The sequence below is a fragment of the Carcharodon carcharias genome, chromosome 26, assembly GCF_017639515.1.
Source record: "Carcharodon carcharias isolate sCarCar2 chromosome 26, sCarCar2.pri, whole genome shotgun sequence".
Lineage (NCBI taxonomy): Eukaryota > Metazoa > Chordata > Chondrichthyes > Lamniformes > Lamnidae > Carcharodon > Carcharodon carcharias.
In genome coordinates, this window is record NC_054492.1 from 20,593,616 (window position 1) to 20,737,794 (window position 144,179).

Here is a 144,179-nt window from a genome sequence, read left to right on the forward strand (position 1 = left end):
CTACCTGTTCAAACCGACATAAAAGGTCCGGTGGTGCTTTTTGGTGCTCATTCATTAATCAGTCAATACAATCAGAATAGATATCCGCTCATTTATCCGTTACTTGTTTATGTATTCCTGATCTGCACAGATTAACTGCAATGTGCTACATTCACATTTCTAACAATAATGACTACACTTCATATGTAATTAACAGGCAGCAAAGAGCTGTGATGTATGCCCAGGATGTTAAAGGTGATCTCTAACTTGCTTCTTTTCTTGCCTATATTTGACTTAATGTGGGCGCTATAACTTTTAATTATCGTTTTGAAAGTAAGACAAAAAAAAGGATAATGGTTAACCTTCACTGAAAGTTATGTCAGCTGTTAAATCGCTACCACCATATAATGGGGAAAATGGCCTCTGTCATGAATGGGAAATCTGTGGATGTTTATTTTTATGTCTTAATAAGAAACTGCAGGCAGCATTTAACTGATCTATTATTCAAAAAAAGGACTAAATCGATCACAACTGGTTCACGTTCTGAAAGTTAACAAATTATTCACAAGTATAGAACTTTATGTCTGGTCAAAGGTAACAATATGTTTCTAGGACAAAAACAAAAATACCTGGAAAAACTCAGCAGGTCTGGCAGCATCTGTGGAGAGGAACACAGTTAACGTTTCGAGTCCGTATGACTCTTCTACAGAAAAGGGGTGAAATAGAAAAGGGGTGAAATATAAGCTGGTTTAAGGAGTGGGGGCTGGTGGGACAAGAAGAGCTGGATAGAGGGCCAGTGATAGGTGGAGATAACCAAAAGATGTCACAGACAAAAGGACAAAGAGGTGGTGACAATGGATGGAATTTATATAGATTTTTCTTTTCTCACCTATTTCCATTATTTTTAAATGTATTCCATCTATTGTTTTATCTCTACCTTTTAGCCTTTTTCAATTCCTTCCCCTCACCCACCTCCACTAGGGCTATCTGTACCTTGCTTGTCCTGCTTTCTACCCTTAATTAGCACATTCCTTAGATAATATCACCACTTTCAACAACGCTTTGTCCTTTTGTCTGTGACATCTTTTGGTTATCTCCACCTATCACTGGCCCTCTATCCAGCTCTTTTTGTCCCACCCCCCTCCCCCCCTTAAACCAGGTTATATTTCACCTCTTTTCTATTTTTCCTTAGTTCTGTTGAAGAGTCATACAGACTCAAAACGTTAACTGTGTTCCTCTCCACAGATGCTGCCAGACCTGCTGAGTTTTTCCAAGTATTTTTGTTTTTGTTTTGGATACCCAGCATCCGCTTTTATCTTAGTGTTTAATTGACTGCCACTTCTCTTCAAGAAATGCCTACCTTGAAGAAGTTTTGCTCTTCTCTCTGTCAGGATTTTCGTATCTCTTGTTTGCCTTGGTCACCTTCATTGCTTTCCCTTTCTCTCCTGGTGTTTCACAAGGTGTTTACTAAAACCCGCTTTCACAGCCATATCTCCTTCCTCAGTGACTGTCTCTGTCTCCGACTTACCCCATGTGGATTTCAACTGAAATTCTATCCCTCATGTTTCGAACCCACCCAGGATTATAGGTATCTCTGGGACATACAACGCTCCTCGGACTGCTGTTCTCGTCGCATTATGAGATCCACACTCAGTGCCATGCGCCGCCATATGAACATACTCGACTTCTCCCTCCAGCAGCACCGTCGCACCCTTTTTCAAAGCTGCGCATGCCCCCGGTTTCATTTTATTCTTCGTCTCATCCGACACCTCAACAAGAAACTTTGTCTCTCTCTTTCAGGTGCAAAGGAACGCAAGATCCAACAACTCATCGACACCAACACCCATCTAGGACCCTCCACCCCTGCCTGACCCTCCGTCCCCACCCCATCTTCCATTCCCAGCCCCGGCTGTGTATTCACTATACCCCCTGACCTTCCCCTTTCCGACGTTGAATGTTCAGTGCTCAGCAAAGGATTTAGTTTCATACCCTTACGCCCTCATCTCAATGAATTTCGGGCCCGGCATGATGCTGAACTCTTCTTCCGCCGCCTTTGTCTCCGGGCTCACTTCTTTGGGCAGGAGTCCTCTCCCCGTTCAACGGGTCCTTTCACCTACCTCCAATATTCTCCCTCCACTTGGACCCCTCCCTCTGGATTCTTACCTTCTCTTGATCTTTTCATTGAGAACTATCGGCGCGACATTAGTTGTCTCAATTTCTCTGCCCCTCTCACCCATTCTCTCCTGTCTCTCTCTGAACTTACTGCACTCCGTTGTCTCAGGTCCAATCCTGACATCGTCATCAAACCCGCTGACAAGGGTGGTGCTGTTGTTGTCTGGCGCTCTGACCTCTACCTCGCAGAGGCTGAGTGTCAAATCGCAGACACTTCCTCCTACCTCTCCCTGGACCATGACCCCACCACTGAAAATCAAGCCATTGTTTCCAGGACTGTCACTGACCTCCTCTGGAGATCTTCCTCCCACAGCTTCCAACCTGATAGTCTCCCAACCTCGGACGGCCCGCTTCTACCTCCAACCCAAAATCTACAAACAGGACTGTCCCGGCAGACCGATCATGTTAGCCTGTTCCTGCCCTATGGAACTCATTTCTTGATATCTTGACTCCATTCTCTCTCCCCTTGTCAAGTCCTTTCCCACCTACATCCGTGATTCCTCTGACACTTTACGTCACATCAACAATTTCCAGTTCCCTGGCCCCAACCGCCTCCTCTTCACCATGGACGTCCAATCCCTCTACACCTCCATCCCCCACTGGGATGGTCTGATGGCTCTCCACTTCTTCCTCAAACAGAGGCCCGAACAATCACCATCCACCACTACTCTCCTCCGTCTGGCTGAACTTGTTCTCACACTGAACAATTTCTCCTTAAATTCCCCCTCACTTCCTCCAAATAAAAGGTGTGGCTATGGGTACCCGCGTGGGCCCCAGCTATGCCCGTCTCTTTATGGGGTATGTGGAACATTCCTTGTTCCAGTCCTACACCGGCCCCCTTCCACAAATCTTTCTCCGGCACATCGATGATTACTTCGGTGCTGCTTCATGGTCTTGTCTGGACCTGGAAAAATTTTATTAATTTTGCTTCCAATTTCCACCCCTCCATCATTTTCACATGGTCCATCACTGACACTTCCCTTCCCTTCCTTGACCTCTCTGTCTCAATTTCTGGTGATAGACTGTCCATCAATATCCATTACAAGCCTACCGACTCCCACAGCTTCCTCGACTACAGCTCCTCACACCCCGCTTCCTGTAAGGACTCCATCCCATTCTCTCAGTTCCTTCGCCTCTGTTGCATCAGTTCTGATGATGCCATTTTCAAAAACAGTTCCTCTGTTTCCACCCACGATGGTTGACAGGGCCCTCAACTGTGTCCAGGCCATTTCCCGCGCATCCACCCTCACACCTTCTTCTCCCTCCCTGAAACATGATAGGGTCCCCCTTGTCCTCACTTATCACCCCACCAGCCTCCACATTCAAAGGATCATCCTCCGCCATTTCTGCCAACTCCAGCATTATGCCACCACCAAACACATCTTCCCTTCGCCTCCCCTTGCGGCATTCCGTAGGGATCGCTCCCTCCGTGACACCCTTGTCCACTTCTTCACCACCCCCTACACCTCAACCCCCTCCCACGGCACCTTCCCATGCAACCGCAGAAGGTGCAACACCTGCCCCTTTACTTCCCCTCTCTTCACTGTCCAAGGGCCCAAACAGTCCTTTCAAGTGAAGCAGCATTTCACTTGCACTTCCCTCAATTTAGTCTACTGCATTCACTGCTCCCAATGCGGTTTCCTCTACATTGGAGAGACCAAACATAGACTGGGTGACCACTTTGCAGAACACCTTCGGTCTGTCCGCAAGCATTACCCAGACCTCCCTGTCACTTGCCATTTCAACACTCCACCCTGCTCTCATGCCCACATGTCCGTCCTTGGCCTGCTGCATTGTACCAGTGAAGCTCAACGCAAACCGGAGGAACAGCACCTCATCTTCCGATTAGGCACTTTACAACCTTCTGGCCTGAATATTGAGTTCAAAATTTTAGATCATGAACTCTGTCCTCCATCCCCACCCCCTTTCCGATTTTCCCCCTCCTTTTTGTTTTTCCAATAATTTATATAGACTTTTCTTTTCCCACTTATTTCCATTACTTTTAAATGTATTTCCATCCATTGTTTTATCTCTACCTTTTAGCCTTTGTCGATTCCTTCACCCCACCCCACCCCCACCAGCGCTATCTGTACCTTGCTCGTCCAGCTTGCTAACTTTAATTAGCACATTCCTTAGATAATATCACCACCTTCAACACCTCTTTGTCCTTTTGTCTGTGATATCTTTTGGTTATCTCCACCTATCACTGGCCCTCTATCCAGCTCTTCTTGTCCCACCACCATCCCACCCCCCCCCCACCCCACTTAAACCAGCTTATATTTCACCCCTTTTCTATTTTTACTTAGTTCTGTTGAAGAGTCATACAGACTCAAAATGTTAACTGTGTTCCTCTCCGCAGATGCTGCCAGACCTGCTGAGATTTTCCAGGTATTTTTGTTTTTGTTTTGGATTTCCAGCATCCGCAGTTTTTTGCTTTTATCAATATGTTTCTAGACATTTGGATAAGATTTGCTAATGGCAGGAATATTGTATGTGCATGCATCTTGGATTTAATTTAATTTCCAATAGTTGCCCTGTGTTGGAACAATCTACATAAAATGCTTGAAAATTACGAGTGGAAAATGTAATTATCCTAACCCATTATCATGATGTAAAGAGTCTTCAAAAAATTGCTTTTATATTTTGCTAAAAGCACAAAACACAGGAACTTCTCAGTGATTAGCACTTCTGAAATTCCTGTGACCTCCATCATGCCCTCATTTACCTTCGGCCTGCGGTCCTTTTTGATCCTGGGCCTCTGGTGAGTGCATCGCCAGCAGTTGCTACCCCCCTTGCACCCCTGTTACTGGGTCCCTCAATCAGGCACTGAATGCCTTACAATGAGGGACCCACCCCCACCATAGACCCCTGCACTTGCTGATTGCCTTTTCTCACTCTTTTGGATGACCACCCACCCACTATCCTGAACACTATCTGCCTTTGGGTTGACCTTCTCCTGGAAAGTATCAATCAGATTCTTTGATGGTCTGCAGTAACAACGGCTGCCCCTTAAGGTCAAACCCTGAGCTCAAGCTCAAGTGGCTAAAGACATTTCCTGCACACATGATCCCCAAGACAGGTGAACAGTCCTGAAGTTCTCACATGGTGCATAAATTGCAAGCAACAGGTCTCATGCCCATCCGTGACCTTAAAAGTAATCTATTTCCTCTTTTAAAAGAGGTTGAGGTGAGAGTGACTGCCCTTGACATAAAGGCAGCATTTGACCGAGTGTGGCATCAAGGATCTCCAGCAAAACAGAGGTCAATGGGAATCAGGGGGAAAACACTCTGCTGGTTGGAGTCATACTTAACACAAAGGAAGTTGGTTGCAACTGTTGGAGGTCAATCAGCTCAGTTCCAGGACATCATTGCAGGAGTTCCTCAGGGTAGTGTCCTCGGCCCAACCCTATTCAGCTGCTTCATCAATGACCTTCCTTCCCTCATAAGTTCAGAAGTGGGGATGTTCGCTGATGATTGCACAATGTTCAGCATCACTTGCGACTCCTCAGATCTTGAAGCAGTTCATGTTCAAATGCAGCAAGACCTGGACAATATCCAGGCTTGGGCTGACGAGTGGCAAGCAACATTCATGCCACACAAGTGCCAGACAATGACCAACTCCAACCATCGCCCCTTAGCATTCAATGGCATTACCATCCCCCACTATCAACATCCTGGGGGTTACCATTGACCAGAAACTGAACTGGACTAGCCGTATAAATACTGCAGCTACAAGGGCAGGTCAAAGGCTTTTTAAAAAAATTTGTTCACGGGATGTGGGCTACGCTGGCTGGGTCAGCATTTATTGCCCATCCCTAGTTGACCTTGAGAAGGTGGTGGTGAGCTGCCTTCTTGAACCGCTGCAGTGCATGTGGTGTAGATACACCCACAGTGCCCTTAGGAAGGGAGTTCCAGGATTTTGACCCAGCGACAGTGAAGAAATGGCGATATATTTCCAAGTCCGGATGGTGAGTGGCTTGGAGGGGAACTTCCAGATGGTGGTGTTCCTATGTATGTGCTGCCCTTGTCCTTTAGATGGTGGTGGTCATGGGTTTGGAAGGTGCTGTCTAAGCAGCCTTTGTGAGTTGCTGCAGTTGATCTTGTATGTAGTGCACACTGCTGCTACTGTGCATCGGTGGTGGAGGGAGTGAATGTTTTTGGAAAGGGTGCCAATCAAGCAGGTTGCTTTGTCCTGGACAGTGTCAAGCTTCTTGAGTGTTCTTGGAGCTGCACTCATCCAGGCAAGTGGGGAATATTCCATCACACCCCTCACTTGTGCCTTGTGGTTTATGGACAGGCTTTGGGGGGGTCAGGAGGTGAGTTATTCATCGCAGGATTCCTAGCCTTGTCCATTAGGGAAGGAAATCTGCTGTCCTTACCTTGTCTAGCCTACATGTGACTCCAGGCCCTCAGCAAAGTGCTTGAATTTTAAATGCCCTCTGAAATGGCCTAGCAAGCCACTCCGTTGTATCAAACTGCTACAAAGTCACAAAAAGAGGAATGAAACCGGACGGACCATCCAGCATCAACCTAGGCACCAGAAACGACAATAGCAATCTCAGCCCTGTCGACCCTGCAAAGTCCTTCTTACTAACATCTGGAGGCTAGTGTCAAAATTGAGAGAGCTACCTTGTCAAGCTACAGCCGGAAATAGTCACCCTCCAATGGAATCATACCTTACAGATAATGCCATAGACTCCACCACCACCATCCCTGGGTATGCTCTGTCCCACTGGCAGGACAGAACCAGCAGAGGTGGCGGTACAGTGGTATACAATCAGGAGGGAGTTGCCCTGGGAGTCCTCAACATCGATTGCAGGACCCATGAAGTCTCATGGCATTAGGTCAAACATGGGCAAGGAAACCTCCTGCGGCCTCCCTCAGCTGATGAATCAGGGCTTCTCCATATTGAACATCACTTGGAGAAAGCACTGAGGGTGGCAAGGGCACAGAATGTACTCTGGCCTCGATGGCACCACTACTGACTGAGCTGGCCGAGTCCTAAAGGACATAGCTGTTAGACTGGGTCTGTGGCAGATAGTGAGGGAGCCATCAAGAGGGAAAAACATACTTGACCTCATTCTCATCAACCTGCCTACCTCAGATGCATCTGTCCATGACAGTATCAGTAGGAGTGACCATCACACAGTCATTGTGGAGACAAAAACCCGCCTTCACATTGAGGATACCCTCCATCATGTTGTGTGGCACTACCACCGTGCTAAATGGGATAGGTTTCAAACAGATCTAGCAACTCAAGACTGGGCATCCATGAGGCGCTGTGGGCCATCAGCAGGATTGTACTCGAACACAATCTGTAACCTCATGGCCCAGCATTTCCCCATTCTACCATTACCATCAAGCCAGGGGATCAACCCTGGTTCAATGAAGAGTGCAGCAGCAGCACCAGGCATACCTAAAAATGAGGTGTCAACTTGGTGAAGCTATAAAACAGGACTACTTGCGTGCCAAACAGCATAAGCAGAAAGTGATAGACAGAGCTAAGCAATCCCACAACCAGTGAATCAGATCTAAGCTCTGCAGTCCTGCCACATCCAGTTGTGAATGGTGGTGGACAATTAAAAAACTCACTGGAGGAGCAGGCTCCACAAATATCCCCATTCTCAATGCTGGAGGAGCCCAGCACATTAGTGCAAAATATAAGGCTGAAGCATTTTGCAACAATCTTCAGCCAGAAGTGCTGAGTGGATGATCCATCTCGGCCTTCTCCGGAGGTCTCCAGCATCACAGATGCCAATCTTCAGCCAAGTCGATTCACTCCACGTGATATCAAGAAATGGCTGAAGGCACTGGATACTACAAAGACTATGGGCCCTGACAATATTCCGACAATAGTGCTGAAGACTTGTCCTCCAGAACTTGCCGTGCCCCTAGCCAAGCTGTTCCAATACAGCTACAACACTGACATCTACCTGGCTATGTAGAAAATTGCCCAGCTATGTCCTGTACACAAAAAGCAGGACAATGCCAACCTGTCCAATTGCCGCCCCATCAGTCTACTCTTGATCACCAGTAAAGTAATGGAAGGGGCCATCAACAGTGCTATCAAACGGCACTTGCTTAGCAATAACCTGCTTGCTGACACCCAGTTTGGGTTCCACAAGGGCCACTCAGCTCCTAATATCATTACAGCCTTGGTTCAAACATGGACAAAAGATCTGAACTCCCGAAATGAGGTGAGAGTGACATCAAGGCAGCAGTTGACCATGTATGGCATCAAGGAGCCCTAGCAAACTGGAGTCAATGGGAATCAGGGGGAAAGCTCTCCGCAGGTTGGAGTCATACCTAGCACAAAGGAAGATGGTTGTGGTTGTTGGAAGCCAGTCATCTCAGCTCCAGGACATCACTGCAGGAGTTCCTCAGGATAGTGTCCGAGGCCCAGCCATCTTCAGCTGCTTCATCGATGACCTTCCTTCCATCATAAGGTCAGAAGTGGGAATGTTCGCTCATGATTGCACAATGTTCAGCACCATTCGCAAATCCTCAGATACTGAAGCAGTCCATGTCCAACTGTGGCAAACTGTGGACAATATCCAGGCTTGGGCTGACAAGTGGCAAGTAACATTCTCACCACACAAGTGTGAGGCAATGACCATCTCCACCAAGAGAGAATCCAACCGCCACCCCTTGATGTTCAATAACACTACCATTACTGAATCCCCACTATCAATATCCTGGGGGTTACCATTGACTAGAAACTGAACTGGACTAGACATATAAATACTGCGGCTACAAGAGCAGGTCAGAGGCTAGGAATCGTGTGATAAGCAACTCACTTCCTGATTCCCCAAAGCCTGTCCACCATCTACAAAGCACTAGTCAGGAGTGTGATGGAATACTCTCCACTTGACTGGATGAATGCAGCTCCCACAACATTCAAGAAGCTTGACACCATCCAGGACAAAGCAGCCTGCATGATTGGCACCACATTCACAAACATTCACTCCCCCCACCAACGACACACAGTAGCAGCAGTGTGTACAAGATGCACTGCAGGAATTCACCAAGGCTCCTTCAACAGCATCTTCCAAACCCACGACCACTACTGTCTAGAAGGACAAGAGCAGCAGATAGATGGGAACACCACTGCTTGGAAGTTCCCCTGCAAGTCACTCACCATCCTGACTTGGAAATCTATTGCTGTTCCTTCACTGTCGCTGGGTCAAAATCCTAGAACTCCCTCCCTAACAGCACTGTGGGTGTACCTACACCACATGGACTGCAGTGGTTCAAGAAGGCAGCTCACCACCACCTTCTCAGGGGCAGTTAGGGATGGGCAATAAATGCTGGCCTAGCCAGCAAAGCCCACATCCCGTGAATGAATTTTTAAAAAAGTGTCACCGAAGACTGTGCATGTCTAGGGAACTGGTTGGTCACATTCGCCAGCTTCTGCAGGATTGGGTACTACAGGGACATGGAGGGCATCTGCTGCCAGTGGCCGTGAAAATGACTGCAGCACTCAATTTTTATGCCAGTGGCTTCTTTCAGGGCTCCACAGATGACTTTTGTAGAATTTCAAAAATTTCCTCCCACAAATGCATCCATGAGGTCATGGAAGCCACCTTCATGAGGGCACACAAGTTTGTGTGTTTCACCCAGGACCAAGACTGCCAGGATGCAAGAGCGATTGGATTTGCCCAGATCTTGAGTTTCCAGCAGGTGCAGGGTGTGAGTGACTGCACTCATGTGCCGCTCAGATCTCCATCACAACAAGCAGTCAACTATGTCGACCACAAGGGCTTACATTCACTGAATGTGCAGCTGGTGTGCGACCACCACGAATGCATCCTGCAGGTGTGCGCACGGTTTCCAGGGAGCGTTGATGACTGCTACATTCTCAGTCGGTCACAGATCCCTGACGTCTTCCAGGGTCCACATAGACTGCAGGGTTGGGTCCTAGGGGCCAAGGGCTACCCGCAGCGGATGTGGCTGATGACACCCGTGCAGCAGCTTCAGACTGCAGCAGAGCAGAGCAGTGGGTAACGAGGCTCATGCTGCAATTCGCAACTTGGTGGAGCAGGCCATTGGAATGCTGAAAATGAGGTTCTGGTTCCTGGGCCAGTCAGGTGGAGCCCTGCAATATAGTCCAGAGGGTGTCAGGCATCGTCATTGCCTGTTGCGCCCTTTACAACTTGGCGCTGCAATGGGGAGAGGAGCTGGCCGAGGAGGAGATGCAGGAGCTGGAGGTCTCCTCCCATGAGGAGGACATTGACGGTGAAGAGGGTGAGGAGGTCCTCAAAGGTGACCAAGATGGTGATGAAGCCCTCACATGGGCTAGATGAGGCAAGTGTGCTCGGGAGGCCCTCATAACTGCTAGATTTGGGGAGAATGATGACATGCAGTGAGGAGACGCCATGGATCCTTACATTGCATCTGTGAATGTTCGATTCCAGTCTGGCTTATGACAGTACATATATCATCTGTGCTAATGCTCCTGTCATTGAGATGCAGTGGAGGCCCTAATAGTTGCTCAATTGCAGGAGGATGATAATGACATGCAGTGAGAACACTCCATAGATCTATACATAGCCTCTCAATGTCTGACTCCTGTCTGGCCAAGGGCAGCTCACTTGTGCTCTGTGATCAGGGTCATATCATGGAGATGCAGCCATGAAACTTTAAATGCACCTGATCTTTTGTCTGCCTTCAGCACCTGACCCCTTCAGGAACATAGCATCACTGGTCACAGATGCTGAAAAGATGGGGGGTCAGCCCCACCTTAAAGGTGCTGAGAGCCACACAGAGAGAATGATGGAACTCTGTGACGCCTGCCCACGACATTCTGGCAGCAATGACAAGCACCATCGAGGTGCAGGCATCACTAGTGATTGTGAGGCTGGACCATCACTTTGGTCTAAACGTTGCACAAAGCACAGGGAAGAGGCCCTGGACTGAGACACCTGCCTTTATCTTGTGCAGAAAGGTTTCACATCTGAGTGACAAGAACACTGCTCATCAGAACAAGGAGTCATAGGCAGGGAGACATTCTTGGGAGTTTATTTACAATGGTGAACATTATGTACAAATGACACCCATGTTCAAGCTGTGCAATTACACCTTCTTAACTTTCCTAACCCTGCCGCTACATCTTGGTGCTCCCCGGACATCCTCAGCGGAGGTGGAGGCAGCCTGCTGACTGCTACATCCTGTCTGTGACGGCCCTGGCAGACACCCTCTGGAAGGCCGAGGCCTGAAGGGCCCCAGCCTGCTTTCAGGGTCCTGCTGTGTGGCAGTGGTACACTTCTCGGCCTGTGGAGCTGGAGCTGCTGAGATCACAGGAAATACAGGAAGAGGGTGTTTGGATGGGCCAGTCACTTCTGGAGTCACCTGGATAGATGGCCTCAGGGAGTAGACCTGCTGAACCTCCTCCCTACAGGTGCCCGAGGGCCTCTGGCTGACTCCTTAAGAAGGGGTAGCTGGAGTGAGATCAGGCTGTCCTGCACCCCTCTCGCATACACACTGTTGGAGGTCAACATTGGCATCAGCGATGGGGTTCAGCCTACAGCAGTGCAGGAGCAATGTCCAAGACAAAGGTCTCCATGGCAGCCACCATCCTACCAGTGTTAACCTTGATGTGTTGCCATGCTGGTACTATCACCTCAGATTGAAGGCAGATGGACTCCTCCATCGTGCTTTGCAATCTGAGGAGTGCAGCGGACTCCCCTTCCTGATGCTCCCGAGCTTGCCATTGCAACTCCAGCAACTGTGACATGACCGAGTCCAGAGGCTCATCATCTGACTCGGACTCAGCAACGTTCTGGCCTCCAGCAGTCCTCCAAGTGCTGGACACCTAGGAAGTCCCTGCCACCACCTGCTGTGGATCAGGCAGTGTGATGTGCTCACCAGGTTGTGATCCCAATGTTACTGTTAAGCTAGGTCCCACCGAGGTGTGTGTCTCTGTGCTGGTGGAGGGTGTGGGTGAGCGCTGAGACGGGTCATGAGGGAGGGTTTCAGCGGAGCCCTCTTCTGAGCATCCCTTAGGGCTTTATTGGAAGCCCTGGCTTGTGGACTCTTGGCAGTTTCCCATTTGTGCCTGTGAAAGCAAGGGGAGATAATTAGTGCACGGCAGTGACCTGGGAAACAGGACACATCACTCGCAACATGGTTGTCTGATGTATGTTGCGCTGCTGGATCCTCACTTGGCAGTGCAGCACTGACCTCACCGTCAGCACAGGACCGGCCCAGATCCTCGCTGGCCAGCTCGGTGGCTCTGTTTTCAAAGTCTGTGAGGACCTTGATTCCAGGCATTCCTCCACCAGTCTGTGACCTCTCCCTCTTGTTGTGTGCCAGTTTGTCCTGCATAAATAGAGATGGGAAAATGTAAGCAGAATGCCTGCCAGGCAGATGATAAGTGTGCCTGGCATGTGTGGGTGGTGAGTGGTCCCATGGACAGGATGAGGACAATGAAGGCATGTGTGAGAGAGTGAATGGTGATGTCCCTTGAACTGGCAGTGAGTGAGGGCCCTGTGGAGGTGTGATGGGTTTGAGATTGTGTGGGTTGAGAGTGATGAGAAGAGTGACTTGCCCTGGTGGAATGGAGGAGGTCATTCATCCTCTTGCGGCACTGGGTGGCTGTTCTCTTTTGCAGGCTGTTGGCACTGACCACCACTACCACCACCTCCCAATCTGGATTAGTGATGTTGCTGCCCATCCTGTGGCCAAAGCCGGGGTAGAGGACATCATGGTGGACCTCCACAGCATCCAAAAGACGCTTGAGAGAAGCGTCACTGAACCAAGAGGGAGGGCTGCAGCCTTCTTGTCTTTCAGGGCCATGTCTTCCATGCTTCCATGGGCTGGAAGCACTGAGAGGTGTGCCCGCGGCTGCACTTTAAGTCTGGTGCCTGGTGTGCTGAAGCAGTGAGGTGATGGCATGGTGGGCAAATGAGAGCCCACCCACCATGGAATCGGTGTGCTTCCTGGGAATGCATAATTAATGTGGTGGGTTTGGGATGATACAGTGTGAGAAGTCACCATTGCAGCCAGTGGATAAAACATTGTTTTACCTGCCTGCTAACGCACTTCGTGCAAACCTGGGATGATTCCACCCGCTCTCAGGCAATTCACACAACCATATTAAAACTGACAACACTGTAGGACTCGGTCTGTTCAAACGTTCAGTAGCTACCATCTGGAGTCACTGTGTAATGGACAATTGTAGAAGTAAATTAATTATTTTAAGGCATCACAATTTAACATTCATATTAACTACTGAACAAAGATTAAGAGTTAACATTGTTGCAATGTCAAATTACTCCAAATCAGTCCCATTCTGCTATTATTCTGATTGTGTCAGACAATGTGATTGATTCGTAACTGCCGTTTGACATGGTCTAGCACGCTAATCCAGTTATATTCAAGATGGCTCCCCAGCACCTTAAGGGAAATTAGGGAAGGGCATTAAATGCTGGCCTTACAATCACTGCCTGCATCCTGTGAATTTATTTTAAAAATGAGTTTACAGGTTCAATTGTTTTCCCACATTTACTGAGGTGTGAAATGCCTTTCACTAAAAACAGTTAAATCCGTACCAATTAAACATTTAACTAATAACTAGAAGAAAAGCTAATTAAGAATGAACTACATTGTAGACTCTAGTTATGCACATTGCTGTCAGTTGTTATCAAACGGTTACTAAACATGCCCCAAATCCAATCTTTCCACTTAACGATTGGCTGAATGTCATCCCCATTTGACATCACACAGCAACTCTGACGAGTCTTTGAATGAATGACTTTCTCTTAAACCTCTCAATGTAAGATACTCCATCTCATATCCACCCCACAACGAGTTGGCAATTGTCATGCCCAGTGACATTCATATTCATAATTCCAAACGTGGACTGTGTTCGGATGCAAGCTACTGGAACTGTATGTTTTTTAAACGGACACTCACAAAGTGGCTAAGATGACTGCCAAGAGTCAGGTGACCTTTGCAACTTCAACACAGATTGTCAGCAGCTTCTGGAAAGTTCCTAATTGAATCACACTGGGTGACAGCCTGCCCATGGAATAGGCATACCAAGACGAGTACTATCGGTGGAATGTACACTTGCTAATTTTGGGGGATTTACCAAAATCACAAGTCCAGATTCCATGTCTCCCAAGTTGGAAACCTAACAATGAGAGCTGGACAGAAACCAATTAATCCTGAGTAGGTGTGAAAAACTCATCTACTATCTCCATTGTACAGCACTGGCCTTCAGCTTTAAGCAATTCCAGATGGATAGTACCAATATTGATCATGTGACCAAAAACCAGCTTGCGTTTTATTTTCTGAAGACCCAGAAAAATCTGGGCAGTCTGCAGAGAACCCCTCAAGCCACAGTAGTTGCAAAAACATCAGTATCACCTTGGTCTTTAAAAACAGGAGGCAGAAAAATTAGAAAACCTCCCAGCCTGAATCCTAAATTCAAGTCCACCTGTAAAAAAAAATTGGACTTCATGATATGGAAACCACAAGTGCCTCACTTCATGACCGACTGAGCACTCATCTCTTCAAGGGAATCCTGTAATAATTCTGATATCCAAGTCCAGCTATCTGAACTCATCTAAACTACAACCCAAAGAATGGAAAAGACTCCTTTCTTTACTGGGCCCACAATAACTGTTCTCCTACTATGGGCCAGACACGTGAACTATGAAGTATTCTTTTGCAATTTGTAAAAGGATATTCTTTTTAACTGTATTTTTCTTGAGTGTGTGTGTGAGTATGTGTTGAGTGATTGACGTAGAGTTTAGACTTTTGGGGTGAATGTGTGAATAAATAATCTTTATTTAAACCCACAGATGTTTGCTACTGTTATATAAATTGTCCACACACTGCAGGGGCTAAGAAAAACATTTTCCTCTCCAAAAAACACACTAATTGTGGACAGTAAGGGAAAGGGTACAAAGGTTTTGGTTCTCTCCCAACCCTGTCCATAACACAGTGTATCCAATTATAATATTAAACAATGCAGTTGATAAAAAAACTTGATATCTCTTTTATTGGCAATTTTTATTTGTTCTCATGGTGTGGGTGATACGGATTTATCGTCCATCCTTAGCCAAGGTGGTAGTGGTCATCTGTCTCCTTGAACCATTGTAGCTCTTATGTGCAGAGGAACTCCTGTAGCAAAGGCCTGGGGCTGCAACACTTCCTCTAACAACCATTCTTATTTCACATTTTCTTCAGCCGCTGTTGGAATACAGGAGATCAAACTGCTTAATGTCTCAATAAACATGGAGAGTTTGGTAACTCTCAAGAATAAAAATCAGATTATGAAGACCTGACCATCAATTGGTGCCAAAAGCTTCTCACTATGGTAGTTTTTGTTATATGTGTAACTTCTTAAACATAGTAAAATATCCCAAGAATGTTTGCAGGAGCAGTATCAAGCAAAATTTAAGTCACTTAAGGAGATATTAGGAAGTTGACCAAAAGTTAGTTAAAGAGGAAAATTAATAGTGTTGCCTTAGAGCAAAGAGGTGCAGATGCAGAGAGGTTCAGGGAGGGAATTTCCAAGCATAGGGTTGAGGCAGTTAAAGGCACAGCCACCAATGGTGAAATGATAACAGTTGGATTTGGAAGACAGGTCTTGGAAGGTTGCAAGGCTGGACGAAGTTACAGAGATACAGAGCAGTGAGGTGAAGGAGAGATTTAAACACAAGGATGAGAATTTTAAAATCGAGATGCTTGCAGACTGAGAGCCAATGTCAATCAATGAGCACAGCATGATGCGTAAAAAGGACTCAGTGCAAGTTAAGGTGCTAGCAAGTTTTGGATGAGGACAAGTTTACAGAGGATGCAAGGTAAAAGAATGGCAGGAGTGTATCAGAATTGTCCAGGCTAGAGGTAAGAAGGCATGGTTGAGTGCTTCAGCAGATGCATTGAGGCAGCAGCAAAGATGGATGATTTGATGGATAGGATACAGTTGGGAGCTCAGTTCAAGGTCAAATCTGACACCAAAGTTAGAGAAGAGTCTGGTTCAGCATCAGACAGCAGCCAGGGAGGCAAATGGAGTTGGTGGATAGGGAACAGATATTGTGGTATTGACTAAAGACAATAGGTTCATTCTTCAGAATATTAAAGCAGAAATCCCCTTCAACTTATCAGACACGCACCATGAGAGATCAGAGGCTGCGGAGGAGTACAAAGCTTGCTTGTTAGGATACTGACTGTACATCTCAAAAGTTCCACCGAAGTCCAATTTTAATTAAATACCTCCTGCACCCAGTTGGCACAATACATCCAACAACCTTTTTTTGCTTTCTTATTTCCACTTTAGAAACACAAATAGTTTTTCAAATTAGATGGCTGATTGGCGGAGGAATATTAAAACTAAAAACTAGAAAATGAGCTGAAAGCATATTTTTCACTTTTTCATTTGATTTTGTCCAAAAAGCAGTGAAACTGGTTTAGATGTTTCAGTTTATGCTGAGGGAAAACTAAAATGGCACAAGGTCAAGAAATTTTTCACACTGTGAGCAACCTGTGTAATACAATTCCAGAAGAAGTAGTGGATGCACATGCGCTGGAATCTCCGAGCAAACAACTGGATGATGTCATTTCCCTGGATGTGTGAATTGGTTGAATGACCTTCCTCATTTGTAATTATTGTGAAAGTTAATTCAATAATGTAGCATCAATAATGTATGCATCCATCCCAAGTACCATGCTGGAAACAAGCATTCTCCTGCACTGGGCTCAGCAGCGCTTCCATCAGCTGCATAGTATTGAGCTCAATAGGTATTTCAAACAGTTGAGCTGTTAACCTGTCGAATTCCAACAGGCTGCTCATGGTTACAAAAAAATTAAAATCTTAAGATCTGAATGCTTAAGTGAATAATCAGACATACAAAATGCAGCCAGAACTATATGTATTTTCCAGAGTAAACTACACCAACAGATACATAATTTTAAGAATTTACAGTCTACATTTTCAGATTTCAAAATTCAAACATTTCTGCACCCATACATATTTTGATTAAAAAGACTATGGATCTGTAAATCAGTCGTTTAAAATCTGAATTGGATGTGTACAGACTCTCTCATTTGCTGCTCTCCGGAGGCAGTTTAGCATCCTTGGCCATTACTTGACGACTTAAGTAGTTGAAAGTCACTTGAGGCACAAAATCAATGTTCAAGTAGGCAAATCCTGATTATTCAGGTTCTTTTACAAAGGCTAAGAAAATATTTGTAGGGGGAACAAAAACACCCAGCAGAAAACTGAAGTAGTTAGCAAACCAAAAAAAATGGTTCTTTGAACAGTCATTTCCGAAGGCAGAAAACATTATTCACACACAAATATTCTTGATTGAATCCGCTGATCATAGCGACACTAGTGGCCTCTTGAGCCTGTTACACCATTCACGGCTGAGTTATATCTTAACACTCCCGGCTTGCCTTGGCTCCATATCTGTTACTAAAATCTATCAATCTCAGATTAAAAATTATGATCTCTCTCAAATGCAGCATTCCTATTTTAATGAGTATATATCAACCCAGTGTAATTTTTACTTTCAAAAGCATAATGAATTGATCAAATGCATTGTTATTCTTAATTATACAGAAGGCATAAAATAGTACAGCAGAAACCGTAATCACAGCATCAAGGATACAAAACTCTTGAAAGCTGACATACAAGACTTGTTTTATTGAGGCCTGTAAGAATTTTATATTTAAGTCTACCAATTCAAAGTTGATAAGAAGCACTCTCTGAATATAACTAAGTTGCAGAAGTGAGCAAAAGAAAAAAAAAATCTGTCCATTTAGACCATAATCTGTGCTCTCAAAATAAAATGATACAGATTTGAAGGAACTTGTAATTATATAGTGCCATTCATGACCTCAGAATATCCCAAAGCACTTTATAACCAATTAAATGCTTTTTTTTTTTACAGTATAGTTTAAATGTAGGAAACAAAAGCCAATTTTGCATATGGCAAGGTCCCATGGAAGCTTGTACATCCACCTGAGAGGGCATTTATCTCAGTTCAACATCTTATTTAAAAGATAGCACATCCAACAGCGCAGCACTCCTCCAGTGCTACACTGGAATGTCAGTCCAGATTTTGTGCTCAAATGTCTAATGTGGGACTTGAACCCAAAACCTTCTGGCTTGGAGGCATGGGTACTACCAACTGTGAAATGACTGCTTCATAATGTGGGAAAACATAATTGACTTATGGAAAACCCAAGGAAAATCCCCACAAAAAATTCTATGTCACCAATGACATTTTAAATAGAGGTGTTATATGAGCACCTCCCTAATCAAAATTTAAACCCTTTACTGAAATTAGGGAGGCAACAACAGGAATGAAAAGTTGGATTTTTGAATATGACTCATTGGATAGCCATAGGAGGAGGAATCCTGGCTGTTCTCTTCCCCAGATAAGACCAGGTAATTTAACACATGCCCCATATCAAACTTGGGATGTTTAGTGACATAAACACACTTCATATTTATCCTGAAACCATTGGAGAGCAGTTTCTTTTCTCACTTTGCACAGTAACACCAGTCATATATGGCGGAGAAGTTAAACCAGTACATGGACTATCTACATGTTTAGATCCCAAACAGTGTAAATAAAGTTTAATTAATTATTCAAATATATTTTAGCAGCACTGATTGATAATCAGGGATGCAGATTTGCCTTACAGGATTGGCTTTCTCACTTGTGCCCTTCAGCAATCAAACACAAGGGTAGAGTAGAGATCAGTGTGGACATTTTTGGAGTTTGCCAAAAAAAATGTAAATGAGCTCCAAAGCTTACAATAGGACTTAATTCCACCAAAAAAAAATCTCAGTCCAAGAAGCTGCAAATTTCTACATTTCATTGCCACCAACACACTCAGGATATTAACTGTCAAGCTATCAACCAACTGCTTGGTTATCAAAGGTGCTATATAAATGCAACTTCCTTATCTGCAGCATCTTAACCTTCATTGGAGATGGGTTTTACCAAAAAAAAAAGCATTTTTAAAAAGTGTCAAACAAACTTTAACTAAATCAGATTTCGCAATGTCTTTCATGACAAAATACATTTAACCAGATATTCACTGTTATTGATAGTTAACATTCCAGTGGCACCTTCTGAACATTACACCCAATAAACCATCAAGTGAATGACAATTGAGATACTTTACACCAACTTCCTGGTATTTAATAATGGAAGTATCTCATTTCACACGCTTCTTTCCCTCTCCCCTTCCACAGCCACTTAGAGAAAGACTAGAGGCTTTAACCCCAACAGTTACAAGATTCTCTTATCAACTTCTGCACAGTATGTCACATCACCAAGGCAGTCCTTAAATTTTATTCTGAAGGGTTCACCCATCACAGAAGGACTTAAATTATAGTATTATCTGTCATTGTGCAGGCATGTCCCCCAATACCACCTCCGCCATCGCCTGATTGAGATTTTTTTCTCTCAAGTTGGCTGATGCGTTTGCAAGATGCTGAGGCAGAACCAGTGTCCAATCAAATCTCTCCTTAACTGAAATCCAACCTGACCATGTGCAATGAATCAAATCATCACCAATCTTAAGCTTTAGTCTCCCACGGCCCAATTAGGTCTCAAAACAAGACATAACTCAGTTATAAAAATATCCTATTTTGATAAACCCTGGATCATTTTAGCAAGCTCCAGTGTTACTACTACCTCGAGGGCTTTTTAAAGAATTGCATTCATTTAGCACTTTTCACAATCTCAGGATGCCCCAAAGTGTTTTATAGACAATGAAGTACTTTTGAAGTGTAGCCACTGTTGAAGGAAAAATGGCTGCTAATTTATGCACAGAAAGCTCCCACAATGTGATAAAGACCAGACAATCTGCTTTAGATGTTGGCAGAGGAATAAACATTGTCCAAGACAACAGCAGGACTGCCTTGCTCTTCTTCCGATAGGTTTTACATCCACCCACGACTTGACGTTTCATCTGAAAGACAGCACCGACAGTCCAGCACCCCCTCAGTACTGCTCTGAGCTGTCAGCCTTGATTCTATGTTCAAGTCTTGGGAGTGGGATTTGAACCCACAAGTTTCTGTCTCAGAGATGAGTGTCATTAAAGAGACTCGCATATTGTTACTGAATTAAAAATTTCAATATAAACAGATATTCCTGAAAGTATTCCTGGCTTCACAGACACTTTAATATTTGACCCTGACCTCCCGCTCTCCTCTTGCTGTCCTGTCCGGGCCGCAGCCTCAGCTCTCGGATGGATTATTGGGGCCGCTGAGACTCAGGGGCCGGGCAGCCCACTGCCGCCTCCCGGGCCTTGCGCTGCTCCAGGCTATACCGCTGGTAGATGGGCTTGTACACGTACAAGCCGCCCGCCACCCCCAGCACCACAGCCAGTGCCAGCTGAGGGAATGTCAGTCTGCTCAGAGCCATCGGTAGCCAAACCGCTCCGGGTGGGGGGGAAGAAAGAGAGAGAGAAATATCACCTACACCACCCGACTCAGCGAATGCGCTCCGACTGCCACGGGAATCACCTTTGCGCCGGAAAAACCTAAGGACTCACCAATCAGAGAGCTCGAATGACTCACCAATCAGAGAGCCAGAAGGACTCACCAATCAGAGAGCTCGAATGACTCACCAATCAGAGAGCCAGAAGGACTCACCAATCAGAGAGCTCGAACGACTCACCAATCCGAAAGCCCGAAGGACTCACCAATCACAAAGCTTCCAGGTTGTATCTCCTACACAAAAACAAAAACAGAATTACCTGGAAAAACTCAGCAGGTCTGGCAGCATCGGCGGAGAAGAAAAGAGTTGACATTTCGAGTCCTCATGACCCTTCGACAGAACTTGAGTTCGAGTCCAAGAAAGAGTTGAAATATAAGCTGGTTTAAGGTGTGTGTGTGGGGGGCGGAGAGAGAAAGAGAGGTGGAGTGGGGGTGTGGTTGTAGGGACAAACAAGCAGTGATAGAAGCAGATCATCAAAAGATTTCAACAACAATAGTACAAAAGAACACATAGGTGTTAAAGTTGGTGATATTACCTAAACGAATGTGCTAATTAAGAATGGATGGTAGGGCACTCAAGGTATAGCTCTAGTGGGGGTGGGGAGAGCATAAAAGATGTAAAAAATATTTTTTTTTCTTTTTTTTTTATATAATGGAAATAGGTGGGAAAAGGAAAATCTATATTATTTATTGGAAAAAAAAGAAAAGGAAGGGGGAAACAGAAAGGGGGTGGGGATGGGGGAGGGAGCTCACGACCTAAAGTTGTTGAATTCAATATTCAGTCCAGATGGCTGTAAAGTGCCTAGTCGGAAGATGAGGTGTTGTTCCTCCAGTTTGCGTTGGGCTTCACTGGAACAATGCAGCAAGCCAAGGACAGACATGTGGGCAAGAGAGCAGGGTGGAGTGTTAAAATGGCAAGCGACAGGGAGGTTTGGGTCATTCTTGCGGACAGACCGCAGGTGTTCTGCAAAGCGGTCGCCCAGTTTACGTTTGGTCTCTCCAATGTAGAGGAGACCACATTGGGAGCAACGAATGCAGTAGACTAAGTTGGGGGAAATGCAAGTGAAATGCTGCTTCACTTGAAAGGAGTGTTTGGGTCCTTGGACGGTGAGGAGAGAGGAAGTGAAGGGGCAGGTGTTGCTTCTTTTGCATGGGCATGGGGTGGTGCCATAGGAGGGGGTTGAGGAGTAGCGGGTGATGGAGGAGTGGACCAGGGTGTCCCGGAGGGAGCGATCCCTACGGAATGCCAATGGGGGGGTGAAGGGAAGATGTGTTTGGTGGTGGCATCATGCTGGAGTTGGTGGAAATGGCAGAGGATGATCCTTTGAATGCGGAGGCTGGTGGAGTAATAAGTGAGGACAAGGGGGACCCTATCGTGTTTCTGGGAGGGAGGAGAAGGTGTGAGGGTGGATGCGCGGGAGATGGGCCGGGCACGGTTGAGGGCCCTGTCAACGACCGTGGGTGGAAAACCTCGGTTAAGGAAGAAGGAGGACATGTCAGAGGAACTGTTTTTGAAGGTAGCATCATCGGAACAGATGCGATGGAGGCGAAGGAACTGAGAGAATGGGATGGAGTCCTTACAGGAAGCGGGGTGTGAGGAGCTGTAGTCGAGATAGCTGTGGGAGTCAGTGGGTTTGTAATGGATGTTGGGGGACAGTCTATCACCAGAGATTGAGACAGAAAGGTCAAGGAAGGGAAGGGAAGTGTCAGAGATGGACCACGTGAAAATGATGGAGGGGTGGAAATTGGAAGCAAAATTAATAAATTTTTCCAAGTCCTGACGAGAGCATGAAGCGGCACCGAAGTAATCATCGATGTACCGGAGAAAGAGTTGTGGAAGGGGGCCGGAGTAGGACTGGAACAAGGAATGTTCCACATACCCCATAAAGAGACAAGCATAGCTGGGGCCCATGTGGGTACCCATAGCCACACCTTTTATTTGGAGGAAGTGAGAGGAGTTGAAGGAGAAATTGTTCAGCGTGAGAACAAGTTCAGCCAGACGGCGGAGAGTAGTGGTGGATGGGGATTGTTCGGGCCTCTGTTCGAGGAAGAAGCTAAGGGCCCTCAGACTATCCTGGTGGGGGATGGAGGTGTAGAGGGATTGGACGTCCATGGTGAAGAGAAAGCGGTTGGGGCCAGGGAACTGGAAATTGTTGATGTGACGTAAGGTGTCAGAGGAATCATGGATGTAGGTGGGAAGGGACTGGACAAGGGGAGAGAGAAGGGAGTCAAGATAACGAGAAATGAGTTCTGTGGGGCAGGAGCAAGCTGAGACGATTGGTCTACCGGGGCAGTTCTGTTTGTGGATTTTGGGTATGAGATAGAAGCGGGCCGTCCGAGGTTGGGCGACTATCGGGTTGGAAGCTGTGGGAGGGAGATCCCCAGAGGAGATGAGGTCAGTGACATTCCTGGAAACAATGGCTTGATGTTCGGTGGTGGGGTCATGGTCCAGGGAGAGGTCCCATGTTGGGGAGTACATGATAAGCACCCACTAGAGTCTGCCAACCTTGTGGCAAACCCAAACGTGCAGTGCATGCAGGAGGTATGAGACCTCATGCAAGAAGTGCAAGATCTCCTGCACAGTGGCAATTGTTCCAATGCAGTACTGAGGGAGGAGATATGGTTACTGAATAGAACTCACTCAAGGGTGGCAGATCGGTAGTTAAAGGCAATGGCAGTGGAGCCCCAGTACCACAGCCCATCCAGCCATCGGGACACAACCCCAGTGGAAGATAATGAGGGTTCAATGCTTTTGGAAGGAAACTCGCAGTCCTCTGATTCCTCAGTCCCTTAGCCAGATCCTCTATCTGCTCGCTGAGTCCAAGAGAGGATGGCGCTATCAGCAAAGATGAAGGTAGTGCATTGAGGTAGGGCCCCAATGGGTCCCTGCAAGATGAGATCGACTGCCACAACCCTTTCGGCCATATAGTCAAAGATGTGAGCAGCCTGCCTCCACGCCCTCTAGAGCAACATGGAGAGCACAATGTGGAAGTGTCTGAGAGCGGAGGACACCACGTCAGTTAGAGCACTAATGGGATCACTGTAGCATTTAGGTAAGTGTAGTTAAACTAGGTAAGAAACTAGAGATGTGTAAGTAGAACAAATATTTTTATGTGGAAAATAACCACGTACAATATATTTACAGATTTCTGGATGTGTCTCAGCTGACCCGAGATGTGCATCTACATGTGGTTCATCAATCCTCTGTCAGGCTTGATTGCAGGATTCCCATACCCAACTGCAGAGAAGGCCTTCCTCTGATGTAGCCAAGCACCTACTCTGCCCTCCTGGTCAGCTTTCAACCTCATGGGAAGGTCCTTTCACATGAAGCACTGTTGTTTGAGAAAGTCTCTGTGAATGACAACATCCTGCATGGACTCCTCAGTGTGTACATGGACAACCCTTCCCTTATCTCTGGGGGCCCTCCTGCTGACCTTCAACCTCACCCTCCTCATGGGTGTGTAATGCTTCCTTCTCCCCCTAGTCTTCCTCTAGGCGGCCCCATCTCTCATCTTCACAGTCCAGAACCAACCCTCTTCTAAGTGCCCAGCAAACCACAATCATTCTGGAGACTCAGATGCATACTGTAGCCAATCCCGAGTGGCCCAGATTCCTAAACCTCACCTTTATAAGGCAAATAGCCTATTCAATGAATGTTCTTGTATGAAGATAGCTCTTTTTGTACCTTCTCTGCAGTTGGGAATGTTGCAGGGGTGTGAGAAGCCTTTTTTTCAAGGAAGTAGCCCTTATCCCAGAGTATCCAGCCATGCACTGGGGGTGGGGAGGGGGGTGGGTCTAAATATTTGTGGTAGCCCAGACTCCAAGGGTAAAAGAATCATGGCAACTGCAAGGGTAGCAGACACAGACATCTAACAAAACTTTTGCATTGATTGAATAAGTTGCACATTAGGGAGTAGGTAAACGTCAGTTGATGCGCTTCTCAGCATTCACTTAGGGTGCCCTTATCACTACGTGCGTGCACTGCACCAAGGGGATTCCTAAGACTGAAGCAAATCCTGTCACCCTCAGCATCTGCACTGCAGCATCTGCATCAAAGGAGATTAAGTGCCCCATTCTGGAACGGCATTGATTACCTGATGGATGTTACCTTTGTGCTACAGACTGCGAGATCCCACACGGGTCAGATGCAGAGCTTTGGAAAGAGCCAGTCACAAAGAAATGGAAGGTCACGGTCACCTTCAAGGCCACTGGGGATACATGCCTCTGGTTCCTCCTTGGCTGGGGTCTTCTCACAACAGGTTGCAAAGCTCAGCCACCACCTGTTGAGACAGATGCATCCTCCTCCGACATTGCCTCTTGGTCATATCAAGGTATGTTACCCTGTTTTTGTACAGCACTCTATGGCTCCTTCTCATAAGTACTCGGCTTTGTGGTGCCTCCCTGCCTTGGAGCTGTGCACATGGCGAGTGAGGCATTTCAGGCTGCTTGCTGCTCCACCTGAGCCTCTATGTACCACAGATGGGATGGGGCTGCTCCCATTCTAGATTGCAAATCTAGAAAGTGTTTTTCTTAATGCTCAGGAGGATGAGCTTGAAGCACAGGGCTCCTTGTTCTGGTGTTCAGACGTGCTGCGTGTGGCTTCCACTCTCCTTTCCCTGCCAGACACTAAACTTGCTTGCAGCCATTTGTGGTTTAAAAGTTGCAAAAAACAAGCAAGGAAAGTTGCTGCACTTTGCCCATGACTTCATCCCAGCCTGGTGAAATTCTTCATGATTCCACAGAGGACATGTACGTTTATTTGGTTCACTAAACACATGGGTCCTGAAGAAAATGGCAGGGGTTCGGAAATGCGATTTTTGTTTCCCTCTTATAAAGGGGAACCTGATATCAGCGGGGCCAGATGTGTGTTTCACATTGAAGCCATCCACAACGACAAAAAAAGGAATACAAAAAAATGGCGCAGGTTCAGGAATACAGAGGAAAAATCAGGTTTTCTCCCCAAAAATTCTAAGTTTGATATTTCCTGAACTGAAATGTGCCTCCACAGCCAGATCAAAATTCAGCCCCTTATCTTTTCAGTATTTAGAGATAACACTTGGAAGCACTAAGTATTAGGCTAATTTATTGAACAAGTGACACATTTAGTTGACAATGGCTCTTTTATGCATTATGCAGCATAGCCATCCTGAAATTTTATGATTACAATAATGTCTAATTTGTCAGGAGGGTTTTCTTTCCTGTATTCAGATTTTCAAATACATGGTGCCAAAATCGGCCTTCCTGAAAACCTTGGGAACAATCCCGAGGTGGAAATGTGGCTTAAGAAATCCATGAAAAGTTTACAGAAGAACTAAGCAGAAAGCAAAACATTTGTCTTTATACTATATAGGTTTATGAGAATTAGCATACATCTCCAGGAATATAGTGAAAATGGAAAAGTGATACAGAACGTGACAAGAGATTTGGAGGAAAGAATCTGGAATCAGATAAAAATAGGTACTCAGTACCAGTCTGCCAATAATACCAATCAAAATTATAAACTGAATGGTATACCCAAGATAGGTTGAAGACAACATGGAATACAGGTCGAGTTTCCTTTATCCATAAATCTGAAAACCAAAAGCATCCAAAAACTGCACTTTTTTTGAATCTCATCAACCTTTAGCACGGGAAGCCTAGTTGTTTGTATGTTTACCTTGCGATTTTTGTGGTGAAATGTCAATAAGAAAATTTATTACAGGTACTCTGTATTTTTATTCAGTGATACAGCTTACTTTTTGAGCCATTTTATTGATTTTAGACTAAAGCTAGCCTATGTTTAGGTTATTGAAATGTAAGTTTATATGTGATACCCAAAAACCAAAATTATCTGAAATCTAAAATGTAAATCAGCCCCGGGGCTTTCGGATAAAGAATATTCGACCTGTAGTAAATTACTAGACAAAACGTACAGTAATGCTAAATGATTTGATTATATTAAAATATATGTTTGCACAAAGCAAAATGTATTGGTCCAAGAATTTAAATGGTTAACATAGAAAACACAGAATACCTAAGATCTCACTCCCAGAGTAAATGGATCTAACTAATCAAAAAGGTTGAAACAGCACACATTAATTCTAATATTGAGCAGAAAGTTTCCTTAAAAATGTAGGACTCTTCTGATTCACATCTATGATCCTAAAAGAAATACAGGGGATTTATTACAGAGGAATTACATCAGAAAGTAAGGACAGACTCCCAATAATTTTCTGCTCAGGAAAAGTGAGCGCAGTACAGACTCATTGCCCAGTATGGACTCCCAGTGGGCGATGCTCCATGTCAGGTGCGTGTTACCTGAAATTTCATAGAGATAGATACTTTTCAAGAGCAGAGGTGATGGAGTATAATGTGCCAAATTATATGAACATTTATGGCACTAAATTATATTGGTATGTGAGCAAGCTAATAGAAGATCTGTATATTATAAAGACATGTCTAAAATGCAATTATAAAAACATTATTTTTAAGTGTACTTTTATGCATTCTGGAGGCTCAGTGTTTACTGTAGCAAGAAATAATACCTGCTGGTCACAAGTTTCAGCTCTCCCAGAATTAACCCTGAGCCTCCTCCAAAAGAATAGGGTTCTGAATTAGAAATGGTACTCCATTGCTCCTTTCTTAAGTTTCAGCAGGAAGCCTCTACCATTGGTACTTATAAGCTGGGACACATGAAGCACGTATCACAATCACTAGTCAGATAAGACCAAATATATTCAATCACACACTAGTACAGCTTACACAGTAATAACTTATAAGCTTAGTTGGATTGTGTTTTTTGTTATTACCGCTTAGCAGAAAATCAGCTAACCGTATCAGTGAAAACATGATCCCACCCCAAAAAAAATTCTTTTTAAATATCTTGGCCCCAGTATAAACATTTTCCTTATTAGAGATGGGTTTACTGTTGATGGGTTGATCAAGAAACTCAAAATGACGGTTGTAAAGCTGTTTCAAAACCAAGTAGTTAAAAAACCAGTGAAAAGGTTATTTCAAAACTACAGAATTTATTTTTTATTTTTTACAGTAATCATATCTGGCCTTGCAGCTATCCAGTAAGAGAGATTTGTACACATGTAAAATATTTTAGGACCCTTCTTGGTTAATATATTTGGAAGCACATACAAACTCACAACACATGGCTGTTTCTTAAACGAACACTGAATTAAGCCATCAACTGATCAACTGATTTTAATATTGTAATTTGCCTACAATTGTTCACAATGTCAAATGGAAAAAGGTATGTAGCTGCAGCAATGTAACTGAATTCAAATTAAAAGCATAACCCATCTCTTTACCCCCAGAAATCGCAATAGAATGTGCAAAATCATTCACAAGAGGGGCAAGGTAAGAATAAAAAAGGGCTAATTTTCACCACAGAATAAAATTACAATCTTCAAAATAAAGGAAATTCTGCACACCAATATTAATAATTTACACCTTATTGAATTTACGTTCACATGATAGCAAATTACAAACTTGCTAAGGAAGAAATGAGACTTGCAATCTCATGCGCATACACCAGTACACAAAGACTTAGTAAATACATTAAAGATCCTGCAAATTTAAGTCTCTTCTGTCATGCCAAACTATGTTTAGCATAACATACTTGCACAATAGAACTGTTTAGGAAGTTTTTGACCAGTACTTTGCAAATACAGATGGAAAGTTATTAGTATAACTACCTCTACTGTCTTATTATTCAAAGTCAAATGAGATGCAAATTGTTTGAAAAAATTGTCATCATTCTTAGGCATGTATCACAAACAGCAATCAGATAGGTCTGAACATTTTCAAACACACATGTATACAACTAAAACCCATTAATATTTTGGATCAAAAGGCATTGGGCCCAATTCAATTTCAACATTTGCCATGTGTCTTCCATTGGTACGGCCTGGCTTGTTCCATTTACGTTCCCTATGGTAATAAGCATGCTGATGTTTCCTTTCATGTCTCTGGTATCTGGAGCCATCTGCATTTTTAGATGATTGCCTTCCATATGGTTTGTATTTACCAGCATCATAAAGTCGACTGCAAGAACAAAAGCAAAGTTCATTATTGCTTTTTCAGTAACAAACAAGTTTTACTGCAGTCACTTACCAATGGCTGCATGCTCAATTCTGTACTGGCATTTCTGCAACATATATTTTATGTGCTTTCACTATTTTCCAAGCAGCAATATAATCTTGCAATTTTTTTTATTTGTTCATTTGTTTTATTTGATGTGGGCTTCGATGGCTAGGCCAACATTTATTACCCATCCCTAATTGCCTTGTTCAGAGGGCATTTAAGCATCAACCACATTGCTGTGGGTCTGAAGTCACATGTAGGCCAGACCAGGCAAGGACAGTAGATTTCCTTCCCTAAAAGGACATGAACCAGATGGGTTTTTATGACAATCGACAATGCTTTTATCCTTTGCTTTAATCATTAGACTTTTAATTCCAGATTTTTATTGAATTCAAATTGCACCATCCACCATGGTGGGATTCGAGCCAGAGCATTACCCTGGGTCTCTGGATTACCTCTCCAGTGACAATACCAACTCCCCTCTAATTTGAAAAGCAGATTAATTTAATCAAAGGACCCTTTTGACATTTTTGCACAGAAGTATAGGCAAAGCAAGCATGACTATGCAGCCCAGCAGTTTTTGAAAAGATATTCTAATACTCTATCACCAGGAAATGTATATAAATTATGCTCCATTTTCAATCCAGCCAATGAGAGTTATTTTAATTTTCTCTCACACTGCAGGTGAGATCTAAGTGAAATAAATATTGACACGATCAATCTAGTTTCGACTGAATATGGCATTCCATAGCACAAGACTAATAATTTAGGTCCAAAATGACCATTACACTCAGAGATGGCACAAGGACAGTTTGTGTGGCAGATGAAAGATATTGCAGTTGGATTCTTTTAAGATTGGAGAGAGAGATCTGACGCTGCATCTAAACCTTTATGCCCTGGGGGAAGGTTATTGCTTAATGATTGTTTAGCAAAAATTAAAATATTTCACAATTTAGCACAGATATTAATTTGATATGATGGCAGTGAACTCAAACAAGAGAATGGCAGGCAAGTCTGTTCTACATGATGATTAAGTAGTTTATAGAATTACTTTTCAGTGTATAAGATGATTTTGACCCATGATCGGTCCAGTGAGTGAACAATCATGCATATAGACAATTCCATTCTGGTGGTTATAGATTGGCAAAGCAGATTTAGTTAATTAGAACTTCTGAAGGTTAGTTATCGAGTGGCAAGCCCAAAATAGTTTATAATTATAGGTCAGTCAACATTCAAGGTATGGTATACTGTTGTCAGCTAAAGCAGAGTGGGTAGCGCTGCACCATGTTGAGGGCTGATAGATGCTATAGTTTGGATCTAACCAGATTCTACATTTTAGTGTCATACAACAGTGTCAATAGCAATAATGATTTGAAACTTTGATTACAGGCTCTGATCTCACTATCAGCACCTAGTGCTAATAAGCAGTTGCTGGGTAATTTTGGTCTCAATCTTAGCACGTTCAGTGTTCAGCAGCTGGCCCAAACCAGTATGTGCTATCACTCATTAGTGCTTCACTAACCACTACAAGTCTCAGGACAGTAACTTGTTGGTACCTTTTTTGCCTGTAACTCTACTTTATCTACATTGATTAATTTAGTTCACCAGGGTAATATTCCACTACCACTCTTGCTTGTCCAGTCTACAACTTTGTAACTTTGTCACTGCCCTTGCCCTGATTTCTTGCTTTGCTCCTCAAGCCTCTCCTGCAGTTATACACCTGCTGCCTCTTCAGCATCAACATGTGTTGCTCCAAATTCAACCAATTTCTGACTGCAAAAGGAAAGCAAACCTCTAAGGGATCCAAAGGGAGCAAATGAACTGTATAACACTAATTCACAATGGAGAATGAATGATACCAAGATCAAGTCACAACCACAGCCAAGAAAGACTTCACCAAATCCTGTCGGCATTTAAACATATTCCATAAAAGTAGGTCATTGTAAATCACAGCTGACGCTAATCACTCAGATAACCAAAACTCCATATGGCAAATTATGAGCTATATTGTGCTCCAACATCTTAAAGCACTGCCCTCACCTGTAACCCTAGTTATTGCCTGCCCAATAATTCCAGAACACAACCTGCAAAAAATACAAGATTGACTGTCCTACACCATCAACTTGCAGAAAGCTCTGGACCACAATCAACAGAACAGCCTCAAGATTACTATCAAATGGGCCCTAACTCCTGGTCACCCCATCAGCCTGCTTTTCAAATTTATTTAATGACTGCCATTGTTCACAAAACCTCCAGTCAATGGACTTCCGTTACATTTCCAAAACAGAGTTCCTTAGTCTGCTCTCTTTAATGTCAGCAAAATCCCAACGCAGCTTAAGCTCATGCTATATAAATGGTGCATTCAAACAGTTCTCTTTTACATTTCTAAACTCAAAAGCCTTTCAACAGAAAAATTTCCTCCAGCCCATATCATCCTGATCATGGAGCCACCTCTTTCCTCCTCTAGCTGTCCCTCATCAGCTATACTGTGGACATCTGCCTTCACTGTAGAGCAAGGATCCGCACAGAGCAGCATGTATCATAATTGGCACCCTGATGTTGAAAATATCAAAATCCACTGCCATATACCAGACTTACTCATCTGCTTCTTAATACAGAATCTCATACAACACGGTGGGTTGCAAACAAAGTCCTCCCATCCCCACAAGGTTAATTCTGCTCTTTCTTTATAACGTCACCCCTCATGTCAAGATGAGACATATATTTATGGAAAAAAATTGAAGCGATTGCATCAGTAGTGGTTTCCTCAAAGCCTGTTGAAGAATAAGGATTCTGCATCTGATTGTGCAAGTTTCTAGTATGGACATTGGTTGCCCAAATTGCAAAGCTGTTAATGATTCTTACACTGAGCAAATAAAATTCACTTAAGAAAAATGTTTTTGAAGGCCAGGACATCACTAGATCAGAGATCTCGAGAGTCATGGTGCAGGGTTGCCAACTCGGCTGGACATATTCCGGGAGACATCAGCAGAAATGATGTCATGGAAAGCTGGTGACATGGTGCAAGTGGGTGAATTCTTTCCTTGGCCCAATTTCTCATCCACCCCATTTCCCTTGGCCGCTCTCCCAGATTAAGATTTTTGATATTTATTTCCCTTTTTGGTTTCTACTCTCTCTCCCCTGCAACAACCACCTTGGGCACTTTTAACTATTTAATTCTGGCTTCCAACACAAGTTATGTTCAACATTCCAAGAGTAGAAGAAAACAAGTAAAACAACACTTACACTGAAGTAATTGTGCATCAAATTTGGCAATAACTGCAATTGAGGTGATGCTAAACTTTATAAAAGTCCTCTGACTATCTTCCCAATGCAGTGATATGAATAATTTATTCAGATCTCAGCATGGATACAGAAAGCTCCATCCTTCTCGCTCACCTCCGACAGATCTACTCAAACTGAGATGTGTTTGAAATGTCAATATTTAACTGTTTTAATCTCGCACCAATACTTAAGGCACAAACTGCCAGAGTAGCGTGCTCCACCCTAATACCATTTGCAGAACCCAGAAGTGTTCAGCACACTAACCGAATCCGCAGTGCAACAGCGGCTCAGAACTAGTTCCACTTTGTTGGCCCAGCCTGGGTCTGTCCCTGTTGGTGAGCTTGCTCACTTTCGCTGTATAACCTCAAATTTTGGGCACGTTTACCAATCGGAGATTTTCTAGGCATTGACTGAAAGGAATTATATTGTTTCAGAAATGTGTATCTTTTCCAAGATAATGCAGGGAAACAATTCTATCAACTTGAGCTTATGCTTATGTCATCAATTTGTTCATTTTTTCCCTGCGACAAGAGCAAGGAGGGATCAAAGTGAACCCTTTGCCTTTTAAAATCTCCCGGATTGCTTTTAAAAGCTACGAATCCGGTAGACTCCCGGCCAGTCCAGGAGGGTTGGCAATCCTATTATAGAGCGAAAGATCTACTGCTGTGCCTGTGGTTTGCCAATGGGCAAAGAGGTTGAGAGAATGACCTGGTATGTCTATTTTAAAGACTATATTTTATGCAAAAATCTTAGATTTATTTTTAAATTACTATTATTACTGGAATGTAAACCACTTCTTGCACACATTATAGAACTTCAAAAATAACAGAAAATACTGGAAAACACTCACCAGATAAGTCAGCATCAATGGAGAGAGAAAAATTGAACAGATAGGATAGCCTGAAATGTTAACTGGATTTTTCTCTCTCCATCGACACTGCCTGACCTGTTGGGAGAGATATTCAGCCAAGTCTTTAGGTCAACAACGGTTTGATGAAGGTCATTGACCTGAAATGTTAACTTGGTTTCTGTCTACAATAGAAGTTGCCTAACATACCAAATATTTCCCAGCATTTTCTTAATTTATTTCAGATTTTCAACATCTGTAGAATTTTATTTTTTACAGCTTCTAACTTATTGCCTTGTTCTATTAGAGCCTTGTGAACTAAGAGGACAGTAACAAATACAGTTAAAACCATGCTTTGGGCCATATGCAAATTGTAAGAGCAGGAGCAACTAAAACGTACATCAGAAAATGTAAACATCGGACAAAAAAAAATGCACAGTCCTCACGTTTGCCCATGTGGTCCACCAGCAGTGATCACTAAACAGTGATTAGGAATGGGAACCCCGATTGACATATCCAAGAATGCTAAGACCAACTGCAGTGTTCATAAAGCTGCCCATGCTGAGATCAGCTAACTCAGCACAAATCTGGGACTGAACCTCTGACCTACCCAGTTTGCATGGCCGAATCAATCACTAGGTAAACTTACTGGGCCACTGGAGTACAAATCAAACCATTGTAAAACAAGCCTGATTCACATCCCATCAGATCAGACATTTTTATAGTTTTTTTAAAATTCATGGGATCTGGGCATCACTGGCTAGGCCATCATTTATTACCAATCCCTAATGGCCCTTGAGAAGGTGGTGGTGAGCTGCCTTCTTAAATCACTGCAGTCCATGTGATGTGGGTACACCCACAATGTTGTTAGAGAGGGAGTTCCAGGATTTTGACCCAGCAGCTGTGAAGTATCAGCCAACGCCTACACTAGAAGAATCTATCTCATCTGTTGAAAACTGCCATATGCGTTAACGGAATTCATAAATGAGGAACAGTGTTTAGTAAATTTATTTCCAAGTACATCAAACATGTCTAACAAGTGGTACTCAACAGTTAACTATGAGATTTAAATCAACATCAAGTTCTCGATGGTTAGAATTGAGTAAATTCTTGAAAAAAATACAGAGATCCCAGAATAATGTTGACAATTGGACTAAAAACACTAATTTCTATGTTAGCCTCTTAATTGTGTGGCTAGAATTCTTCATGTCAAGCAAAAATAATTGTACCCTTTCAATCATGCCAGCAAAATAATTATAAAATCCTTCCCCAGAAATAAAAGGCAAACTTTGTTAAGATTTGATAAACTTACCTTGGGCCAAATCGATTGAAATAATTGTCACCAAAAAAGTGCTTAAAGATGTATTTGTCTAGGTCATCAAATGGATCAATTTTGTCTTCTTGGCGCTCTGCAATATCTTCAAGGTAATCCTCAACATCATTGACAAAATCAGAGAATAACATTTGGTCATGTATAAAAAGGCCATTATGGAAGAATCGGTTTATAAATTTCTCCAGCTCACTCCAGCGTTGGAACTCAACCACCTCCTGTTGAAGGTAATTATGGAGAAGTTTATGGAAGTCCTCAACCTTGATGGGATCAAGGGCTTTATTAAAGAGGCTCAGCGATTCTTGATGGGCACATTCAAAGACACCAGAGCAACCCTTGGGGCTCCTGTAGTAGGTATGTTTTCCAAAATGATCATGTTCACTTGTACTCCTTTCAAAATTGAGAGGCTCCTTGGTGTACATTCTGTGAGGTTTCCTTGTATCACTGTACTGGAACTGCTCATGAGCCATTTCTCTGGGTTTATAATGATAGGATTCTTTGTGTCCATGAACATCATGCTGATTTGTTCTACAAGGGTGTTCATCGTGGCGTTGCTGGAACACTTGACGTCTGGTCTTTGCATCTTGCGCTTCTTCGCGTCTCTTATTTTTGTGAAATAAATTTTTTGCTGAGTTTTGGAAGTGTCGGAACGTGGATTTAACGGAATCAGAGAATTTCTTAAGGTTCTCTTTTACAGCTTCTTTTGCCAATTTAATTTTTTCTTTGTGATGACGCACAAACTCCTTAGTTGAGTTTTTCACAGCATCAAAACCATTCTTAAATGATCTTATAAAACTTTCTTTGGGTTGTTGTTTTTTACCCCTATTGCCATAAAACCCCTGATTTGGCTTCCTGTCTTGCTTCTTTGAAGATTTCTTAAACTCGGGATCATCCTTTTCTTCCTTAGCTTCAACATAAAGTCTTTCCCACAAGTCAGAGCGTTGCTGCTCAAAGTCCAATTTCTTCTCCAGTTCTGCAAGTCTAGATTGCAAACTTTCTGTATCTTTACCTTCTTGTGCTGTATCAGCTGAGGACTGAAGATGACTCAAAGAATCCAATTCCTTCCGCAGAGCATCAGTAATTTCCCTCTCTTTGTCCAATTCCTTTCTTAAAATCTGAGCCTCAGTCACAAGGTTCCCCTTCTGTTGAAGAAAACTCTGTATCTGTTGCTTTTCCTCCTCCAGATGATCCTTTAGCTTCTGGTTTTCAGTGATAATTGTCTCTGCATCCATCCCTTTTCCTTCTAATGTCCTAATTTGTTCCCTCAGCTTCCGAAGCTCATTTTGCAACAAGGATAGTGCTTTCTCTTCATGTTCCAGAGATTCCTTCATACGCTGGTTTTCTTTAGCAAGGGTTTGGTGACGTGACTCAACAGAAAGCTTCTCATCCACAGTCTGTTTTAAACGTGTTTCCAAGTTTTCTCCTTGTGACTAAACAAAGAAGAAATTTGTTAAATGTACATTTGTAATATGTTACATTACCTTTACATAACACTTACAATTTAATAACTAATTATATTGTAGAGCAACTCTGACCCAAGTTCTGATCTTTAATAAATTAAAATTTAGAATGCATTTGACGTAGTCTATTGGACTTCAGCAAGGCTTTTGGTAAGGTCCTGCATGGGAAACTGATAACAAAAGCAAGAGCCCTAAGGCAAATTGGATCCAGAGTTGGCTGAGTGGCAGGAAGCAAAGAGTAATGGTCGAAGGGTGTTTTTGTTACTGGATGCCTGTATCCACTGGGGTTCCACAGGGATCGGTGTTGGGTCCTTTTCTGTTTGTGGGATATATAAACGATTTAGACTTGAATGTAAGAGGGTTGATCAGTAAGTTCGCGGATGACATGAAAATTAGTGGGGTGGTAAAAAGTGAGGAGGATAGCCTTAGATTACAGGAGGATGTAGACGGGCTGGTCAGATGGGCTGATCAGTGACAAATGGAATTTAATCCGGGTAAGTGTGAGATGATGCACTTGGGCAGGACAAACAAGGCACGAGAATACATGATGAATGGTAGGACCCTGGGAAGTACCGAGGATCAGAGGGACCTTGGTGTGCATGTCCACCGGTCCCTTAAGGTAGTGGGACAGATAGATAAGGTGGTTAAGAAGGTATATGGGATACTTGCCTTTATTAGCTGAGGCATAGAATATAGGAGCAGGGAGGTTTTGCTGGAACTGTATAAAACGCTGGTTAGGCCACAGCTAGAGTACAGTGGAGTTCTGGAATCCGCGTTATAGGAAGGATGTGATTGCACTAGATAGAATGCAGAGGAGATTTACCAGGATGTTGCCTGGGCTGGAGAGTTTTAGTTATTAGGAGAGATTGGATAGACTGGGGTTATTTTCCCTGGGGCAGAGGAGATTGAGGAGGGACATGATTGAGGTGTATAAAATTATGAGAGGCATAGGTAGGGTAAACAGGAAGGAACTTTTCCCCTTGGTGGTGGAATCAATAATCGGGGACATAGATTTAAGATAAGGGCAGGAGGTTTAGTGGGGATATGAAGAAGAATTTTTTTTTACACAAAGGGCGGTGGGAATCTGGAACTCACTGCCTGAAAGGGTGGTAAAGGCAGAAACCCTCGTAACATTTAAGAAGTATTTGGATATGCACTTGTGATGCCAAGGCATACAAGGCTATGAGCCTAGTGCGGGAAAATGGGATTAGAACAGTTAGGTACTTGTTTGACCAGCGCAGACTCAATGGGCCGAAGGGCCTTTTTCTGTGCTGTAGATCTCTATGATTCTTTGACTCTAATGTCAATGTATGGAGGAGGCAGCACAGTAATGTCAGCATATGGTACTTACTGCCTATGAGTACAATGTGCTACACTTCAAAATATTCTCATTTAACATTATAAACTCTTAGTGAACTGTCCTTCTGTAGTTAAGCTGATGTTTGACGCAGAACATTTGGTAAAAACCATGGTATTGTGAACCCCTGAAGCAGACAAAGAAACACATCTTACGTTTTATCGTAGCTGTTTCTTTACAAAAACTCATCTGCAGTAGCTTCAAGTTGGAGGATGCAACTTCCAGTTTGCCTGGAAATTCCAATCTCGCTGCTTTCTGTAGCAACTCTGGTCAATAGTGGAGAAGCATGAGTACTTGGCCATAAACTAGAAGATAACTTAAAAGTATAACAACCACTAATAAATTACTTTTCCAGAGGGAGTTGGGGACATTTTGGAGTGAATTTTAAAAACTGGACAAAGACTTCAAAAAGACTGAAGCTATATCTGCCTGTAACCCTAAACAAAAGGAACTTTCTGGCAACATCCAAGAAGCTGACACCTCGTTTCTCAAAAGAGACGCTAACTACCCGTGGCTGCAGAGATCAAATTCAAAGGAAGTTATACAAAGGCCATCTACATTTCCTAAGCTAGGCCTGGCCAATGGAGACTACTAGTCTGCTAGGACAAAGGACCCCACAATCTCCTTTCAAATTCTTAATGGTTGAAACATTAACAATCTCAAGAATCCAAAGGAATATATATAATTTGTCAAAGCCAGACAGGTGTGAGTCATGTGACATGACCCCCTACCTGGAGGAACCAGTTACACAGTCTTACTGTCCTGCCATTCAGTCTGTCATTTTCCATGTCATAAGCAGCAGCTCAGAAGAAAGGGCTCTATCGTATTGAATTCCTGCACCCGCCCTCCCCCCCCCACAGACACTGTTTCTGCTGGAACATCTGAATTTCTGTACCAGCACCTACAAGACTTATTCATCTCTGCGTGCCTATCCCATTACAGAAGTCATCTCTACTGGAAAAGTGAATTATCCAGCAACAGTCTTCAACCTGCCGACCTCTGCGAAGGAATACACCATTGGATTTTGATTCTGGACTCATATGAAACAAAAATTCTTTATTTTGTGGTCTTTGCTGTGTAAAGCTTTCTTTCTCTATCCCTCCTCCTTTATTGTATGGATGCACTGGGGGCTATGAAGCAACACACCCCTCCAGCATTTTGAATGTGTGCGAATAAACTAACCCTCTGAATTTACCCTATCTCGAGTTTGTTGTGGGGTTATTAATAGAAATTGGATCACAACAAAACAGAGGGGTTGGGAAATATGCCACCACTTATAAAGGGCGAAATCTAAATCAAAACACCTTTCTGTTTATGGATGAGTGGTGAGAGAGAAATCAGGGCTGTTTAAATAAAACACCCACCTGTCCATAACAGGACAAACAGGTCACAAGATCAATCTGATTTTGTGAATTTCACAATGAATGGCACAAATGTCCGTTCATTCAGAAAGTGGTCTGTGGTATAAGGGTGAAGGATCTTACAGTACAACATTTGTAGAAGTGCAATCGATCTCCTTTTTGCTGTTAATGACACTGATTTGCAAATTCCTTTGAAAAGGGGCTTTGTCTTTCTGATTTTCCAAAACTGACCTTGCCTCCTTATATCACCATATTGGTGCTACAGTTAAAATATTCTTTGAATTAGACAAAATAAAATTACAAAAATAAACATTTTAACAATAATGTGACCCAAGCAATTTCAGTTTTATATTTTGTAGATGTGAGGGAAAATAGAAGCATGTGAGACCAGGCAGGCCTGTTAAAGACAAATGTTGAATGGAGGCTATGGAGGTTCAGGAAATAGTGACTGTGAAGAATCTAGTCTTCACAAACAAACACTGCAGTCAAATTCCATATTCAGTATGGCTCAAGATTCTAAAAGACAAGCACACACCAACAAAGTATAGGCAAGAGGCCAAATGGCAGCTTACTGTACAGTAAACTTGTATAATTTTGTTTTACGAAGAAAGTAAATTACAGATAAGTGTCCAAGAAGGCACAGATGGAATATATAAGAAAGGAAAGAAAGATTAATTGGGTATATAATCTAAGAAGGCACAAGGATACTAAATGTCATCTAATTATTCATAAAAGAAGCAAGACATGAAAAGTACAGACTGGTTAACATACTAACTGTAACTGGGAAAATGCTGAAGAACATTATGGAGGAATATCCTTAGCCTACAGATCACAGGTGTTAGGAAGAAGCAATAATATGGATTCAGAAGCAATAGCGTACAGTTTGTCAGAATTCTTTCAGAAGTAACGAAATAATGAATGACATTCATAAGAGGTTGGATTTTCTGGTCAGCGGCAAAGTGAATACTGAAGTTTTCAGACAGCAAACCAAGAAGTAAAAGTATTGTTTATCCTTCATTTTAATTACATTTTACCAAGAGTGAAATAAATGATTGAGACATACAAACAAGATTAGAAGCTGAAACATCATAAGCTTTAAAATTTAAAAATGAGATTTTTTATGAAGAAACTTGACATTGCACAAATATAAAATTAGTTTTCTGGGCCAGAGAGGTTTTTCAGCAATAAATACAAACTAAGTACCTCATTAAACAAGATGTAACTTTCTCCATGGGTTTTGCAGTGCGGCAATAGCATAAAAGACCATGGTATTGTCAGATCAGTGGTTTCTACGTGATTGTATGTCTGGGTGGGCAGGGAGAGTGGGGGCTGGTCTTCAATAGTACACCCTATAGGAGAAGCATAGAATCACTGACATCAACTTCTGGATTTCTGCTTTTAACTGCTCATGTGCAGACTCCAAAGGTTAGTCAGTTGCAAAGGGGTAATGATGGTGAAAGCCATCATTATTGCCACAGAATCCAGGCCAATATATATATTCTAATTTTCAGAAGGCATCAGATAAAATTGCACAGGTGAGACGTTTAATGGTGATGCTCAAAGAAATGATAAATTAGTTAGCTGGGTTGAAACTGGTTTGCACAGTGAATGAACCAGAGGGTAATGATAACTGGGAGAAAAAGCTTTCTAGATGGTAGTAAACTGTGAAGCTCCACAAGGATCTGTATTAAGGCAAATGCTGTTTACACCATTCACGAGTGACTGAAAAAGAGAACCTCCTGCAATATTATTCCATTGCTTGATGATTCCAAGCTAGGGGCTAATAGTTAAAATGATATGGAACAATTAAGCAGATGAACTAAGTAACTGCAGATGGGTTTTAATGTAGGTAAGTAAATATAAGGTGATACATTCTGAATGGAAGCAGAGATAGTGTTTGCAATGGAGTATCCTTTAGAGAAAAAGAGGGAAAGGGGAAAAATCTTGGTACAAAGAGTAATCATTCAATAAGTTCCTAGTCTGTAACAATAAAGCTAAACAAAATAATAAAAGATCTATCTCTAGGACATCTGACTACAACTCAAAAAGGTTACTTCAACCTTGTACTGATCAAAGGTGAGGCCACATAGAATTTTGGGCACCCTGCCTTCAAAAAGGCATTGACTTGTTGAAGAAGATTCAAAGAAGAGCAACAAGGATAATTCCAGGACTAAGTGCTCTAAGTCAGAGCTAAACTAAGACAGGGTCCTGGAAGATCCCCTCCAAGTCACATACCATCCTGAATTGGAAATATATTGAAGTTGCTTCACTGTTGCTCAGTCAAAATCCTGGAACTCCCTAACAGCACCGTGGCATGCCTACACGCCAAGGATTGCAGAGGTTCACTGCCATCTACTCAGGGGCAATTAGGAATGGCAATAAATGCTAGCCTTGCCAGTGATGTCCACTTGTCATGAAGGATTTTTTTTTTAAAGGCACAAGTCTTCCATACATTGTGAGGAAAAATTGATGCATTTCTAAACTGGCTATTAGATTTTGACTGCTGAGCTAGAGAACTGAGGTTTAAAAACAGAGACTCTAGAGAGTTATTAGTAATTCCCCCACCCCCAAAGTAATGGCTATGTGGAACAGACTCAAAGGAAAAGCAGCTGAGGCTGAGATAATTATCTGGTAATTGGGTCAGGCATGCATCTTTTGAAGAGGAGATTGAATGGCAGCTGTTTTGAAAGGCAGAGGAATAGTATTCAGTGCCTGAATCATTTAGCATAAGGGTCAGGAAGGGGAGATGAGTGGTCAAGAGTTTAGAAAAAATGGGGTCAAGGAAGCAGGAAGTGGATCTCCTGGACAAGATGAGCTTGGAAAGGCCATGAGAGGTGATAGGAGAAAGACAAAAAGACACATGATCAGGGCCAGATCCAAGGAGGGAGGTTCAGCTTGGTGGGTGAGGGAAAGGGAGGAAGCAGTAGAAATAGTTGAACAGATGGTCTCAATGTTAGTATCAAAATAAGTCCATGAGTTCCTTGCACTTGTTGTTGGAGGGGAGAGTGAAGGGAGCAGGAGGATTTAAATAGATGGTTGCTAGTAGTGAAAAGAAGCCAGGGTTATTTTCTCTCTCCAGCATGAGCCTGGAACACTGGATATTTTTGGCAGATAATAGTGAGGCCTTCAATAAGAGGTATTTAATTTGACCAATCAGTTCTGCTGATGGATGGCAAAACTTGAAGGTGGGAAGATGGAGGCTGGTTATACCAGGAGGAATAATGCAGGTGAAAAACAGTAAAGCTTCACTGAGGAAAAGGGTATCCAAAGTGTGGGTAAGAGAGCGGTTAAGTAATTCAACAGTTGCTGAAATATTGTAGTAAAATGAAGGCCAAAGGCTAGACAGTTGAGAGACTAAAATGCAATTGTAACATGGGAGAATTTTTTAATTCAGTGTTGAACAGAGAAGTGGGATTGAAAAAATGTGAAGAGATGTGGGTGACAAGAGAAACAAGGAGATGATCAGAGATAGTCCATCTGTGATCAAGATGCTAGAAGTAGAGGTTATGAGAGATATCATGGTCCAGGTCAAGGAAAGCGGTAGCAGGTTTAATATGGAGGGAGATTTGGTAAGATAGGGCGACAGTGAAATAAGGAGAGAGGGCAAAATAAATTGAGTTGGAAATTGAAATCACTGAGCTTGAACTCCAGCATCTGAAAGAGATAAGGAGGGAAAATATCTTGCAAAGAAACTTGAAATGCAGCAGAGAACAAGGATTTTAAATAGGCAGGAAGAGGGTTGGAACAGTAAAGGTGCTCGAAGGAGAAGTGCCAGGAGTAGAGGAAGAAACCAAGGTACGATTTGGTGATGAGGGCCTCAACAGCTTCACAGCAGAACGGTGTTGAAGTTGGTGAAAATTATAATCTTGTGGGAAGGTAAATATGCTGCAACATCAGAAATTTATTGCAGAGCAAGATACGTTTGCAATGAAGACTAAATTCTAACTCCTTACAGTCAACCCAAAGACCAATGAAACTACGTGGCAACTGAAAAATTAATTTAAAATTCTTCACTGCCAAAGAACAACACCACAAACATCATAATTTAATGCTTATCCTAAAATCATTTCATTTTCCCCCTTTCTTCAAGTCTCCAAGGACCAGTAATTGTACATGCTCTGAAGTTAACGATTAATAGCTATCCCACATATCAAAATGTTGCAGTCATTGCACACCATTACGATTGCCAAAAAGTGTTGGAATAAAAGACCAGCACTTCCAGACAATCTCATTTAAGGAATTCTGAAAGCAAGCACAGAAGGCATCTCATCATTACAAAGGAGGATATATACATGATAAATTATGCAGGCAAATGTAGCCATTCATTTTATTTAAATGTCAGGTTGCAGAAAGAAGCTGACAAATATAATTTAAAAAATCTATCCTTGGAGTATTCCCTTAATTCTGCTAATTCCCTAGTCACTGGTACATGAGAGATTGAAAATACTTAATAATGGTAGTAAGGTCACAATTTACACAAAGTACTTTAAAAATGCATACACTTACTGGGTAATTGCACATCAGCAGAGCCCTCAGGCATCTGGCACTTATCAAAACTGTTAAGTGAAAAATGCTACATTGCACTTTGCTAGGGGAAAACAACAATCTGTGAACATGTTTGCACACATATGCAGATAAAATAAACTATATGCAATGCATGATGCAAGCCACAAAGGTTGAAATGGGCTGTGGAGACACCAAGGAGCAGTGAGAGAATGAGAAGCAATTGTGCAAATAAAAACATTCCAGAAGCCACCCAGATGGACTGATGGGCAGGAGATGGGGAGGGCAGAGGAGGAGATAAAAGGACAAGAGAAACATGAAGTAACTACAGTTTGCCGAGATCATCTGCTTATTTCAACTTAGTTTTTGTTGCGGATTCTGTGGGGGAATTGTTGAACTTTGTGGGCTTGTTTATGGAGGTCTTTCTGATTGATACTATTAACACTTTTCTGGGATTTTTTAGATAGGTGGTGTGGACTTTTTACGATGGATGGTGATTGTTTTCTTTTTCTTGATGGATGTTGCAATTGTTTTCCTATTTGTTTTGTCAAATATTGTGAGCCCTTTCTTGTCTTTTTAGCAGACATTGTTGGCTCTTTTCTGGGTTTCTTTGGGCAAATGGGGGCATTTTTGGCAGACATGGGCTGTTTTCTCTTTTTTGGTGGATGTTGTAGGCTTTTTCCTGCTTTAGTTTGGATTTTGGGCGCTTTGTTCTGGGTTTCTTTGTGGTAAATATGGTGTGCTGTGTTCTGTTTTTTTGTGTGGTAAGCACTGTGGGCTTTTTTGCAGGTGTCTTTGGGCAGATATAGGCTTTTTTTGCTAGGCACAGGCTGCTTTCTCTTTTGTCGGTGCATATTATAGGGTTTTTGCTGCGATTTTGTGCTGACATTGCAGATTCTCTGATTAGCCTTGTGGGTTTTTTTATGAGAGGGTTTTTGGAAGACTTTCTGGCCTTTTCTATTTTTAAGCAGAAGACGCTGTGAGCTCTTTTTTGTAGGCTTATTTGTGGGGTTTTGGGGACAAATGCCAGATCTCATGGCACATTTGCTGTGCTTTCTCTTTTTTTTGTTGAAAGTTGAAGGTCTTTTTTTGTTTTTTTGGTGGATAGCGTGGGTTCTTTGGAAATTCTGGTGAATGCTATGAGCTTTTTTCTCTATATTTTGGCAGGGGTTATGGGTTCTTTTTTTAGGAAAACTTGCAATTTTTCTTCTGGATATTTTCCGGTGGACATTATGAATCTGTTTTCTCTGCTTGTGGAACTGGCTCTTTCTTAGATTGATCTCCCATGGTTCCAGATGCCAAAATTCAAGCCTGCCCTTATTGTCTTTCTTCCTTATATTTTTCTCCCTTGCCAGAACTCTCCCTTCTAAATACTGTGGGTCCCCCCTCCCAAATTTCCGCTTCCATTCCTGTGGCTTCATAGTTGTATTTCTTTCTCTCTCTGTTCCCAAGTCTTTTTTCTGACTCCACAGTTGGAACTGTTGGTGGTGTCCTGGGCTCGAATTCCTCTGGAAACATACGACCTGCGAGATCAGGCCAATTTTAAGAAAAAGAAAACAAAAACAGAGGAGAGTAAGGAAGCTTAAATTTAAAGAGTGCCAGATAGATACAAATTAAAAAGTTAAAGTAATTCCAATATACCAAAAAAGCTTTGGCTCATTTCATTAAAATGGTATGTATTAAGAATGCATTATACAGACATCTATTGCAATGCAATACATATTTTGAACAGGGTGCAATTTAAAGTGAATGGATGGATGGTGTAGCAGGTTGATTTCTTTCTAATTGGTACAAATTAGAAAGTAAGCACAGGAGAAGGAAGGATCAAGCATTTCAAACAGAAAATAGATTGAATATCTGTCTAATAATTCCTGATTAGTGATTCCTGGAAACAAATGCTAATTCACTCACTTATCCTATATCATGCATAAGTCTTATTCATGAGGTAGTTAATTTCACTCAAACTAATTAACGTTTCTGTATCTGAACAATAGTAGCATAAAACTAAAGTTGTCTAGGTTTAATAGTTTGAAGGCTTCAGAGCTCAACAAGCAAACACTGTCAGATCAGATATTTGAATCGAGTTACCTGAAGCTCAGCTTGCTTTTCTTTGAGTTGCTCATTCTCTTTTTTCATTTTATCCATAAGTTCTGTCAGTGTAACCAATATGTCCGGTTTTTCCTTTATATCTTCCAAAAGTTCCTCAGTTCCAGCCTAATTTTTAACATGGCAGCTATCAGTGAGACATATGGCTGCTGCACATACCACTTTTTATATTTTTGTATGAAATCATTGGTACTTTAACTGGATCAAGATGATGATTACTTCCCCTAACCTTAACCACCCACCCTTCCCTCCTGAATGCATTGACTGTTTGCTGTTCTAGTTATATGATACTGCTCACCTCTGTTTCCTTTTAGTGGCCATTACATATGAATGAGCCTCAACAGTAAATATTGACAAGCTACTTACCACAGAGGACATCACTGCTCAGCCTGATTCAGTCTTGATTGAACATCCAACAGCATGCACTTCCAGCAGGGATTGCTGAACAGTGAACAAGTGGAAATTCTGAGCATTTTTAAAAAATATTTGTTCATGAGATGTCGCTGGTGAGGTCAACACCTTGAGAAGGTGGTGGTGAGCCACTTTCTTGAACCGCTGCAGTCCGTGTGGTGTAGTTAGTGGTGTAGCACCCACAGTGCTGTTACAAAGGGAGTTCCAGGACTTTGGCCCAGTGACACTGAAGGGATGGCAATATACTTCCAACTTTGGACGTGTGACTTGGAGGGGGACCTGCAGGTGGTGGTGTTCCTATGTGCATGCTGTCCTTGTTCTTCTAGGTGGTAGAGGTTGTGGGTTTGGAAGGTGTGTGAAAAGAGCCTAGACGAGTTGTTGCAATACATCTTGAATCTTTCCCTAACCATAGGATAATGGACAGAAAAATTTCTACTGCTGCATCATAAGACTAGATCACTTAGAACAGGTGTGAGTTTGAACCAAAGACCTTCTGGTCTTTATGGCATAGCTACTCACTGGTTCTTCATCAGGAAAGCTGTGGAGTCCATTCTAACTCTGATGGAACTGAAGCTCAATTAGATAAATATTTTTTACAAATAAAACATCATATCAATTCAGATTGAGATAAAATGTTAACAACGTTAATTCAAAAAGATCTAACTATATTGCTCTCTTAATTAATGACCATTAAGGATAAAATACTTGACCCTCTTTGGCACTGAGCAACATTGCAATAGGAGGAACTGAGAAATGTTAAATAATCTAGAGAATTTTGTATTATTTGGTACTCATTGCCAAAAAAATTTACTCTTTAATTACTTCCTAGTTATATTTATTGTTGCTGCAAATCCTGTCCAGCAATTTTTTGAAATGATTTGTTATTAGTTATTGCTGGACTCCATTACAACCAACGAGAAATGTCACTAAAACCAATATGAATTATTTAGAAAATTTATGGAACATCCACTCACATTCTTAAAAAAGTAGCAGATTTTTTTTAGCATTTCTCACAGAGAAGAAATAGTAAAGATATTTGTGTTCTTTAGTGCTTTTGGGACTAGAACATATAAAATTGATGTACCTCTTTATTGGTTGAATCTCCTCTCTAGTGCTGATTCTAATTTGCACCAGTACAAACTAGACTTAGTTGACTGATCAGTCAGATAGTTGGGAAAGTCAAAAGGATCTGACAGTACTGATGGAATAATCGCCAGACATTCTGGAATGTTACTTTAGCTTTTTGGAGTTGGCCAACTGGTCATGTGAGGTATTAAGTCAGCTACTTCACTAAATTTATTGGTATGGCTGGAGTCAGCAGCTATTTGAAGTTCAGGGTAAGTTATTTTAAGTAATATGATCAGCGTGGTACACCATCAAGTGGCAGAATGTATGCTTTGTTCTGGACAGAAAAATATCTGCAGAAATTGCTAAAATCAAATCCTGCTGAAGATCAACTTTGTTTTGATATAGAAGAAGCCAAATGGAATTAGGCAACACTGCTTCATATAATTTCTTAGCAAGGCCACTATAAAGCGATGGCTTTGTTTTTAAATCACGGAATCTGCAATAAAATATTGTTGCTCCACTCCCTAATGCAATCTATACTGTATTCTTTGGGCAGGAATTTCTGACCTCGATAGTTTTATGGCTAGAGGAGTGAGAATGCGAAAGGAAGAGTACAAGCATGAACTGAGGAAAAATGCAAAATTGCCAGAATCAAAAAGCGAGAGCTGGGAGAAAGATGCCAATATAAATTGGGGCAGTGGGGAGGAGATGAAAAGAAGAGCGCCAAAATGAACTGATGCAGGCAGTGGAGTGCTGTACTGGCATGAACTGTGGATGAGTAGATGAAAAATTTGGCTACATGATCTAGCTAGGAAGGGAGGGGGATTAATAAAATAATTTAAGAGTCGGGAACAGGGGAAGAGAGTACCCACACCGCTGGACATTATTCCGCATGTGAAAAATGAATGAAAATCCTTGCAATTTTTTGCCACAATTTTTCAATGGCTCTGCTTGTGAATCTTATTGCCAAAACACATTCTGACACCTTTCTGAATATTGAGCAACAGTGAAGCCATGTAACAATGCAAAGCACTTTTTATTCTTACTAAGTAGTAATATCTGAAACTGCAGAGCATCAGAGTGTTATTCTCCACCTAAACCACAACTATTGCACCAAACAATCTACTTCTTGACAAACGGTATAAAATACTCATTCAACTAAAACAGAGCATCAATATTTTGCTGTTTTATTGAGGCTTTATTGTAATGAAGATTTCATTTTTTTCCAGCTGGAGTGAGGGTTAAACACAGGACAGCATTAATACCTGTAGGCCTGTAATTACTTTCTGGCATTTACTTACCTGATCCTTTTGACACTGAAAAAGATCATCTTTAACATCATTCAACTCATCTTCATGAATTTTCTTCACCATTTTCTGTTGTTCCTGTATTTGGGTCGTTCCTGCAATCAGTCAAAAGAAAACATACCATGGTACTATCAAAAAGACAGACTTTTGGATTTTCCTTTATCACTGCATTAAAGGCTGATTACTTGATAAAAATGAAAGATCCATCATTCACAAGTAGCACACGTAAATGATGATGATGCTGATTTGTGAAATAAATTCAATAATGTAACATGATTGGTACAAATAAAACTGAGGGACAAATCTTTGCCAAGTTTTTTTTTCATATAAATCCAGTGGTTGTTCTCTTATTGGGTGTAGTTTATCCCGTCAGGTCACTGCAATTTTATACAATTATATTTAAGCTTGCATTCACTGTCTTATCTTCCTTTCAAATCCCAATGATAAATATCATCTCCAAATAAAACATGAATGTGCACAGAATGAAGTAAATTATACATGTTGCATTGTAACAAATAATTATTTAGATGAATTCAGCATGTAGATAGATTTCCCAAGAATAGTAGAATTTCGAGTCTTCACTGTTACTACTGCAGATACAAAATAAAATAATCCAGTAGTAATGAGCTGGCAGACATTAAGTTACAAACTCAAATTGCACTAAATTATCTTTGAGATTACCCACTTGTTTTATCCAATTCTCTCTCTTTATGCTATGTACAGTATTATATTGCAAGAGTGTGCTCCACTTCAATTATTCCCTCCCAAAGATGAGCAACTGCACAGGGCAAAGTCCAACACAAACCTCTCCATTGTAGCTCCACTAGCAAGTCAATGGTTCAGGATTTCTGCAAATCAGATAAATATTTTGTTCTGCTTTTGCCTGACAATTAAAAAATTACATTTTGTTTAAAAGCATAGCTTTATGTAATTTTTTCCTGATGCAAATGATTCCCTTATTTCTTCAAGTCCACCCAGATTCACACCTCTGCTACCAATATGCAGGCAGAACACATTTCCCCTTTTTCCTGCCACTATGAGATAATACCCAGGTGGCAACTTCCCCATCCCTGCTTCCATTCTTTTAAGTATTGAACTTTCTTTTATATAGTTCTTAGCCCTGGCATGGCATCTTTATTTTATGTTTATTAAAGTAGCCAGTATGTGTTTTAAACATTCTTGTATTGCTAAAAGAGGCCTGTTTTTAAACGTTTGCTGATAGTTACTTTGTTTCAAAAGCAATTCATTATTTGAAGCATTCTATTTTAACATGATAAGACATCAGAAACATGCAACAGTAATCATTTTTACATACATATCTCAGTGCCCATATTTATTTAAAACATTTGCCTCAAGTTTTGAACAAATTGCCCCAGCATCCAAAAAAGTTATCTTGTTAATAACTAACGAGCAACCAATTTAACATTGTGTACATATGGAGCCCCAGTTCAATACAAATACTGCACAGCTGAGGTTCACTCATATTAGCAGTTGGAGGAAAATATTCCTCAGTGAACTGGTCTCAACTAAACTGTCATCTCATTGCGAGACACACACACAAAAATAAATTTTTGCAACTGCTGCACACTAGACAAGCAGTCAAATCATATTCGGGGGGTTGCTGGGGAGTGGGATATGGCAAGAAATAAGAGGGGAGTCATAACATGTAGTGGCTCCATCAGAAAAGCTGACCCAAAATTAATTTAATTAAAAGTAATATTGATTTGAGATGCACATTGTGGATTTAAAGCCCAAACTGATCTCTAAAGAACAGCATAAAACAGAATATGAAATTTTATTCAGTCACATCCCCATGATTTAGGTTTCTACTTCTGATAATGTTTTGTAATACTCTTTGAAGATTTAGAGAGGAAAATCCTTTACTCTAATAAATGCACTTATTAAATGAAATGTGACTTCCACAAGTCAAACAAGTAACTCAGGAATTCTAATGACAAGTAAGTTAATAATCTTCCTTGCAACTGGGATCAGAGAGTTGTGACTGGCAGTTCTGCTGATGCTTAGTGGGTAATGGCACCACCTAATGAAGTGCTCAGCTACATAGACCAGAAGATCCCAGGTGTGATTTCTGGTGTATGGAGTTAGCAAATCTCAGTCAGGATGGAGTGCTTGATCTGGCCTCAGTGCTCAGAGACTGGCAAAGATAGATCAGCTATCGATTTCTTCCCAGCAAACTGTGCTGGAAAGAGCACGTGTAAGGATATCAGATGAGAACAGGATCAGACTTAGCTTTGTGGTCCCACATTGAAAAACCTGACCATGCTCACCATCCAGGATTATACAGTAAAATTGGCTACTTATTTGTGGTAACAGAGCAACCAGCAGCCATTGGGTAGGATCATGAGGGAAAAAAACGAAAAAAAAAACAAGAAAGCAGAAATCTGTAAATAATGCCTACGTAATTTAGGAATATTGCAGATAAATTAATTTGAAACACATCAAATTGATTCATTTTTCTAATTTGCTACTACTCTGAAATATACCATGTTAGAAAGCGCATTACTTTTTAAATAATTTTCATGTTTTTTTTGAGAAAAAGTGCCCTCTGTTGGAAATAGTTCAGTAATACTGCTCAATGGCTGTGGGAACTACAATTATTCTGCTTCTTGCTAGTCACATTAGACTGCACTTTAAAACAAACTGGTGGGACAAAGGGAACAGTTAGCACAATGAGACATTAGTTTTATTCATGCATGATCTGGTAGCATAGAAGCCTCATCTCTCTATTAATTGTAATGCTCCTATACAATAATGAACTGGGCAACCTCAAGTCAACTTCTAGCAAGCATGGTCCACATATCAAAAAGTGACCCATTTTTCATACATTACAGAAAGTTAAAAAGTGCAAACCAATGTGTATATGAGGTCTGCCGTGAATTATGAGAGAGTTAATGCAATTTGCTGGGCTATAGTACAAACATGAAATGAATACAGCTACACTATGGAGAGATACCCATCACCAAGGAGAAAATAAACGTGCAAGTGAAAGATCGAATGTTAGAATGTATAAATGTGCACGAATATAACATTCCAAATGACAAATAATCCCCAGGTGCATTCTATACTGCTGAAATTCTAAAGTATAAACTTAAACTATACATTTAAAGCATTTTTAAAAAATAAGTTTAATGGGGGCTATCAAGAGCAAGGATGGCCCTCTCATACTCCCCATTATTTCAAATGAGCTTCGTCTCACCCCTCTTCAGAGGCAACTGGCTGCCATCTTGAAAGTCTCCTAAACGGGGATCAAGTATTAAATTCGCAGGTTAGTCTCAACCCCAAATACAATTTATTTCAACAGAGACTTGATACAAGTATTTTTTAAAAAATCAACTACATGCCCAAGTTTACAATCAGCTCTGTGCACACACACATACATACATGCACACACATTTTACTGTCTCAGTTCAATATGACAGGCAGCTGAAAATGTAGCAATATAGTCTCATTTACCACTACACAAGTGCAACTTCACACTGCATCCCTGTGCAAAGCTCAAACGTGTATTGCAGCTGAACGCCAGTCAGTGCAGCATTGTAAAACTTGGCATATTGGTCACTTTTTAAACCATTCCTGAGTTTGAAAATTTTACAAAGCTTTGTGCAGGTTTGACTTACCACTCTTATTTTGCTGCCTTTATTTTTGATTTCTATAATCATTTCAAAGACGTAAAACCCTATTTGTATTAGTTGTATTTGGGGCCACAAAACAGCCAATTGCTTTAGTTTCAAATTGGCTTTTGGGTGGGTATTTGGAATTCTGAATTAGGAAAAAAGCAGTAACAGTGCTTCAAACTAAAAAATGGTGGATATGTGGAAGGGTGCCAGTTTCAAGAACATATATGATACAAAATATCTTACCAACTGAAAAATCTAACTAATCTTTAAAAATAACTAGAGCTGTTCTTACAATCCAATTAGTCACTTTAGGGTTTATCTTAATTGCTCTATTTTTAAGTACATGCATTGATTTACAATTGTAAAAAAATTAATTGAATGTGCAGATTATAAAAATTGAAAAAATCTAAATAAAACCTGAATTAGGCAGATCACTATATGGTTACACAGTGGCACTTTAATTTATTATGTACAATATTTTTCAAGTTAAAAAGTAGTGTGGATTTGAACATTATTAGCTCATTCTAATATTAGTTTGTCAAGATTTTCCCATTCATTTTCACTTTTTTTGTTAAGAATTATCACAAGCAAATGAGTTCACAAGCTACTTCCATCACTTCGTGAAGAAAACCATGCATAATAAATTTACAGATCTTCACAGCAGCACTTATTTTACTGAAAGTTCATGCACTGATGTTCAAAGAAAATAATATTTTTCTATATCAAATACATTCAAATTACAATAAAAAGATACTTGATTTTTTTGCATGCTACAGGAAAAAAGTGAACAGATTACTAATGGTATACATTACACTAATTAATCTCAATAAATAATGTACATGCTTTAAGCCAGCCAAACTTGAAAAAATTGTTAGGGGTATTTGCTGCTGTACGTGGACAACCAACCAATATTAAATCAAATTTTACATGCTGCATACACTCCATAATGCTTTCAAGTACCAACTCAAATCCTAAATTAAAAAAAAACCTCATCTTGGCTACTGCAAGTATTACCACTTGCTCCAGTGGATGATTATGTACATAACTTCTTCAAATACGGTAAATGACAACTTCCAAAGAAAAGGGCCACCAAGTTACAGAATACACTTTGAGGCACTGCCATGTGGTACTGTGAAGTGACGGAATGAAGACCTGATCCACCCCACGCTCGAGTTAGTAGTCTCGCTTGCTCGAGTGAGGGTGTCAGGTAGAAGACCATCATTCCCCTATCGAGCAGGGTGCTACTTTAAAATCACATACATCTTTGGAGACCATCAGAACAGTGGGAGAGTCTTGAGTATGTCTGTCCAATATTAGGTGCAATATCCCCTTGAAATCCAAAAATAAGAAGAGGAGTTATGCACTTCTGTGTTGCACACATGTAAGCAGCTGGGACATTGCTGGTGTTCATTCCTTTTGAAAGAAGTCACTAATTTTTCTTTTAAACTTAAAAAAAAGTGTCTTGACATTTTTTTTAAAAATCAAAAGGAACCCATTAGAGCAATAAAACTTGCAGCATGAAGAAAGGTTCCAAGACTCTAGTTACCACTCCATTGCATGTAAATTTGATAAAATATTTCCACACATTTCTCATAACTTTGGTATTGTACTCACTGCCTTTCTTACCTTCAAATTCACCTGAAAATACATTAAAAAAAACTAACCATAAACCAAAATGCACTTAGATGACACAACGTATCAGAATGGCCTTTAAACTAACTCCATTACAAGCAAAATGCACAACTAAGATGCAATAGCTCAGTCCCCTAAAATCAGACGAGTGAGCAAGTGACACTACATTTCCTTGTGCAATTCATGACTGGAAAGATTTTTGAAAGGTTTGCTCTACTATAACGGCCAGAATATGCATGTTTTTAATAAAAAGCAGTGTCTTTTTCCATCTTCTACTTTAACATTTAGCAAACAATAAGTAAGAGTATACTTGAGTATTGCCGAAAAGAATGACATGCTAGTGAGGTTTTTTGGCTTGCACTTGTTGCTCTCTTTGAAATTTGGTACTCTTGTGTCTGTCCTGATGAATGCCAATGAAAAGCTTTTACAGCATGTCTTTTTTCAGTAATACTCAAGTTCTGTTCTGCCAAGCAAAACAGTTTACACTACTGACTAGCTTCCCAGGACCTGGAAACAGTAAAATATGGCATCTCTATACCTGGTTCAATGCTCCCAGCTGCATCAACTATATTCAACTACTGATACAGAAGATTTTTAAATTCTGTTTATTGCTCAACTTACAGTATTTTGGGAGGAAAATTCTCAAGATTGCAATTTCCAATAAAATTACAACTATTCAAGATTTAAAAATAATCATTCCTCCAAATTCTGGCCTCCAACAATGACAAAGATGTAGCAAAAGTTCTTTCAAGCTGATAAGACCACCTCCCACCTACCCTGACCAAACATTGCACTCCATGACAAAAACAGAATTACCTGGAAAAACTCAGCAGGTCTGGCAGCATCGGCGGAGAAGAAAAGAGTTGACGTTTCGAGTCCTCATGACCCTTCAACAGAACAGTTCTGTTGAAGGGTCATGAGGACTCGAAACGTCAACTCTTTTCTTCTCCGCCGATGCTGCCAGACCTGCTGAGTTTTTCCAGGTAATTCTGTTTTTGTTTTGGATTTCCAGCATCCGCAGTTTTTTGTTTTTATCATTGCACTCCATGGTACGTTTGTAAACATCAATGGCTTATTATTTCCTTTCTTTCCCCTAAGCTTTTGTTGTTCCTTTTTGTTTGTTAAGCTCACATACCTTCAAGATTGACAGGAAAATGGAGACTCAGCAGATGACTCTGCACAAGCTGCAGATTTGAAGAAACTTGTCTTGTTTCAGTTGGTGATGTCAAAGTTAATAAAAAGGAAGAAGTCAAACTGGTGTAACCACAAGACTGCACTATCCAATGTTGCAGCACAACTTAGTTATCTCACTGAGTTGTCCCTTCTATGTGTTCTCCCTTCTCTCAACTCCAGTATTCTATATACTAGATACTAGAGCCTTAAGCTGTCATGTTGCTACTTTTCTCCCCACTTTCAAACGCTTCTCAAAATTTCTATCTTCGATCTTTGCCTCTAATTCTCCAGTACAACAAAATATTCTTCTCCTCTTCCTTTTCTCTTCTGTGGCACACTATGGAACATTAACTATGGCAAAGGGGCTAAATACACATAAGTTGATTCTGTTAAGCTTACCATAGAAGTGTCCGAATCCCATGCTGAAAGCGATAACCAGTGCAAGTAAAATGCATTTATTCAAAGTGGTATTGAACCGATGCTGTTGCTGCTGTTCACCATCCACCACATCCTCACCAGGTTTATTCTCAGTTTCAGAAGAAGACATTGTTTTTTTCCTAATACGTCGTCTTCGCAGTGTGGGGCTGGATCTACCACTGGTTTCATCACTACTTGATTCCTCTCTGCTACCTTCAATCGCAGATACTGAAAAAGTTATGATAAAGATTATATAGGACACTGTACAATAAGCATCAATGCAATAAAGTCTACCTGTGGTTATTACTAATTTATTACATGGGACAGTGGGATCATTTATAAAGCTCTGTAAAGGAAAAAGGCTGTGCTTGTTGACTCCTATCCCTGCTCAATGCTGACTATGAAATATTAGCCAAGATCCTAGCAACTAGGTTGGATGTGGCTGCTCAGGACCTTCTCCGCAATGAACCAAACAGGGTTTATACAAAGCTGTTACTCAGAAAACAATCTAGAATGGAGAAGCTGAAGCTGTTCTCCCGAGAGAAGAAAAGATTAAGATGGAATTTGATAGAGGTGTTCAAAATCATGAGGGGTCTAGGCAGAATAGATAGGGAGGAACTGTTCCTATTGGCAGAAGTGTCAAGAACCAGAGGGCATTGATTTAAGGTGTTTGGCAAAAGAAGCAACAGTGACATGAGGAAAATTTTTTCAATGCAGCGAGCAGTTAGAATCTGGAATGAACTGTCTGAGAATGCGGTGGAGGCAGACTCTATTGAGGCTCAAAAGAGAATTGGACAATTATTTGAACAGAAACAATTTGCACGGCTACAGGGATAAGGAAGGGGGAGTGAGTCTAAGTGACTTGCACTTGCAGAGAACTGGCAAGGATACCACAGGCCAAATGGCCTTCTGTGCTGTATTTTATGACTCTATGACACCTGATCCATTTTCTTCAAAACTGAAGTAAGTCAAACACACACACTGAAATATCAAATGCAAAAAACAAAATATTATTTGCACTGTGCGGCTCATTTCAAAATTGGACAAGGAAGACAAACAAGTTAACACATTAATCTTTTAAGCAATATAGTCAAGCTGGCCAAGATAAAGAACTTCCTTCCCCCAGTGGATTGTTCTTCCCCTTTCCAAGCTTTTACTCAATACTGAAGAGGGAAAAGAAAACATAACCCTGTTCAGTTCAGTTAAGAGCTTATATTCCTAACATCTTGTAAGTAACAAACTAGCCCACTTCACAAAGCCTGGGGTAGTAGACATTGAGCAGGGTAGAGGAAGTGGTCAAAGGAATATTCAAAAAGGTAGGTTTTCAAAGGAGCATTTGAAGGCAGATAGAGATGCCACAAGGTGAATTGATTAAGAAATTGAATTCCAGAGTGCAGGGCATGACAGCAAAAGTGTCTGCCACACAGATGGGCCACTGGAGGAAACATTCACATTGATTTAGATTCGTAACAGGGCAGATTGCAAAATGGGACTCAGAGCTGGTGGATGAGGAAAGTTCACAAATGGGTCTGTACACAAGGGCAATGTGTGGAAATGAGTTCATTGGGGTTTATGAGTTCATGAGAACTGAGCTGATGGGTCAGATAAGATGTGACAGTTAAGTTCTGAATAAGTTGGGGCTTTGTGTAGGCTAGAAGATTCTTAGAAGCTTTCCCTGTTGGAAAAGTCAGGCCTGGAGGTCACAAAGTCATGGATATGTATTCCAGAGGTAGGGGGAGGGAGGTTGAATGAAAGAGTGGTAAATAATGTTTCAAAGGTATTTATGAGTGGTCTTAATAATGGACAAGATTTGGAGTTTGAAGCTTGGCTCAGGATTGAGCACAGCATTGAGGATACAGACTGCTAGATTCAGCCTGAAAGGAGGAGTTGGAAGGAACTGAATCGGGAATGGGCACCCAGAGTTTGAGACAATAACTTAACACGTTGGTTTTGGCTTTGGCAGAAATTATACAAATATTTTGGAAGCAAGAAAAAAAAATACATTTATAGTTTATAAACATGATGTCCTAAAGTACACAGGAGAAGAGGTCAGCCATTTAGTGTTGACATGAAAATAAATTACTTCACTCAAAGGGTCATGAGGCTTTGGAGCTACCTTATAGAGCTGAGAAAGCTTAGTCATTAAGTATGTTCAGGGTTGAGAGTGACAGATTTTTGGATTGTAAGGGAAATGGGGATCAGGTAAGCAAGTGGAGTTGAGATCGAGGATCAGCCTCGATCTTATTATATGACAGAGAAAGCTTGAGGGGACATATGGCCTACTCCTGCTCCTTTTCTCATATATATTCAATCAATTGCATTTTGAAGTGTAATTACTGTTATGTAGGTATTGATAAAAATCAAGCTTGAAGAATCTACAACTGATTTAATTGGGTTGAGCACATAAATGGAAAACTGAACATAAATTAAAGGATTAAACACTGGACAGTGACATAATTAAGTTTTCTGTTTTAAAAACATCATGGTTTTTAAAATGAAACGTGTCTCCTACTGACTACTTTTGAACAAACTTGGAACAAATAGTGACCTTGTAAATGTTTGCAAAGTTCTGGAATGGTTAGCAAATCACTGATTTGAAATGCACTAATATAGTTTGCTGCTGTCATCATTTTACCTCTTAAAGACTCAGAATGAAATGATCTCAATTGGTTCTAAATAGAATTTTGTTGCGAAATTAATGGAGTGGTGTTTAATGGAGGTGGGGGTGGGTGGGTCAGGCACTTAATTGGACAGCGGTGGGCCTTCCCCGAGATCAGGGACCCTGGGGTATAAGTCCTGCCCGCTGCGAGCTGTCAGCCAATTAGGGGCCAGCACCTCTATTGAACAGCAACACCCACCCAAGGCCTATTATCATTGCTGAATTCCATGCCACAGGTGAGTGATGGCAGGGTGGGGAAGGCAGCAAGGGAAAGAGGTGGCTCTCAGTGGGCCCTCCCTTCCTGATGCTGGATCCCTCAATCAGGCACTGAATGCCTGACAACAAGGGACCCCATCCTCGAAGCCCACAAGCAACCCAAACAGGGCTTACTTTTTGGGCTTCTCGCATGGCAAGTGCACCACCTGCCAATGGGTGAATACCAGTAGCAGTGGGATGATGCCCTTGAGAGGGGCATTAATTGCTCACTTAAGGGCATCAATAACTATGGGACGGGGATGCCATTCATGCACCACTAAACTCACCATGGTTGAGGACATTAAATTCTGTCCACATCATTGATTAGGCACAATGTGCAACACGCCCAACATATGAAATTGATGATTACCCTTTTCAGAAGGTAGTAATCTTCTGAAATTGGAGTTAAAAAGACTATTGTTGGGCCAGGGCAGGAGTTTTACTCTGCAACCAGACCATGCTATTAAGGTGTACTTATTGTTGAGCAATTGCAAAAACTTCCACTTCTGGTACAAATATTTCCTACCTTGATAAGCATGAAGTCACTAATTCACAAACAAATATACTGACCCACATACAAGTTTCTGAGGCAAGTCTGAACAAGTTATGAGAAAATCTCATTCCTTGCATAACATGCTTTTTTCAATTATTCACAGTACAGCTAAAAATCATTGATAATTTTAGATAGTTAGGTTTAAATAAAATGTAAAGCTTTTGCAGGTTAGAATACTAAATTAATTGCATTGGGCTCAGTTAAAAAAAGATGTATAAACAACAGTCCTATGAATCACTATTAGTCACCCTGCATAAATAAAGCCGACTGGTTCAGTTTGATCACACCACTTGGGAAAATCAGACTGCCAGACAGATGCTCTTTCAACTGCACAATTCTTTTACATGTTCTAGAATCTTCCACAGTTGTTCCTGAATGCTTCATTTCACCCATTTTTTCCCCCCAAAACATTTACCTCACCTTCCTGATGTGTGGACCACACATTAATTGCATTTTTAAAAAAGGAAGTGTGATTATTAACCAAATTTTATTTGGGAAGATTGTGAAGCTCTGTTACTTTAATAACTAAGAGATCACAATAAAAATATAGAAGCCCAACTTTGGTGCAGCATTAGGCAAATTCAAGTGCAACCCTCAGACTTTTGAATGTAAGCTGGGAACTCTACTAGGGGAACTAGAGGTGTGGAAGACAATGGATGACTTGGTGGGAGCACAAGCATCAAGGGCATAACCAAAGGAATTAACGAGCAAGTCAACAGAGGCAAGAATGCTGTGGGAGATGGAGACCCCGAAAAATAGAAGAAACAAAAATCTGCATTGAACTCTGTGGGTGAAGCATGGCAAGAATGTCACATACAGCTAGAAAAGGCAATTAATGTACATACAAAATACAGAAGTTTACTTGAGGTTCAGTTAACTTTCTTTTAATGTGTTATAAATGTATTTTCAAGTATTTGTTACTCTTGTTACTCATAATTTAATATCATGAAGGCTGTAAATTCAATAACCTAGCAGTGCAGAATGCAGACTAAGGCAGCTATATTATTAAGTAGGCATCAAAAAAGTCTGATGTAAGCAAACAGAAAATCATTCACCTGAACATTGAAGAACAATAGTAACTTCTATTGGGATAATAAAACGATTAACTTTTAACCTCAATAGTATTCCAACAGCTGAACAAAAATAACTAGTTGATACTAAATACTAGTGTTTAGTTCACATTTAACTAAACATCTACAATACAGAATTAAATTACTGCAGTCAAAATAGTTAGCCTGTACACAGTTATACCCTAAATGACCTGACCTTACCATTTTCTGGTGGGGCAAAGGTATACTGGCTACTGGAAGACGAGCCTAGGTTCAATTCGTCATCATTTGTCTGCTCTTCTGCTGCAACTTCAGGTTCCTCCTGGACAGCTTGAAGATCTTCCACAGGTGGTGGCTCAAGGGTAACAATATCTGAATCATCACTAGTTGCACCAACAAAAGTACTGTCATCAGCCAATTTTTCTTTCGGTGCCTGAAACAAGCAAACAGGAATCTTTTGTTAACTTTTCATTTAAAAAAATCAGCATCAGCAACAACCTATTCCAGTAAATCAGCCAAGCAGCATCTATCTTACACCCATGTCAGGTATTTAAAGCTACATTTGGTAGAACACTTCTGGCAACATGATTTTCATCACTTTTTAATAGTTTGAGTTGCAGTAATACAAAGCTTTTGATTTCTGAAAGATCTTCTGTCTATTCCCAAACTGTCAAGTGCATAGGAGACCACTAATTATAAAACAATAAAGGAAACAATACAGTAAATCAAAAACTAGTGATTAGATCCTATAAAACGTTGAATAACAGGACATGTAATAAGTTCCATTGGCTTGGGAAAGGCTGAATTGGAGTAGAGATGATGCAATGTCTTGATTTCATTACAAGATTCAGGAAAGAGATGAAGTTTGTAGAAGTACTTAGAGCTCGAGTGGAATGAGAGAGAGAGAAACAAATGCAAGCAAGCCATATTCCACTCTAACCTTCTGTGTGATTGAGGGTAGGGCCAATTAGCTTAAGCAGTACTGTGACATACCCCCAGGATTCTTATACTATTCAGGTACTCTGCACTCCTGAGCCCTACTGTGCAGACCTCACATGACGATGAAAAGTCAGTGCTATGTTTTTAGTTCTTTTTTATCCTTCCATACTCTAGATTTTTTTCAAGTGCTTGTATCTTAGATCATTCCCATAGGTATGCATGCAGTATAACTTCTGTTAAAAACAGTTATGTACCATTAAAGATTATGTGCAACACAATGTGATCAATTCCTAAATATTAATTAGTAATCCAAATAATCACTTTAATCAGAATTCTTGTGAATTCTACTATTATTAAATCATTTTATAGACAAAGTAATGGCAATATCCTGCAAATTGTTGATGAGTTTCAGTTTTGTTCTTTAAATTTATTATACTTCACCCAAAAGCTACAATGTGTTATCACCTGACTAACTGAATATTGTGTCTGTGTTTATAACAGAAGATGATTCCACTGTAATCTCACCTCGGAGAGTAATTCCTTTTCCGCTAATGTAACTGAGGAGCTGAGAGTTTCTATTGGCAGTTCTGTGTGTCCAGTTTCATCTGGTGAAAAGCAAATTATGGTGAATAAAGTGTTTCAAACTTTTATTAAATGTAACAAGTGCAACAAATTATTCTAAAACATAAAGTCAAGTAGTTGGCACAGTGAAAATCCCAGGAGACAAATGTCTGTCCCTTTTCTACAAAGGCCAGGGTTGACCACAGTTCTTAAAAAAAACTTCACATTGCAGGGTAAATAGCAGAAACCAAAGAATGCAATGCAACATTTCCATTTATAAAATAATCAATATAATCAATATTTAAACTATTCAAATCAGATTATTGCAAATTATAATTTAATATTCAAATATAATGAAAATGTAGAAGCTGATTATAATCCCTTGATAATGCTATATCATAGGAAACGTATTAGGGATTGAATTAAATCACACATAGGAAAATTTGATTAATTGAAAATCAAATCACTAGAAACTTTTATTGTGAGGATTTTATTCAATAAGAATGCTGCCAACTAAAATTATATTAATAACAAAAACTTTCCCTGTGGCAAAACTTAACCTCAAATTTTGTGTTATTATACATTTTTCAATTAAAATTGCTAGTGTCTTGTAGCTTCTAGCGATTTTTTCTCCCCAGTAGTAAGTCTCTCTCCCCTTAGAAAGTAAGGTACTGCGATTGGCTTGCTCCCAACCAGTGAGAGGCTCATTCATAGGAAAGCAATAAACTTGAAGAGGTACCGTTCTTCTGCTTAACATGGCCAATATTTGGAACTCAGCATAGGGGAGCTTCCTGTTTGCTAGGATAAACAAGATAAGCAGTTGAAATTAAAAAGCTCTGGCCACAACAATGCAGTGTAATCCCTTGGAACAAAGCCCTCTCTCTTTCAAATGCAACATATCATGTGTTTCATTAAGAATGACAGAACCCAAAACCAATGGTAATACATAGTTTGACAAGACAAAGCAGCCCACTTGATTGGCACCCCATCCGCCACAAAAAACATTTATTCCCTCCATCACCGGCACACAGTGGCAGAAGTGTGTACCATCCACAAGATGCGCTGCAGCCACTCACCAAGGCTTCTTCAACAGCACCTTCCAACCTGCGACCTCTACCACCAAGAAGGACAAGGGCAGCAGATGCATGGGGTCACCATCATCTGCAAGTTTCCCTCCAACCCATCCTGACTTTGAACTATAATCACTGTTCCTTCACTGTCACTGAGTCAAAATCCTGGAACAAACTCCCTAACAGCACTGCGGGTGTACCAACACTGCATGGACTGCAGCCGTTCAAGGTGGTGGCTCACCACCACCATCTCAATGGTAATTAAGGATGGGCAATAAATGTTGGCCTAGCCAGTGATGCCCACATCCAATGAAAGAATAAAAAAAGGATCAAACGAAAGGAGAAAGCGAGAAAGAACTTGCATTTATATAGCCTCTTTCAGGACCTCAGAACACACCAAGCTTTTTCACATTTAATGAAGCACTTTTAGGGTGCAGTTACTATTGTAATGTAGGAAAACACAAACAGCAGGAATTCACAGAATCTTTAAGATAAATGATTAAATATTTTGTTTTAGTAATGTTGGTTGATGTGCAAGTATTGGTCAGGACACCAGGAAAATTCCACGCTCGTCAATGAATAGCACCATTGGATCTTTATGCCCAACTGAGCCTGCAAATGGGGCCTTAGTTTAACGATTCATCTGAAAGATGTCACCTCCAATAATGCAGCATTCGTTTAAAACTTAAAGTAAGTGTCAGCCTGGATTATGTGCCTAATTCCTTAAATGAGACTTGAACCAATTGTTACAATTGTGAGGTTTATAAAATGAATATGTTTTGGACTGTGTCTTTAAATTTAACTTAAAATGAAGAGGGTCATGTGACTATTCAGAATCTTGCCTGACAAAAGCCTGGCTAAGTCAAGGGGCTTGCTAAGCATGGTGCAAAGTTCTCATCCCTGGAAACAAAGGGCAAAGACAGTTGTGCTAACAGTAAATAGACTTGCCAGTCCAAGCTTTTGGGGCAGAAGGGAAAAGATGGGGAGGAAAAGAAAACCATTTGGTGCGGTCAGCAGAGAGAAGAGGCTGCAGGCTCCCTGCGAGCTGTGGGAGGGAGACAATCTTGTTACCATCTGTTAAGGGCTGTTAACATTTAAAAAGAAAGCCAAACACTCCATAATTAACTTACAGAGCTATGTCACAAAATTTCATGTTTTTAATACAAAAACAAACTTTATTGTGTACAAAAATATTTGAACAAAGCAAACAATATCGTTTACAAAGACATGTGCTATAAACTACTTCTACCTGTTACTTTCCCCTAAGAGTTCCCTTTTATCTTACAAAATCTTGAAGGTTCATTAAGTTTCTTTGGGGCCATCCCAAAGGTATGCTAGAGTTCTCCAGAATTCACGAATTCTCTTCCATGTTCTAGATATCTTCTGAGGTAAGTTTCTATGGAGGTCCTTCCATTAGCTTTTTGGTCACGCGGTCCTCCACTTTTTCTCTACAGGCCTCACAACTGTGGATATCTCAACTCCTTGTTAAGGTTGCTGGCAGATATGCAACTGCCTTCCCAAAGCTTTCCAAGCTAACTCTGCTGACTTCTTTCTGCCACAAGGCTCTGTGAGGGCCACTGTAGATCTCTTGCACTAGCTGCAAGCTACAGTGAATCTTCCAGCTGCTTTTCCCTCACAAGATCCAAACTGAGATAGAACCCTACTCACATTCCACATGGTAAACAATTAAGTTAGTAGTTTCTCTGCTTGAAGGCCTAACTGACTATCATGTCCTGTTGACTCTCACAATCCAGTGAGATGCAGAGTCTACACCAAAGCAAAGTTACAACTGCCTCTGTCTGTTCCCCAAACTGAACTGCTTGCTTCTGTCAGCAAACATACATAGATAAATTAAAGAAATTTCTAACCAAGGCTCCATCCTGAATCACTATCTCTATGGCAACTTGCATGCTTTGCAATAGTTTAAACAGAAATGCAAACAAATTATTTTAACTTCAACACAACTCCTTGATTCTGCAACCCGAATGAATAATATGTATTGCTAATGGAATTTTACAACCCTTTCTCCATCTGGATCATTCATTGTTCAAATTTTTTCACTATCAACTCTGACTTTGTAATAAACCTAGACTTGTATGAGAGTTGCATTTATGGAGTTGCTTTTACCAGTTTCTCAATCAGATGTCCCATTTATTCCTAAAATAAAAAGTTGTATTTTAAAACACAAACCATAAATTTTTACAACAATCTCTGCTCGCAGAGGCACATTCTGCAACAATGTAAGGAATCCAGGAGATTCATCCTAGCATGGCTGGGGCAGTGGGATTTGGGGAAGGGAGGGGTAAAGAAGAATTATTAGAGCGGGCTTTTCTATTGGTAGTAGATTTGGGAAACTCTCCTAAAACCAAGGGAAGTGCCAGGAAATGGTCAAGTGACACTACTATTCGTCAAAACAAGGAAACGTGAACCCACTACAAGCTGGGAGCCACTGTGGACTGTTTGCTACAAAGGATTGCAATTCCATGGAGCATGAAATGTGTGAAAAGTATAAAAGTAGTATGTTCCTTTCTGTACTTTAAAGCATAAGTTGCTTACAAAATATTGTTTAGTTACTAGTGTTTTTAATCATTTATTACAGTAAGAAATAGGAGCAAGAGTAGGCCATTCAGCCCTTCGGACCCACTCCACCATTCAATGACATCATAGTTGATCTACTTCAACACCATTTTCCTGCACTATCCCCATATTTCTTGATGTTTGTAGCATGTAGAAATCAAATCTGTTGATTGGAGTCTTGAACATACTCGATGACTGAGTTTCCACAACCCTCTGGGGCACCCTCTGAGTGAAGAAATTCCTCCTCACCTCGGTCCTTAATGGCCTGCTCCTTATTCTGAGGCTGTGTCTCCTGGTTCTAGATCCCTCCACCCAAGCTAAGGGCTTCTATTACTGGAAGTGGAATTTATTTTTAAACAGTATCGGTCTCTATAGGAATCATAGCACAATGGCCTGGCGACTCAAAGGAGAGAAGAGTGAGACCACCAAGCCAAGGCTGACACCATTACTAATGGAACCTTGAGCATGGCTGGTGGGAAATATGGCTGTAAACAATTTGAATGATACCCTCCTTCCATTTAAATCACCTTGGGGCAATAGCACTGTGAGCCTTAAACTCCTAAATACATCACTTTGCAGTAAAGATAGTTGTTCACTAGCTGGTTGCTTCTTTGCTACTAGTGCTTTTTCCTAAAACTGTCTGTTCAGGTCTCAAAATTTACTAGCAGACAGTGGAAACTAAGCTAGATGGATTACATCCCCAGGTAATTCCTAAGACCCAATGAATCCCCTCCCCATTTGAAATCCATCTGACTACAGGAGAGGCATTTATTGGCCTGCACTTCACAGGAATTAATCAACATGCAGTAAAACTAAACAAGGTTTTTACTTATACAATTTTTTTCAACCTAGAAAACAGGGAGAGTGAGCAGGTAGATTAATGACTCTGTTCAAACTAAGAAAAATGAAATCTACACTACAGCATCCTACATTTCCCAGCACAAAATTCCATGTAATGTCTAAAATGTAGACCACGGTATTACCAAACAGTTTTTCCACTTAAAATTTTTAAAGATGTAATTTTGCCTAATAAGATTCACAAAGAAGCTGATTATCTACTGACACAAAAAAATGAAGGAACTAAAAACTTCAAAACTTAACTCATAACTCAATTTATACCATAGTAGTAAATTTCCCCTTTTGGCAAAAGTTTGATAATGATCCTGCTATCCCCATGTGACAGAAAGTTTATCCAGTGAACAGCTGCGCCATAAGCACCAGAAAAGTCCCAGAGTTACTTCACATTCTTTACTGTTAGCAGATGTCAACCAGAGTGTGAGATGGAGAAACAAAACTGCCTATTGCTTAAAAAGGTAAAAAACAGCCAGGGTTCCCCACTCCTGATCTCAAGCAACAGAACTTTACAGGAAAAGCGGACGGTAGATGCCAGAAAAGAATGAACTTGGGCACAATGAATTGCTCCTCTCCATACGCAGACATCATCTATCAAGGCTTACACATGAATGACAGCCACCTGCGCAAGCTACTGATGGGTATCCAGTGCTCATGGAACTATATCCCAGCAGGAGAGGAAAGGGCAAAATTGGAAACAAAATAGTGATTTTGAATGTACTTATTTATATGTGTCTCTTTTGTAGCAGAAAATTAAAAATAGGAACGTGTCTAGATATTTCCACTTAGCTATGTTGCTTACCTTGCAATTCAAAAGGTTTGTCAAATTGTTGATCTGGTAAAGAGTGTGATGTGCCTTCAGCCTCTCCTTTGTCCGAACTGAGTACCTCCACATCAGAACCCTAAGCAAAGGAGATCACCAGTTAACAAGTACCACTTTAATCATTTAAAAATAATACTGGTATCATTAGGGATACAGTTTGTAACTCTCCATTCAGAGATCAATTTGAAGATGTGCACATTATGGCCTTGCATTTTACACGAGCTATTTTACTTGGGTTCAGGATCACTGACCTCTTCCTAAGTGGATTTCATGGTCCCTACAATCCAGTGTGTGCCTTTGTCTGCCCTATATCTAGGTAATTGATGAGGAAACCCACAAATCCCTTACCACTAGACTGTATATTATGCCACAAACTGATTCTCCTCTCTTCAAAAGGCAAGTTGAATATACATTCTCTCAGATCAAGAGTCCAGCTTCAAACTATTAGGCAATTTATTTTAATGTGGAAGATATTCAGCGCAAAACGGTGTACAATGTTTAAAAATCCTTCACACTACATATATCAAAACAATAACATTGTCATCCTGAGCCATCTTTCATCATAATTATATCTTGAAAATGACAGCTTCGTTCCTGTGCCAAACAACCATGAAGTCAACTATCCCTGGCCCTCTTTTGGCAGGAAGCGAGCCCTGATTCTCTAATCTGTGCCAGAATACCTTAACTAACTTTTTGCAAGATCCTTTTAAGATACAGAACAAAAATCATGAGATGCTGTACTTTTCATAACCAGTCAAACAATGCTTTCAAGAGACACATTGGGATATTAGCCTCAGTCTGAAATGTTTGTGATAATTGGAGATCAAACATAGTATCAAACATGTAGAGCATACCCCACAGCCTCAACATTCAATCAAAATCAGCATATCAAAAGCACATTTCGTTTTAGCAGGAATCAGTCCCATGTTCAATGATATATAAATGTTCCCCAATTATTTTTGTTATCCAAAGGTATATTTTTGTTAGCAAGAGGTATTAAGCATATTGGGCCAAAGGCAGGTATATGGAGTTAGGTTGCCGATCATCCATAATCTTGCTGAATGGTGAACCAGCTCAAGGGATTAAATGGCCTATTCCTAGTTCTAATATTCTTTCAGCCAACTTGTCTGGATTCCCAAATCCATATACAATGACATCAAATGCACCAACAGCATTAGACGCATCAACGGCAACAACAGCTTTGTGTTTTCCAAGGAAATTTCTGCATATTTTACACCGGAACCTCTACGCACAAATTTCCTCAATCAATAGCACTACTCCTGATACAACTGCTGAAATCCACTTAGCTCATTAACATAGCTCTTCCCCCAAGCAAAAGCTCATTCTGAACAGGCATAAATTGACATCCAAAATTTAAAAGCAGCAAGACCAAAGTCCTCTATTTCTGGCATTATAGCATTTTTTTGTGATCTTTCATTTACTTTTACTGAAGTCAGTATTTTCTATATCTTTAAATGCTTTTTTAATGCATCATAGCCTGTTACTTTAAAAAAAAGAAAAGCTTCCACAACTGCATTTTCTTAATGTACATAAATAATTTGATGGATTCATATTTTAAATTTCATAACATCAATTAGATAAGGAGGGACTTAAAGAAGAAAGATAGCACATGATCCACCCTTTCCTCGGGGCCCGATATAAAAACTGGCACACTGATATATGCACACGAGAACCTCAAGTTTCTGCATCAGCTGCTGTCAACATGATTGGTGTGGAAACTAGCATATACTTCAATATTAGGATCGAGGAAATTCCAGTGTCAGTTGATGTGCGTGGTACAATTTTACCTCACTCCAATTAAATACCTCCTGTAGAAGTATCACAGCAAAAACTTCTAGCCAATCCAGCTTTTTGGCTTAAATATAATGAGAACATTTTTTTGGAGCTATTTCTCATTTATGCTAAGGAAAATTTACAGGTAATTTTGTATGTGAAAACTGCACAGCCATATACTGGAATAAAGCCACACAGTTCTTAGAATAAGTCTTTTTTTCATTTCTAATACAAAATATCCTCAAGAGCAGCCATTTTAACTTCTTTAATTCCTGGGTTCCATTTATTAAATGGGGAAGCCAAAAGCAGGGGAAAATATTTTGAATGTAAAAAGTCACCACCATTAGCTACGTGGTTGATATTCATCTCAGATTTTCCTTCTTTCAGAAAACCACAACTTTAGTTCTGTTCAAATAGGGACTCACAGATGTGGGCATCAATAATTAATGCAAATCAGCATAATTTCTTGTTCTGATGCCAACATTAAGGAATCCAAAACCAAAATTATCAGTGTCAGTTAAACACCATCCCATCTGGTTATCTATATTTTCCTGGTTAAATGCCACTAATTTTCGCCCAGGTTGGGAAGGATGGAAAGCCACGCTCTTTTCTATGGCAAACTTCTCCATCTTTAAGATAGACAACTACAGGCAACCTTAGAAGCTAAAGAACGATAATAGGTTTGACTAGAAATCACATCTTCCAATATATGCTCAGTATTAATCCAATCTAATCTCGCTGCTGTTCAAGTACTTTTTCAAACATACATTTACATACACACTTGTAAGTGAAAAAAATACAGCAGAAAATCACATTTAAAACCATTCTGCGGTGGTTCTGGCATACCAGACAGCCACAAAAAAACAATGGTGAGCAGAAACCATTATGCCCTAATTCTGCACATGATGGATCTACTTCCATTTTTGAAAAAGTGTACAAGTTGAGTAAACTTCCAGGACTTGACTATTGATATTAAAAAAAAAAACAGCTTGCTGTGTTATTTTGAACAACTTTTCCAATAGCTATTGAAAAGACAATACCAAATTTTACTCATCAAAAATGCTTTATTAGTTCGCAAAATAACATAACTTGTATGTTAATGACGTATGATATATTTCAACCAAGAGCCCTTTAAAAAATTTCCGTTGTGGGATTTATTTTTAATTCTAAACAATTATGAAGATGTTGCGTCTGCTACATCAGCGTGGATGCAGAAATGCTGTACTCCAAAGAGAACAGCGCTGGGATTTTGCACAATATATCTGAAATGCTACATTATAACTATTCATGTGTATCTATTGCTAGATACCTGGTACAAAATAAAACCATGGCAAGATAGTTAATCAAATGACCAGCTTCAAAGAAAACAATGCAAATATTAGTTTACTATGCAAACTAATGTACAACCTGAAAGAACTGTGGGTAGGATGGGGGAGGAAGGGAGGTTTCCACTATCTACTCCTGCATTCCAAAATTGTAAACACACTTGTAAAAAGACCAGAGACATGATTCTGTAACAGTATGTAAAGGAAATGTTTCCCTTTTTTAAAATGCAAATTATTGCACAGTCAGTTCTTGATTCTCATGATTTTTAAAAGCTCAATTCTTCAAGTGCACAATTAAATATTATCTTTGTGCTTTAAGAGATAGAACGAGAAAAATATTGTATACTTCATGGTTAATTATGGTCCAACCACAGGATGATTCACTATCACTGGAACTCTCTGACATCTTCAGCCAAGGTAACTGCAAAGCAAAGTATATCAAAATCAGCAAAAGAAAATCAAAGTTTAACTTAAGACCAACACTTTGCTATGCAACAATCATTTGGTTTAGTCTATTGTTAATAACATTTCTAATCAAAGTTCCTAAAACCCAGACAACATTAGTTGAACCAGACAGGTCCCCATTAAAAGCCAACATGTACAGTTTGCTTTTAATTTGTGCACAAAGGAAAACTTTCTATGTTGTTTAATTAAAATTGTTTAATTCATATTAGTGAATAATTAAAATTTGTTCCAGTTTTTAAAAATTGGATCGATTGTAGACTGCACGGTAATAACAGACTGTTATTGTTTGAGAAATCATGTGACCCATCTTTCCTCCCTGCACCTTATCTAGAAGGCAATCTCCCTATTCACAGAAGCAGCTGCACACAGAGTACAAACTTAAAATAAAAGTGGGGCTTTCAACACGATATACTTATATATAGATGTTAAATATATCCTTGTGATGACACCTTTAGTCTACAGCTATAAGCCAATCTAAAACTCAAGAGTGTTCTAACAGTTACCAATATCAACCTGAATTTAAAGCTACAAGACAGCTATTTGTTGACTTTTTTTTAATTAAATGCAACCTCTTCCTAGTTCAATTTTCTTTCATGGACCAGGTGCAAAAAAAAGCCAGACATATTTCCAAGGTTCACCCAGCTTCTCTCACACCCGTATGACTCTTCTTCAGAGTCATACCGACTAGAAACGTTAACGGTTTTTTTCTCTCTCTCTCCACAGATGCTGTTAGACCTGCTGAGTTTTTCCAGCATTTTTTGTTTTTGTTTCAGATTTCCAGCATCCACAGTATTTTGTTTTTCTCTCACAACCACCCACCCTCCCCCATTCATAAAACCCAGATTTCAGAAAACCTTTCAATTGTGTCAAACTTTGCATTCAAAATGGAAGTCACATTGAAACTCACAAAGCCACTATTAAAAGATTATACAGGTAATTAAGCCAGTTTACTGCAACTGTTGAACATGTGCAGGTTTCAGTCATAAAATTTATACAGCAATACAGCTTTATGCTATATTTGCATGAAATGGAAAAAACATGTATCCCAATAACTAGCATGGGATTTGAAAGGGGTTGAAAACCTTTCATACCCTCCCATTATGTTTAATGGTACTGATGGCAAAATTATGCTATGCCGCTCTGCACTCGCAAGATTATTCTAAAATTGTATGTCATTATGTAAGGAATTTAAACTGACAGCAAAAACTTGGACCTCACCTTCATGTGTGTTACCTTTCCCCAGATGTTACTGATCAATATTCAGCAGCAAATCAAAATTTTAGCATACATCAATGTCTTGCATTAGAAAACTATTAGATGATAGGCATGTCAAAAGATTTTGATTGTGGGATTACAAACTTGAGGTGCATGATTCTATGCAGTGAACTTTATTCCGAAGTGATTTATTGACATCCAGTAAAAGGAGTGACACAGGCTAACCAAGGTGTACATGGAGGTTTCACTGAAATGCATGAAAGGCCCAAGTTGCAGCTCAGAAGCTGAAAGATATGGCCTGACCCCAAACTCCCAACTCCTATCAATCCAATTGTCGTATTATGGTTATGAATATATATTTCAGAAATACTCAAAAATTGGGGCTATTTTCAGTGCAACAAAGAAGATTAAGGAGGTAATTCCTAAGAAAGGTTTGGAAAATTATGAAAAGTTTTGGAAGGGCAGAAAGCTTTCACTGATTCGTAAATCAGTAATAAGAGGGGGCGAGGGGGTGAACAGGTGAGAGCACAAAGTCACAATTGTTACCAAAAAGACAAAGGGGCAAGTTGGAAGATTCTTCTTCTCATGCAGGTGGTTTTAGGAAATAGAATCCATTCCCACAAAAGGTCACTGAAGCAGATACCATATCAGTTAAAAATAATTGGGATTATTATTTGAAAAGAAAGAATTTGAAGGGTACAAGGAAAGATTAAAGAAATAGGATTACAGGAGATAGGTCCAATTAAGGATTTCTCACCATCACAATGGGTTGGAACTGCCTCCTTCTGTGCTGTAATTGCTATGATTAGGAAGATGTAATCAGGGTTGTGAATTATATTAATAGCTTTGCCAAACTGGATAGCTTTGAATAATCTTTAGCTGGGATTGCAAATAGGTAATAGAATGGGGGTAATAGAAAAATGGCAACGTATCCAGGTATAACCAGCTGCTATGTTTTTCCATGTGTCAGCTTTTCAGTCACACACTTGAACTGACCACAACCTTTGACCTTCCTTAAAAATTCAAATGCTGAATAATAACAATAATAATTTTTTAATAAACTATCTAATTTTAGCTATCTATCCATTAACCAAGATCTTGTATTCTGAATCATCACTATCAAACATTATATGCTTAATATCACTCTTTGAAAAATGTTACTTTTGTAAACCAAAGAGTCACATCAACTAGACAATTGATTCTTCAACTGTTGAAATATGTCTTCATGTAATTTAGGTAAATTAATAGAACATATTTATTTTTGTGTAACTGTGATGCTACAGACATTCTCAAGTTCAGCTATAATTTGTTTTCCTGGTTACATTAAAAACACAATGTACATTACTAGCAAAAGTTACTTTCGCTGTTTAGTGAATTATTTGACGTTTTTGTCTTATAAATTATAGGTGAAGTGAATAGTATCTGACTCAATACTTTCATGATTTGCCAAAAGGACTGCCTAATACACTTGCAAAATGTAGTGAGCATATATTTAGAAATGTTAAAATTTTAGTTTAAAAGTCAAGCTTCATAGTAACAATTATATTGCAAACAGAAGGACAGGGAAAATTATGTGTATTGTTCTGTAAATTAAGTTATTACACTACTACATTAAATGTATCCTGTCAAAATTCTTAATTTCAAAACAAATATATAAACACAAATACCATTTTGCTTAAATCACCAATTTATTTAAACTCAAAAATTTGCTAGTGTTTGATCTCACAACACTCAGGATGAGATCTCACATCCTGCCAGTGCTGAGCTCCAGTGATTGACAATATATAATCAAACAACACAGCATCTTCAGCATTTTACACGTCACACATTGACAATCTGGACTTTCGACTGAGTATTTTGAAAGTTGCTCCCAAATACAGAATGGAGCATAGACACCAGAAAAAAAAGTAAAAAATTTTAAAAAGAAAACAGCACATAGAAAAGATAAGGTTTAAAAAAGTCTAAAAATATAATTTAAAATGAAATTAGAACTTTAAAAATTGGAAAGGGTAAAGAATAAAAATATTGGACAGAAAAGGCAATATTACAAGCAGAAGCGGTTTTTTTTTAGTTAACATTATATTTTGGATTCTGGTTTCATTTTTTGGTTTGCATGGGTTTCATTTTACACATCCATGATGCAACCATGTCAACAAATTTAGGCTTTTCATTAGTGGAACCCTGCCTTTAACGCCGGTTTCCAGCCAATGAATATCCCTGCTTTTTAAACAAAAATACATTGCTCCCACTTCCAGAAATGGCAATGCAAGCAGGAAGAATAAAAGCAAGCTAAGCATTTTAAACAATTAAATGGCAAAAAATCAAGTGCTCAGCAAAATGCCAATAAAAATATAGGGCAGAAAGAAAAAAAGTGAAAGACAGAATAGGAACAAAATGAGGTGACAAGGCAGAAAGGTCATTATTTTATATAAAGGCTGCTTCAAATCTTTGCAGTGTAGGATCAGTTTAAATATGCTAATACTCTGCCATATGTTTCAGTAGCTTTATTACTGCAAGAAAATTTATAATAACCATTAATCCCAAACCAGACAGAAATTTAAAGATTAAATTCATAATCATAAATGATGAAAGGGATTAACTAAGGTGATCTAGGCAAATTGTTCACTGTTGCAAAGGGATCACAAGTTAACAAAGAGGAAGTTTGAAGCAAAAGGGGCAATCAGGCAATATTTTTTATACATAAAGAAAAATATATTAGTGAAATAAGTTCCCAGAAAAGCCACCAAAATCATAATATAAATGAATATAAAAGCAAAACAAGTACATTTGTATGGATGAAGCGATAAGACAAAGTGAGGATTGAAGTCAATGAAAATGAAACAGGCCTGACAGGCCAAATTGGCCTTTTCCAAATCTTACAGTTGAATAAAATCCGAAATAGTGATTGAGATTACAGTTATTGAGATAGTGCATTGTCTTCCCACCCACATCCCACAGAGTGTCTTCCCGCAAGCCTGAAGGATCACCTTCTGTGGTGTAATCATGTTATCTTCCACTCTGTTGAGCTGTCAATTTCAGTTGTGCTGCTGAGAGGAAATGCCAGGCAGAAACCAGGAATCAAGTTGGGGAGGGAAGAGGAGGATGAGCCTATAAGCCCTAATAAAATAAGAGGTTTCATAACCTCAAGCATAAAAAGAATATTCAGAAGTATGATACCCCTGTTCACCATGACAGTCACAGTGTGCTCCATTTAAGCTTAAGATTTCTATCTGAATCCATGGTAGGTTAAAAGCAACAACGGAGGAAATCTAGGATTATTAGAAATGTTACTTGTTCTGCACATTTAAAATCCACAACAACGTTGAGGACAAAGGAGTTGAATTTTTACATCAAAGCGGTTCCATTCCGAAATTAGGACCTCGATATCTCACTGTAACTATGCTTTGAGAAATGGGTACAAAGTGTAATGCTTCACTCAAACCACAGAGATAGGAGTGTTGTTTCCACACTTCTGTAAAAATTATTGATCAAATACTGAGGGAAATGATTAATAAAATAGCCGCTGGAGGTTGCGGAAAATTGTAGGTTCCAGGAATCTTTACTTGGTTGCAACCCCTCTTTCCACGAAAATTAGGGAAACGTGCAAAGTGCTGCTCAAATGCAGATCTTGTCTGTTGTATAAAAATGTGGAAAGTAATACAAGAGAAAATGTCTATAATTGCAGCAACTATCCCTCGCCAATGCTGATTGCGATGAAAGGTTTTGAGGAAGAAGCTTAAGTTTAATTTCATCATCCCTCGATATGTGTGGTATGGAGTGCGTGTGTTATTCATTATTTCAACAGATATCGGGAGAAAGTGGAAGTTACATTAGTATAATCAGATCTTGCGATCAGTTGTAACCTGCGCAACTAACCCCTGGAATTGAAGCCAAAAGGAAGCGAATCCGCTGCTAAACCAAAACAAACAGCCGGTGCGGTGACTTTTGACGCTTCCACCGGTGCAAAGTAAAAAAATAAACCAGCCTGACGTTAGCATCGCACTAATGAAAGTGGAGCCGCGGGTCTGTCGGAAACACGGTGGCAGGGAAATAGGTCACTCGGGGCAGGTTAATCTCCGGCTCCATCCCCATACCCCACCTCCCTTCCTGATGGAGAAGCCGAAGCCCTCACCCCTCCCGGCCGCGGCCCTTCAGATCTGACATCTCGGGCCCGCCGCAAACATCGGCCGCTCTCCCCTTCCCTCAGCCTCTGGGAAACAGCATTGCTCCGCACTCGCACCCAAGCCGGGCCTAGCACCTTACCTGCCTCCCCTTCACCCAGCGATAACTAACACTGTTGACTGGTTAAAAAACAACAGCCTCCAGCCGTGGCCCCTTGTGATGTTTTGACTGACGAGCGGTGACGCTACCGAGCGAAGCACAAACACAGGCCCCGCCCCCTCCCTCGTTGGGTGGGGGGGGGCACGCCGCGTGCGCAGCATTGTGGGACTTGCAGTCCCGGCCCCGCCGACCAACCGCCGATCGCCGCGTCATCCGGACTACAGCTCCCAGTATTCGCCTCGAGAGCTGGCATACGTCATTCCAGCGGGCCAATCAGACGCCGTTACCAAGGCACTGCTGCCACAACAAACAGCTCGAGCCACACGATGGATCCGTAACAACCAGAGAGCCGGAGGATAAAAGAGAGCAGCAACTAGGGCAAGGGGACAGCTGACTGCATTGGATACAACCAGGATCACCTCCCTGTGGACACTGTTACATCCATTATCAAACTGATGATGAGCTGGAGAGATCGGTGATCATTCCCAGAAAGGTGACCGTGTAATGTTACTGTTCCACCTGGAAAGACCCGATCAACTTATTTAAGGGGACCATGAGTCATTATCCTATTCCAACGTCTGCTCGAAACGTTCAGTTTAAAGACCCAACGTGTGATGATCCGACTCCATCCTTTGCTTCAAAGGTTGAGCCCAAAAATGATCGTATCAATTCATCCCTCGCTCGAAAGGTTCACTTTAAAGACTCGGTGTGTGATCATTTTGCTTCAAACGTTGAACCCGAGAAGGTTCAGATTGAAGACTCTGTATGTAATGATCTCAATCCATCCTTTGTTCCTAAGATTGAATCTAAAGACCTTTTGTGTGATAATCTAAACTTACCCCAGACTCAGAAGGTTCAGATGGACGAACTGCGTGATGATTTCAATCCATCATTTACTGTCAAGGTATGTAAAGACAGTGTGTGTAATGATCTCAATTTATCCCTTGCTCAAAAGGATGAGTGTAAAGACTTGGTGCGTGATGATTACAATCAATATTTTGCGCCAAAAGTTGAGCATAAAAAGGAAACGAGTGATGATGATCCCATCCCTGCCGTTGTTGCAAAGGCAGAGTCCAAGGAGAAGTTGTGGTCTCCCTGTGTGAATCCCGGAAACCCTATCTTTTCCTGCATGGCAAAGATCCCAACATCTTCATATTCCCCAGTTCCGTTCGTTAAACCTCAAAACCCACTTTACAGAACCACCTCTGCGGCATATGGATCCAACCAACCAACTTGTGAAACTGCACCTTCTGTCTACAAACCGTTATCGCAGTCCTTCTCTGCAATACTCCTAAGTGGCGGGATGTACCGTAACCGCTCCTTGAATACTGGTTCAGACAGGAACAGAGTGCACGATTTACTTCCATTTTGATTTGATACTCAAAAGACCAAAGGCAGCATAGCATGGTTCAAGAGTCCACATGGTTTTATCATAGCCAACTGGAATAAATACCATGGTAATATTTGTTGAGTAGTTGGCATAGTGAAAAGAACAGTTCATTTTTGTGTATGGGAGATTTTTGGGAGAGAATGTGCAAAACTATAATTTATGTACATGTATATGGATATGTGTTTATAAATCCTTCATGCAGTATATATTTCTGTATAGAACTTTATTCTTGTGTCAAAATTTCTTTCAGTCATGCTTGATAGGGCAGCAGTCAGAAGAATACAGACAGGCCCAACATCTTAAATGTCAAGAACTAGCAGTCACATACATTTAATATAAAGTCTTACAGACCCTCTACACTGGATGGGGTTGTTGTACCTTCCATTTGCATTCACTTGGCACTCTACTTCTGCTGGCCAATACAATGCAGAACTCTGAGGAACTGCTCTGTTACATCTGAATTTTAAAAGTGTCCCAGCTCAAAACCATCTCCCCCTCCTAACCATTTAGATAACCCTTCTCTGTGGCAATCATTTAAGAATGATACCTCCCTTCCAAATCACACCCCGCTTTAGGCTCTATTCCCGTTCTTGACTACTTCTCATTGTTTGTTTAGGTCCCACTCCTCCTTTCTAGTCGTTCAAGCAGAATATATCTCAGCTCTGCCTGTCTCCTCTTTCTATTTTGGGTGTATTAGAATTTAAAATACCTCCCAGTTCCAATCTCTGCTCCGCCCTGCTTTCTGATTTCCCCCAACCCCCACTCCCATTTCATTTCTATTCTGTCCCATATCCCTATGCTTGTAGTTTGGCAAAATAGCTCCAGACTTGACTTCAGTTGTTTATTAGCTCCTACCCCCTGTTCTCTGTCAGCCATTTGTTTAGGCCCTGCTTTCCCATCTGTGATCATCTATGCTCTGAAATACCATTATCGTTTATATTACTTTAACTTCAAAATACCTCCATGAATTAAAAGACTTTCCAGCCCCATTCTACTATTTAAAGATGCACTGGTCCTACTCCCATTTTGTTGGCCCTGCTCTTGCTGACTAAGTACTACATTAAAATTCTTGCATATATAATGCACCTCCTAAAAATGTCACGCTTACTTCCTGTATCACTTTCCCAATCATACAGTGTTGATGACTCCTCTAATAGATAACTGCGTATGATTCAACTATCATTAGCAATGCCAATGGGGATCTGCTAGTGAGTAATATTTTAATTTTTAAATGGATTTTATACAAAGTGTCTGTTTATACTACAACTTTAGTGCTGCACCAATGCTAAAGGTGTAGTCTAAATCCAGGCTTTGTGTCTGGCTGCACTCCAGACAGCAAAATGGTTGCACACAATTCTTTGATGCTGCATGGACTGCAACTCTAGTGCGCTGTCAAAGCAGGTTTCCAAAATGGTGAAATTGAGCTAATTTAAATGTTTAGGCAGTGTGCATCATCCTACATGCATTCTAAACATTTGAAGTTCTAACTGTTATGAGAAGACCTCTGCTGATGGCTATAACTTGCAAACTATCTTGTGGGCGGTAGAATTGGAGTTTCAGAAACCAAAAATAGGGTGCACTTGACTTGAAGTAACATTGCAGCTTCTGGTCTGAGACTGATAGCTGTTGTTTAAATACAACTTGACTTTCAATGAAACAAGTAACTTTCCCCTGCCAATTACAGAATCAAAGTTAAAGGACAGTTTCACTACTGAAGCCAATCACTGGTCCTTTTCTGTTACTGTATTATTGTAAGGGTACTAGGAGGTGGTTATAACAAAAACAGGACATTTTTATGTGCATTTGTGGCTTTTCTCTGGGTGTATTATTTTTCTTAACTTAAAAATTGGTTATTTTAAGAAGATGAACTGCTTGAAATGGTTTTTGCATTGGTGCTGAAAGAATAACATTCTTTCCATTCTGTATGAGGTACTTAAAATAGAATTGATTATCAACAGTTCTATGTACGTGGGATAAACAGTCACCATGCATACCCAAATGTTAGAAACAATACCTATATTTCTAGGCTATGAATTAATAATGCTGGAATCAAAAAGGAGTCCTAACAGCCAGAATTTATTAGACCATCTGACTTGGAAATATATCACCGTTCCTTCACTGTCACTGGGTCAACATCCTGGAACTCCCTCCCTAACAGCACTGTGGGTGTACCTACACCATATGGACTGCAGCGGTTCAAGAAGGCAGCTCATCACCACCTCCTCAAGGACAATTAGGGATGGGCAGTAAATGCTGGCCTTGCCACTGACGCTCACATCCCATGAATACATTTTTAAAATGACACTACAGATGGCTATAGACATGCTTTTGTATTTGTAATGGAGTTTGCTGTTCAATAAAATACCTTTGTATTGTTTAGTATATTCTCAAAACCAAAATGATTTTTGAGTGTAACAATAGATATACCAGTTAACATTGTCATCAGGTATTTGAGGTTCTGATGCTGATGGGATGACTTCAGGGGCAGCAGGGGGGAGGGGGGAAACCCAACAGGTCACTCTGCTCAAGCCTCAGACAGTAATTGGGGAGCACCTCCCTCAAGGGCCCCATTTCCACATTCCGCCCCCAAAGTCAGCACCCCCATGGGTGCTTCCTCACCCCTCCAATGCCCAGCCTCCCACACCCCCCTCTCCCCCACCACCCCCACATCCCAGCCTCATCTGCCTTCCTCTCCGTAAGAGCCCCTGCACTTACCTGGCCCTGGACTCCAGGACATAGAATCTGGGGAGCATTTGTAGTCCCAGTGCTGGCCTCTGGTGTTTCTGGGACTATAGAGCTGCCGGCCAATCGGATTGACTGGCAGCTCTTGAGGCAGGACTTCCGCCCTAATGAGGGGCTGAAATCTCTGCTCCAGATAATTAGCATTCCTCAGGGATGTGTTCCTCACTAACTGTTCAGCTGGCAGGGCCCCATATCCTTTGCATCTGTCTAAAACCTGACTGTTTTAGACTATATTATGCCTGATAAAGTCAGAATGTTCATTGAAAATGTAAATGTATAAAGTCAGAATGTTCATTGTTATCATATACCAACTGTCTCAGAGATGTCAGAATATATTGAAAGAGAAGTATCTGAATTTATATTTATCTAAGATACTGTATAAAACATTGACTTAACTTGTTCTGAGTCATTCAATATAAACCCAATTCAGGTTAGAAAATTTTTATTCAGTTTTATTCGGCTACCAAAACAGCACATCATTATGTGAACTACCAATAAATCTTCCCTATTCTGAGGTATCACATTTGACAGGCACAATTATGTATTTAACTACAATAAACAAAATAATATCAATTTAGTAATTAAAGCACAACAGTCTAGTATAAGATTACCAAGGTGTAACACGTGCTAGATTCAGTTCAACTCAATATGTTACATTTATAACTAAAATACCACAGTACATATTTTGGGAGTTTTTAAAAAATAAGATGGTATTGATTAACAATAGAACAGTTCTGTCCAAATTTTATTAGGTTCAGAATAAGATCTGATCACCTTAGTCCATCAGCAGTTTAATGTCAATGTTGTGTCTTCTTCTATGGTACTGGGTCTATCTCTGATCTGTGTCTTCAGCAGTTTGTCCTGAATCTCATTCTCTCCTGGCTTGTCAGCAGATTTCTTCTTTTGCTAAGTATTTCTGTGATATTGAAAACATGGGTTACAGTTGGATGCATTCCCTTTCCTCTTTAAATAATAATTTTATTTTTCTCCTTTCTATATTCTCAATAACACCTGTCTTCTATTCCAGATGGGTTATCTAATTTCACTATTCATTTAAAACTTAAGGTTTAAAACATCTTTAAAATACAATAATGGTAGTGTAAACAATACAATGTTCCAATGTATCATTGCAACATTCATTTACATTTGAAGCAAATACACTGTGGTGTTTGACTGAAAGACTCCATTGGTCTCAGCTTCTGCTAGGGTTTTGAAACAATTACCAATATGTGGAAACATTAATGTTTTTGTTGAATAATATTCAAATGAAATACAGGAGTGCGAGTACTGCATTATTATCCTGTTTGACTAAAGCCTCCATTATGTTATTCTGGTAGTTACCTCAAAAACTTGTGGGTTTTTTTATTGTTAATTTACAAATGGCAAAGCAGTACTGTTTGGCTGAAATTGCATATGTAGTATTATTGTATCTGAGCAGCCAAATTGATATTAGTGCAGTAGAAGGACAATACAAAAGATTTAACTTTTGTTTGGTCCTAGCATGTATTTAGATAGAGTGTGACGAACTAGTACTCATAGTAAGATTGCATAAAATGCAATTTGCAATAACTCATTCTTCTAGGGTATATTTCTGCTGGTCTCTGAAACGTTCAGCTAGATTTTAAGTTCCCAACTTGCTAGGAGCAAGGGTTCCATTGGGTTTTTAACCAAGCCACTGCATTACATCATTTGGTTTTCCAACCAATTAGCATGAACCAGCTTAATGACAACCCAGATGAGTGAATTTCAACTTCAGTACTTAAAGGGACACTCCAACCAATTTGATGGATTTTGGAGTTGGGAGCACAGCAAAAGGAACTGGCAGAATTGAATCCATAAGTTCAAAGGCTATAATAAATAAAAACAGAAAATGCTGGGAAAACTCAGCAGGTCTGGCAGCATCTGTGGAGAGAGAAACAGAGCTGATGTTTTGAGTTCATATGACTCTTCTCCAGAGTTCAAAGGCTATGCCTTGTTTCAGTGATGCCTCTCTGGGTGTGAAGCTGGAGGTTGTAAGGGCCCACAAAGAGACTCGCTTCCCTATTGGCAGGAGGAAGAAGCCTGCCAATTAAACAAAGAAGGAATGCCTGGAGCTTGCCCATGTGTTCAGCAGCAGCATTGTTATACTAAACTCATGGATTCAATAACATAAGTAGGGCAGGGAATGTGTGTACAATAGCACTTCACCTACATCCTGATGTGTGTATCACCCCAACCCCTCTTTGCTTTTTCAACCATACACCAGCCCAGCACTCTTCACACCAAGTTACCTTACAGGTTGTCATGAAGAGATATTAATGTTTAAAATGTTATTGGAAATTATTATTAAATTGGAATTGTATTGACGTCTGTGTCTATGTGTGTCTTAATTGGATTAAAGCCAGCTAGCCTGGGTGCTTTGATGTATAGTTGTTTGAGATGTTATTTAGATAAACATAAGGAGGAGGTAAAATGTAAATTTGCATTTGTTGAATAAAATGTTCAAAAGAATAGATAAAATCTTGCACCTAGCTGGGAGATGCCATGCAATGTGTTTATTTTACTAACAAAATTGGTGGAATGAAAGTATTATTGTTAGGAGAGGTAAAATTAAAAAACCTAGTAATACAATGGAAATTGTACATTCGAAGGAAAAGCTAGGTATGAACAGAAAGGAGTTTGTGTGTGTAAGTCAGTAGTATTTAACATCTAACCAGCCTGTAAGCCTACAACTGTGTCTGTAAAGGAACCAAATTGCAAAGAACCTCATTTTGAATTTGTAAGGTCAAATGTGCTTTGCCTGGTGTCTGTTTAAAGTCTATGGGTTACTGTTGCCTTAGTGAAGATTTACTTGGGAGTGATTAATTTGGGGATCAGTTTAAAAGTTATTATGGTAGTAATTTGTAGACGTGTATGTGTTTAATTTATTGTTAAATTAATAAATGTTTAATTTAGCTTTATATAAAAAATCTTTCCAGGCTCGGTTGTCTTATTCCTGAATTTAGAGCTGCATCTCAAACATACCAATTGAAAATATAGGTTATGAGAGTTGTTCAAGTTTCCCTCTGGGATTTAAACAACTCAGCCTTTACCAACTGCTGTGTCATAACACAGGTACACCCATCCTTCTTTGCCAATGCACTTGCTCACAAGTCCACCTGTCCTGTAGAGCTGCAGGTATGTGAGAAGCAGGCTATTGCTGCTCCTGCTGGTGTTGGTCATCTTAGTCCTCATCTAAGTAAATAAAAGTGATACAACATAAAGGACACCCATGCTAATCTGATAGCTCAGTTCCAAAATGCAGATCAGACATACAAACCTCCCAAGTTGACAAAGTAATCACCACAGTTGTCAGAGCTACCTCTCAACACAAGTACTGTGAACAAAGTCTTTCACACAAGCAGGCAAGAAAGCAGCTGTGAGGTTTCATTCACACATTTCCCTGCCATGTCCCCTGCACCCTCAATTGCTGCTGTGCACTCACCTTACTTAGACTGGCAGGTTCCAGAAAGCTTGGGGCATGCATAGATCCACAGTTAAATTGCAAAGCCATGTTAATAATGCTGTAATTGACCAATTAGCATGTTGGAATTGAAACTCTGCCTCTCCCACGGGGTTGTTCGCATGCAGCCTAACATGCTATGGTGTAATGTGGAAGTTGGTGGGTTGGAGTCAGCTTCCCAATGCACTGTCCACTTCCCTAGTTTTAAACACTACCTGCTCCTACACATTAAAATTCACCCCTTTACTTTAGTGGCTATTACTTTATCACAGGCATCACAACTAAGATTTATTTTGTTTTCATCTTCCACAAAGAAACTTTTAGGAATAAGTTAGTGAATAGTCATGGTAGTCCAGTTGGAAACAATGTGCAGCTTCATTATAATGAGGACAAGGTCCACTGACTCAAATGTGTAACTTCAAATAACAGTATTTCTTAACAGGGATGAAGCCATTCTAAAGTCACATGGGTGAGTACATCCACCATTTGGAGTTTTGACTGGAGACTTTCTAGAGCAGGCGAAGATCCTCTTGTTATGACGTGGCAGGTGGTATGTGCCAGGCGGACCAAATCCACAAGGGAAACTTGGCCATGCTATCGTAATGGTTTTGCAATTTGTTTTTATTACAAGAAGATTTGTGCACTGAATTCAGAAGTAACGAGTCCAGTAAGATCTTTAGATATTTTAAAAATTAAATTAAAATATTTATTATCAAAAGCAAAGATTTCAAGCACATACATAATATTACAGTTACTTAATACAATAACACATCCTAAAATTCTTAATTACTTAATACTATACAAATCCTAAAATTCTTAATTAACCTAACTCCCAAATATACACCCCTTTAAGACAACAGTCCAAAATAAATTTAAAATTTAAAAAGCAAGCCAGCAAATTACCACATCACCCACTCAACAGTGGAATTCCAAAGGTTTTTCTCCAACTTTAGTTACTGGACACAGCAGACTTTTGCAAAAATACTTGGAGGCTTCTTCTAGGCTGTTTCACACACTCCTGTTAGATCTTACATTTCCCTTTATATACGTGTTTCTCTCTTTAATGTGTAAATTCCATTGTCCCATATGTCTTTCCATAATATAAAAATCTTTCATGTTGCCAATATGACCTCTTTCTTTTTGGTAAAAATAAACACATTGCTTGGCCCTGCCTATCTTTCCAGTTGTAAACATTTGATCATCCCTTTGAAATCTAAACAACTTCACTTATCTAAAAATGCAAATTTCCTTCATACCTTATATGCTAAGACTTCATCCACGTTTACTCATTAGCATTTCAAGTACCTTTCTATATCTAACTCCTTATAATTTCAAGCTTGCATTCCAGCTGACTCCAATTTAATTAAATCAACAGACAGAACCATCGCCACTCATACCCTAAATCTATTTTATAATAAACCATGATAATATTATGAAAATTATTAGTTTTGTGACAACTGTATAAACCACTTTATAATCTGGTAGTGTAACAGGTGTATGATTAAATATTCTATTCCCATTATAGCGAAGCCATATACTAAATTCCCAACAGGATTATCATAAACCATAAAAGGCCTCTACTCTCCAAAAGAAAGCGGAAGTGCAAAGGCACCAACAATTAAGACACAACAGCATCTTAGTTAAAGATTCTAGCACCATTCAGTTCAAACTGATCCCAATTCAGGTTTTCCTCAGGAAATCAAAGGCTAGTTTGGATTGAAGCTTTGGATTTACCATTGTCCCTGAATACAGTGCCTGTGTCCTAACAAAAGGGTGATATGTAGAAGTACATTTTCAGTAAGTCTTTGACATTTCTCACATGGTTCTTAGGGATCTGGAGGTGTTCCTTGAATCACTTGACGTATCTTCTCTGCATCTTCTTGTATTATCTTGTTGCTTGGGTCAATCTTAAGAGCAGCTTCATAATCCTGGAGGCCTGTCAGAGCATAAATAAAAGCATCTATTGAATAAGTCAAAACAGTTGTGATGCGATACTGAGCCACAAAGATCAGGAAGGGTCCAGCTTGAATCCCCAGAATGTACTGGGTTGCATGATCTCAGCCATGGTTGCAGGCTAGGAAGAGGGAAAAATTGTCAGGATTATAGGTCATGATCAACAAGCAGTTGCAGATGTTGCACACTTTCTGGGTGATCTTCAATGATGGCAAGTTGAAATTTGGTTATAGCCCACCCCAGAATTGCATCGTACACCAACACTGACAGTCACACAAACACCTAGTCCCATAGATCCATGTTCCCACATGAGTTTGTAAAGGTTTAGATAGACAAGCTATGTTGGGAAAAGGTGAAGTTTTATCTCCTCTCACGCCTGTGACATTGGCCAGAATTTTCTTGTTGGCATGCGTAAGGTGGCGCACGGTGATGTCAGATGAGCGTCCCAACGTTACCATGCGCTATTGTGATATTTTGATGCGCGCCCGCCATTAATTAACAGGCCACTTAAGACCCTTAAGGCAGCAATTGATGATGATTTTTCAGAGCCCGTGTAATCTTCAGGTCATTGCATGGGTGCAATGGGCAGGCCACATTTGTATAAACCTCATCCACGGGCGGGATAAGAGGGGTGAGTGGGGTCGCGAGTGTTATTTGTCAGACATTTAATGCTTAAAGTTACTGATACTTACCTGTGTGAGCAGGAATATTTCAAAACTCTTCACAGCTGCTTGGACAGGAGTAACAGCCTTCAGATCAGGACTCTTGAGTAAACATCATTTCCGGGGCCTTGCTGGTTTCAGGAAGCCTTCCCTCAGCCTGGGAATGGGAGTTGTGCTAGAGGTACCTCCTCTGAGGAGGAAGGGAGGGCCAGAAGCAGGAGAAGGCCAGGAGTCCACATTCAGCCTCCAGGGGAGCCACCTTGGAAGGAGGGGCGCAGGCGCAAGGGGCTTAAGGCCAGCAGGAAGTGCAAGGCGGGAGGGGCCGCAGAAGACGCCACTATTCTGCTGCCAGGGTATACAGGCGGTGAAGCAGCTACCTCAATATGTCAGGTGCAGTGGCGAAGGACGCTCCATCTCTCAAGGGAGACAATGACCTCTGTCTGTCAGATGATAGACCCTGAGATCTGTGCCAACTGTGTGGGTGGGCACCCCATGTCAGTGGCTTTGAAGGTCATGGCTGTCCTCAACTTCTATGCCTCCAGCTCTTTCCAGGGGTCGGTGGGTGATCTTTGAGGAGTCTCTCAATCAGCTGTCCACACTTGTGTCAAGGTGACAGAAGCTCTGTTCAGGCGTGCATTGACTTTCATCCACTACCTCTGGAATGAGGCCAGCCAGACAGAGCAAGCCAGAAGCTTCACAGTGATTGCTGGCTTCCCCTGCATCCAGGGTGCAATCGATTGCACACATGTGGCCATCAAGGCGCCAGCGGGTGAGCCCGGTGCCTTCGTCAACAGGAAGGGATTCCATTCCGTGAATGTGCAGATAGTGTGTGATCACAAGATGCAGATTCTTCAAATCTGTGCAAGGTACCCAGGCAGCTTACATCCTCAGACACTCCCAGGTGCCGAGGCTCTTCAGTGCTCCAGCCGGCTGGATGGTTGGCTGCTAGATGACAAGGGCTATTCCCTCAAAAGGTGGCTCATGACACCCCTCAGCCATCCAAGAACAGAGATTGAGCAGCGGCTACATAGGAGCCATACCTCCACAAGGGCTGTGGTAGAGAGAACCATCAGTCTTCTCAAGATGCGCTTCCAATGCCTGGACCATTCAGGGCGCATACTCCAATACCCTCCAGATCATGTGTCACTGATAATGGTTGCATGCTGTGCTCTCCACAATCTGGCACTGGAAAGGGGGGATGCAGTGGAGGAAGAAGATGGAGACGCAGTTGCTCCAGCTGCACACAATGAGGCCAATAGTGATTCCGAGGATGAGCATGCACAGGAGAACGCTGAGGGGTAGATGGTGACCCAGGCATCCTCCAGGGAGGTTTTAATCCAACAAACCTTAAGCTAGCCCACCACAGATAGATCTCCAACACAAGCCAGGGCTGCAGGCTCCATACTTGATACCTGAGTGCAAAATCTGCCTGGGTAGGAATATTAAATGCCTTGTCAATAAAGCTCAATGTCAAACAAGTCCCTCATAACATCATAGGTTCCCATCCACCTGCAAAAGTAAGGGATCACCCTGAGCCATGCTTACATATCAAAATTTAATGATTTAGCAAAATGAGGCACAAAAAACATAATTTCAAAGATGTTATGCATCACACCAAGTGGTCATCAACTAATAGCAGGGCACCAAAACATCACCAATGAGAACCCGGTAGTGTGCCTAAAGCGCCTTAAGTTTACATTTCTGGGTGTTACGTCTAGGTGCTCCTCCCGCGCTGGCACTTGCAACTGAGACAGCCTGCTCACTGTGCTGTCCTGTTGGCCTCGATGACCTTGGCAGGAGTCCTCTGGCCTGTGGAGCCTTCGATGACCCCGCCTGGGAGGGAGTGGCCAGTTTCACAGCTGGCATCTCCCCAATCACCGCAGCCTCATCGGATCCCACGGTCACTGGCAGAGGAGTGGAGAAGCTGCTGCCTTCATCTGGAGCACCCTGAGAGGAGCCTGCAGAGACATGCAGCTCCTGTGCCAATGTGAGATCGCTTTGGATTTCCTTGCTCATCATTGATGGATGGGTACCGAGCTGGGATAGCTGGTGCCCAATCCATCTCCCACACTGGCACTGACTAGCTGAGGTCAATGTCGCTGTGAGGGCTTGCAGGTCCGAGCGCAAACCCAGGAGGCCCTGATTGTTCTCCTGGAGAATCCTCTCCACGAGAGTTGCCACTCTCTCCATGGAGGAAGCATAACACTCGGTCATGAGGCTCATTGCATTGGTGATGCTCTCCTCTAGCATAGGCACCATGCCACACATTGCCTCTTGTAACTCTGCCAGATCCTCCCGCATACCCTGCTGCACTTCCGGCGTTTGCTGCCTCACAGATGACCCCAGAGGCACATCCTCAGCCTCCGACCGAGCATGTTCTTGGTCCCCAGCAGTCCTCCGACTGCTGGCGCCATGGGCACTCTGTCTCCACCTGCACCTCAAGCGAGTGTGAAGTGCCCTCACCGCTGTGCCCCGGGATACTAGCCAATGATCTAATTCCCACCGAGGTGCTAGTATCTGCGCTGGTGGCTGTCTGGCAGAAATGGTGTGATGCTGGTGAGTTCAATTGTTCAGGGACCTCAGATGTGAGAGGCGGCCCATCTGCCTCCTCCTCCTCCCGGCCCTGCTCCGATGATGCTGAAAGGAAGAACAAGGACATTTGATCAGTTAAAATGGCATTTTAACACTCCACCATGCTCTCTTGCCCACATGTCTGTCCTTGGCTTGCTGCATTGTTCCAGTGAAGCCCAATGCAAACTGGAGGAACAACACCTCATCTTCCGACTAGGCAATTTACAGCCTTCCGGACTGAATGTTGAATTCAACAACTTTAGGTCTTGAGCTCCCTCCTCCATCCCCACCCCCTTTCTGTTTCCCCCTTCCTTTTGTTTTTTCCAATAAATTATATAGATTTTTCTTTTCCCACCTATTTCCATTATTTTTAAATATTTTTAAATCTTTTATGCTCCCCCCACCCCCACTAGAGCTATACCTTGAGTGCCCTACCATCCATTCTTAATTAGCACATTCGTTTAGATAATATCACCAACTTTAACACCTATGTGTTCTTTTGTTCTGTTGTTTGTGACATCTTTTGATGATCTGCTTCTATTACTGCTTGTTTGTCCCTACAACCACACCAACCTCCTCCACTTCTCTCTCTCTCCCCCCACCCAAACCATTCCCCCACCCCCCCCCACCCCACCTTAAACCAGCTTATATTTCACCCCTTTCTTGGACTCACTCAAGTTCTGTCGAAGGGACATGAGGACTCGAAATGTCAACTCTTTTCTTCTCTGCCGATGCTGCCAGACCTGCTGAGTTTTTCCAGGTAATTCTGTTTTTGTCACGGTCTAACCTTGCAAAGCAACAAGGCGCAAGCACGTGGAATGCCAAGGGCAGCAGATGGATGGGTGCCCTGCCACCTGGAAGCTCCCCTCCCAGCATGTCAGCATCCTGACTTTGACATGTTTCGCAGTTCCAACACTGCGTCTAGGTGCAGATCCTTGAGATTGCCCCCAAAACAGTACTCTGGGTGTCAGTGTCATACATGCTGCGGGTGCAGACCCCATCTCAGCACTACCCTCTCAGGGTGAAATAGGCATGGGCAATATCTGCTGGCTCACCCAGCGAGGGGAACATGCCATGAAGGATTCAATGCTGTAATTGCACTCAGAGTTGGGGTTGGGGGGAGGGTGGGGAGGGGGTTGCTTGGGGGGAGTTAAGTGACCTATGTCAACATGGTACTCACCCTTTCCGAGCAAAAGAGGTTGTTGAATCGCTTGCGGCACTGGACCCATGTGCATCGCACCATGTCATGGGAGCTGACTATGCCTGCCACCTTCTCCCAGGCACGTTTGGTCAGGTGAGTCTCTGCCTCTCAACCCTTGGAACGAGGACCTCCCACTGTGCTGCCACCTCCTCCAGGAGAGCAGCTGGGCACTCAACAGAAAACCGAGGGGCACACTGTCCTGCTGCACTACCCTCCTGCCTGGCCTGCTCTCCAACAGCGCTCTGGGGAGCCTTTATACTGGCCATAATGAACAGCCTTTGCAAGGCTGCCAGCACTCTATTTGAACAGGCTGCTGGGTCACCATTGGACCTGACAGTCATTGTGCACCCCCCACCGCCCACCCACTCCCACTATCCTCGGGAGCCGTGCTTCATGCTGGCCTTAATTGGCTCACCCATGTAAAATGGCAATGCGGAGCCCATCATGGGCGGCGATCGGCTCCGTGTCCACCCACGCCCACTTCCCAATTCTCCCCATTGGGTTTATAAGGCATGAGCTGAAAGAGAGAGATCGTGTGAGAAAGATAGAGACAGGGATGGACAGACAGAAACAGAAGGAATAGACTATGTGCTATTGTTTTGCTGACTGCAGTTATTATTTATGAAGAAACGTATTCGGCTCTCTACATGACCATGCTTGAAATGTGTTCTGAATAACGTAAAGGCTCTGTTAACTAGTACCTTACAGGGGTCTTCACAAATTACAGTACTAATTTCCAGAAGGAGTAAGCAGGAAAAAGCTGGAAAACAGAAAACTGGTGTAGCCAAGTTTTAACTCCAACATTTACGAATTATATGTTTCCACAATTTCTGTGTACTTAATTACTAAAAAGTCCTTACCCTCCACATATAGTTCCAGTTCGCAAAATGCTGCACCTCTTCTAATATGGGCCTTCAGTCTGCTATTTGCATTGTCTGTAACAGCAGGAGTTAACAAATCAAGTGCCTAAAGGAAAGAATAAACATGTTACTTAAACAAATAAAAAGGTATAATACAAAAGAGCTAGATTCCCTTTAATGTTTCAAAAACCAAATGTATACATTTTCTAAGGGTGGGATGTAATTTCAAGCTTCATGTACCAGCCTAGCGATCACTGCTCCCCCAATTCAACCCACAGATTAAAATAGCAGATCAAGCCCCAGTGACATCACTAGAATTTAATCCATGTGTTTAAAGAGAACTCTGTCATTTTGGGATAGATGCTCTTGCCATCTTTAATTTAGTGAGTTGCACTGGCACAAATGAGGGAAAGATTGGTCACCTGTGTATCCTCTGAGTCAAGAGATGATGTGTTCCACAAAAAAAACATATAAGAAATGGAACTAATAATCAAACAGCTAAGTGTACCAGCCTCAATAATAAAGGACTATTTCATATTGTTCTGTAACAGATGGAAGTTTATGGATCGCCTTCATTTTTGTGACTGACCCTTTTTCAAAAACTGAGTTGACACAGGTAGGTCCCCAAATATAAAAATAAACTAAACTATGGTTAATTTTTAATAATCATAAATAAAAACAGAAAATGCTAGAAAAACTCTCTCCACAGATGTTGCCAGACCTGCTGAGTGTTTCTAGCATTTTCTGTTTTTATTCCAGATTTCCAGCATCCGCACTATTTTGCTTTTATCGATGGCCAATTTTTGCCTTATTCAATTAATTAGTGTTAACTAATTAATCTGAATGTGAACTAACCTTGGAGGAGTCTTCAATGGCTTTGTGTAAATTTCTTAGTTTAAGGTGGCTTGCAGCCCGGTTCAGATACAAGACTGGAAGTTTATTATTCAATTGTATTCCCAGGTTATAGGCATTAATAGCTGCTAGATAATCTCCTGATGCAAAGAGCTTACTGAAAAAGGAAAATAATATTTGAACAACTATGATAACCTGATTTAAAGTTTATTATACAGAAGCTAATCATACCTTCACAGGATAGCAAAGTGCTAACTGCCATAAATCAAGATCTCTCAGTGCAGTTAGTCATTGTTTAACATCATGAGTCAACATCATGTGATAGGTTCCAGAACGTCTTTCAGAGGATACATTTAATAAGCAAATCATTGCACTGTTTTCCAAGTGCCACATCTTTATGTAAGAGACCAAGCAGTCACTGTTAATAAACTATTTGAACATGTTCTTTCATCACCTAACATCCACTCATGCATCCTTTTCCAAAGACAATTACATTAATTGTAGTATTGTACCCAAATTCTGAATGGAAAATTAGTTCCAACCACCTGGATAGCAGATAAAAAGGAAAATATTTTTGCAGATCACAGAAGGAACCTGTAAAAAGGCTGGAATTTAATCATAAGGGATTTCAATTAAGCAGATTGAAAAAATGACACAAGAAAAGCTGAAGAGCAGTATATGTTTTGAGTAATGCAGGACTGATTCCTTGAGCAGTCTGTAGTACTACAAACATGTCAGAAACAAAAGAAATATTTCTGAATCAGAGTGCTGTGCATTCAAGCCCTATACCAGAGTCTTGAGTACTAAATCTAGGCTGACACAGCAGTACAGTCCTGAGGAGTGCTGCATTGTTGGAGGTGCCTACACGACATGGACTGTGGTTATTCAAGAAGGGGGCTCATCAACACTTTCTCAAGGGCAATTAAGGATAGGCAATGAATACTGGCCTAGCCAATAAAGCCCACATTCTGTAAAAAGAATAAGTTTTTTAAAAAATGTTGGCTTGGGAGAGGACATTGCTGTTGGTCTGCCTTTCTTGCCACTGGATTTGGAAGATCTTACGAAGGAACTATTGGTGGTACTTCTCCAGTACTTTGAGGTGCCTGCAGAAGGTTGTCCAAGTCTCCAAATCATATAGGAGCATGGGGATCACTGCTGCCTGGTAAACCATTACCTTAATCTTGGGCTTGAGATCCTGGTCATCGAAAACTCATTTCCAAAGGTCAAGCTGGCACATTGGAGGCAATGATAAATTTCATTGCATATGTCTGCCTTTGTCGTGTGAAGGCTCCCCAGATATGGAATTGGTCCACATTGTCCAGGATCTCACCACTGATCTTTATCAATGGTGAGGGAAGTATTGTGCTGGTTGGAAAAAGACTTGAGTTTTCTGGGTATTCAGTGAAAAGCCGATCTTCTCATACACTTCAGAGAAGAAGTCGACAATGATCTGGAGCTCAATTTTTGAGTAAGTGCACACACGAACATCATCTACATAATGGAGCTCAATGACTAATGTTGGAGTGATTTTGATTTTGGAATCGAAGGTGGCAATAGGTTGAATAGTTTCCCGTGCAGTATTGCAGTGGGGAGAATGGAGAAGAGGTTACTGTGATGACACAGCCTTGTTTGATTTGTGGTGGTTCCATTGTCGAGGATCATAGTTTCTGTGTCATCAAGGAACTGGTGGAGGATGACGACAAATTTCAGAGGGCAGGCAAGTTTAGAGGAGGATACTCCATAAGCCTTCACTGTTGACAGAGTCAAGGCTTTTGTGAGGTCGAAAGCAGTTGGTGCTGTTCCTTGCATTTTACTGACAAGATATTGAGGTGTGAAAAGTTCTTTTAAAATTAAAATTAATGATTTAAAATGTCAAAACTTACTTCCCTTTATCCTTCAGCCAGTCTGGATTTTTTTCCTCTTCTTTCAGGTCTTTAAGATCAGGGATATTTGCATTTTTAGCTCGTCTAGCTTCTGCCTGTTTTCTTAACCACTGTAAACCATTGAAGAACTTTAGTTCACATGCAGTATGACAGAGAAGATATCTTAAATTTCCAAAGTAAGATCATTGTACAGAACTGCATTATAAACTCAGCATGTATAATTCTAAAAATTCTGAAACAAAACTGTAAGCAGTCATTTAATAGTACAGAACTTGAGTATGGCTGAAAAAAGAGACACGCAATCTATGCTTTTCATCTTGCACTCATCAGGATAGCTCGCAAGAAATTATCCAACTGTAATGGGGGAACAACACTTTATACTGCATGAGAAGAGAGTGCTGATTGGTTGGCAAGTGGACTCTGATTGGGGAGGCGTTGCCATGGAGAAATGCAGCAGCTTTGTTCAAATTGAAACCGGGCAGGTTGACTGTAATTGGTCAAAGCATTGCCCTGGGGAATTCATTAAGTAATGACTGTTCCCTAAGCTTTTATTTAGATGGAAAAGGTGCAAAGTTTGCACATGTTCCTTCTGTCTGCAAAGGACACCACTGTGGGGTTGTGTGTGTGTGTGTGTGTGTGTGTGTGTGTGTGTGTGTGTGTGTGTGTGTTTGTGTATATATATAGCTTCTAGCATGCGTAAGTGAGCCAAACTGCAAGCCCAACTGGCAATCTTAAATTGGTTTTCAGTGTAATTCTTAGCACAATCAGGATTGTTTAACAGGTGTTGTCCAATCACAGAATCATATCTAATGTCGGACAATTTGAGTTTTGTGAGCACAGGCTAATTGGGTACAGTCAGTACTTTGTTGTGAACTGCTGAAGGGACATGCTGTTTGATACGATCTGCCAGTCATTGGGATGTATGGCCTTTTTACCTGGCATCACATCACTGGATAGCTCACTTGTGTGATAGGTAGAACATCTTTTTGGCTTGACAACAGCATCCTTTTAGTGGGCCCAAGCCATTGCTCAACGTGCAAGCTTGATGCCAAAATAGTGCGCATCAAAGCCATCCTGCGGGATAATGGCTACCCTGATCAGATCATCACTTGCTGTATATCATGCATGAATGGACCCAAGGCCACCACTTTAGGCCCTGAATAGTGCCTAGTCTCCTTCAGATAACCCTGGAAGGGTGAGGTGTCTCAAAAATTTGAGCAATGGGTAAAGCTAGCTATTGCATGCTGTTACTATGCAGTAGCAATGCAAGTGATATTCTCCACTAACAAGATGTTGCTGTCAAGTCAAAAAAATGTTCTGCCTATCACACAAAGGTGCAATGTAGTACAAGAATTTCAGTGTCAGTGTAATGCCAGGTATATAGGCCATACATCCCAAAGATTGGCCTGGACCATATCAAACAGCACGCTCCTTCAGCTGCTTGCAACAGGCAAAGTACAGAACACACCCTACCAGCCCGTGCTAGCAAAACTCAAAACATAGTGTCCAACATTAGATGTGATTCTGCGATTGGACAACACCTGTTAAACAATCTTGATTGTGCTAAGAACGACACTGAAAACCAATTTAAGATTGTCAGTCAGGTTCGCAGTGTGGCTCACTTACGCATGCGAGAAGCCACACACATTCACAGACAGGGCCCTGGCATTTGCAAACAGAAGGAACAAATACACACTTTGCACCTTGTTCATCTAAACAAAAGCTTAGGGAATATCATCCACTGGTTCATTCCCCAGGGCCTTGACCAGAGTCGACTGGCCCAGTTTGAATTTGAACAAAGCCAAATACCTAACTGCTCCATGCTGCATTCTCCAAGGCAACATTTCAAACAATCAGAGTCCATCTGCCAACCAATTAGTACTCTCTTTTCATGAAGTATAAATTGTTGTTCCCCCATTACAATTGGATAATTCCTTGTGAGCTACCCTGATGGGTACAAGAAGGAAAGCTTAGATATCATGTCTCTTTTTTCGGCAAAACCTGTAAGTAACATTTTAAGTGTAAAGTTTTATTGCATCCTAGATTTTCTCTCATAAAAATACATGACAAAAGCACAGGACTAAATGAAACCAAAAAGCACATATAGCAACCGGCACATTGACCAGTGGAACTACAGAGAATCACATTCAGGATTCCTCACACAGTGAGTTCCAGAATTAACTTGGACCGCCGATTGATGAAAAGTGAGACGTGAAATGAATCAGAGAAAAGTTTGAGTGTAAGTTTAATCATGGCGCTCCTGCACACTTCCTCTAAGCCATAACAAACTAGCACTGGCAGAGTCCCAAAAACAATCTGCCTATTCATGCTGTGGATGGGGAAGTGTGTGTAAGTGCATAAGCATCTACAAAGGGGAGAAAAAGGTAACCAAATTGTAAAAGAATCAATCAGAAACAGTATTAATTCCCAACTCCCAATCAGAGATGCTTCATTTTCTTCTACCTATTCTTTTCTTCTCCAAACAACAGGCTTTACAAAAAAATCAATAGGAAACAACCATGATCTCCTTTCAATTTATTCAATTTGAAATTCATCTCCAGGTTGATATTTTAACCAATTACATGAGCTGCCAAATCAACAGAATTAACAAGGTATAAATAACAATATCTCAGTTAATTATAGCATGTGTTTGAAGAAACGTATTCATTTTTACAAAATCCTTACCTCTTCTTCCTCAGCAACAAGAGATTCTCTTAATGCAGTAGGAAAAACTCGTGGCGTGAAGTGTATCTGAATGTTGCCAGCTGAACGAGGAGCTGGGATGATTTTCTCCTTGGAGTTTTCAGCAAATATATTGCCAGTTGTACCTGCAATTAATCCATGGTTAGAATCTAACTATTAAATACTTTCCTGTATAAAAATGACTACGCATTTTGTTTGCAGAGATAGAACTAAAATATGAAAAAAAGGAAACTTCTTGTGATATGATCTCTATTTGTTATAGATGTATCAGGAAATAACTGACTCATGTGTTGAAGACACAGAACAAAGACCTTCAACCCATAGAACCTATCTATTGTCAAATAGAATGCTGAAAAATGAGAGTTAGTGCCAATTCATCATAACTAACTTTACTTAAACAGAAGATATTGGAGCTGATGATGTGGTCGTGTCAAGGTGGCACTGGGACTGCTGTGTACCAAACACTGCCTACACCTGTATGCCACAAGATTGATTAATCCCAATAATGCAAGGTCAGCCAATTTTCATATTTGGATGTCACACCTGGCATATTACGTCTGCTTGATGTGATGCAACAAGTTTGTGGGCATAGTACTTTTGGTGCCAGAGCTCTTAAAGATTGTTGGCTATCTTTAATAAACTAATTATTTTTCATTCAAAATATGTTCTGGACAGAATATTTACAGATGCCTCTTGTTGGAGGAGAGCACCGCTCTTCTGTGTCATGGGTGGAGGTGATAAACACTGCTTGAGCCAGTAAGAATTTTTTTTTTTGGCTACACAAGATCAACAGCATACGTACACAAATGTAATGATATCTTAATAGATTATATTTCCAGGGTTTGGTATTGTTGTTCACTGTAAACTTGGTCCACCACCATAAAGGGAGAAGTCATGGAAATTTGCAAACACCGATCTTAGTATATGAACAGGGATGCTCATTTTCTTTTGAGTCACTGGGCCCTGTTGTTATAACACAGAGCTGCCCATGTTGGATATTAAATGGATCAAGTATAAAGCACTATGCCAACAAGGTTTCTTACACACCACAAGGTTGCTATTGTCCTGGACATGTCGGTAAAACCCATCTTCTCTCAAACTGTCTTTCCTTTGCTGAAGTCAGTGGCTAAGAAAAACAGCAATGTACCTTAAACAATGACCTGACTGAAATAAATAGGCATTCTTTGAAGCATCTGTTTTATGCATACAGCAATAATGTCATAAATTAAAGATGTTCTTGGGATTGACTACTGATTACTCATTTAATTACAATTAGCATGCCCCACACATCCCATCAAATTCAATGTTCAGCCATGCAGGGAAGCATAACACAGAGGTCACCCCATCCCTCCACCTTCTCCCACTATCAGGAAATCAGGAGACAGTCACACTGGCTCTACCTGTAAATATTCTGTCAATCTAGATACATTGTTCCATATAGCAGGGGCTATCCTAAACTTTCTTGGTCAAGAATGAGTTAGAGCATAGGAGAGGGGGAACCCAAAGTAAGAGAGAAAAATTACTTTAGAATGATAAATCTGAAATCCATCTGGTCTAATGTCATAAACTGCATCTTTTATTAATATCATTAAGATTTGCATGAATACTATTTTAATTTTCTTTTGCTGATTTTGTTCCTGTCTGGAAGGGAGAGACTTCACATTCATTTGTCAGGTTAGGAATGTGAGATTGCTTCTGAATTAAATCATTGATTTGAAATAGGTTTACCTCCTTTAACAGAATGCATGTCTGGAGTTCGAGAGGCAAAATTCTGTATTTTGTTTTCTTCCTTCCTCATCCTCCTCCTTTTCTCTGCCTCAATCTTCTGCCTTGCAATCTTTAGTTCCTCCTTTCTCTTTAGATCCTCCTTTTTCTTTAGTTCCTCTTCTTCATGCTTCCGCTGCTTCCACTGTTCCAACTCTTCAGTGGCTTTTCTTCGCTCTTGCTCTTTCATCTCTTCGATCTGTTTTCTGTTATCTTCCTCTATCTGTACAGTTTTATGGTAAGTTTATTGATCTTAACCATGTGTGTCATGTTTCTACCAAATTTCCATAGCTTCTAACCTTGCCTTGAACTAAAACACACATTCATCAAAGTTTCATCTGGGAACTTTATATATCCAAATATACCTTAGCTTCACAGTGAAGTTTAGGAGCACTTTAAGATTGGTCTACATCTCTAATGAGGCACGTTGCAATATTAGTGGAGAAAGCAGAGGTGAAAATTACATTGGTACTTTGTGGAGTGCTGGTAACTAACATAGAAAATCAAAATCCAACTGTGTCGGCAAGCATAGTTCAGATATAGAGAAATGAAGATAGCTTTATACAGTGGAAGCCATTGGAGCATGGCAAATATTGTGTGGAGGAGAGAAGAAATGATAACACAGAGAGGAGGTTGTGATTGTCGAGATAAAAATAGTGGAATTTCCTCCCCACAATGCCACTACACCACTGTCCCGATCATAAATGAATCCATCTCATCATTGCTCTAGTATTCATCTTTGGTAGGTTTGCTGAAGTAATTTAAGACAACAACCTTATAGTACAAATATGAGAGAAGCCTCATAATGATTAAGGTGATTATCTATGCAATCTTACATTCTTTTAATTCATGAGATTGAACTAGTATTTCCCATGACCACCATTCAGTTTTAAATTTATAACTTGTGTTGTCACATGACAGGAAAAGAATGTCACAGGAAATGCATGAAATCTGTATATGTGCCTTGTTTTACTGAAATTATTAAATTACTTACTATACTACCACACAACTGACCATCTTGAACTGCATTTTTAAGTCTTTAATAATTTAGCTTTGTTGCACATAATGGTTTGAATTTTATGACAATGAATGGTTTTATACCAAATTACTCTGTCAGTAACTTTATTTTAAACACAAGAAAAAGAATTAAATATTTAACAGTTCTTACAACAATTACCTTCATCATCTTTTCCAATGAGTACTTCTCATTTTCTCGTTTTTTAATTGATTTTTCTTCTGCAGCTTTTTGTGCCTTCTCTTGAGCGGCAAGTATTGCATTCTCCCTCTTCTTTTGCAATGTTTCCTTACTAACTATCAAAGAAAAGTCAATGTGATTGTATAATGCAAAGACAAAACTAATTTTGCCATGACTACAAGATTTAAAGTAATTGTCATGAACAGCATTGTGAGCGCATTTCAGTTAAATTTTCATCTCTTGGAATCAACATAAAGCAAAAATCTCTAACACTTTCCTCACCTTCAACTATTGTAAGTTGCTCCCACATTCCTGATTCTTTCTTACACAAGGTGAAGATGATAACACCATTGCCAACTTTAGCTGAGCTTTTTGGCTCATTGATAGAAGCAAATAGCACCACCTCAAACAGAAATGGAGGAAAATTCACCTGTTAAAATAATCCATTTAGAATCAAAATTTGGAGTGAAATGTAGATTTGCAATTCCAAACCATACAAAGTGAATTAATTCTTTAGTTTAACAAAAACTAAAAACAAGAATGTATTTTGGGTACCAATATGTCTGCTATTTCATTAAATTATTTGTTGATGGATAATATTTTAAGGGTTCCCTTGCTACCACATTCATGTGTGACTTTAATAGATACAATACATTCAAATGCTGGCCTACAATCTACAGTCATGAACATTCAAACTGTTGAACATCTTAGATGTTTTAACAGTACAAAGATATTGTCACAGTGATGGTATTATTGTATCAACTGCCTTGTGGATCAGTAACAGACTTTAATCTTACAAAATGGCCAATTTTGGGCAGCACCAAAACTAGAACGATGCCTGTATGAAACCCACAGATGGAGGCTAGTTTTTTATGCCATAAAGAATGCAGTGGCAGCAGGGCAAGCCAAATTTTCAGGGTATATTTAAGTTGGCATACATATTGATGATGCATCACTAGTAATATATAGCACTGTTTCATCTTTAAAATGTTCCTAAAACATGACTTCCTTATCTTGGCTGTAAAGTCAGCAGGAGATTCAAACAAATGTTGCGAACCTCTACAAAGGAGAGTGAATCATTCTGTCGGTTCTGGTGTACTTTCCAGTGCCCTGCTTAAAAAAATCAGCATTAATAGGGATATGTGTATATTATCTGGAGATGAGGAGAGAGTTCCTTCTGCTGAAAAAGGAAGTGGATTCTGCTGCCTTTTTCCACCAGCCTACATATCTTAAAGGGAGACATCAGTGCTGCTATTTACGTATTTTTGTCATCATACTTTTGTCTACTACACCTCAAAGTGCCACATACTTTAATTGACAGATATGGAACGAGATTGTACTTTGTGTTATGTAACGCACTTTATGAATGAAGTATAACTTTTGAAAAACAGTGAACGAAGGCTATCCAGTGGATAGCATATATTTAGACTTTCAGAAAGCCTTTGATACGAATTCACATTTGAAACTTTGAACCACTTCAGATGCACAAAATAAAATTGTTAGTAATAGAAGAAACTGATAGCCTACACTTTGATTACATTGTTATGTCAGACAGCCCCTCACCTCACCTTTAAATAATCCTCTGTGCAGAAAATATCCGCTTTCCCGGCCTTCACTCCCTTCAGTGGCACCGTTATAAACAATTGAGTTTCGGTCTGATCCCAGCTGTAATCTCTGACCAGCAGCGGCATGTTTACCGGCGGACTTGCGGCCGTTGCTAAGGGACACGCACCCGGTTGCTGTGGTTAGTCCATCCGGGTGACAGCGACTTTACTTCCGGCGCAGAGGAGGGGAGCTACAATGGCTCAGACATCACTGGGGATCAGTGCTTCTATGTTCTAGATCATCCATCCAGTTCAGGACTCCTTGAAAAAGAGATGTAAAGTTTATAGAGTCTATGCCAACAGGATGTGTTCAATTTGGTGCTGATGAAACATAGAAACTAGGAGCAGCAGTAGGCCATTCGGCTCTTTGAGCCTGCTCCGCCATTCATTATGCACATGGCTGATCATCCAACTCAATAGCCTGCTCCTGCTTTCTCCCCATACCCTTTGATCCCTTTTGCCCCAAGAGCTTTATCTAACTCCTTCTTGAAAACATACAATGTTTTGGTCTCAACTACTTTCTGTGCTAACAAATTCCACAGGCTCACCACTCTCTGGGTGAAGAAATTTCTCCTCATCTCAGTTCCAAATTGTCTACCCCGTATCCTCAGATTGTGACCCCTGGTTCTGGACTCACCCACCATTGGGAACTCCTTCCTCCATCTAACCTGTCTAGTCCTGTTAGAATTTTATAGGTTTCTATGAGATCCCCCCTCATTCTTCAGAACTCTAGTGAATATAATCCTAATCGGCTCAATATCTCCTCATATGTCAGTCCCGCCATCCCAGGAATCAGTCTGGTAAACCTTCGCTGCAGTCCCTCTTTAGCAAGTACATCCTTCCTCAGATAAGGAGACTAAAATTGCACACAATATTCCAGGTGTGGTCTCACCAAGGCCCTGTAGAATTGCAGCAAGACATCCCTGTACCTAAACAAAAACAGAATTACCTGGAAAAACTCAGCAGGTCTGGCAGCATCGGCAGAGAAGAAAAGAGTTGATGTTTCGAGTCCTCATGACCTTTTGTTTTGGTTTTCCAGCATCCGCAGTTTTTTTGTCTTTATCCCTGTACCTATACTTGAATCCTTTGGCTATGAACGCCAACATACCATTTGCCTTCTTTATCGCCTGCTGCAACTGCAAGCTTACCTTCTGTGACTGGTGTACAAGGACACCCAGGTCTCGTTGCACATTCCCCTCTCTCAATTTATAGCCATTCAGATAATAATCTGCCTTCCTATTTTTGCTACTAAAATGGATAACCTCACATTTATCCACATTATACTGCATCTGCCATGGATTTGCCCACTCACAGCTTGTCCAAATCACACTGAAGCATCTCTGCATCCTCCTCACAGCTCGCCCTCCCACCCAGCTTTGTGGCATCTGCAAATTTGGAGATATTACATTTAATTCCCTCATCTAAATCATTAATATATATTGTGAATAACTGGGGTCCCAGCACCGATCCCTGCGGTACTCCACTAGACACTGCCTGCCATTCGGAAAAAGACCCGTTGATTCCTATTCTTTGTTTCCTGTCTGCCAAGCAGTTTTCTATCCATCTTAATACACTACCGCTAATCCCATGTGATTTAATTTTACACGCCAATGTGGGACTTTGTCGAAAGCCTCTTGAATGTCCAAATAAATCACATCCACTGGCTCCCCTTCATCAACTCTTCTAGTTACATCCTCAAAAAATTCCAGTAGATTTGTCAAGCATAATTTCCCTTTCATAAATCCATGCTGACTCTGTCCGATTCTGCCACTGTATTCCATGTGCTCAGCTATTAAATCTTTTATAATGGACTTTAGAATTTTCCCCACTACCGCGTCAGGCTGACTGGTCTATTATTTTGTTTTCTCTCTGCCTCCCTTTTTAAATAGTGGGGTTACATTAGCTACCCTCCAATCTGTAGGAACTGTTCCAGAGTCTATAGAGTCTCAGAAGATGACCACCAATGTATCCACTATTTCTAGGGCCACTTCCTTAAGTACTCTGGGATGTAGATTATCAGGCCCCAGGGATTTATCGGCCTTCAATCCCATCAATTTCCCCAACACCATTTCCCTACTAATACTGACTTCTTTCAGTTCCTCCCTCTCACTAAACCCTGTGTTCCCCAACATTTCTGGTATGTTATTAGTGTCCTCCTTTGTGAAGACAGAACCAAAGTATATATTTAGTTGGTCAGCCATTTCTTTGTTCCCCATTATAAATTCCCCTGCTTCTGACTGTAAGAGACTTACATTTGTCTTCACCAATGTTTTTCTCTTCACATACCTATGGAAACTTTTACAGTTAGTTTTTATGTTCCCTGCAAGCTTACTCTCGTACTCTATTTTCCTAATCAATCCCTTGGTCCTCCTTTGCTGAATTCTAAACTGCTCCCAATCCTCAGGTTTGTTGTTTTTTCTGGCCAATTTGTGTGCCTCTTCCTTGCATCTAAGCCATGGTTTGGCTACCCTTCCTGTTTTACTTTTACGCCAAACAGGAATAAACAATTGTTGCAGTTCACCCATGCGCTCTTTGAATGTTTGCCATTGCCTATCCACCGTCATCCTTTTAAGTAACGTTTCCCAATCCATCATAGCCAACTCGCGCCTCATACCATCGTAGTTTCCTTTATTAAGATTCAGGACCCAAGCCTCAGAATCAATTACGTCACTCTCCATCTTGATGAAGAATTCTATCATATAATGGTCGCTCATCCCCAAGGGGCCTCGCACAACTAGATTGCCAATTATTCCTTTCCCATTACACAATACCTATTTGAAGATGGCCTGTTCCCTCGTTGGTTCTTCAATGTATTGGTCCAGAAAAACATCCCGTATACACTCCAGGAATTCCTCCTCTACAGTATTGTTACTAATTTGATTTGCCCAATCTATATGCATATTAAAGTCACCCATAATTACAGATGTTCCTTTATTACATGCATCTCTAATTTCCCATTTAATGCCATTCCCAACATCACCACTACAGTTTGGGGGTCTATATACAACCCCCACTAATGTTTTTTGTCCCTTAGTGTTTCTGAGTTCTAGCCATACTGATTCTACATCGGTGGAGCTAATATCTTTCCTCACTATTGCGTTAATTTCCTCTTTAACCAGCAATGCAACTCCACCGCCTTTTCCTTTTTGTCTGTCCTTCCTAAATACTGAATACCCTTGGACGTTCACCCTGCAGCCATGTCTCCGTAATCCTGACCAAATCATACCTGTTTACATCTATTTGCGCAGTTAATTCATCCACTTTATTGTGAATGCTCCTCGCATTAAGGCACAAAGCCTTAAGGTTTGTCTTTTTAACATTACTTGTCCCATTCCCACTATTTTTCACTGAGGCCCTGCTTGATTCTTGCCCTTGATTTCTCTGATTATCACTTTTGTTATTCCGCTTTCTGTCTTTTGTTCTTGTCTTTAATTCCCCTTCCTCTTACTCCTTGCATAGGTTCCCATCCCCCTGCCATTTCAGTTTAAACCCTCCCCAACCACTCTAGCAAATATTCCCCCTAGGACATCAGTCCCGGTTCTGCCCAGGTGCAACCTGTCCTGTCTGTACGGGTCCCACCTCCCCCAAAACCGGTCCCAATGCCCCAGGAACCTGAAACCCTCCCCTTCACACCGTCACTTCAGCCACGTATTCATCCGATATATCCTGTTATTTCTACTCTGACTGGCATATGGCACTGGTAGCAATCCTGAGATCACTACCTTTGAAGTCCTACTTTTCAACTTATTTCCTAGCTCCCTATATTCTGCTTTTAGGACCTCATCCCTTTTTTTTAACTATGTCGTTTGTACCAATGTGTACCACGACCACTGGCTGTTCACCATCCCCCTTCAGAATGTCCTCTAGCCGCTCTGAGACATCTTTGACCCTAGCACCAGGGAGGCAACATACAATCCTGAAGTCTCATTTGCGGCCACAGAAACACCTATCTATTCCCCTTACAATTAAATCCCCCATAACTATTGCATTCCCACACTTTTTACTCCTCCCCTGTGCAGCAGTGCCAACTGCAGTGCAACACATTTGGTTGTTGCTACTTTCTCCTGAGAGGCCATTCCCCCAACAGTATCAAAAGTGGTATATCTGTTTTGCAGGAGAATAGCCACAGGAGATTCCTGCACTGCCTACCTAGTCCTCTTGCTTTGCCTGGTGATCACCCATTCCCTTCCTGCCTGTGGGCTCTTAGCCTGCGGTGTGACCACCTCTCTATACGTGCTATCCATGATACTTTCTGCCTTGCGGATGCTCCACGGTGTCCCCAATCGCTGCTCCAGCTCCAAAACCTGGGCTTCCAGGAGCTGCAGCTGGAGATACTTCCTGCACATATGCTGGCCCTGGGCACTGGAAATGTACCTGGCTTCCCACATAGAGCAGGAGGAGCACACCATGGCTTTGAGCTCTCCTGTCATGACTTACCCCTTTAAATTAAATTAAACCTTTTGGAAGATACTTAATATCAATTACTCTCGGGTCCTTCTTCCCTGCTACCCGTTGTTACAGAATATAGCCCCTACACATGATGAACCACAAAATAAGACCTTAAAAACTGTAAGCAATAAAGGTAGTAAGTGCTTACCCGGCCATACCCATGGTACTCAAAGGATCACCTCGTTCCCTCCTCACCGAACTCCCTCAGTCACCCCTGCTCTCCCAGCTTCTCTTCAACTCCTGAGTCCTCTCACGCTACTCGTCAACTCCCGGCTCCTCTTGCGCTTCTCTTCAACTCCCAGCTCCTCTCGCGCTTCTCTTCAACTCCTGACTCCTCTCGCGCTCCTTTTCAACTGCTGACTCCTCTAGGTGCTGCTGACTCTCTGTCCCAGAGTCTTCCTCTCACACTCTCCTCTAGGTGCTGCTGACTGCCTGTCCCAGAGTCCTCCTCTCGCACCCTGCTCTAGGTGCTGCTGACTACCTGTCCCAGAGCCCTCCTCTCGCAGTCACCTCTCTTAATTCCAACTAAATGCAGAGAGTAGTCAGGAGGAAAACAATAAAACTTGGAAATGAGGGGCACCAGTAAAACTTGTCCAAACTGGTCTTGTATACCCTAAAATGGAACTCCAGTATTACTGATTTTTACTGGAATTTGAAAAGTTTGAACTGGTTTAACCTTCTGTATATGTATATATACATCAATGTGTCTGATGCCAATCCACCTGCTGACCTAGTGCTTGGATGCTGACGTCATTACTGTACCACTTCATAGCCTTTGGATCAAGATATGAAACAAAATGGTGGCACCAGCATTAAATGAGCCACACTTGTGTCCTCCAACTGATTCCTCTGTAGCTGTTAAATAAATTTATGCATAATTACTTATACCTCCTTATGCCCTAGTTGCTTAATTACATAATTATTTGTCATTTTGCAAGACTTCTGGCTAAATTGTATTTAAATGGTTGACAGTGAAGAAATGTCATTGCAGGAGTTTCATTGTGCTAGGAAGCCATAGAGCAGGAAGGCCCATGACTGCTTTCAGCCAGAATTATTACAAATAAATCAGCTAGTGGATGGGAAAAAAATGAATACTGTGTTTCTAAACAGGATTTCTGTGACCTTAACCAAGTTTCAAAACTTGGTCTAACAATGGCAGAATCGGATAGAGTCAGCATGGATTTATGAAAGGGAAATCATGCTTGATAAATCTACTGGAATTTTTTGAGTATGTAACTAGTAGAGTTGATGAGGGGGAGCCAGTGAATGTGGTTTATTTGGACTTTTAGAAGGCTTTCAACATTTAAAATTAAAGCACATGGAACTGGGGGTAATGTATTGAGATGGAAAGAAAACTGGTTGGCAGACAGGGAACAAAGAGTAGGAATAAATGGGTCTTTTTCCAAATGGCAGGCAGTGACTAGTGGGGTACCACAGAGATTGCTGCTGGGACCCCAGCTATTCACAATATATATTAATGATTTAGATGAGGAAACTAAGTGTAATATCTCCAAATTTGCAGGTGACACAAAGCTGGGTGGGAGGGTGAGCTGTGAGGAGGATGCAGAGATGCTTCAGTGTGATTTGGATAAGCTGAGTGAGTGGGCAAATGCATGGCAGATGCAGTGTAATGTGGATAAATGTAAGGTTATCCGTTTTGGTAGCAAAAACAGGAAGGCAGATTATTATCTGAATGGCTATAAATTGAGAGAGGGGAATGTGCAACGAGACCTGGGTGTCCTTGTACACCAGTCGCTGAAGATAAGCATGCAGATGCAGCAGGCGGTAAAGAAGGCAAATATGTTGGCCTTCATAGCGAGAGGATTCAAGTACAGGAGCAGGGATGCCTTGCTGCAATTATACACGACCTTGGTGAGACCACACCTGGAATATTGTGTGCAGTTTTGGCCTCCTTATCTGAGGAAGGATGTTCTTGCTATGGAGGGAGTGCAGCGAAGTTTTACCAGACTGATTCCTGGGATGGCGGGACTGACATATGAGGTGAGATTGAGTCGGTTAGGATTGTATTCGCTGGAGTTTAGAAGAATGAGGAGGGATCTCATAGAAACCTATAAAATTCTAACAGGACTAGACAGGGTAGATGCAAGAAGGATGTTCCTGATGGTGGGGGCATCAGAACCAGGGGTCACAGTCTGAGGATATGGGGTAGACCATTTAGGACTGAGATGTGGAGAAATTTCTTCACCCAGAGAATGGTGAGCCTGTGGAATTTGTTACCACAGAAAGTGGTTGAGACCAAATCATTGTATATTTTCAAGGAGTTAGATATAGCTCTTGGGGCGAAAGGGATCAAAGGATATGGGGAGAAAGCGGGAGCAGGCTATTGAGTTAGATTAATCGCCATGATCATAATGAATGGCGGAGCAGGCTCGAATGGCCGAATGGCCTACTCCTGCTCCTATTTTCTATGTTTCTATGTTTCTGATGACCTTTTAATAGAATAAAATACTGCCTGGTTTAATGTGATCTCTATCATGAAGCCACTGTACTTTTGCCAATTCAGAGCACATACAATAAATAAATGTAATTCCACACAGAATTCCCAGTGGTTATACATAACCAAATTTTCTCCCTTAGCAACCTCAGTTTCAATTGTGAATGTTCATTCAGGAATATAGTGATAGTCAAAGGTATTTTATGCCAAATTGGTTTTAGATTCATAGTTGAGCTCTTCAATTGTCTCAGTAAATAGACAGACGGCCTGGTGTCATACTGAGTAGCATAGATCAGAAGGTCTGATTCTTGGTTTGTGGTGAATTACTTAATCTCAGCTGGGGCAGTCCAATTGGCCTCAATAACCTGGATGGAGAAGGGTGGGGGGAAAAGAATCACTTCAGTTTCTCACTCCCTATTAACAGTGGCATGTGGCAGAATGGATATGCCAACCTTATGTAATTAATTAAGCGGTTCTTTTGACTCTGATGTTTCTCATGTGTCAATAGAAATCAATCAGTTATTGCCCATGAAGTATTGCCACTTGGATAAAATCCCATGGTGCTGCTGGTATCTACAGGTTATTCCCAGGATTTTTGAACATACTCAGAGAAGACAATTGGAGACAGAAATTTTCAAAAGGTATTTGGTGAAATTAAGGACTTTGACACTGAGGACTGGTATACTCAATGTCAGCAGCAAGTATTCCCAAGTCAGGTATATCAGGTGCTCGATAAAAAGTGAAAGTCCCTCTCTATCCCCCGATTCATAGTCAATAAAATTTCTGAAAATGACTAGTCATAATATTAACAGAATTTCAGTCAATACCCACTGTACCAGTGCCACCACCTTTCCTTTTCCCACACCAGTTGTCCTATGCCATCTTCTTCAATAAGTCTGTCAATTCAGTTCTATTGCTGGCCAGCTTTAAGATGCAGACTTGGAAGCCCATGGCATTTAATTGCAGTTACAAATTAAGTTCAATAACGACTCTTACAACCAATACAACAAGGAGATTTTCAGTCTATCAGTCAGGCTGTATCAGAGCCTAGGACCCCAGGTGAAACAAATTTTGTCCTCTAACACCAAGTACTTTATATTTACATTACAGGATCCTTAAAGATGTTTTCTATGATGAAGTTGCCGGATAAAAGTCAGTGACTTCATAACTGAGAGGTTATGTACTGACATACAAGGCCTAATATTGTCCCATTTTGATTGCCTCAGTCTCACATCCATTCATACTCTTTATAATTCCATTTGGCGTCTGGTTCTAATTTCATTTCCCTCATGAGTGCAATTTTATTACGCAAGTTCTACAGAAATTCGGTGTCACCTTATAAGACCATCAGAACATTAATAAAATATTAGACTCCATAACATATTTGCAGCTGGAGATTCCCTGGGTGCTCATATATCTTTAATATAATTTACACCTGAATATCAATTTTAATGCAAAAGTTGTGATATTTTACCATGAATTTTCCAGATGCCCAGCTGCTGTCAACAGCATAGGAAATATCTTTTCTTACAGCAATTCCAAATTTTCATCAAATTACAATATTAAAATATCAGTCTTATATCTGTGCACAAGTCCATTGGAGAAGGGTTTAATTATAGTGTAGCAAGATTACTTAAGCAATTTTTGTGGAAATTACAATGAAAATCTAAAAATTAGGACAGAATTCGTGACTTTAAAATATAAACTGAAAAATATCTGTATGCACTGGTTCAATTATCTCCCACCCTTTAACCACTCTTTAAGTTACACTTGGTCTTAACTTCCTATTGGCAACATCAAAAAACCAAAGCTGACACTCCAGTGCAGTACTGAGGGAGCGCTGCACTGTCAGAGGTTCCTTCTTTCGAATGATATGTTAAACCAAGGTCCCAACTGCCTGCTCGAGCAGATGTCAAACATCCCATGGCACTATTTAGAAGAAGACTGGGGGAGTTATCCCTGGTGCTTTAGACACCAATATTTATCCTTCAATCAACATCACAAAAACAAATCATCTGGTCAATATCACATTGTTTGTGGGAGTTTGCTGTGTGCAAATTGGCTGCTGTGTTTCCTGATTTAAAACAGTAATTACACTTCAAAAAGCACTTTGAAATATCCAGTGCTTGTGAAAAGTGCTATATAAATGTAAGTCTTTTTTTATATAGTAAGATATTAAAAATCTAATGTCTATATGCACATTGTGTCCATAAGACCTTACTTCTTATTATCACATTTTTATCATATTGTGCCAACATCTTCCATTATAAATTCCTATGTCCACATTTATTATGGTAACTGCCTGTGTAAACTTGTTATACTATGGACTGGATTCACTGCAGCCCATCGCTGTGGGAAATATGGCAGCTTGGTTTACTTAATCATGGGAGAGACCCTCCTGTCAGTCTCCCGCCAGCGGTAAAACCTCACCCCAATAAAGTTGGAGGGCGGAAGGGGCTGACACAGGTTTCCCAGCCACCTCCAGCTGGATGTCAATTAGGTTATTGATGAGCTAAGTGACACACATTATCCTTGAGCCCACCACAATTTAGTGGTGGCTCAGGGATTAAATGGGAGTGTCACAAGGCTTTCCCGCACCTTTGATAGTTTGACTAGCCACCCAGTGGAGGAGGCATCCCGTATTGTCAGGCACTCTGTGCCTGATCGAGGGACCCAGCATTGGAAAGAGGGGCCACTTAAAAGCCACTAACCTGCCCCAACCACCTTGCCCCCTCCCATGACCCCCAACCCGCCCTCATTCACTAGGCCTCTGGTTGGTGTACTGCCGCCAGCTGCCACCATTCCTGCTCGTGCTGACAGCAATGAAGAGTTTCTGGCCTCTTACTGACTAGCACCTCTCGGCAGGCCATCAATCTCTCTGCCATCAAGGATCTCAGTCAGGGAGAAGGCCAAACAGTGACCACTTAAATGCTTGGGGAGCATTGATTCTGTCAGGCCTCCACTATGGAACTGATGGGGGTTGCCCACTGGTTCTACAACTATTTGGTAAGATCCCATCAGTTCAACAGAAATTCCAGCCTATAATTCTGCTTTCCTGGCCCTGGTAATGCTATAGCACCTGAGCTTTGCAGTTGCCAGCTTCTCAGTCTGTGCTGCAGATACATTCCTAGATTCCAATCAACTCTACCACTATTTTGCTATATAAGCACAAATAATAACATAAAATTGAATGATTATTATATAAAAATGATGACAAAATGGATGATTTTAAAATTTGGACAGAAGTGTGTTTGCATGCCCTGATCCAATTAGATTCCCCCGACCTCACCCCCTAATTCCACTTTGCCTGAGCACAAGGAGGGGGTGGGGGTCTTGATTCCCCATGTGCAACACCCACCTTTCTGATGAAACATTAAGTGAGGGCCTGTCTACTCTCAAAGGTGGATGTAAAAGAACCTACGTCACTAAAGAGGGTACTTTTCAGTGTCCTGACTAAAAAGTATCCCTCAACCAACATCACTAGAAAGATTGTATGCTTATTATCTCATTGCTGTTTGTGGGACCTTGCTGTACACACATTGGTTGCTCCACTTTCTACATTACAACAGTGACTATATTTGAAGGTGCTTTGTCACAACCTCAAGTATTGAAAAACGCTATATAAGTGCAAGTTTTTCTTTATGATGAGTGACTAGTAAAAGAAAAACTATCCACTCGTTAAAATGTATTGGAAAGTTAATCAGCAGACAAAACAAATATGCCTTTTAATTTGTATACTGTTAATGAAATTTTTGAAACCAATTCATTAATTAATATATGCAGTGAAACAGAAATAAGAGACAGAGAAGGTAACACAACTGACACACTAGACCTTTTGAGGTGCCTTTATGTTAGGAATCTAAGCTTCCCTTTCAGGGCCCGTCAATCAAATTAAATATGAGAACTGGCAGCATCGGCGGAGAAGAAAAGAGTTGACGTTTCGAGTCCTCATGACCCTTCGACAGAACTTTCAAAGTTCTGTCGAAGGGTCATGAGGACTTGAAACGTCAACTCTTTTCTTCTCCGCTGATGCTGCCAGACCTGCTGAGTTTTTCCAGGTAATTCTGTTTTTGTTTTGGATTTCCAGCATCCGCAGTTTTTTTGTTTTTATAAATATGAGAACTGTTATTTCTTAAGCAAACACGAAACAGAAAATTCCCTTTCTCCCAGACTAGTTAGGTTGCTAAGAAACAAGATTAAGCCATCAATGTTGCAGACTGTCAGATCATGATGAAATATTCAGTAAAGATCGAGTACTGAAGACAATCATTTGATAAGTAGATTGCAAAAATGCAAAACTCCAAAATAATTATTCAGAAAACACTGTTCATGGAGCCAGTGAGCTTATAATAAACAATATACTCTTGAATCCTGTCAGGAAGATATAATCATTCTCACAATGTTATTGGAATTTATTGTAAAATAGTGGTATCTGTGTCTGTATGTGTGTGTGTGTGTGTGAGAGAGGGACTTAATTGGATTAAAGGCCTGATGTAAACATGGTAAACATGGGGAAAGTTAAGAATGGAAGGTGTAAATGGACATTCGCATTTTAAATGAACTAGACTAGATTGTTTTCTAAGGTGGGAGTGAAATATGTCACCTAGCCAGACAGAGTTTAGAAACTGTGTTTATTTTTCCCAAAGATCACTGGTAAAACTTTAGTGCTTTGAGAGTTTTTTATTATCAGGAAGGTAAAGTCCAAAGACATAGTGAAATAAAGGGTTTTTGTATTCAAAGGGGAAAATATGTATAAAGGAGCGAAGGCTTTATGTAAGGATAAGCAGTCTAAGATTCAATGCCTTCAGCCTGAATATAACAAACAGCTGCCTCCAGGGACTAAATAAAGAGGCCTCACTTTGAATTTGACTTTTCAAGGTATCGTTTACTTTGCTTGGGTCTTTTAAAACCTATGTGTTTTACTGTTGCCTTAATGAAGGTGTAACTGGGAATCAGATTAACTAGGGGATTTAAAAGTTATTGTATCAGTAATTTGAAGACATATGTATGTGCTTATAATCTTTTCTTTTGTTAATAAATGTTTAATTTAGTTTTCTAAAAACCTCTTAAGACTCGGTGATCTTATTATTACTGAATTCAAAGCCTGCAATTCGAAACATACAAATTGAAAATTAGATGTGATAGTTACTTCAAGTTTCCCTCTGGGATTAGAACTACTCAGCATTTACCATCTGCTGTAATATAACAATCCTTTGTAAGTCTGGCTCTATAATTTCAAAACAATTCATTTTTATACCATACTATATCGCATTACTGGATTACTATCCAACAGTATTAAAAATCAATTCAAAACGATAATTTCAATATTCCTTTAATGATCATCAGCACGTGTTCCCTTATTTTGTGTTTTTTTTTAAAAAGACAAACGCCCCTCTATGACATCTTTATGGTGAAGGACCACAATCTCAGAAAATGAGTTGTTCAAAGGCCCCACTCACAAGCATATAACTGAGACAATTCCATCTACTTATTTTTTAAGATTTTGGAGGGATTCTCATATTTAGAAACTTATCACGCCATCATCCATGCTTTTTTTTGATAACCTTCTCCCTCAATATGTGTGAACAAACAATATTATTAATTGGAGCTCCATCGCCTGCCAGTGCAAAACTGACCAAGGGCCTGAGGCTGTGATCTCTGAATGGGTACCAGCAGTACTGGTGTGGAGTGTTTCTGTCCCCAAAACCACTAACCCCACACAGCAAAACAACAGGCAAGATTTTCATTGCCAGGTCCCAACGCTGCCGTTGGGATCCCATAAATGTTGGTGGTGGGACCCAGAGGATGATTTTTGAGGAGGCAGCCTTCATACTAGCCAATAGGAGGCCATCCTGTACTTGAAGTTCAGAGGTGGGCACTGCTGGAGTGGGTGGGAAACAATAAGGGCACCTCAACATGGAGGTGGCCCCAGAAGATTTTCCAATATTTAAAAAAAAAAGTGCCCTCAATAGTCCTAATTGGCTACCTGCCACTGGCTGGCAAATAGCTCTCACTCCTCAGAAGCACCTACCCTCAAAGTAGGTTGGAACCGGGAACATGCCAACAGATTGGCACACCAACCAGTAGTGAAAGATTACCAGCAAGCCTGTACTGGTCCTATCTCTGCACAACTATGAAAACTCAGCCCAAGATCTACTATACGATAATGCTTCATGAGCATTTTTGCTTTCAAAACTTAACTAAGCCAGGCCCTAACTGAAGTCCTGTTTGAAATAATAAAGAGAGAGTAAGTGCGGTATGTATACTGGGGAACCAGACTGTCCAGAAAGCTCCTAGACTCAGTCAGTAGTCCTGGCTGAGTTATAGCATCTATTCTGCAGTTATGATGTGCACGTAAATGTTGGTGAGTTTCTCGTTGTTGGAGTACGTCCATGCTGTAAGTGCCCTCATCATTTTCTGTGGGTGTTCTTATGATGGAAGAGTCTGATTTGGGATCAGTATGGATGTCCACAGACTGGTAGTTCGTGTTTTTGTTGCATTTTTTTTTGCTTGAGGGCACTTACGCAGCTGTGTCACCTCTGAACTCCCTCTGGGCAACTCAGAAGTTGTGAGTTTAGCGTAGATGGCCTTTGAAATATCCTGAACCAAATTTCAGTACCTGCCTCCACGTGAGCTGGTTGGCTGTAGTGTTTTCTCAAGAGCGGTGGCCTGCAATGCAGATGTTTGTAAGGCTCTTTGTAAGGGTTTCCTTGTATTGTTTGTATTGACCATCTTGATGTCATTTGCCCTGAGACAGTTCCCATAGAATATCTGATTGGGTATTCTGCACTCATCCATGGTTGGACATGGCCTGCCCACCTATGCTGAATTTTCTGGTATTGGTCTACCTGTAAATATTACATGCACGGGTGCAATGCCACAGGATTTAAGCCCTTCAATGGGTCAATCCACATTCAATGACTGTTACATGGTGACTTGATTGGTCAATCAGAACTGAATGCAATATAAATGAGATACCATGAAATGGATCAAAATAAAGGTTTAAATTCTCTTCAAAACTAATTGGTGGAAAAGAGCTTATTTCAGGTTACTAGGCGTATTTACATGTGATTACTATCACTGTCTAATAATAACAGCCGTACTAGTCATCAGCATTTCCCATTAGCTGTGATCTGTAATGGCCTTTTTTTCCCATCATCATTCCTAAGCCAATTACACCAGTGGCTACGGCTATTCATTCATAGCAATTCACAGATTCATGGACAAACATCAAAACAAAACACAAGATTTAGCACTGTAATTCATCAAGTTTTAAAAAAACTGTCATGCAAAATTAACTGCAGACTCACACAAGACAATTAAGGCTAGTGCACTTGTTTTGTGTTAAAACCCTTTGCTGATTGCATTTATCGAATCCCATTCTGCCTGCTGTGTGCCCTCACTTCTGTAATGTGTGGCATCACAATATGCATGCAGAATACAACTATACTTCTAAAATTTTGACAGCAAATTTCACCCTTACTCAAGTCATTGTGTTCAAAATCTTATATTGTAAATGACGTGATAGTGCCATTGAAGTTAGACTAGCCCCTTCCTGCCAAAGGAGTTGGTCAATGTAACAGTCAACCTGTAACTGCACTTAAATAAACACCAAGAAAAATGTTTTAAATTATTTTTAGGCACAGATGCAAGCACTCTGTCACTTAGGACTTTTACGGAACTTCAAATCCTTTTAGCAAGCATCAAAATAACTTGGCTTATTCTATATCACAGATAGTCTAGCTGTGTGACAATCTAAGACTTTGCTACTGCTTATCATGTTGGCATCGTGAGAAGAAGCAAGGCAGCCCAAGTAGTAGAATCATCAGAATTTCACATTTACTTTTGTGTCTGCAGTAGGGTGGCCATTCATACAAGCATATGAATTAGGAGCAGGAGTAGGCCACTCAGCCCCTTGAGCCTGCTCCATCAGTCAATGAGATCATGGCTGATCCACATTCTCACCTACCCCGATAACCTTTCGCCTCCTTGCTTATCAAGGATCTATCTAGCTCTGCTTTAAAAATATTCTAAGACTCTGCTTCCACCACCCTTTGAAGAAGAGGATTCCAAAGATTCATGACTCTGGTTTTATAACAGGCACTCCGTTTTTCAGGTAGGCTTCCCTGCCTGGCACCTGATTTGACCGAATGATTTATTGTTGGTATTTTTAAGCACCAGCCTCTGGGGAAGTCGAAATTATTGCTTGTGTGTCACTATATTGGTTCCACAAGGAAGGTCTGGGCAGCATCTGTGGAGAGAGAAACAGAGTTAACAGTCATATGGACCTGAAACATTAACTCTGTTTCTCTCTCCACAGATACTGCCAGGCCTGCTGGGTTTTTTTTCCAGCATTTTCTGTTATTATTTCAGATTTCCAGCATCCACAGTATTTTGTTTTGATCATGTTGATATCTGTCATGACTCAGTTGGTAGCACTCTTGTCAGAATGTTGCTGGTTCAACTCCCACTCTGGGACATGAGTGGAAAAATATAGGCTAACACTTTAGTGCAGTACTGAGGGAGAGCTGCACTGTTGAAGATGCAATCTTTCAGAGATGTTAAACCAAGGCCATGGCTCCCCTCTCAGGTGGATGTAAAAAGATCCTGTGGTACTATCTCAAAGAGGAGCAGGGGAGTTATCCCAGGTGTTATCCATGGGCGGGATGACGTTTCATGAGGGTTTTAAAAATGTTTATTAAGTTCTAACATTCAAATAATTGACATGTCCCAGCTCATGTGACAGTGTCAGATGAGGGGACATGTCAATAATTTTTTTCTTCTCTGTTCAGCACAGTTTTAAAGTTGAAGTGATCTCCCTGAGGAAGCACTTTGCCTCAGGGAGGTCCGTGGGCTCTTTCGCACATGCACAGGAAGCGCACAGCACTTCAGGGCGGATGTCACGCTGGGTGGGCCTTAATTGGCCCACCCACGTAAAATGGAGGTGCGCCCCCAATTGGGGGTGCCGATCAGGAACCCACCATCCTGCAAACACGCCCACACAGCCCTCCCCGACAGGCAGAACATTCTGCCCAATGTAACAGAAAGAACAATGCACATTTCTAACATTGCAGCATCAACTTATCTGACTTAGACAAAAATCTTCTAGCCATCCTCAAGTATTTCTAATCTTTTTGTCTCAGCAAAGGCCCTTACAGCTTTTCCTTTAATATAACTGCTGACCTTGCAGCTGTCTTGTTTCAAAAGACTCTGACAAAAAGCTTGTCCCTCTTGTGTTCACTTCTCACACAGAGAGACAGAGATCAAAGGCTTTTCTGTTGTAATGGGTCTGGAATGTTTTCTGCTTATGCAAATAAGATAACAAATTTCATATTGTTTAGCCTTTGGGAGAAAAAAAATTGCATCTTTTGAAAACATGTGAGAATACATGTTGCTTTTAAATACCCAACATTAATCCAACCCAGTTAATTACTGCTCATCAGCTTAACTCTCAATCATCAGCAAAGTAATGGAAGTTGTTGTCAACAGTGCCATAGAGCAACACTTGCAAAACAATAACCTGCTCACCGATGCTCAGATTGGGTTCTGCCAGAGCCACTCAGCTCCAGACTTCATTACAGCTTCGGTCCAAACATGACAAAACAGCTGAATTAGAGAGGTGAGATGAGAATGACTGCACTTAACATCAAGGCAGCATTTGACCGAATGTGATATCAAGGAGCCCTAAAAAATTGCAGTTAATGGGAATCAGAGAGAACATTCTCTGCTGGTTAGAGTTTCTTTATTTGTTCATGGGATGTGGGCATCATCGACAAGGCCAGCATTTATTGCCCATCCCTAATTGCCCTGAGAAGGCGGTGGTGAGCTGCCTTCTTGAACCACTGCAGTCTCTGTGATGTCGGTACACACAGTGCTGTTAGGAAGGGAGTTCCAGGATTTTGACCCAGCAACAGTGAAGGAACGGTGATAAATTTCCAAGTCAGGATGGTGAGTGGCTTGGAGGGGAACTTCCAGTTGATTGTGTTCCCATGTGTCTGCTGCCCTTGTTCTTCTAGATGGTAGCGGTTGTGGGTTTGGAAGATGCTGTCCAAGGAGCCTTGGTGAGTTCTTGCAGTGCATCATGTAGATGGTACACACTGCTGCTACTGTTTTCAGTAGTGGAGGGAGTGAATGTTTGTGGAAGGGGTGCCAATTAAGTGGGCTGCTTTGTCCTGGATGGTGTCAAGCTTTTTCAGTGTTGTTGGAGCTGCGCTCATCCAGGCAAGTGGAGGTTATTCCATCACGCTCCTGACTTGAGCTTTGTAGATAGTGGAAATCAGGAGTTGAGTTACTTGCTGCAGGATTCCAAGTCTCTGACCTGCTTTTGTAGCCACAGAGTTTATATGGCTAGTCCAGTTCATTTTCTGTTCAATGGTAACCTCCCTGGAATTTGGTAGTGGGAGATTCAGCGATGGTAATGCCATTGAGTGTCAAGGAATGATGGTTAGATTCTCTCTTGTTAGAGATTGTCATTGCCTGACACTTGTGTGCGCGAATGTTACTTGCCACTTGTCAGCTCAAGTCTGGATATTGTCCAGGTCTTGCTGCATTTGGACATGGACTACTTCAGTATCTGAGGAGTCACAAATAGTGGTGAACATTGTGCAATCATCTGCCTTATGATGGAAGGAAGTTCATTGATGAAGCAACTGAAAGTAGTTGGGCCTAGGACATTACCCTGAGGAACACTTGCAGTGATGTCCTGGGACTAAGATGATTGACCTCCACTAACCACAACCATCTTTCTTTTGCTAGGTATGACTCCAACCAGCAGAGAGTTTTCCCCCAATCCCCACTGATGGCAGTTTTGCTGCGGCTCATTGATGCCACATGCCTAACACAAAGGAAGATGGTTGTGGTTGTTGTAGGTCAATCATCTTAGTCTCAGGACATCACTGCAGGACTTCCTCAGAGTAGTGTCCTAGGCCCAATCTTCAGTTGCTTTATGAATGGCCTTACCCTATCATAAGATCAGAAGTGGGGAAGTTCGCTGATGATTAAATAGTGTTCAGTGCCATTCGGGACTCCTCAGATAATGAAATCGTCTGCCCACAAGGCCTGGACAAGTTTCAGGCTTAGGCTGATAAGTTGCAAGTAACATTCATGCCAAAGGTGCTAGGCAGTAACCATCTCCAACAAAAGAGAATCAAACCATCTGCCACTGACATTCAATAGCATTCCCATCACTGAATTCCTCACCATCAATATCCTGGGGGTTAGTATTGAGCAGAAACTGAACTGAAATATAAATACTATGTCCGCAAGAGCAGGTAAGAGGCTGGGTATTCTGCAATGAGTAACTCATCCCCTGACTCCCCAAAGCATGTCCACTATCCACAAGGCAATAATCAGGAATTGATGGAAAACTTTCTACTTGCCTGGATGAGTGCAATTCCAACAACACTCAAGAAACTTGACACCATCCAGAATATAATTGTCTGTGAGATCAGCACCCCATCCACCACCTTAAACATTCATTCTCTCCACCTCTGACATGCAGCAGCAACATCAACAAGATGCACTGCAGCAACTCACCAAGACATTTCAACAGGTCCTTCTAAATCAGCGACCTCTACCACCTGGAAGGATAAGGGCAACAGATGCATGGGAACACCACTACCTGCAAGACCCCTCCAAGTCACACACCTTCCTGACTTAGAACTGCATTGCTGTTCCTTCATCACTATGGGTATACCTACACCACATGGACTGCAGCAGTTCAAGAAGGCAGCTCACCACCGCCTTCTCCAGGGCAATTAGGGATGAGCAATAAATGCTGGCCTAGCCGGCAACATCCACATCCCATAAATGAATTTAAAAAACTGTAACTCTATTTTACAAATTCTTTCTGTGGATCACTCATAAAGAGTTCCAACTCCCTAAGCTTCCCAGAGAATATTCACAAAGCTTCATATCCAGGCAAACTGCAAGTAAAGTGAACAGAGGAAACTTATTGTTCGTTATTTTATCTGTTGGAATTTCCCAATGCTCCCATCCTCAATAATTAGTACAACACCATAACTTGTTTTAAGTTTAAACTATTAATAAAAATGTATTTAACAAAAGATGAATACATAACAGTAATAGAACGCAGATAGATTTTTACAGTAAAAATCATTCTAACCCTCTGAAGGAAACCATAAAACAGTACAATCTAAATGTGAGTTTTTCTTTCCATTAAAAGTTACACACATGGTACTTCACTTTTTGTATTTCTTAACAGTGTAGGAGTTATGCTAGTCCGAACTAGCTGGATTGCTATAGCTGCAGTTCCTTAACTATCCCAAACACAGTTACTATGACTTCCAGCATCTTAATAATGTCAACAACATTCAAAAATAGCTAGCTTTTATACAGGTGACTGAAGAAATTACTCAGTCTGTGTTTATTTACAAGTATTTAAGCTTCTCCAGAAACAGTGCAGTCAGTTGACAAAACTTGCCGCTTTTGAAAAATCTTTGGACATGATTCTGGTTGTAGCAAGTTGAATTAAAGAAACTTGCACAGAGCAGAAACAAAACAACTTGTGCTGAAGAGAGCCAAACAAAGCCCAATGGAGCCAAACAGAGCCAAACAGAGCAGAACAGAGCCAAACAGAGCCAAACAGAGCAAAACAAGGTCAGAGCAACATAGAGCCAAACAGAGCAAAACCGAGCAAAACAGAGCCAAACAGAGCAAAACAGAGGAAAGCAAAGCCAAACAGAGCAGAACAAAGCCAAACAGAGAAAAACAGAGCCAATGAGTGCCAAACAGAACATGGCACAGCCAACCTGCGCTGAACAGAGCCAAACAAAGCCCAACGGAGCCAAAAAGAGTAAAAGAGAGCTGAACAGAGCCACATGGAGACAAACAGAGCCAAACAGAGCCACACAGAGCAAAACAAGAGCAAAGAGAGCAAAATAAAGCCAAACAGAGCCAAACAGAGCAAAACAGAGTCAAACAGAGCAAAACAGAACAGAACAGATCTAAACAGAGCAGAATAGTTTATAGCTAGCTTTCATACAGATGACTGAAGAAATCACTGAGTCTGTGTTTATTTGCAAGTATTTTAGCTTCTCCAGAAACTTTGCAGTCAGTTGACAAAACTTGCCGCTTTTGAAAAATCTTTGGTCATGATTCTGGTTGTAGCTAGTTGAATTAAAGAAACTTTTACAAAGCAGAAACAAAACTAGCTGTGTTCAACAGAGCAAAAAAAAGCCCAACGGAGGCAAAGAGAGCCAAAAAGAGCAGAACAGAGCCAAACACAGCAAAACAGAGGCAAGCAGAGCCAATGCGTGCTGAACAGAGCAGAAAAGTGCCAAACAGAGCCACACAGAGCAAAACAGACACAAACAGAGCCAAACAGAGCCACACAGAGCAGAACAAGGTGAAAGAGAGCAAAGCAGAGACAAACAGAGCCACTCAGAGCAAAACAGAGCCAAAAAGAGCAGAACAGAGCCAAACAGAGGCAAACAGAGCCAATGAATGCCAAACAGAGCATGGCACAGCTTACCTCTGCTGAACAGAGCCAAACAAAGCCCACTGGAGCCAAACAGAGCAAAACAGAGCCAAACAGAGCAAAACAGAGCTGAACAGATCCAAAGAGAGCCAAATAGAGCCAAACAGAGCAATAGAGAGCGAAAGAGAACCACAAAGAGCAAACCAGAGCCTGGCAGAGCCAAAGAGAGCAAACCAGAGCCAATCAGAGCAAAACAAGACCGAAGAGAGCCAAACAGAGTCAAACAGAGCAGAACAGAGCCAAACACAGCAAAATAGAGGCAAGCAGAGCCAATGAGTGCCAAACAGAGCAGAAAACAGCCAAACAGAGCCAAACAGAGCCGATGAGAGCCAAACAGGACATGGCACAGTCAACCTGTGCTGAACAGAGCCAAACAGAGCCACACAGAGCAAAACAGAGCCAAACAGAGCAAAACGGAGCCAAACAGAGCCAAACGGAGCCAATGAGTGCCAAACAGAGCATGGCAGAGCCAAACTGTGCTGAACAGAGCCAAACAATGTCCTCTTGAGCCAAACAGAGAAAAACAGAGCTGATCTGATCCAAACAGAGCCAAACGGAGCCAATGAGAGCAATACAGAGTGCAACAGAGCCACAAAGAGCAAAACAGAGCCTGGCAGAGCCAAAGAAAGCAACACATAGCCAAAAATAGCAAACCAGAGCCGAACAGATCCAAACAGAGTGAAACACAGCAAAACAGAGTCAAGCAGAGCCAAACAGAGCAGAAAAGAGCCAAACAGAGCAAAACAGAGACATCCAGAGCCAAACAGAGCTAATGAGTGCCAAACAGAACATGGCACAGGCCATCTGTGCTGAACAGAGCCAAACAGAGCAAAACAGAGCCAAACCGATACAAGCAGAGCCAAACAGAGCCAAAGAGAGCAAAACAGAGTCAAACAGAGCCAAAGAGATCAAAACAGAGCAAAACAGAGCTGACCAGATCCAAGCAGAGCAGAACAAAGCGAAACAAAGCCAAACAGAGCAACAGAGAGCAGAACAGAGCCAAACAGAGCGAAACAGAGCCAAACAGAGCGTAACAGAGCCAAATAGAGCCAAACGGAGCCAATGAGTGCCAAACAGAGCATGGCACAGCCAAACTGTGCTGAACAGAGCCAAACAATGTCTTGTTGAGCCAAACAGAGAAAAACAGAGCTGAACTGATCCAAACAGAGCCAAACAGAGCCAATGAGAGCAATACAGAGTGCAACAGAGCCACAAAGAGCAAAACAGAGCCTGGCAGAGCCGAAGAAAGCAACACAGAGCCAAAAACAGCAAAACAGAGCCGAACAGAACAAAACATAGCCAAAGAGATCCAGACGGAGCCAAACAGAAACAGAGCAAAATGGAGCCAAACAGAGCCAAACGGAGCCAATGACTGTCAAACAGAGCATGGCACAGCCAAACTGCGCTGAACAGAGCCAAACAATGTCCTCTTGAGCCAAACAGAGAAAAACAGAGCTGATCTGATCCAAACAGAGCCAAACGGAGCCAATGAGAGCAATACAGAATGCAACAGATCCACAAAGAGCAAAAGAGAGCCTGGCAGAGCCAAAGAGAGCAACACAGAGCCAAAAATAGCAAACCAGAGCCGAACAGAGCCAAACAGAGTGAAAGACAGCAAAACAGTCAAGCAGAGCCAAACAGAGCAGAAAAGAGCCAAACAGAGCAAAACAGAGGCAAACAGAGGGAAACAGAGCAGAAAAGAGCCAAAAAAGCAAAACAGAGCCAAACTGAGCAAAACAGAGCAACACAGAGCTAAACAGAGCAAAACCGAGCAAAACAGAGCCAAACAGAGCAAAACAGAGGAAAGCAAATCCAAACAGCAGAACAAAGCCAAACAGAGAAAAACAGAGCCAATGGGTACCAAACAGAACATGGCACAGCCAACCTGCGCTGAACAGTGCCAAACAAAGCACAACGGAGCCAAACAGAGTAAAAGAGAGCCGAACAGAGCCACATGGAGACAAACAGAGCCAAACAGAGCCAATGAGTGCCAAATAGAACATGGCACAGTCAATCTGTGTTGTACAGAGCCAAACAAAGCACAACGGAGCCAAACAGAGTAAAAGAGAGCCGAACAGAGCCACATGGAGACAAACAGAGCCAAACAGAGCCAATGAGTGCCAAACAGAACATGGCACAGTCAACCTGTGCTGAACAGAGCCAAACAAAGCACAACGGAGACAAACAGAGCCAAGCAGAGCAAAACAGAGCCAAACAGATCCAAACGGAACCAAACAGAGTCAAACAGATCTAAATTGAGCCAAACAGAGCCAAACAGAGCAACACAGAGATAAACAGAGCAAAACCGAGCAAAACAGAGCCAAACAGAGCAAAACAGAGGAAAGCAAATCCAAACAGAGCAGAACAAAGCCAAACAGAGAAAAACAGAGCCAATGGGTGCCAAACAGAACATGGCACAGCCAACCTGCGCTGAACAGTGCCAAACAAAGCACAACGGAGCCAAACAGAGTAAAAGAGAGCCAAACAGAGCCACATAGAGACAAACAGAGCCAAACAGAGCCAATGAGTGCCAAATAGAAAATGGCACAGTCAATCTGTGTTGTACAGAGCCAAACAAAGCACAACGGAGCCAAACAGAGTAAAAGTGAGCCGAACAGAGCCACATGGAGACAAACAGAGCCAAACAGAGCCAATGAGTGCCAAACAGAACATGGCACAGTCAACCTGTGCTGAACAGAGCCAAACAAAGCACAACGGAGACAAACAGAGCCAAGCAGAGCAAAACAGAGCCAAACAGATCCAAACGGAGCCAAACAGAGTCAAACAGATCTAAATTGAGCCAAACAGAGCCAAACAGAGCAACACAGAGCTAAACAGAGCAAAACCGAGCAAAACAGAGCCAAACAGAGCAAAACAGAGGAAAGCAAATCCAAACAGAGCAGAACAAAGCCAAACAGAGAAAAACAGAGCCAATGGGTACCAAACAGAACATGGCACAGCCAACCTGCGCTGAACAGTGCCAAACAAAGCACAACGGAGCCAAACAGAGTAAAAGAGAGCCAAACAGAGCCACATAGAGACAAACAGAGCCAAACAGAGCCAATGAGTGCCAAATAGAACATGGCACAGTCAATCTGTGTTGTACAGAGCCAAAGCACAACGGAACCAACCAGAGCCAAACAGAGCAAAACAGAGCAAAACCGATCGAAACGGAGCCAAACAGAGCCAAAGAGAGCAAAACAGAGTCAAACAGAGCCAAAGAGAGCAAAACAGAGCAAAACAGAGGTGACCAGATGCAAGCAGAGCAGAACAAATCGCAACAGAGCCAAACAGAGCCACACAGAGCAAAACAGAGCCAAACAGAGTGAAACGGAGCCAAACAGAGCCAAACGGAGCCAATGAGTGCCAAACAGAGCATGGCAGAGCCAAACTGTGCTGAACAAAGCCAAACAATGTCCTCTTGAGCCAAACAGAGAAAAACAGAGCTGAACTGGTCCAAACAGAGCCAAATGGAGCCAATGAGTGCCAAATAGAACATGGCACAGTCAATCTGTGTTGTACAGAGCCAAACAAAGCACAACGGAGCCAAACAGAGTAAAAGAGAGCCAAACAGAGCCACATGGAGACAAACAGAGCCAAACAGAGCCAATGAGTGCCAAACAGAACATGGCACAGACAACCTGTGCTGAACAGAGCCAAACAAAGCACAACGGAGACAAACAGAGCCAAGCAGAGCAAAACAGAGCCAAACAGATCCAAACGGAGCCAAACAGAGTCAAACAGATCTAAATTGAGCCAAACAGAGCAACACAGAGCTAAACAGAGCAAAACCGAGCAAAACAGAGCCAAAAAGAGCAAAACAGAGGAAAGCAAATCCAAACAGAGCAGAACAAAGCCAAACAGAGAAAAACAGAGCCAATGGGTACCAAGCAGAACATGGCACAGCCAACCTGCGCTGAACAGTGCCAAACAAAGCACAATGGAGCCAAACAGAGTAAAAGAGAGCCAAACAGAGCCACATAGAGACAAACAGAGCCAAACAGAGCCAATGAGTGCCAAATAGAACATGGCACAGTCAATCTGTGTTGTACAGAGCCAAAGCACAACGGAACCAACCAGAGCCAAACAGAGCAAAACAGAGCAAAACCGATCGAAACGGAGCCAAACAGAGCCAAAGAGAGCAAAACAGAGTCAAACAGAGCCAAAGAGAGCAAAACAGAGCAAAACAGAGGTGACCAGATGCAAGCAGAGCAGAACAAAGCGCAACAGAGCCAAACAGAGCCACACAGAGCAAAACAGAGCCAAACAGAGTGAAACGGAGCCAAACAGAGAAAAACAGAGCCAATGGGTGCCAAAGAGAATATGGCACAGCCAACCTGTGCTGAACAGAGCCAAACAAAGCACAACGGAGCCAAACAGAGTAAAAGAGAGCCGAACAGAGCCACATGGAGACAAACAGAGCCAAACAGAGCCAATGAGTGCCAAATAGAACATGGCATAGTCAATCTGTGTTGTACAGAGCCAAACAAAGCACAACGGAACCAACCAGAGCCAAACAGAGCAAAACAGAGCCAAACCAATCCAAACGGAGCCAAACAGAGCCAAACGGAGCCAATGAGTACCAAACAGAGCGTGGCACAGCCAAACTGTGCTGAACAGAGCCAAACAATGTCCTCTTGAGCCAAACAGAGAAAAACAGAGCTGAACTGATCCAAACAGAGCCAAATGGAGCCAATGAGAGCAATACAGAGTGCAACAGAGCCACAAAGAGCAAAACAGAGCCTGGCAGAGCCAAAGAAAGCAACACAGAGCCAAAAACAGCAAAACAGAGCCAAACAGAACAAAACATAGCCAAAGAGATCCAGACGGAGCCAAACAGAAACAGAGCAAAATGGAGCCGAACAGAGCCAAACAGAGCCAATGACTGCCAAACAGAGCATGGCACAGCGAAACTGTGCTGTACAGAGCCAAACAACGCCGACTGGAGCCACACAGAGAAAAACAGAGTTGAACTGATCCAAACAGAGCCAAAAGGATCGAAAGAGAGCAATACAGTGTGAAACAGAGCCACAAAGAGCAAAAGAGAGTCTGGCAGAGCCAAAGAGAGCGAAACTGAGCCAAACAGAGCAAAACAGAACCGAACAGAGCAAACCAGAGCTAAACAGAGCAAAACAGAGCAGAACACAGCAAAACAGAGGCAAACAGTGCGAAACAGAGCAGAAAAGAGCCAAAAAAGCAAAACAGAGCCAAACAGAGCAAAACAGAGCAAAACACAGCTGAACAGATCCAAACGGAGCCAACTTGAGCCAAAACGAGCAATACAGAGCGAAAGAGAACCAGAAAGAGCAAACCAGAGCCAGGCAGAGCCAAACAGAGCAGAACAGAGCAAAACACAGCAAAACAGGCAAGCAGAGCCAATGAGTGCCAAACAGAGCAGAAAAGAGCCAAACAGAGCCGATGAGTGCCAAACAGAACATGGCACAGTCAACCTGTGCTGAACAGAGTCAAACAAAGCACAACGGAGACAAACAGAGCCAAGCAGAGCAAAACAAAGCCAAACAGATCCAAACAGAGCCAAACAGAGCCAAACAGAGCCAATAAGTGCCAAAGAGAACATGGCACAGTCAACCTGTGCTGAACAGAGCCAAACAAAGCACAACGGAGCCAAACAGAGCCAAACAGAGCCAAACAGAGCAAAACCGATCGAAACGGAGCCAAACAGAGCCAAAGAGAGCAAAACAGAGTCAGACAGAGCCAAAGAGAGCAAAACAGAGCAAAACAGAGCCAAACAGATCGAAACGGAGCAAAACAGAGCCAAACGGAGCCAATGAGTGCCAAACAGAGCATGGCACAGCCCAACTGTGCTGAACAGAGCCAAACGAGGTCCTCTTGAGCCAAACAGAGCAAAACAGAGCTGAACCGATCCAAACAGAGCCGAACAGAGCCAATGAGAGCAATACAGAGTGTAACAGAGCCACAAAGAGCAAAACAGAGCCTGGCAGAGCCAAAGAAAGCAACACAGAGCCAAAAACAGCAAAACAGAGCCGAACAGAGCAAAAGATAGCCAAAGAGATCCAGACGGAGCCAAACAGAAACAGAACAAAATGGAGCCAAACAGAGCCAAACAGAGCCAATGACTGCCAAACAGAGCATGGCACAGCCAAACTGTGCTGAACAGAGCCAAACAATGTCCTCTTGAGCCAAACAGAGAAAAACAGAGCTGAACTGATCCAAACAGAGCCGAACAGAGCCAATGAGAGCAATACAGAGTGCAACAGAGCCACAAAGAGCAAAACAGAGCCTGGCAGAGCCAAAGAAAGCAACACAGAGCCAAAAACAGCAAAACAGAGCCGACCAGAGCAAAACATAGCCAAAGAGATCCAGATGGAGCCAAACAGAAACAGAGCAAAATGGAGCCAAACAGAGCCAAACGGAGCCAATGACTGCCAAACAGAGCATGGCACAGCCAAACTGCGCTGAACAGAGCCAAACTGAGCAAAACAGAGCAAAACAGAGCTGAACAGCTCCAAACAGAGCCAAATTGAGCCAAAATGAGCAATACAGAGGGCAAGAGAACCACAAAGAGCAAACCAGAGCCAGGCAGAGCCAAACAGAGCAAAGCAGAGCCAATTAGAGCAAAACAAGACCAAAGAGAGCCAAACAGAGCCAAACAGAGCAGAACAGAGCAAAACACAGCAAAACAGGCAAGCAGAGCCAATGAGTGCCAAACAGAGCAGAAAAGAGCCAAACAGAGCCGATGAGTGCCAAACAGAACATGGCACAGTCAACCTGTGCTGAACAGAGCCAAACAAAGCACAACGGAGACAAACAGAGCCAAGCAGAGCAAAACAGAGCCAGACAGATCCAAACAGAGCCAAACAGAGTCAAACAGATCTAAATTGAGCCAAACAGAGCCAAACAGAGCAACACAGAGCTAAACAGAGCAAAACCGAGCAAAACAGAGCCAAAAAGAGCCAAACAGAGGAAAGCAAATCCAAAAAGAGCAGAACAAAGCCAAACAGAGAAAAACAGAGCCAATGGGTACCAAACAGAACATGGCACAGCCAACCTGCGCTGAACAGTGCCAAACAAAGCACAACGGAGCCAAACAGAGTAAAAGAGAGCCGAACAGAGCCACATGGAAACAAACAGAGCCAAACAGAGCCAATGAGTGCCAAATAGAACATGGCACAGTCAATCTGTGTTGTACAGAGCCAAACAAAGCACAACGGAGCCAAACAGAGTAAAAGAGAGCCGAACAGAGCCACATGGAGACAAACAGAGCCAAACAGAGCCAATGAGTGCCAAATAGAACATGGCACAGTCAATCTGTGTTGTACAGAGCCAAACAAAGCACAACGGAGCCAAACAGAGTAAAAGAGAGCCGAACAGAGCCACATGGAGACAAACAGAGCCAAACAGAGCCAATGAGTGCCAAACAGAACATGGCACAGACAACCTGTGCTGAACAGAGCCAAACAAAGAACAACGGAGACAAACAGAGCCAAGCAGAGCAAAACAGAGCCAAACAGATCCAAACGGAGCCAAACAGAGTCAAACAGATCTAAATTGAGCCAAACAGAGCCAAACAGAGCAACACAGAGCTAAACAGAGCAAAACCGAGCAAAACAGAGCCAAAAAGGGCAAAACAGAGGAAAGCAAATCCAAACAGAGAAAAACAGAGCCAATGGGTACCAAACAGAACATGGCACAGCCAACCTGCGCTGAACAGTGCCAAACAAAGCACAACGGAGCCAAACAGAGTAAAAGAGAGCCAAACAGAGCCACATAGAGACAAACAGAGCCAAACAGAGCCAATGAGTGCCAAATAGAACATGGCACAGTCAATCTGTGTTGTACAGAGCCAAAGCACAACGGAACCAACCAGAGCCAAACAGAGCAAAACAGAGCAAAACCGATCGAAACGGAGCCAAACAGAGCCAAAGAGAGCAAAACAGAGTCAAACAGAGCCAAAGAGAGCAAAACAGAGCAAAACAGAGGTGACCAGATGCAAGTAGAGCAGAACAAAGCGCAACAGAGCCAAACAGAGCCACACAGAGCAAAACAGAGCCAAACAGAGTGAAACGGAGCCAAACAGAGAAAAACAGAGCCAATGGGTGCCAAAGAGAATATGGCACAGCCAACCTGTGCTGAACAGAGCCAAACAAAGCACAACGGAGCCAAACAGAGTAAAAGAGAGCCGAACAGAGCCACATGGAGACAAACAGAGCCAAACAGAGCCAATGAGTGCCAAATAGAACATGGCATAGTCAATCTGTGTTGTACAGAGCCAAACAAAGCACAATGGAGCCAAACAGAGTAAAAGAGAGCCGAACAGAGCCACATGGAGACAAACAGAGCCAAACAGAGCCAATGAGTGCCAAATAGAACATGGCACAGTCAATCTGTGTTGTACAGAGCCAAACAAAGCACAACGGAACCAACCAGAGCCAAACAGAGCAAAACAGAGCCAAACCAATCCAAACGGAGCCAAACAGAGCCAAATGGAGCCAATGAGTACCAAACAGAGCGTGGCACAGCCAAACTGTGCTGAACAGAGCCAAACAATGTCCTCTTGAGCCAAACAGAGAAAAACAGAGCTGAACTGATCCAAACAGAGCCAAATGGAGCCAATGAGAGCAATACAGAGTGCAACAGAGCCACAAAGAGCAAAACAGAGCCTGGCAGAGCCAAAGAAAGCAACACAGAGCCAAAAACAGCAAAACAGAGCCAAACAGAACAAAACATAGCCAAAGAGATCCAGACGGAGCCAAACAGAAACAGAGCAAAATGGAGCCGAACAGAGCCAAACAGAGCCAATGACTGCCAAACAGAGCATGGCACAGCGAAACTGTGCTGTACAGAGCCAAACAACGCCGACTGGAGCCACACAGAGAAAAACAGAGTTGAACTGATCCAAACAGAGCCAAAAGGATCGAAAGAGAGCAATACAGTGTGAAACAGAGCCACAAAGAGCAAAAGAGAGTCTGGCAGAGCCAAAGAGAGCGAAACTGAGCCAAACAGAGCAAAACAGAACCGAACAGAGCAAACCAGAGCTAAACAGAGCAAAACAGAGCAGAACACAGCAAAACAGAGGCAAACAGTGCGAAACAGAGCAGAAAAGAGGCAAAAAAGCAAAACAGAGCCAAACAGAGCAAAACAGAGCAAAACACAGCTGAACAGATCCAAACAGAGCCAACTTGAGCCAAAACGAGCAATACAGAGCGAAAGAGAACCACAAAGAGCAAACCAGAGCCAGGCAGAGCCAAACAGAGCAGAACAGAGCAAAACACAGCAAAACAGGCAAGCAGAGCCAATGAGTGCCAAACAGAGCAGAAAAGAGCCAAACAGAGCCGATGAGTGCCAAACAGAACATGGCACAGTCAACCTGTGCTGAACAGAGCCAAACAAAGCACAACGGAGACAAACAGAGCCAAGCAGAGCAAAACAGAGCCAAACAGATCCAAACAGAGCCAAACAGAGCCAAACAGAGCCAATAAGTGCCAAAGAGAACATGGCACAGTCAACCTGTGCTGAACAGAGCCAAACAAAGCACAACGGAGCCAAACAGAGCCAAACAGAGCCAAACAGAGCAAAACCGATCGAAACGGAGCCAAACAGAGCCAAAGAGAGCAAAACAGAGTCAGACAGAGCCAAAGAGAGCAAAACAGAGCAAAACAGAGCCAAACAGATCGAAACGGAGCAAAACAGAGCCAAACGGAGCCAATGAGTGCCAAACAGAGCATGGCACAGCCAAACTGTGCTGAACAGAGCCAAACGAGGTCCTCTTGAGCCAAACAGAGCAAAACAGAGCTGAACCGATCCAAACAGAGCCGAACAGAGCCAATGAGAGCAATACAGAGTGTAACAGAGCCACAAAGAGCAAAACAGAGCCTGGCAGAGCCAAAGAAAGCAACACAGAGCCAAAAACAGCAAAACAGAGCCGAACAGAGCAAAAGATAGCCAAAGAGATCCAGACGGAGCCAAACAGAAACAGAACAAAATGGAGCCAAACAGAGCTAAACAGAGCCAATGACTGCCAAACAGAGCATGGCACAGCCAAACTGTGCTGAACAGAGCCAAACAATGTCCTCTTGAGCCAAACAGAGAAAAACAGAGCTGAACTGATCCAAACAGAGCCAAATGGAGCCAATGAGATCAATACAGAGGGCAACAGAGCCACAAAGAGCAAAACAGAGCCTGGCAGAGCCAAAGAAAGCAACACAGAGCCAAAAACAGCAAAACAGAGCCAAACAGAACAAAACATAGCCAAAGAGATCCAGATGGAGCCAAACAGAAACAGAGCAAAATGGAGCCAAACAGAGCCAAACAGAGCCAATGTCTGTCAAACAGAGCATGGCACAGCCAAACTGCGCTGAACAGAGCCAAACAATGTCCTCTTGAGCCAAACAGAGAAAAACAGAGCTGATCTGATCCAAACAGAGCCAAACGGAGCCAATGAGAGCAATACAGAATGCAACAGATCCACAAAGAGCAAAAGAGAGCCTGGCAGAGCCAAAGAGAGCAACACAGAGCCAAAAATAGCAAACCAGAGCCGAACAGAGCCAAACAGAGTGAAAGACAGCAAAACAGTCAAGCAGAGCCAAACAGAGCAGAAAAGAGCCAAACAGATCAAAACAGAGGCAAACAGAGGGAAACAGAGCAGAAAAGAGCCAAAAAAGCAAAACAGAGCCAAACTGAGCAAAACAGAGCAAAACAGAGCTGAACAGATCCAAACAGAGCCAAATTGAGCCAAAATGAGCAATACAGAGGGAAAGAGAACCACAAAGAGCAAACCAGAGCCAGGCAGAGCCAAACAGAGCAAAGCAGAGCCAATTAGAGCAAAACAAGACCAAAGAGAGCCAAACAGAGCCAAACAGAGCAGAACAGAGCAAAACACAGCAAAACAGGCAAGCAGAGCCAATGAGTGCCAAACAGAGCAGAAAAGAGCCAAACAGAGCCGATGAGTGCCAAACAGAACATGGCACAGTCAACCTGTGCTGAACAGAGCCAAACAAAGCACAACGGAGACAAACAGAGCCAAGCAGAGCAAAACAGAGCCAAACAGATCCAAACGGAGCCAAACAGAGTCAAACAGATCTAAATTGAGCCAAACAGAGCCAAACAGAGCAACACAGAGCTAAACAGAGCAAAACCGAGCAAAACAGAGCCAAACAGAGCAAAACAGAGGAAAGCAAATCCAAACAGAGCAGAACAAAGCCAAACAGAGAAAAACAGAGCCAATGGGTACCAAACAGAACATGGCACAGCCAACCTGCGCTGAACAGTGCCAAACAAAGCACAACGGAGCCAAACAGAGTAAAAGAGAGCCGAACAGAGCCACATGGAGACAAACAGAGCCAAACAGAGCCAATGAGTGCCAAATAGAACATGGCACAGTCAATCTGTGTTGTACAGAGCCAAACAAAGCACAACGGAGCCAAACAGAGTAAAAGAGAGCCGAACAGAGCCACATGGAGACAAACAGAGCCAAACAGAGCCAATGAGTGCCAAACAGAACATGGCACAGACAACCTGTGCTGAACAGAGCCAAACAAAGCACAACGGAGACAAACAGAGCCAAGCAGAGCAAAACAGAGCCAAACAGATCCAAACGGAGCCAAACAGAGTCAAACAGATCTAAATTGAGCCAAACAGAGCCAAACAGAGCAACACAGAGCTAAACAGAGCAAAACCGAGCAAAACAGAGCCAAAAAGAGCAAAACAGAGGAAAGCAAATCCAAACAGAGCAGAACAAAGCCAAACAGAGAAAAACAGAGCCAATGGGTACCAAACAGAACATGGCACAGCCAACCTGCGCTGAACAGTGCCAAACAAAGCACAACGGAGCCAAACAGAGTAAAAGAGAGCCAAACAGAGCCACATAGAGACAAACAGAGCCAAACAGAGCCAATGAGTGCCAAATAGAACATGGCACAGTCAATCTGTGTTGTACAGAGCCAAAGCACAACGGAACCAACCAGAGCCAAACAGAGCAAAACAGAGCAAAACCGATCGAAACGGAGCCAAACAGAGCCAAAGAGAGCAAAACAGAGTCAAACAGAGCCAAAGAGAGCAAAACAGAGCAAAACAGAGGTGACCAGATGCAAGCAGAGCAGAACAAAGCGCAACAGAGCCAAACAGAGCCACACAGAGCAAAACAGAGCCAAACAGAGTGAAACGGAGCCAAACAGAGAAAAACAGAGCCAATGGGTGCCAAAGAGAATATAGCACAGCCAACCTGTGCTGAACAGAGCCAAACAAAGCACAACGGAGCCAAACAGAGTAAAAGAGAGCCGAACAGAGCCACATGGAGACAAACAGAACCAAACAGAGCCAATGAGTGCCAAATAGAACATGGCACAGTCAATCTGTGTTGTACAGAGCCAAACAAAGCACAACGGAACCAACCAGAGCCAAACAGAGCAAAACAGAGCCAAACCAATCCAAACGGAGCCAAACAGAGCCAAACTGGAGCCAATGAGTACCAAACAGAGCTTGGCACAGCCAAACTGTGCTGAACAGAGCCAAACAATGTCCTCTTGAGCCAAACAGAGAAAAACAGAGCTGAACTGATCCAAACAGAGCCAAATGGAGCCAATGAGAGCAATACAGAGTGCAACAGAGCCACAAGAGCAAAACAGAGCCTGGCAGAGCCAAAGAAAGCAACACAGAGCCAAAAACAGCAAAACAGAGCCAAACAGAACAAAACATAGCCAAAGAGATCCAGACGGAGCCAAACAGAAACAGAGCAAAATGGAGCCGAACAGAGTCAAACAGAGCCAATGACTGCCAAACAGAGCATGGCACAGCGAAACTGTGCTGTACAGAGCCAAACAACGCCGACTGGAGCCACACAGAGAAAAACAGAGTTGAACTGATCCAAACAGAGCCAAAAGGATCGAAAGAGAGCAATACAGTGTGAAACAGAGCCACAAAGAGCAAAAGAGAGCCTGGCAGAGCCAAAGAGAGCGAAACTGAGCCAAACAGAGCAAAACAGAACCGAACAGAGCAAACCAGAGCTAAACAGAGCAAAACAGAGCAGAACACAGCAAAACAGAGGCAAACAGTGCGAAACAGAGCAGAAAAGAGGCAAAAAAGCAAAACAGAGCCAAACAGAGCAAAACAGAGCAAAACACAGCTGAACAGATCCAAACAGAGCCAACTTGAGCCAAAACGAGCAATACAGAGCGAAAGAGAACCACAAAGAGCAAACCAGAGCCAGGCAGAGCCAAACAGAGCAGAACAGAGCAAAACACAGCAAAACAGGCAAGCAGAGCCAATGAGTGCCAAACAGAGCAGAAAAGAGCCAAACAGAGCCGATGAGTGCCAAACAGAACATGGCACAGTCAACCTGTGCTGAACAGAGTCAAACAAAGCACAACGGAGACAAACAGAGCCAAGCAGAGCAAAACAAAGCCAAACAGATCCAAACAGAGCCAAACAGAGCCAAACAGAGCCAATAAGTGCCAAAGAGAACATGGCACAGTCAACCTGTGCTGAACAGAGCCAAACAAAGCACAACGGAGCCAAACAGAGCCAAACAGAGCAAAACCGATCGAAACGGAGCCAAACAGAGCCAAAGAGAGCAAAACAGAGTCAGACAGAGCCAAAGAGAGCAAAACAGAGCAAAACAGAGCCAAACAGATCGAAACGGAGCAAAACAGAGCCAAACGGAGCCAATGAGTGCCAAACAGAGCATGGCACAGCCAAACTGTGCTGAACAGAGCCAAACGAGGTCCTCTTGAGCCAAACAGAGCAAAACAGAGCTGAACCGATCCAAACAGAGCCGAACAGAGCCAATGAGAGCAATACAGAGTGTAACAGAGCCACAAAGAGCAAAACAGAGCCTGGCAGAGCCAAAGAAAGCAACACAGAGCCAAAAACAGCAAAACAGAGCCGAACAGAGCAAAAGATAGCCAAAGAGATCCAGACGGAGCCAAACAGAAACAGAACAAAATGGAGCCAAACAGAGCTAAACAGAGCCAATGACTGCCAAACAGAGCATGGCACAGCCAAACTGTGCTGAACAGAGCCAAACAATGTCCTCTTGAGCCAAACAGAGAAAAACAGAGCTGAACTGATCCAAACAGAGCCAAATGGAGCCAATGAGATCAATACAGAGGGCAACAGAGCCACAAAGAGCAAAACAGAGCCTGGCAGAGCCAAAGAAAGCAACACAGAGCCAAAAACAGCAAAACAGAGCCAAACAGAACAAAACATAGCCAAAGAGATCCAGATGGAGCCAAACAGAAACAGAGCAAAATGGAGCCAAACAGAGCCAAACGGAGCCAATGTCTGTCAAACAGAGCATGGCACAGCCAAACTGCGCTGAACAGAGCCAAACAATGTCCTCTTGAGCCAAACAGAGAAAAACAGAGCTGATCTGATCCAAACAGAGCCAAACGGAGCCAATGAGAGCAATACAGAATGCAACAGATCCACAAAGAGCAAAAGAGAGCCTGGCAGAGCCAAAGAGAGCAACACAGAGCCAAAAATAGCAAACCAGAGCCGAACAGAGCCAAACAGAGTGAAAGACAGCAAAACAGTCAAGCAGAGCCAAACAGAGCAGAAAAGAGCCAAACAGAGCAAAACAGAGGCAAACAGAGGGAAACAGAGCAGAAAAGAGCCAAAAAAGCAAAACAGAGCCAAACCGAGCAAAACAGAGCAAAACAGAGCTGAACAGCTCCAAACAGAGCCAAATTGAGCCAAAATGAGCAGTACAGAGGGAAAGAGAACCACAAAGAGCAAACCAGAGCCAGGCAGAGCCAAACAGAGCAAACCAGAGCCAATTAGAGCAAAACAAGACCAAAGAGAGCCAAACAGAGCCAAACAGAGCAGAACAGAGCAAAACACAGCAAAACAGGCAAGCAGAGCCAATGAGTGCCAAACAGAGCAGAAAAGAGCCAAACAGAGCCGATCAGTGCCAAACAGAACATGGCACAGTCAACCTGTGCTGAACAGAGCCAAACAAAGCACAACGGAGACAAACAGAGCCAAGCAGAGCAAAACAGAGCCAAACAGATCCAAACGGAGCCAAACAGAGTCAAACAGATCTAAATTGAGCCAAACAGAGCCAAACAGAGCAACACAGAGCTAAACAGAGCAAAACCGAGCAAAACAGAGCCAAAAAGAGCAAAACAGAGGAAAGCAAATCCAAACAGAGCAGAACAAAGCCAAACAGAGAAAAACAGAGCCAATGGGTACCAAACAGAACATGGCACAGCCAACCTGCGCTGAACAGTGCCAAACAAAGCACAACGGAGCCAAACAGAGTAAAAGAGAGCCGAACAGAGCCACACGGAAACAAACAGAGCCAAACAGAGCCAATGAGTGCCAAATAGAACATGGCACAGTCAATCTGTGTTGTACAGAGCCAAACAAAGCACAACGGAGCCAAACAGAGTAAAAGAGAGCCGAACAGAGCCACATGGAGACAAACAGAGCCAAACAGAGCCAATGAGTGCCAAATAGAACATGGCACAGTCAATCTGTGTTGTACAGAGCCAAACAAAGCACAACGGAGCCAAACAGAGACAAACAGAGCAAAACAGAGCCAAACCAATCCAAACGGAGCCAAACAGAGCCAAAGAGAGCAAAACAGAGTCAGACAGAGCCAAAGAGAGCAAAACAGAGCAAAACAGAGCCAAACAGATCGAAACGGAGCAAAACAGAGCCAAACGGAGCCAATGAGTGCCAAACAGAGCATGGCACAGCCAAATTGTGCTGAACAGAGCCAAACGAGGTCCTCTTGAGCCAAACAGAGCAAAACAGAGCTGAACCGATCCAAACAGAGCCGAACAGAGCCAATGAGAGCAATACAGAGTGTAACAGAGCCACAAAGAGCAAAACAGAGCTGGCAGAGCCAAAGAAAGCAACACAGAGCCAAAAACAGCAAAACAGAGCCGAACAGAGCAAAAGATAGCCAAAGAGATCCAGACGGAGCCAAACAGAAACAGAACAAAATGGAGCCAAACAGAGCCAAACAGAGCCAATGACTGCCAAACAGAGCATGGCACAGCCAAACTGTGCTGAACAGAGCCAAACAATGTCCTCTTGAGCCAAACAGAGAGAAACAGAGCCGATCTGATCCAAACAGAGCCAAACGGAGCCAATGAGAGCAATTCAGAGTGCAACAGAGCCACAAAGAGCAAAACAGAGCCTGGCAGAGCCAAAGAAAGCAACACAGAGCAAAAATATCAAACCAGCGCCGAACAGAGCCAAACAGAGTGAAACACAGCAAACAGCGTCAAGCAGATTCAAACAGAGCAGAAAAGAGCCAAACCGAGCAAAACAGAGACAACCAGAGCCAAACAGAGCCAATGAGTGCCAAACAGAGCATGGCACAGCCCAACTGTGCTGAACAGAGCCAAACAATGTCCAGTTGAGCCAAACAGAGAAAAACAGAGCTGAACTGATCCAAACAGAGCCGAACAGAGCCAATGAGAGCAATACAGAGTGCAACAGAGCCACAAAGAGCAAAACAGAGCCTGGCAGAGCCAAAGAAAGCAATACAGAGCCAAAAACAGCAAAACAGAGCCGACCAGAGCAAAACATAGCCAAAGAGATCCAGACGGAGCCAAACAGAAACAGAACAAAATGGAGCCAAACAGAGCCAAACAGAGCCAATGACTGCCAAACGGAGCATGGCACAGCCAAACTGTGCTGAACAGAGCCAAACAATGTCCTCTTGAGCCAAACAGAGAAAAACAGAGCTGATCTGATCCAAACAGAGCCAAACGGAGCCAATGAGAGCAATACAGAGTGCAACAGAACCACAAAGAGCAAAACAGAGCCTGGCAGAGCCAAAGAGACCAACACAGAGCCGGAAATAGCAAACCAGAGCCGAACAGAGCCAAACAGAGTGAAACACAGCAAAACAGAGTCAAGCAGAGCCAAACAGAGCAGAAAAGAGCCAAACAGAGCAAAACAGAGGCAAACAGAGGGAAACAGAGCAGAAAAGAGCCAAAAAAGCAAAACAGAGCCAAACTGAGCAAAACAGAGCAAAACAGAGCTGAACAGCTCCAAACAGAGCCAAATTGAGCCAAAATGAGCAATACAGAGGGAAAGAGAACCACAAAGAGCAAACCAGAGCCAGGCAGAGCCAAACAGAGCAAACCAGAGCCAATTAGAGCAAAACAAGACCAAAGAGAGCCAAACAGAGCCAAACAGAGCAGAACAGAGCAAAACACAGCAAAACAGGCAAGCAGAGCCAATGAGTGCCAAACAGAGCAGAAAAGATCAAACAGAGCCGATGAGTGCCAAACAGAACATGGCACAGTCAACCTGTGCTGAACAGAGCCAAACAAAGCACAACGGAGACAAACAGAGCCAAGCAGAGCAAAACAGAGCCAAACAGAGCAAAACCGAGCAAAACAGAGCCAAACAGAGCAAAACAGAGGAAAGCAAATCCAAACAGCTGAACAAAGCCAAACAGAGAAAAACAGAGCCAATGGGTGCCAAACAGACACATGGCACCGCCAACCTTCGCTGAAACAGTGCCAAACAACGCACAAAGGAGCCAACCAGAGTAAAAGAGAGTCCGAACAGAGCCACCATCGGAGACAACAGAGCCCAAACAGAGCCAATGAGTGCAACAAATAGAACATGGCACAGTCAATCTGTGTTGTTACAGAGCCAAACAACAAGCCACAACGGAGCCAAACAGAGTAAAAGAGAAGGCCAAACAGAGCCACATGGAGACAAACAGAGCCAAACAGAGCCAATGAGTGCCAAACAGAACATGGCACAGTCAACCTGTGCTGAACAGAGTCAAACAAAGCACAACGGAGACAAACAGAGCCAAGCAGAGCAAAACAAAGCCAAACAGATCCAAACAGAGCCAAACAGAGCCAAACAGAGCCAATAAGTGCCAAAGAGAACATGGCACAGTCAACCTGTGCTGAACAGAGCCAAACAAAGCACAACGGAGCCAAACAGAGCCAAACAGAGCAAAACAGAGCCAATCAGATCCAAACTGAGCCAAACAGAGCCAAAGAGAGCAAAACAGAGTCAAACAGAGCCAAAGAGAGCAAAACAGAGCAAAACAGAGCCAAACAGATCGAAACGGAGCAAAACAGAGCCAAACGGAGCCAATGAGTGCCAAACAGAGCATGGCACAGCCAAACTGTGCTGAACAGAGCCAAACGAGGTCCTCTTGAGCCAAACAGAGCAAAACAGAGCTGAACCGATCCAAACAGAGCCGAACAGAGCCAATGAGAGCAATACAGAGTGTAACAGAGCCACAAAGAGCAAAACAGAGCCTGGCAGAGCCAAAGAAAGCAACACAGAGCCAAAAACAGCAAAACAGAGCCGAACAGAGCAAAAGATAGCCAAAGAGATCCAGACGGAGCCAAACAGAAACAGAACAAAATGGAGCCAAACAGAGCTAAACAGAGCCATTGAGTGCCAAACAGAGCATGGCACAGCCAACCTGTGCTGAACAGAGCCAAACAACGCCCACCAGAGCCAAACAGAGCATACAGAGCTGAACTGATCCAAACAAAGTCAAACGGAGCCAAACAGAACAATAAAGAGCGAAAGAGACACAAAGAGCAAAACAGAGCCTGGCAGAGCCAAAGAGAGCATAACAGAGCCAAACAGAGCAAAACAGAGCCAAACAGAACAAAACATAGCCAAAGAGATCCAGATGGAGCCAAACAGAAACAGAGCAAAATGGAGCCAAACAGAGCCAAACGGAGCCAATGTCTGTCAAACAGAGCATGGCACAGCCAAACTGCGCTGAACAGAGCCAAACAATGTCCTCTTGAGCCAAACCAGAGAAAAACAGAGCTGATCTGATCCAAACAGAGCCAAACGGAGCCAATGAGAGCAATACAGAATGCAACAGATCCACAAAGAGCAAAAGAGAGCCTGGCAGAGCCAAAGAGAGCAACACAGAGCCAAAAATAGCAAACCAGAGCCGAACAGAGCCAAACAGAGTGAAAGACAGCAAAACAGTCAAGCAGAGCCAAACAGAGCAGAAAAGAGCCAAAAAAGCAAAACAGAGCCAAACCGAGCAAAACAGAGCAAAACAGAGCTGAACAGCTCCAAACAGAGCCAAATTGAGCCAAAATGAGCAGTACAGAGGGAAAGAGAACCACAAAGAGCAAACCAGAGCCAGGCAGAGCCAAACAGAGCAAACCAGAGCCAATTAGAGCAAAACAAGACCAAAGAGAGCCAAACAGAGCCAAACAGAGCAGAACAGAGCAAAACACAGCAAAACAGGCAAGCAGAGCCAATGAGTGCCAAACAGAGCAGAAAAGAGCCAAACAGAGCCGATGAGTGCCAAACAGAACATGGCACAGTCAACCTGTGCTGAACAGAGCCAAACAAAGCACAACGGAGACAAACAGAGCCAAGCAGAGCAAAACAGAGCCAAACAGATCCAAACAGAGCCAAACAGAGTCAAACAGATCTAAGCAGAGCCAAACAGAGCCAAACAGAGCAACACAGAGCTAAACAGAGCAAAACCGAGCAAAACCAGAGCCAAACAGAGCAAAACAGAGGAAAGCAAATCCAAACAGAGCAGAACAAAGCCAAACAGAGAAAAACAGAGCCAATGGGTACCAAACAGAACATGGCACAGCCAACCTGCGCTGAACAGTGCCAAACAAAGCACAACGGAGCCAAACAGAGTAAAAGAGAGCCGAACAGAGCCACATGGAAGACAAACAGAGCCAAACAGAGCCAATGAGTGCCAAATAGAACATGGCACAGTCAATCTGTGTTGTACAGAGCCAAACAAAGCACAACGGAGCCAAACAGAGTAAAAGAGAGCCGAACAGAGCCACATGGAGACAAACAGAGCCAAACAGAGCCAATGAGTGCCAACTAGAACATGGCCACAGTCAATCTGTGTTGTACAGAGCCAAACAAAGCCACAACGGAGCCAAACAGAGCCAAACAGAGCAAACAGAGCCAAACCAATCCAAACGGAGCCAAACAGAGCCAAAGAGAGCAAAACAGAGTCAGGACAGAGCCAAAGAGAGCAAAAACAGAGCAAAACAGAGCCAAACAGATCGAAACGGAGCAAAACAGAGCCCAAACGGAGCCAATGAGTGCCAAACAGAGCATGGCACAGCCAAATTGTGCTGAACAGAGCCAACCGAGGTCCTCTTGAGCCAAACAGAGCAAACAGAGCTGAACCGATCCAAACAGAGCCGAACAGAGCCAATGAGAGCAATACAGAGTGTAACAGAGCCACAAAGAGCAAAACAGAGCTGGCAGAGCCAAAGAAAGCAACACAGAGCCAAAAACAGCAAAACAGAGCCGAACAGAGCAAAAGATAGCCAAAGAGATCCAGACGGAGCCAAACAGAAACAGAACAAAATACAGCCAAACAGAGCCAAACAGAGCCAATGACTGCCAAACAGAGCATGGCACAGCCAAACTGTGCTGAACAGAGCCAAACAATGTCCTCTTGAGCCAAACAGAGAGAAACAGAGCCGATCTGATCCAAACAGAGCCAAACGGAGCCAATGAGAGCAATTCAGAGTGCAACAGAGCCACAAAGAGCAAAACAGAGCCTGGCAGAGCCAAAGAAAGCAACACAGAGCAAAAATATCAAACCAGCGCCGAAACAGAGCCAAACAGAGTGAAGCACAGCAAACAGCGTCAAGCAGATTCAAACAGAGCAGAAAAGAGCCAAACCGAGCAAAACAGAGACAACCAGAGCCAAACAGAGCCAATGAGTGCCAAACAGAGCATGGCACAGCCCAACTGTGCTGAACAGAGCCAAACAATGTCCAGTTGAGCCAAACAGAGAAAAACAGAGCTGAACTGATCCAAACAGAGCCGAACAGAGCCAATGAGAGCAATACAGAGTGCAACAGAGCCACAAAGAGCAAAACAGAGCCTGGCAGAGCCAAAGAAAGCAACACAGAGCCAAAAACAGCAAAACAGAGCCGACCAGAGCAAAACATAGCCAAAGAGATCCAGACGGAGCCAAACAGAAACAGAACAAAATGGAGCCAAACAGAGCCAAACAGAGCCAATGACTGCCAAACGGAGCATGGCACAGCCAAACTGTGCTGAACAGAGCCAAACAATGTCCTCTTGAGCCAAACAGAGAGAAACAGAGCTGATCTGATCCAAACAGAGCCAAACGGAGCCAATGAGAGCAATTCAGAGTGCAACAGAGCCACAAAGAGCAAAACAGAGCCTGGCAGAGCCAAAGAAAGCAACACAGAGCAAAAATAGCAAACCAGCGCCGAACAGAGCCAAACAGACGTGAACCACAGCAAAACAGAGTCAAGCAGAGCCAAACAGAGCAGAAAAGAGCCAAACAGAGTAAACAGAGGCAAACAGAGGGAACAGAGCAGAAAAGAGCCAAAAAAGCAAAACAGAGCCAAACTGAGCAAAACAGGCAAAACAGAGCTGAACAGCTCCAAACAGAGCCAAATGATCCAAAATGAGCTATACAGAGGAGCCAAGAGCAACCAGAGCCAGGCAAGAGCCAACAGAGCAAACCAGAGCCAATTAGAGCAAAAACAGACCAAAGAGTGCCAAACAGAGCCAAACAGAGCAGAAACAGAGCAAAACACAGCAAAACAGGCAAGCAGACCAATGAGTGCCAAACAGAACAGAAACAGAGCCAAACAGAGCCAATGAATGCCAAACAGAACATGGCACAGCCATCCTGTGCTGAACAGAGCCAAACAGAGCCAAACAGAGCAAAATACAGCCATACAGAGCCAAACAGAGCCAAACAGAGCAAAAACGAGCAAAACAGAGCCAAACAGAGCAAAACAGAGGAAAGCAAATCAAACAGCGAACAAAGCCAAACAGAGAAAACAGAGCCAATGGGTGCCAAACAGAACATTGCACAGCCAACCTGCGCTAAACAGTGCCAAACAAAGACAAAGCGAAAACACAGCAAAACAGGCAAGCAGAGCCAATGAGTGCCAAACAGAGCAGAAAAAGAGTCAAACAGAGCCGATGAGTGCCAAACAGAACATGGCACAGTCCAACCTGTGCTGAACAGAGTCAAACAAAGCACAACGGAGACAAACAGAGCCAAGCAGAGCAAAACAAAGCCAAACAGATCCAAACAGAGCCAAACAGAGCCAAACAGAGCCAATAAGTGCCAAAGAGAACATGGCACAGTCAACCTGTGCTGAACAGAGCCAAACAAAGCACAACGAGCCAAACAGAGCCAAACAGAGCAAAACCGATCGAAACCGGAGCCCAAACAGAGCCAAAGAGAGCAAAACAGAGCAAGACAGAGCCAAAGAGAGCAAAACAGAGCAAACAGAGCCAAACAGATCGAAAACGGAGCCAAACAGAGCCAAATGGAGCCAATGAGTGCCAAACAGAGCATGGCACAGCCAAACTGTGCTGAACAGAGCCAAACGAGGTCCTCTTGAGCCAAAACAGAGCAAAACAGAGCTGAACCGATGCAAACAGAGCCGAAACAGAGCCAATGAGAGCAATACAGAGTGTAACAGAGCCACAAAGAGCAAAAACAGAGCCTGGCAGAGCCAAAGAAAGCAACACAGAGCCAAAAACAGCAAACAGAGCCGAACAGAGCAAAAGATAGCCAAAGAGATCCAGACGGAGCCAAACAGAACAGAACAAAATGGAGCCAAACAGAGCAAAACAGAGCCAATGAGTGCCAAACAGAGCATGGCACAGCCAAACTGTGCTGAACAGAGCCAAACAATGTCCTCTTGAGCCAAACAGAGAAAAACAGAGCTGAACTGATCCAAACAGAGCCAAATGGAGCCAATGAGATCAATACAGAGTGTAACAGAGCCACAAAGAGCAAAACAGAGCCTGGCAGAGCCAAAGAAAGCAACACAGAGCCAAAAACAGCAAAACAGAGCCGAACAGAGCAAAACATAGCCAAAGAGATCCAGACGGAGCCAAACAGAAACAGAGCAAAATGGAGCCAAACAGAGCCAAACGGAGCCAATGAGTGCCAAACAGAGCATGGCACAGCCAAACTGCGCTGAACAGAGCCAAACAATGTCCTCTTGAGCCAAACAGAGAAAAACAGAGCTGATCTGATCCAAACAGAGCCAAACGGAGCCAATGAGAGCAATACAGAATGCAACAGATCCACAAAGAGCAAAAGAGAGCCTGGCAGAGCCAAAGAAAGCAACACAGAGCAAAAATAGCAAACCAGCGCCGAACAGAGCCAAACAGAGTGAAAGACAGCAAAACAGTCAAGCAGAGCCAAACAGAGCAGAAATAGAGCCCAAAAAAGCAAAACAGAGCCAAACGAGCAAAAACAGAGCAAAACAGAAGCTGAACAGCTCAAACAGAGCCAAATTGAGCCAAATGAGCAGTACAGAGGGAAAGAGAACCACAAAGAGCAAACCAGAGCCAGGCAGAGCCAAACAGAGCAAACCAGAGCCAATTAGAGCAAAACAAGACCAAAGAGAGCCAAACAGAGCCAAACAGAGCAGAATAGAGCAAAACACAGCAAAACAGGCAAGCAGAGCCAATGAGTGCCAAACAGAGCAGAAAAGAGCCAAACAGAGCCGATCAGTGCCAACAGAACATGGCACAGTCAACCTGTTCTGAACAGAGCCAAACAAAGCACAACGGAGACAACAGAGCCAAGCAGAGCAAAACAGAGCCAAACAGATCCAAACGGAGCCAAAACAGAGTCAAAACAGATCTAATTGAGCCAAACAGAGCCAAACAGAGCAACACAGAGCTAAACAGAGCAAAACCGAGCAAAACAGAGCAAAAAGAGCAAAACAGAGGAAAGCAAATCCAAACAGAGCAGAACAAAGCCAAACAGAGAAAAACAGAGCCAATGGGTACCAAACAGAACATGGCACAGCCAACCTGCGCTGAACAGTGCCAAACAAAGCACAACGGAGCCAAACAGAGTAAAAGAGAGCCGAACAGAGCCACACGGAAACAAACAGAGCCAAACAGAGCCAATGAGTGCCAAATAGAACATGGCACAGTCAATCTGTGTTGTACAGAGCCAAAC

General features: G+C 42.1%; 4 protein-coding genes across 9 annotated transcripts; 1 reads left to right on the plus strand and 3 right to left on the minus strand.

Annotated features, from left to right (window-relative positions):
• Positions 1-17,012: 17,012 nt before the first annotated feature.
• LOC121270016 (protein PIGBOS1-like) lies at positions 17,013-20,644 on the minus strand. The gene has a single exon (XM_041175292.1). It carries the CDS (start codon positions 20,543-20,545, stop codon positions 20,375-20,377), a length of 171 nt encoding a protein of 56 aa, XP_041031226.1. The 5' UTR covers positions 20,546-20,644; the 3' UTR covers positions 17,013-20,374.
• Positions 20,645-27,609: 6,965 nt separating this feature from the next.
• Positions 27,610-75,137, minus strand: ccpg1 (cell cycle progression 1). Of its 5 annotated transcripts, XM_041174689.1 has the most exons (11): positions 74,988-75,137; positions 69,391-69,465; positions 65,905-66,004; positions 60,568-60,647; positions 59,326-59,536; positions 54,570-54,815; positions 50,945-50,983; positions 47,722-47,822; positions 44,924-45,049; positions 34,137-35,584; positions 27,610-28,653 (listed from the first exon to the last, which is right to left on the minus strand). In XM_041174689.1, the coding sequence occupies exons 2-11, from the start codon at positions 69,448-69,450 to the stop codon at positions 28,443-28,445; spliced, it is 2,622 nt and encodes an 873-aa protein (XP_041030623.1). In that variant the 5' UTR covers positions 69,451-69,465; positions 74,988-75,137; the 3' UTR covers positions 27,610-28,442. The 5 variants fall into 5 exon arrangements, with proteins under 5 accessions (XP_041030623.1, XP_041030624.1, XP_041030625.1 ...); XM_041174690.1 differs by lacking the exon at positions 50,945-50,983; XM_041174691.1 differs by lacking the exon at positions 44,924-45,049.
• A 192-nt stretch (positions 75,138-75,329) lies between these two features.
• On the plus strand, positions 75,330-76,601 carry LOC121270030. Its single transcript, XM_041175333.1, has one exon. The coding sequence runs from the start codon at positions 75,559-75,561 to the stop codon at positions 76,375-76,377; it is 819 nt and encodes a 272-aa protein (XP_041031267.1). The 5' UTR covers positions 75,330-75,558; the 3' UTR covers positions 76,378-76,601.
• Positions 76,602-79,774: 3,173 nt separating this feature from the next.
• dnaaf4 (dynein axonemal assembly factor 4) lies at positions 79,775-99,953 on the minus strand. Of its 2 annotated transcripts, XM_041175332.1 has the most exons (10): positions 99,831-99,953; positions 98,545-98,692; positions 98,245-98,378; positions 97,032-97,290; positions 95,286-95,428; positions 92,601-92,710; positions 90,721-90,874; positions 89,866-89,971; positions 84,438-84,554; positions 79,775-80,053 (listed from the first exon to the last, which is right to left on the minus strand). In XM_041175332.1, the coding sequence occupies exons 1-9, from the start codon at positions 99,951-99,953 to the stop codon at positions 84,445-84,447; spliced, it is 1,287 nt and encodes a 428-aa protein (XP_041031266.1). In that variant the 3' UTR covers positions 79,775-80,053; positions 84,438-84,444. The 2 variants fall into 2 exon arrangements, with proteins under 2 accessions (XP_041031266.1, XP_041031265.1); XM_041175331.1 differs by lacking the exon at positions 79,775-80,053 and having other exon boundaries at positions 83,303-84,554.
• Between the last annotated feature and the right edge of the window lie 44,226 nt (positions 99,954-144,179).

Bases quoted from the DNA above. Each gene is read 5' to 3' on its own strand.
- LOC121270016 (XM_041175292.1), bottom strand. From the start codon at position 20,545: ATGGCTCTGAGCAGACTGACATTCCCTCAGCTGGCACTGGCTGTGGTG.
- ccpg1 (XM_041174689.1), bottom strand. From the start codon at position 69,450: ATGTCAGAGAGTTCCAGTGATAGTGAATCATCCTGTGGTTGGACCATA. The intron at 66,005-69,390 runs GTATACAATATT...TCCTTTGCTTAG, and splicing joins GGACCATAATTAACCATGAA to GGTTCTGATGTGGAGGTACT. The intron at 54,816-59,325 runs GTAAGGTCAGGT...TAACTTTTTCAG, and splicing joins CTTTGCCCCACCAGAAAATG to TATCTGCGATTGAAGGTAGC.
- dnaaf4 (XM_041175332.1), bottom strand. From the start codon at position 99,953: ATGCCGCTGCTGGTCAGAGATTACAGCTGGGATCAGACCGAAACTCAA. The intron at 98,379-98,544 runs GTGAGGAAAGTG...TTTCTTTGATAG, and splicing joins GCAACTTACAATAGTTGAAG to TTAGTAAGGAAACATTGCAA. The intron at 95,429-97,031 runs GTAAACCTATTT...GATTAATTGCAG, and splicing joins CATGCATTCTGTTAAAGGAG to GTACAACTGGCAATATATTT.
- LOC121270030 (XM_041175333.1), top strand. From the start codon at position 75,559: ATGAGTCATTATCCTATTCCAACGTCTGCTCGAAACGTTCAGTTTAAA.